This window comes from Pseudonaja textilis, chromosome 2 (genome assembly GCF_049901715.1).
Source record: "Pseudonaja textilis isolate UNSWEBS1 chromosome 2, rPseTex1.2, whole genome shotgun sequence".
NCBI classification, from domain to species: Eukaryota; Metazoa; Chordata; class Lepidosauria; order Squamata; family Elapidae; genus Pseudonaja; species Pseudonaja textilis.
The window spans coordinates 36,388,063-36,532,241 of record NC_141991.1 but is presented as its reverse complement, the minus strand read 5'-3'; positions in this window follow the sequence as shown (position 1 = coordinate 36,532,241).

Sequence of the window (144,179 nt, the reverse complement as noted above, 5' to 3'; positions counted from 1 at the left end):
GACACTTCCCGCCTTCCAGCCATTTGGAAACCCGCCCTCATGAACAGACGAGTACCTAACATGAAGAAGGACACCAGACCCACACCCATGAGAGCCACACAAGATGCCACCACCACACTTCCATGTAGAAAACAGACTCTCACCCACTCAGAAGATGAGACACGACCATGGACCAGAAGCTGCACTACAGCTGCATCACTACCCACTTCAAACCCCTCCGAGCCATACATGAAGCAAACCGACACCCACTATGAAGATGCAACAGGACCACGAACTAGAAGCCAAACAGCAAGATCACAACTCACCAGCTCAAATCCCCAGCAACTAAGACTAACCGGAGCACAGCCAAGCCCCCACCTGAACAGAACACGCCTCCAACCAATCAGAACACGGCTAACCCCCAACCAATCAGAACACAACCAAACCCCCTACCAATGAGAACACACCCCCACCCAATCAGAACACAGCCAAGCCCCCACCCAATCAAGTCCCACCCCACTGGCAGTTAAAAGGAGGAAGCAGCTGCAATCTCACATTACTCTGAAAAGCACAGAGCCGGAGACAGAAGCCTGAAGATGATGAATGAGACTTCATCGAAACGTTGCCTAGATACTTGAATCTTACGCGGGAGAAAACCCGAACAACCAAAGATCCACATATAAATACCCATGAGAACCTCAGAAAACATATATATATATATATATATATATATGTATATGTATATGCATGTGTGTGTGTGTGTGTATATATATATATATATATATATATATATATATATATATATATATACACACACACACACACACACACACACACACACACACACACACACATATATATACGTATATATATGCATATATGCATATATGTATATGTATATGCATATGCATATGCATATGTATGTATGTATTTTAATGCTATAGTAGTAAAAAGGAAAACTTGCAAGCACGCCCATCAAAAAATAAATTGAATTAAATTAAATTTATTAAATTGGATTAAAATTAAGGGCCAAATAGACTTTTGAGCAAAAAACAGTTCAGTTGTTACTCATCTTTTTTGAGTAAGAAGAAGTAACAAGGTTAAGTTATGGACATTGAGCATTTCTTTAGTAGCCTATATTTTCAGTAGATTCTCATTAATTATGTTAGCTAATAATATGTTCATTACTCTAATTCTGCAAGACCCTATATATTTGAGACACTGACTTGGAAAATAAAATATGCAATCTATTCATAATTTAGTGCAAATTACATTGTTGATGATGATGTTATCAATTTAGTCATTCCCAATGCTTGGTGATTCTATGGAACATCTTCTGATCTTGTACTATATCTGAGTATTTCCTGGCATCCAGTCCTTATATTCTTTGACATTAACTCTACTCAACACAATTGCTTTCTTCAATGATTTCCCCACAATATGGTCAAAACAAGTGAAATGTGGTTTTGTGACTTTTCCTTCCAGTGCTATGTCTAGTGTGGTGTGCTCCAGTAGTTGTTGTTGGTCACCTTTGTTGTCCAAAGAATACACAAAAGTGTTCTCCAGCTTCACAGCTCAAATGAGTCAATTTTCTTTCTGTCTTCCTGTTTTAAGATCCAACTTTCACAACCATAAGTAAATATGGGGAACACAATAGAGTAGGCTAACTTACAGTGGGCTGCCATGCTTTTTCATATCAGCTTATGTTATTATGTGCAAAATGTCAGTGCAATCTGACATTTTATTTCTGGGCTGCATTCACCATTTTGAGTGAACTGCGACCCTAGGAAAGTGAATTCCATGTATTCTATCTCCTCACCATCAATTTCTATTTTGATGTTTCCATTTCTTAGAGTGGTCATGAGCTTGGTCTTTTTGATGTTCAGTAAGAGATCAAAATTCTCACTTTCTTCTTTAATTTTCTTGATCAGATGTTCCAGGCCTGCTTTGGTTTCTGAAATGAGAGTTGTATTGTCATCATATCAAAGATTGTCGATGTTTCTTCCTCCTATCTTGACCCCAAGTTTTCATTCTTCAAGATCTAGCTTCCTCATGACCATTTTGGAATACAGGTTGAATTACATACAGGTTGAATATAGTTGAATAGGTCTCTATTGTATTTTTTAAAAAAATTGTGTATAGTTCATTGAACTCCATTGGTCACCATGGTTTCCATTTCAAAACACATATCAAAACACACCATGCAGCATGAAGTAATTTAAATATGTTTGCCTACCACATGCCCAGGTACTCCTTTGCTTATATATCAGCTGTATCTATATGCACATTACTTAGGATATGCTCAAATTCCTAGCATATATTCATAGAAATAAATATTCAGTACGTATGATAATTCTTTTTTGTGGAATAATGTTTCTATGTCAAATGAATAGAGAAGGCCAACTGATAAGAGAAAAAAATAAATATTCAGCAGCAATTGTTGGATCTGTCTGGAAAGAATGGCTACTGCATCAGATGGTTCCAACACTTATAAATATGCATTGGACAGTGTTCATTTCTTCTTGATTTAATGTATGCTTTTGCCTTATATGGTTAACCTTTATATAAGTTTTTGCACATGTCCAGGCACTTTATGTCTTTTGAAACACTTTAAGTGTTTCAAAATGCTGACTGGTCACTTCTCCATTCTAGAATGTCCTGACAGGCATACTGATTTATTAGCTTAGTCTCCTTGTACATGACCTGACCATTTTCAGATAACTGAGAAGAGCTTTTTATTTGTCCCTACTCTTTGAATCGTTCTTACTGCCTTATTGGAAGGAGATTTTAAATGTTACCTTTGCCTCTTGGAGTGGTTCCAGAAATAATCCTTCACATTGGGGTCATAACATTCGAATCAGCTATAGGGTATTCCAACTTGAATGGACATTTGTGATATAAAGTCATCATATGAAAAGCATCCCTGAGTGCTTTTTTTACAACAAGGAATGCTCATGTTGTCTTTTATAGGCAATAACAAAAGGAGATTTGTATTTAGCTGAGCAAAGGACATGCCACTCCTATCTCAAAAATTGTTGAACACGGTGAGATTACTCTGATTGATATTTGACATGATTTACCGTCATCCAGATTATCTCATTTTGTCTTGCCAACTGTCAGATTCTTCTGCGCAGAACAATATAGCCCCAGGAGATTGAATGCTCATCTTTGGGAGTTATGCTTTCCATATTCTTTAACCCGGCTGTAGGAAAAACTGTAAATATGCATATATTTCTCCTGGTACTAATTATTATGTAATTTTAGTGTTGATTTTCTTCCTTTCTTCCTCCCCGCTCTTTCTTTCTTTCTTTCAAACTTACAAATGAAAACAAAAGGCAACATTCTTATAGATAAAATTTAAAAACATGAATAAGTGATTATAATTGATTAACCCAAAACACAATTACAGGAGAGCGCCAATTGACAACTCACAACCCATATTTTAATGTAACTTTTAAGTGCTGGCTTTTAAAAAAAATTATATTCTTTTTTCTTGTGTTCTCTGCCTTGTGGGGACAAAATATACCATCTATATCAAATAAAAAAGTTGCTTTCCAAATATTAAAAACATGCAGAATGATGCAAAAAGTTAAATCATATATGTGTGTGACTTCATGAGAGGGGTTATGGAGGTAGTTTCACCTTCCACAAGACATTATTTTAACATATGTGTACATATAAAATGTATTTTCCCTAAATTATGGTTTGGGGAAGAATCTCTGGTTCTAATAGTAATGAAGTTCTATTACTGTGATCACCACTAACCACGTACAGTATAATTTAAAGGTTGTTGTAGCAGATGGTGGAAGATTATTTATTTAATTAATTAATTTGTCAAAAAAATTGGTGAAAACTTATTTTTCAGCCTGAAATATCAAATTTCTCCCTGAATTGTATTACCAGAAGACCCACAATCCAAATGTAGAAGTAGAAGTAGAAGGTTTTCTATCCTAGCCCTTAGGCATTAATGCTTCAACTTTCAGAAGAAAGCAACTGAGAAACAACTGCTTTCCTGTTAATGTGGTATAACAGTGAATTAAGTTTTTCATGCTTCTGGTGGCCTCCAATTCCAGTACCTCCTGAGGAAACCTTGGTTGGAGATCTATCTGGCAGACCATGATTGTGCTCCTTGCTCTTTCATGGAAGTAACTCATTTCAAAGCCGGAGCTTGAAGAAAATCCAAGGAACTGCTACAATCACTCTTTTTCTTCCTTATTTTTCCTGGCAGTGATTGCTTTCCCTACCCTGTTACAAGAATAGCCATCAGTAGAAAATTTAACTTTGCTCAACAGCATTAAGACAGCATCAGGGGAGAGAGAGAAAGGATGTCAATAAGACACAAGATGACAAATTTTGACTAAAGTGGAAATATATTGCCCACAATTTTATTATTTCACCTCATGCAGCTTCAGACCAAAATCCAAATTCTGTGCATTGCCAGCCACTCTGCTAGATACAAAATCCAATTCCACCCAGTCAGTTAGGAACACAAGGGATGACAAATCGTAAGACATTTTCACCCCAATAAAAAATATACTTTACTGCTAGTATCAAGTTGAGAAAAAAAGTAAATATTAATCCAAACTGGCTGAGGCCAAAGACTACCTTAGAGCTTGGCCCATTTCCAGGGACTGTATTGCAAGTCAATTCCATCTACCCTCAGCATGGGTCTGACTCACTGCCCCAAACACAACTTGATCACAATATAGTGACACTGGTGTTTTACAAAAAATGCACAAGTATTGATACAAAACTTCAAAGTATGAGTAGGCAGATACGTCTGAGTCAGAGAAGTAGTCAAATTCATCTGTCCATTAAATTGGTTTTGCATTACCAAATTCCTAGCCATCATCTTCCTGCATTTAAAGAGATATGGTAGCTATACTTTTTACCTCATTAGCTCATTAGCCTACCCTGGCTCCGCAAAGGCAAAAAAACATACTAATACATCATGATATGTCACGTGACATGATCGAATTTGACACTCTTGTACTACTGAGTAGTTATTGCAATTAGATTTTTCTTATTTATGAAAAAAATTCATAACAAAAATTTCTGACCAAAATTTCTGACATTCACCTGTTTTTGAACACATACATATTCAAACCAAGTGAGTGACTCAGATATGTGGCAGAGTGATCAATCTGTCTGACAAACATGCAAAGCTATAATTCTTGCAAAAATCCAATACCACATGCAAAGACTTAACATGAAGAGAAAAGTTGCTTTATTATCGAGATAGTCCCTTCTGTATCACGAAATGAGTTGAGGATCAGTTCCTAAGGTAATCTCCCAAACAGGATCTGTTTTAACTCCAATAGCATTTACGTTAAGCAATCTTGCTTGGAAACCTCCTACCATCAGGGAGTAGTAAGGACTATTTCCTTATTTACCTCGAGTTGTAGATTATTTATAGCTTTATTCATTTCAGTAGATAACTGCATGGCATGTTTTACACACATAAAATGGAAATGTCAAACATCTCTTAGCTATTGAATGAAATGGAATCCTCCTGCCTTTTTCTTTCCCCCTACATATGTACTTAAATGATCCAACCTCCCACTCTCCTCTTGGCAAATGTGCTTTCTCTAACAGTCTTCTTGCATAAGTTCTCATTTAGCCATTCCTTTTCCACTACCTGCTCCTTTCATTTAGGGTAGAGCTGCAATCCACTTCTCTCATCTTCTTCAAACCTTCAATTCAACTGGGCTATTTCATCACAAGTGGAATATCTAGCTTCTCTCTAGCTGCATTGGTGCAACTGCCAATCAATGCTCCTGAACTCTGAAAGCCAGCCATTGGGAGAACAGCCCTATGCTTTCTATCCTTGTAGATCGTAATTCTCAATAGCCTTTCTGTTTATCAGAGGAGGAGGGGGATCTTCATTAATTCTGTGCTGTCTACCAAGTCTTTCTTGTTCACTTCCCCCACCCTTCCTCTACCTTGGCAGAACCCAAAGTAGGGATTTTTGTATACCTTTAAGCTACTCCTTTTCCTAGAGTCCCCTCCTCTACTCACCCCCCATCTACTTTATCATCCATGCTGTTCCTATTTGAGTTACTTGGGGTCCACTTAGATTATAACTCCAGAGCAAGGATGTCTAGTCAGGTAGTCCACTTCTAGTAGCATTTATTCCTCCAATTTAACTTGTCCTGGCCTCAGACAATTTTAATGTAACTAGCTTGGTTGCATGGGCAAGAAAAAAGATCTCTCTTCTGCAGAATACAGAAATCAAGTTATCTCTTGCTCTCTAGGTTGTATCAGCCCTGGATTTAAGTCCTAAGTTTCTTTTCCTTGTGCCTTTTAAATTAGTGGACTGTTGTTGTCTTTTCCATCCTTGGGAGTTACTCAATGATTACAAAAAAATTGGTCTCATTTGTGCAATACTATTGCTATCTTTTCTACTGCTTCTCTTCTCACTATGGTGTTGCAGCATATATTACACCAGAGAGTCAAACGGGTAACAGCCGTTTGATTGATGGTCTGGTGGTGGTTGGGGCCCTTGCCTAGGGTTATTTGCTGCACAAGTTTCACACCTGGCACAGACGTTTGATGCAATGCTGTGTATTTTGTTAATATAAACTTCCCTTTGCAAAGCCTTTGCTAAAGCAGTTCTCCCTAGGTGCAGCTACTTGTGTACTCGCTGTACTATGTCCCAAGCCATATGCCCCGGCACGAAAACCCGGTTGTCTGGTAGGATCCACCAGCCTCCTTACAGTTGAGCCTCAAGTGCTTCAATTTGGTTCATGTCTTCCTGGGAGTAATGTGGTCGGTGGTGTTTGTGTGGCTTCCATACAGTAAGGCATTGTGCTTGTATTGTTGGAACCCTTTGAGCCGCCTCTCGTGCCAATCTATCTGCTTTATTGTTGCCTTTTCTGTATATCGGAGGCCACTTTTTGATGTCCTCGGCAGTGTATGACTGCAACCTTCTGTGGGGCCCATACATTTTCTAGGAGGCGTAGTATTTGGGGGCCATACTTGATATCCTCGCCTCCTGCAGTGATAAGTCCTCTTTCCTTATATAAGGCACCATGGACTTGAACCGTGAGGAAAGCATATTTAGAGTCTGTATATATGTTGACACATTTGCCTTTTGCCAGCTCTAAAGCTCTAATTAATGCATGCAATTCAGCTAATTGCACACTCGTGCCTGATGGGAGGGGTTCTGCTTCCCAAACATCATTCAAAGTAACTACTGCATACCCTGCCTGTCTAATTACTTCCTGTATGAAGCTGGTACTGTCCGTATATAGGGTGTAATTTGGAGAAGGAAGGGGTACATCAGTCATGTCAGGGCAGCTGGCATATGTTTGGCATATGCGACTGGCATATGAGTGATTACGCCTTGATATTTTGGCATTTGAGGGTTGGTTAGCCATAGATGGCCCTTCATTTCCAGAACTGCTTTAAGGGCATGGGGATTATAAAGTTCAAGCTTTCATCCAAAAGCCAGTTTACTTGCTTCCTGAGTTAAGATAGCAGTCCCAGCCACAGCCTTAAGGCATGCAGGCCATCCTTTTGCAACATTATCCAGCTGTTTAGAGAGATAAGCTACAGGGCAATGACATGTTCCTATTTTCTGGGTGAGGACACCCACTGCTACATTCTGTTCAGTATCTACAAATAATTTAAACGGTTTATCCAAATCCGGGAGGCCTAAACTGGGGGCTTGCAACAGTGACTGCTTGAGCAATCGGAAACTAGTTGCTTCCTGTGTTCCCCACTGTGGCGGCTCCTTATCCTGTCCTTTGGTAGCTTCATAGAGGGGCTTGGCTGAAATCAGGCTGAAATTGGGGATCCAGATAGGACAAAAGCCAGCAGCTCCTAAAAACCCTCTCAAGTCTTTCCTGTTAGGTGTTGGGAGCTGACATATAGCCTCTTTGCGCTCATGACCTAAGATACGTTTCCCCTGCTCTGTGTCATAGCCCAAATATCAGACCTTTTCTAAAACCAACTGTGCTTTTTTCTTAGAGGCTTTATATCCCAGGTCTGCAATAGGAGAAACAACGCATGTGAGTTTTTCCAGCAATCATCTTTTGTGTGACCAGTGGATCCCCAGGGCTTCTCATGTGGGGGGGATATCCAGTCTAGTCAGGCTATTAATCCTGATGCCCGGAGGATTCTCCCTCATCTGACATCCTTCTTAAGCCAAGAGAGGGTACATATGGGGGTGGGTGCGGTAATTCTTCTGGGCAGCTAGGCATGACTGGAGTGTACTTCTTTAATTTGGTCAGTGGTAAAGTTCATGACACTAGGAGCCTGCACCGTTGTATTTTGAATTTTCTAAGCCATGGTGGAGGGTGGTTTAATAGGTCAAGCCAAACATCTATGTAAGGAGCTTGGTCTGGGTGTCCTAATGTAGGATGGAATATTAACTGATGAACCTATACTGCTATAGAGGTGTCTAAAGTACCTATGGCTGGCCACCCTACTCCAAATGTTGGCCATTTTCCCTCACAAAACACCTGCAGTTTATGTCTACTCCATTTAAGACCATAGTCCTGAGATTCATATGCTTCCTTAAAGTGTTTTAGCTTACACCCCAATGGGGTTAGGGGCACACTTTCTCCACCTCCCATGAGCCACCCAGGTCACCAGACAAGACAATTGGGAAGAGGGGTTAGAAGAAGGTATGGGGTCCTTCCTCTCTTGGTAACACCAGGGATTTCCACACACTCACATCCGACCCAGGGAGCCGGGTGCACACGGTCTCAGATGGGAACTGCGGACGTCACTCACTTTCTACTGGCCCATGGTGCTGGACAATCACAGTCACCAATGGGAACCACAGTAGCCACTCACCTCAACCATTCCTGACAGTTCCGCCCTCTTTTGCTTAAGAGAGGGTGATCAGTCCTCTCCTCCGTCCCTGTTTATAGGGAGGGATTGCTTCCCAATACTTGCCTGCAGGCATGTTCCTTCTCCACTGGCCAGCTGGAAAATGTCCTGGTCTCCTTACCCTTCACCAGTGGTTCTTGAAGGTGTCAACTGCCATTGCCGGAACCCCGCAGTATCGGGAAGTCCCTCGGATTCAAAGGACCGATGGCACCTGGGATGTTCCCTTCAACTCACTGAAGCACCGGCACCCGGGGTAGACCCCCCAGCGGGCCTCAGGGCCCCTTGTGTCCCGGCAGAGTCACCATAAATGTTGCAGCAGATCCTGTTTCCAAATCAGGACACAAGACCACGAAGGGTAGGAGAATACAGGTTTATTTGTGCAAAAGGTTCAGAGCATTAGCATGGCAAATTCTGAACCCCCCGCTATCCCTGAGGGGGTTACTTTTATATAGCTCCCAGTCTCAGCGTACTACAAAAGGGGAAGTAAGTCTACTTAGTCATTCGTTCTTATTCTTCTGTTTCTTCTGTTATTTTCCATACCCACCCTTGTTTACAGGAACATATCTAGTTCTTAGGTTCAGCAATTTTGTGGTTTTCACAATATCGTATTAAGCAACTTCTATAATATTTGCGATATAAGCTAAGAAACTTCTGCTAATTATAAGAATACTTTTCTGGTAACTTTCCATTCTGCTTCAATGGGACTCTTCTTTCATTACTCTTTCTGATCAACTGTGTACAATCTCAGATTTTCCACTGATGCTGCCACAAGTCTGGTTCTCTGCTGACAGTCACACTTGGAAGGGATACTGTTCTGTCTTAGACAATGTTTCTTGAAATTGATTTGTTGCTAACAGCTCATAAAAGTAAGTGTTAAAGTATTGATTTAATAGCTGTCCAGATGCTGTAAATAGTGATGCAATGAGAATGAGTCAGCAATGTTATTGCCACTTTAAGAATCTGTGGCCATAAAGGTGGCCATGAAAGGGTGTCTCTCTCCTCATGTTCTATCTCCATTGTAGTTCTCCATGCAGAGTAATGAAGATTGATTTCTGGCCTGGTATGTGCCTACCACGTATATATATATCTAGCTTCTCTCTAGCAGTATAAAGTATAAAGTATACAGTATACAGTATAAAGTATAAAGCATAAAGCATAAAGTATAAAGCTGTCTTGTATCCGCATTACATAACAGCTATTAATACAGTCGAGAAAGTCCAGAAATATTTCACGAGAAGAGTTCTCTACTCCTTTACTCGTAACAAAATACCTTTTGCCACCAGACTTGAAATTTTAGACCTAGACAACCTAGAACTACATCTCCTTCAGTCCGATCTAAGTATAGTACATAAAATTATTTTATTGATCATGCTACAAACACTCTGACAGTAAGGATCATTAGATAACATCTTTCAGAATGACAACATCTTTATGTTGTATTATTATTAAGCTCTTAACATTATTTTCATTAACTCAGAACCAAACTGGACACACTATTAAAGTTGTCCACTTTCAATCTGCAGGCATTTTAATGCACATAGCATCAGCATGTTAGCATATAAGTTGAACATGATTAGGTTCAGTTAAGTATAACATAGAAAGTTAACTTTTTCCTACATGGGTCTTAAACAGAAACTTTCCTCTGAAGCTGAGATTAGTATTAAGCAGGAGGTTCCCATTGGCATCAAAGCATATTAGAGAAAGACAACATATTTTACTTCTCTAAGGTTTGCAGAAATAACTGTAAAGCCTGCTTTCCATTTGAAAATGAAATTAAAGATGGTTTCTAGACAAAAAAAGTACATACAGATAAACATGCCCTTACTTATTTTGCTTAATTTGATTTTATCACATTGAGTGGATCCTTAATCCTACAGCTAAGATCATATTATTTCTATAGTGCTAATATCTTCATAAAAAATGTTTGCAGTAAAAAAGATTTGATGCAAATAACTCACTTTTCCCTTTTTAATTTTTTTAAAATTATTAAACACATTTCCAGCCCATCTCAGGGAAAATGATGCTTCAGGGCTTATAGAGGATATAAATAGAAAATTTAAAATATCCAGAGTTTTGAATAAACAGAAAATATCAAACAAAAATGGTAGAAACAATAATCTTTCCACACCCACTAAACATAACAAAAGTAAACTATATAAAGGACAAAGGAAAGAAAAAGTGATTTTTTTAATATAGTGTCAGGGAAAATCCTTTGAAACAATTCAGCAAGAAGTGGCATAGCTAGACAGAGACTCTTCCATGGTTTTGGTATTGCCAACGAAGAAGCAGCACATACATGCTTCAGCCCACAAACTACATAAAATGTGAAGTTTTCCAGCAGTTTCTTTCCTAGTTCAAACAGGATCAGCTGGTATTGATTAGTGTACCTGGTCCTGCAGGTATCTAGGTGCTAAACCAGGAATGCTTTAATGGGGCTAAACCAGTACCTAGACACTGACTGACAATCCATTCAAGACAGTGGTAGGATTAAAAAAAAATTACTACCAGTTTTGTGGGCGTGGCTTGGTGGGTATGGCATGTCTTGGTGGGTGGGGCTTGCCACTTTAAGAAGCTTGGTGTGGGTTGGTGGGCATAGCAGGGGAAAGATACTGCAAAATCTCCATTCCCACCCCACTTCAGGGGAAGGATACAATAAAATCTGTCTTCCCTCCCCACTCCTGAGGGAAGGTTACCACCAATTCTCCAAAGCAGTGGTCACCAACCAGTGGGCTGTGGCCCACTGGTGGTCTGTGAGAAAATTTTGGTAGACCAAAGAGAAATGTCACCCCCAAAGCACCCCCCCCCAAAGTAATTAATCCAGGCGGCACGGGAACACAAGGCCCCACATGGCCTGCCCCCTCTGGCCCCCACCTTTTGGCCAAGCACAAACCTTACCTTCAGTAAAGCCACACAAGCTGAAGGTAAGACCAACGGTGGAGGAGGGAAATCCACCCCAGGGTGGCTTGTTAACATTAGTGGGAAAGTCGGTCCCATATTCTAGAGCTGCAGTAGTCACAGGACTGGCCCTTTGGTTATCCTGGAGCAGCTCCACCACCTGGGTGCACTGGCTTGCCATGGAGAAGCTCCTTCAGGATCACCAAAGAGCCAGTCTTGTGACTATTGCAGCTCTGGAATATGAGACTGGCCCATGGTAGGGCTGGAAATCTCTGCCATAGGGGATGGCATGTACGCAGCTCTCACCAGCCAGAATGAGATAATGGTGCTGTTGCAACAGGGGACGCATGGCACAAGTGGGCTGAAGCAGTGGGGGTTGGAAGGTGCAAGCTGCTGCAAGTATGCTGCGGCGAAGGCAGAATGCTGATGCCACACAAATGCGAGTAGCATTTGTTCTCCAAGTTAGAGGAGGAACATTCCTTGGCTTTCAAACACTGGGAGAGGACTAGATGGGGGCGGGGCTCACTGGACTCCAAATTGATTCCCAGCCAGCCTGAGGCAGCATTCAAATGAGGGGAGGGGAGGAGGGGGAGGCTTATAATGAAAACCATAGCACTTCATTCCAAAGCTTCTCCCTCAAACTTAGCCCACTGTCTCTCCGTCAGGAGTTCAGAGCTAAAACCCCACCTCTAAAGGTAAAGGAGACTCTCCCTTGCCTCCCTCCCACTTCTGTTATTTCAAACGCGGCTGGGGAATCCAGGTGTCCTCAGGAGTGGGACCGTAATCTTTTGAATTCAGTTCTCAGGCTGTGCATCAATGTGGCTGGAAATTGGAGGCATTCAAATATTGCAGTCAGAGAGGCTTAATGAAGACCGGGCTGATACCTTGTACTAGCAACACCATTCTGACATAGTCCATTTGATACCTTGTAAAACAATATTACAAAACTGAGTTACTTTGCAATGTGTTTAGCTTAGATCTTGCCATCAATTTCTTTTCATGGTTTTCTTCAAATAGCTTTTATATATTGCTTTGTTTTAGTTTTTAATTTGTACCTTGGATACTTTAAGACTTAAAATATATTTATATACTGTATGTATTTATATAAAAATATTTTAATATTAAATTTATATGTAATATAAAAAATTAAACAAATATATTGAATATAATTAAAGCATTTTGTTATATTAAATAGGTGCATTTCATATTAATAAAATGGAAGTTCTCTGATCATTGTTACAAATGTATTATCTTTTTTAAAAAAAATCATATTAGTGATCCTCTGGATTTAAAATTATGAGTTTGGTGGTCCCTGAAGTCCAAAAGGTTGGCAACCCTGCTCCAAACTACTCAAAATGTCCATTACCAGTTCTCCAGAACTGGTCAGAACCTGCTGAATACCACCTTTGATTCAAGATCTACAGAACCAGTGGTATATGCTTCCAAAGACAGTAACCAGAAAATATGGAGGATTCTATATATTGGGGCATTTGAAGATTCTGAGTACTCTTTAAGAGCAGCCCCAAGTAGACCCTGTTATAGAAGTCCAGTTAGATGATAATGAAGGAATGAGTCATTATAGATAGGTCCTTCTATCGCAGGTAAGCTAACATCCTGGCTTAAAGGCATTCTCACCATAATTTCCATCTGTTGTCCCAGTAGGAGAAATGAGTCCATAGACTGATGTCTCTATTTTATAACAAACTAATGTATCAGTCTTCCCATTTTAATGTTGAGAATAATGTACATAACAAAGCAAATTGCTTCTTCAGTGCAGTAAGTTTAAGACTCATCAAGCTGAGACAGCCTGATGATTAATTTATTCAAGCAAGCATGCTTGAAAGAGAAGGTCTAAAGGTCATTGGTTTCCTGAATGTTTGCAAATACTGCCATTTAGAAAGCTGATTTTGTATTGAAAATTGATTTTTCAGGAAGTCGTTGTTGTGGCCATAAAAATTGCCAATTCTTGTGGAACATGTTTCCTCTTGATGTACCTTATTGGTCAATTTTTCAATGAGCAGAAAGAGAACCGAGTATGAAAGGAAGCCACCACAAGACATCAGTTTATTTATGGCAGTTCTATTATTCTGTTTCAGTTGTTGATGACACATATGATGACCAGTGGCCTGGACATCTCTTGGAAAATTTGAGCAATATTTTTGGAAATGAAATAAAGAATGTCAAGATTTCTTTTTTAAAAAAATAATTAATTACTAGACTATAAGAAAGGAAAATAAAATGTTTAGTTTCAGAAGGTACAATATTTAATAACTATTCCTAGAAATGCTTTAAAATAACCTGATTTTAAAAAAGATATCAAACTTACCAGCGAGAAACCTGTGATCCTTCAGTTACTGTTGAACTACAAACTCTATTATCCTTCATCATGTTCATGAGAACTGGATCTTATGGAAGCTGAAATTCAGAATCCTTTCTGTAAATTTATTTAAGCTGTTGATTCCTACTACCAATGCAAATAGTTCAGGATAGGATTTAATGAAGCCCTTTCTATCTTTCTATTGACTGTTGCACATTTCTCTATATACAAGTCCTTCCTTAGAGTAATACAAGCAACACTTTTCTCTTGAGAGTGTAACTTGTTTCTGCTATGAACAGCTGGAATGGGGATGAAAGAGTTGTCAGTTCTTCACATATGGGGATAGATCAGAAATCCTTGAAGATTTAAGGTAAATAAATTCATGACAGCCTAACTGTGATATGGGAAAGCTATAAACACCAGTGATGGCAGGTGAGCAAATTTAATAAAGGTACCGGTGAGCTGTGTATTGTAATATAATGATGAGGGAAAATTCTGTCCCAACTTTTAGGCAAGAATATCTGGTAGCAGAAGAGAGGGAAAGAGAGAGGGACAGAACAAGGCATAATCAACACATACAAATAGGTGAGTGTAGAAGGAATACTTATGTAAACTGACAATATCATGCATTTTAAGGGTATATCAGTTCAGTAACTGCATTTTACCCCATTGCACAATGTGTATTTCATACAACTATTTACTTTTACAATGTATTCTAAATGTAAAGAATACAATGTATTCTAAATGTAAAGGTGATAATTCCTCTCTGGAACCATGAAACAACAAATGACCTCAGGCTAGATCACTAGTAATATGACCTTGACATCTTCTGACTTACACTAAGAGTAACTATGCTTCTGGCAGTAGGTGGAATCATTTGTTTCTTTTGCACTGTTGCTTCAGGGTGGGGAAAATTTTTAAAGTCAGAGAAACAGCAATGCATTAAATAGGTCCCATACCTATCTACATTTATAGACTCAATGTAAATCTGATCTCCCCACCAGTTCATAGAAGTATTCTAAGTAAAATTATACTACAGCACTTTATGTCATGTACAGTTTAATGTTCAGCATCTATTCATAAATTTCCTTTTTACCTAAATTGACTCCTTCCTTGGAGCAAATTGATTTTTGTTTACCTCTACATAGACCCAATCTAACAGGTGAGTAGCAGTAAATTGCTGCAGTTGGAAAAAATAATTAGAGTCCTCCAGCAAAATATTTGCTTGGTTCTTTCAAATCAATATGTGATTTCTCACCTTGGCAGCTCTTGACTAAGTACAGCTCTATTTTGTAAGGATGGGCATATTGGTCAATTTCAAATCCTTCCAGCTTTCACCCCAATTGGCATTTTTTAAAAAGAGTTATCATGAAATTCCAGGTAAATAATTACTTTTTTTCTTGTGCAATTCCCATTTGTTCATTTTCTCAAATTAATACATTTTTGTAAGTGTTTTCCCTAATAGGATGTATGATTTGTGTTGCTGCTCAACAAAATATGTTTTTCTATTTAGGAATGTAGAAAATTCTTGCTATCATTTCCATAATTCTAGTTTCATATTAAGATACCAGGACTAGGATTCTTAATCTATAGTTAAAATATAATGTCTTGCTTTTTCACACACTGAATTTTGTTCCTTTTCATGAACTTAAATGAAGTCTATTTTATTACATAATTTAAACTATTTGTAGTAGAAATTCTTATCTATTATCTCAATACAGCTATTTGATGTAAAAGCTCAGAGACTAAAGTTTCCCCTCTTATCCCTTGTTACTGTTCAGATGTGCTGCTCTTGCATTTGATACAGACATTTCACAAAAAGGTGGTTTATAATTTCCATTGTGTGGTGAGAATCCCAGCAAAACTTCTAGAATAGTCATGAACACAAGATTTTAACTCTTGTCTGTATTACTTACTGCATTTCAAGGTACATTCTTTTGTTAATTCTCAAAGGAATTTTCCAAGTTGATATCAATCCTTATAATTGTCTGTAACTCTTTGTAAAATTTGTTTTATATAACACTGTAGCATGTCTGAATACAAGGCAAATTTACTCTTTCTGTTTTGCCCTACAGCCTACTTGACACAGGTTATACCCAGAATCTCTAATTTGGCACAAAAATGTGATACAGAATTAATTTGGTCTCTTGGATAATTTATTATAACTCTTATTTAGAACTACCATACTCTACTTTAATAGTAACTATTATCAAAACCATTAGCTTTCCTCCTTACCCTGCTTGTCTCTTTGTTCACCCTCTGAATCTTCTTTACATCTAATCTTTGAGAAGCAGCTTTTTATGTATCATCTTAAAAAAAAGGTTTAATCACATCTGTGATTTGAATAATAGAATAACAGTTGGAAGGTATCTTGGAGTCCAACCCAGGGGTGGGATTCAATTTTTTTAACAACTGGTTCTGTGGGCATGGCTTAGTTGGTGGGGCTTGGTGGTCATGTGACTGCCTGGGCGTGGCCAACTCAACATCACCCACATCGAGGCATGCATCTCCTCACCTGGCTTTTCATGACTGTGAGGATGCTGCAATAGTCGTAAGTGTGAAAAATGGTCATAAGTCACTTTTTTCAGTGCCATTGTAACTTTGAATGGTCACTCCACACAAGCAAAGTACCAGCAAAGGAGGGGAAAAAACTCCAGAGAATTTCCTGATAAAGGGAGTCTAGTCCTGCCAAGAAAGTAATAAGGGTTAACAGAGAGGCAGTTTCTGTAAGCAACACCAGAATGTTTCCTTCCTGCCTTCCTTACAGGATTAGGTCAGTAATTTCTTCTAATAACCGGTTCTCTGAACTGCTTAGAATGTTAACAACTGGTTCTAGCAAATATGTGTGAACCGGTAGAATCCCACCCATGGTCCAACCCCCTGCTCAAGTAGAAAACTTTATACCATTTCAGACAAATGGTTGTCCAATCTCTTCTTAAAACTTTCAGTGTTGGACCATCCATAACTTCTGGAGGTAAGTTGTTCTATGATGCGTTGCGGGTCCCAGTGCCGGGATGAATCAGCTGATGACCTGCACCCAGGCAGACTGTCTGGGCGGGCTCCTCTTGATGGCAAAGATGACAGTGACACAAAGGTTTCTTTTGGTGAGAGGAAGCCCAGATAGTACTACGCACCTCTCTTTTATTGTGCAGCAAGCGGGGGGTTAGGTTACACATGAGGTTAGACAGGAATAGGAAATATTGCCATATATGGCTAATCCTTATGCTATAGCTGACTCAGGTTTTACACGTTGCTGTTCCTATAGTGTCGCCCTATATGTGTATTGTATGTGTATTGGGTTTTCTGTGTACGTGACTTCCTACTGATGTGTCATGATATCGCAACAGTTCTACTGGTTAATTGTTCTGTCTGGAAATTTCTCTTTAGTTCTACATTGCTTCTCTCCTTGATTAGTTTCTATCTGTTGCTTCTTCTCCTGCCTTCAGGTGCTTTGGAGAATAGGTTGGCTCACTCTTCTTTGTGGCAATCCCCTAGACCACAGGTATCAAACTCAATTGTGTCACGAAATGTATCATGACGTATCACAACATTTTTGCCTTTGTGGAGCCAGGATGGGCATGACCTGAGCATTACACATCTGGCCTATGGGCTGCCAGTTTGAAAACCTGCCCTAGATATTGGAGGAGTGCTATCATGTCATCTCTAGTTCTTCTTTTCATTAAACTAGACATACCCAATTCCAACATCCGGTCTTTATGTTTTAGCCTCCAGTCCCCTAATCATCTTTGTTGCTCTGCTCTGTACTCATATGATTTTGACTTCCCAGTTTTAACATCAACCATGTGAATGTCTATTTCTGATATCTGTCATCCTCAAGAAAGGAGCCCAAAGATATTAAGGCTTATATCTGGCTAACATCTGAGAAATTAGAAGGGATCTCCATTCAAATTGCTGAGCTACAAGGATGCTGAACAATGTTCTAGTCCATTTTAGACTTTCCATTAACATAGCTTGTTGAAAAATCTATTACTATTTTTTTCAGATATTCTTGTATAGACACTAATGGAGTCTTAGGAATGTTGACTTCCTTTACTGCATTCAGCTCTGCTTCAGATCTTTGTAAACAGAGTCTTTTCTCTTAGTCTGTTTATTGAAGGCACCACAGATTTATGATGAAAGTTTCTAAAAGCTTCTGTGTTGTTTCTTGGAATGGCAAAAGAGTAGCAGCTGTTATTTGAGGAAGTCATTATCTTTTGGCTCATTTTTTCACTTTCTCATACTCACTCACACATATCTTTTTTATCCTTTATATTTCTTGGTGGCAATTCAAGACAAATTCACAATTATCACAGGGAATGAATATCACCCACAGCAGTTACTTTTGCCTCTGCTCTTCAAAACATTCTTATATAAGTCCCATTTTTTTTTGCTTCAAAATATTGAAATATTTAAAATGTATAATGATGACATGATCTATTTATTACTGATCCTGAAAATATGCTGTACATAAAAAAAATCTCTTGAATAATTGTGATTTATTGAGTAAGAACATTGGGATCCAAGAATACTTCATTTCACATGAATATACTGAAACAAAAATAATGTACAAACTAGCACAAAACTGATAATATTGTTTGAAATGTTGTTTTATGATTTCCCAGAGTTTTTGCTGCCTTCTCCTACTCCTTAATTTTTGTAATTTTGAATTTTCCTTTCATTCACTTTGGTACTGTTTTTAAGTGTTCTTAATCAATCCAGAGTTCTAAAAAGGTACAAATACCCAGACTTAGATTATTCTATTTTGAATACATTAATTGAAGACCCTGCTTTCTTGAGAATGTTCAAATGTTGGGGAAAACAGAGGGAGAGAAGAACAGAAGGCAATCAGACTTACAGATATTCAGAGTTGGAAGGGACCTTGTAGGTCATCTAGTCCAACCCCCTGCAGGAGACCCTACACCATTTATGACAAACTGCAGTCCAATCTCTTCTTGAAAGTCTCAAGTGACTCAAATCAGAATCAAGGTAGATATGCTCAATTAGAAAGGTGACCTATGATCTATTGAACTTGAACAGCCAGGTTGAGGATACCACAACTTGGCGAAGGTCTATTTGTCATTTAGGTTGGATTCTGAATTGATGACACATAATCAAATTGTTGTTAGATGTTAAAGATTCCTGTTGTTGCTGACACCGCCCCCTTCCCATCCTCATATCACATATTTCTTCATTGTTTACAGTTTGGTGGTATACTTTATAGGATATTGCATATCAAAAACAACTGATTGTATATTGAGAGACAAAACAGTTTCCAGTTACCTTGTAATTGAAATATTACTGATTTCTCACCTCACTTTAAAGAAAACTTGGAAGTAATGTCTTTTCCAGGTTGAATGCTTGAAGAAATGTAAAATAATTTAGTACCACCAACCCTAATAGTTTTGAATATATAAATATGTATGAAGTTCCCCTTTTATCTATATCTACCAATGTACCAATGCCCCATAATATAGTGCCTTTGGAAGTATAAAAGGGAAACAAATAGATATCACTTGTACTAACAAGTGTTATAAAACATCTACATTGGGTAGCCAATGAAGTCAAACAACTCCAACCTTTCACTACCATTCTTACCTGGAGCAGAAACTAAGAATTGTCTAAGTCAAGCAGCTGGATGTAGTTCCTCCTCCCATTTAAAATTAGTCCATCAGAATCAGATATTCTGAAGATAAACATGCATGCAGACATGCTCAGCATGTGTATCTAAGATCACAATGAAGTGACCTTAGATACACATTGCTCATGTGCATTTCTCATATTTCTTGATGAGAAGAAGACTTCTGAAGACTTCACTATGATCTTTATTGTTTTTCCAGTGGTGAAAATTATTTAGGGTGTTTAGATGATGAGATGGAAACACTTGTCTTCCAGATGATGCATAAAAAAAATTAAAGATCACACTGAGTTAGAATGCATTGCCAAAGGAAAATGTATTTCTTTACCGCATCATATTTTAGCTGTGTTCAGGAAGCCCAAAAGTAAAGAGATTTACACTCATTTTATCTCTCCAACAACAATTCTGTTGGGTGATAGGAGGTGCTCTGTTCACTTCCAAGTGCTCAAGTGAGTTCCCAAATATTCTTTAAATTTTAAGATACATGTGGAAGTTTACAAAATTTAATGGACCAAAATGTTGCCAATGCACCCTACTGATTAACTGTGCACCATTTCCTTCTATTGGGTCCCTGTTTTCATTGCAGATTACAGATAAACAAACATTGATTTATAGACCTAGCTAATTCCTGATAATGTATATCTTCTAAATGGAAATCATTACAGACTTAAAGAATGGGTAACTTTTGAGGCCTATTATAATTTCAATAATTTGCTGTAAAAATCTGTAACAGATCTTTTTTAAACACTGTAAAGAGAGAATCAAAGGAGAACTCAGAGGGATACAATTAAGATCAAGTGAGATACTAATACCACTCTATAAAGCCTTAGTAAGACCACACCTAGAGTACTGCATCCAATTTTGGTCATCACACTATAAAAAAGATGTTGAGACTCTAGAAAAAGTACAGAGAAGAGCAACCAGGATGATTAGGGGACTGGAGACTAAAACATACGAAGAATAGTTATAGGAACTGGGCTTGCCTTGTCTAATGAAGAGAAGGACCAGGGGAGACAAGATAGCAGTGTTCCAATATTTGAGGGGCTGCCACGGAGAGGAAGGGGTCAAGCTATTTTCTAAAGTACCTGAAGGCCAGACAAAGAATAATGGATGGAAACTGAACAAGGAGAGATTTAACCTGGAAATAAGGAGAAACTTTCTGACAGTAAGATCAATCAACCCATGGAACAGCTTGCCCTCAGAAGTTGTGGAAGCACCACCACTTGAGACTTTCAAGAAGAGATTGTACTGTCATCAGTCAGAAATGGTGTAGGGTCTCCCGCTTGGGCAGGGAGTTGGACTAGATGACCTACAAGATCCCTTCCAACTCTGATTACCTGTTATATCTGTTATATCTGTCTGCTCTGGTCTGAAGTTACACATGTTTGACTTTCAAATGTTTAAAAGGAGAAGGTTCTTAGAATTTCTAGTTTCTAAGGAAACAGATTGCTTGGTATTTACCTTGCAAGTCCATCTGTCTCTGCTTGTATTTGAGCAATATAGGTTGTAGTTCAGGCCTTTTTGATGGAAAGGTTTTATTTATCATAAGAATTACTTGGATTTGTGGGATTAAAACTCTCCACTTTAAGGAAGCCTTGTGGTAAAGATGTTGGCTTTTGTTGATGTCTCCGTCTTTATCCGATTGATTAAATCATTTAATTATAATTATTCTTTTAAAATTCTCAGATATTTTAACAGCTTCTCCATAACAGCAATGATGCCATACATTGAGACATTACATTTGATATGCCCAGGGGTGGGATCCGACCAGTATAACTACCGGTTCTGTCGCTCTGCGTCACACGCGCATGTGAGAGTCACGCAAGTGCAATTTACAACCTGCTGAGTTGCCCGGACAGCTGAGCAGTGCTGCATGCAAGTATGCAGCAGTTGGAAAAGCACTTGTTTCCTGCTTTTTTAATCGCAACTGTGTTGCACAAAGCAGCTGCGGTTGAAAAAGCAGGATAAAGATCAGGGTGGCTGGGCCAAAACAGCAGCAGACATAGAACCGGTTCTATGTATGCTCTCTGTTTGCTGCTTTTCAGAGCAACCAGTTCTACAGAAGTGGACAGAACTGGTAGAATCCCACCCCAGATATGCCCGGAAAGAAATAATAACACTTTTATGGATACTTTATCACGCTTGTCAAGTTGCTTTGGAAATACATTTGGATTTCAGTTCTTGGTAACCCATAGAGTCCACCTTGAAATCACCTCTGATTTCCTTCACCTGAAAGCCTAGTGTTTATTTTTCATCCAGCACATCAGCCATCATAGTCATGGTAAGTATACATTTGATATAGTGATTTATACTGGAGCAAATTTAATATGTCTATCTGGCATAACATTAATTAAACTTATTTAATCTTTGGAGTCCTGTCTGCTGTTGTTGTATTCTTCCAATCTCATTCAAAAGGTTACTGTGTAGAAGGTGTCATTTTCCAACACACAGTTTTTCCATAGCATATAGCTAAACTCCATAGCCATTATGCAATAGGCTTCCTACTTTCATCTGAAAAAGCTTGGTTGCTTTGCTCTGTTGACAGCTCTGCATAGCCAAAATTTGAATCAAATTGATAGACTAATTTGAATGCTTTTTCACTGCAAATCATTAGGAGAATTATGCATAATGACCCTTCTGGATTTTGTATTTGTTTTGCAGAACCCCCCAAAAACATCAAGCTGTTGATGAAAGTTCAAACATCTGTTGAGCTATATTTAGTTAGAAGTGCTATAACTTATGTCTTATAGATATACTGTATTTCCCCAAGAATAAGAAACATTTGCTTTTCCTGCCATGAGAAGGAAAGTAATTGTAAATAATTGGGAAAAAATCTGATCTACCAGAAGCAAAGTGTATATGGATAAGTCCTTGTTATATTCATCACGTACAAACCAGCCCTAGCATAGCTATAAAATTAAAATAGTTTTTAATTTTTTGCAATTTTTTTTGAAACTTAACTAATATAAATCTCCAGACCAGTATAATACAACTAATGTGCTATGATACAACTATAAAAAAACTTATCACTTAGGGCAATGTAATATTCTTGTGTATATGTCTTAATTCCCTCCCCCAGCCTATTTCCCATCTTTTGCAAAGATACAAAAAGCCTGTTCAGCTGCTTACAATTTTTCACCATTCGTGGAGAATGTGTAATTATTCATTCCATTTTTCTTATCAAACAGAAGTTATTTGGTAATTAATAATTTTCAGAGTCTTATTGTTCGTTGCATCATGTAATCTATCTAACATTTGCTGCAAATAGTTTCAGTCTACAGGGATCAAAATGGCAGAAGTTTCATACAAAAGTATGCACGCACATATATCCATAGTCAACATACTTTGAATGTATCCACATATATTTGTTATATATTTATCCATGAATATGGTAAACCTGGAAGGAAATGTCACACATCTTTATTTGCTAAGACTTCCATTAGTTCTTATACACAATTTATTTCCATCTCCACTCATTGCATTCCCCAACCAACCTTCAATTACTTGTTGCCAACATTGTATAACTAAAGCCTATTTACTTTGCCACATAGTTTATTTCAATTGGTAAATGTGCAATAAACCCTTTAGCATTCACACAATTTGTTCATTACCTGCTGAAGATCCAAAATCTGGATTGTATACCCTCTCTTGGAATTGGATTGTATACCCTCTCTTGGAATTGGATGGAGCAAGAGTGGGATCATCTGAAGGCCTTAATGGTATTGTCAGGCAAAAGAGGAAGTCTGTATGATGCGTTCACCTAATTCTTTTCAAACAAGGCTCCATATGTGTCCATGTATAGTAATGTACTTATTAGGGTAGGTCATAAAGATGAAAACCACTTTTTTCAGTTTGTAAGTTTCAAATGCTAATTTTATGAAAAGGTTGGGGTAAGGATAGTTGCTTACTTATTTAACAGAAAGGACATGTAGTTAAGGAAGGTGATTGATGAAGACTGGTGGATAAGAACATGGTCATCCAGAGTTGAGTAATGTCAGAGGTGGTATTCAGCAGGTTCTGACCAGTTCTGGAGAACCGGTAGTGTAAATTTTGAGTAGTTCAGAGAACCGGCAAATACCACCTCTGACTGGCTATTTTACAGTATCTTTCCCCGGCCACGCCCACCAAGCCATGCTCACAGAACCAGTAGTAAAAAAAAATTAAATCCCACCACTGGGTAATGTGTGTCAAAATCCAGACAAAAATATATCAGATGCCTTCCAGATGATCTTGCAAAATTGTTACAAATTAATCCTGAGGAACTCTGTTATTTAGATACTGAAATCAGAGGGAAAGTCTATCCCAAAAGATTTTTTTTTAATGTTAAATAAGAGAGACGATATAGACAGAATGTGGGAGGACAGCCCTGCTTGTATCCTGAAAAGGTCATTGGCCTCCAGTAACCATCTCTCACCAGCAGATAAAAATGTTAATGATAATATAAGAAGAATTGAAAAGTTCAAAGTTCAAAGTTCAAAACTTGAAGTCAATTGGGAAATAAAGTTATCATAATGGACAAAGAAAAGAAAGACAAAAGAATAGAAATAAAGAAATAGCTTGTGGCCTTAAGATAAAGATAGGAATAGAGGAAACACAATAGAAGTCAGGATATAGAAATACTTTGAAATTCAAGAGGTGCTAAATTGCTACATTTTTGTGCATGTCCACGCAGGGGAATAAAACAATAAAGTTAGCTAAATTGAGAAAAACAAGTGCCTAGAAGATGTAACAAATAAGAAAGCACATTCCTGTTTATGTAAGTATTAAATTTATTTTGCGTGTGTGTGTATTACAATATTTATTTTTATTACAATATATATATATATATATATATATATATATATATATATATATATATATATATATATATATATATACACACACACACACACACACACACACACACACACTCAAGTTTTCGCGGGTACTTACATGTATGGCATTCAGCTTTGTTCGGGTATTTTCCCACGTCACTGTAGTTGTGCTTTTAAAGTTGTAGCAACGTTTCGGCAGAATCTCATATATATATGGATCTTTGGTTATTCGGGTTTTCTCCCGTGTAAAATTGGAAGTATCTAGGTGATGTAGGTACTACGTTGTATCTACATATCTACTATGTCATATACTATGTATCTACTACCTCATAGTAGATACTACTTTTACGTGGGAGAAAACCCGAATAACCAAAGATCCACGATCCACATACAAATACCTGCGAAAACCTCAGGAAATATATATATATATATATATATATATATATATATATATATATATATATATATGTATGTATGTGTGTGTGTGTGTGTGTTTGTGTGTTTGTGTGTGTGTGTGTGTGTGTGCAGGTCTTGGCATGTTCAGGTCTTTTCCCATGTAAGATTGAGAGCATCTTGGCAATGTTTCAATGAGGTCAGGCTGGTGCTTTCAGCTTCATGCTTGTGCGAGCAAAACATGATGGGAGCTGCCGTCTCCCTATATATACTGGCGGGTAGGTTGGCTGTGTTGTCATTTCTTGATTGGTTGATGGAGTTGATGTTTGCAGATTGGCTGTTTTTTTCATAAGAACATGTGTGGCTGAGGTACTGGCTGTGTGTCTATCAGCCTCCTGTGTTGTAATGACCTGGGTAATGGGCTCTGTGATGACCTTCTGAGTTCTATTGTTGTGACATCCTGGGTCTTGTGTTGTAATCTCCTGGGCTGTTGGCTGTGTTGCAACATCCTGAGGTTTTGTGGTGTAACCTCCTGAGTTCTGTGATGTGATATCCTGAGCAGGTGGCTGTGATGTGATGTTCCGGATTTTGGTTTGGCCGTGAGTTTGAAGCCTGGATATGTGTTCATGGCATGTGTCTGTTTGCTTGGTTTGGGTGTCAGGATGTGTGACAGCTGGTGATGCAGCCATGGTCTGGTTTCTGGAAGGTGGTTGCAACCAACACCTCAGCCACACATGTTCTTATGAAAAAGCCAGCCAATCTGCAAACATCAACTCCATCAACCAATCAAGAAATGACAACACAGCCAGCCTCCCCACCAGTATATATAGGGAGACGGCAGCTCCCATCATGTTTTGCTTGCACAAGCACGAAGCTGAAAGCACCAGCCTGAAGATAGCGAGTGGGATATCATCGAAATGTTGCCAAGATGCTCTCAATCTTACATTGGAAAAGACCCGAACATGCCAAGACCTGCATACCTGTACCTGTGAAAATCTACAAAAACATATATATGTATAGGTATAGGTATACATGATATAGATACAGATATACATATCGATATACATATACATATAGATACATGATAGATAGATATGATATAATATAATATTATATATATATATATATATATATATATATATATATATATATATATATATATATATATATTTGTTTTCTGAGGTTCTCGGGTATTTATATGTAGATCTTTGGTTGTTCGGGTTTTCTCCCGCGTAAGATTTGAAGTATCTAGGCAACGTTTCAATGAAGTCTCATTCATCATCTTCAGGCTTCTGTCTCCAGCTCTGTGCTTCTCAGAGTAATGGAGATTGCAGCTGCTTCCTCCTTTTAACTGCCAGTGGGGGTGGAACTTGATTGGGTGGGGGCTTGGCTGTGTTCTGATTGGGTGGGGGTGTGTTCTCATTGGTAGGGGGTTTGGCTGTGTTCTGATTGGTTGGGGGGTTAGCCGTGTTCTGATTGGTTGGAGGCGTGTTCTGTTCAGGAGGGGGCTTGGTTGTGCTCAGGTTAGTTTTAGTTGCTGGGGGATTTGAGCTGGAGAGTTGTGATCTTGCTGTTTGGCTTCTAGTTCGTGGTCCTGCTGCATCTTCATAGTGGGTGTTGGTTTGCTTCATGTATGACTCAGAGGGGTTTGAAGTGGGTAGTGAATAATCAGCAGAATAATCAGAGAAGCCATAGAGATAGAAAAACGCCCACACAGCATGAACAAACGAGATGACACCTCCCGCCTTCCAGCCATTTGGAAACCCGCCCTCATGAACAGACGAGTACCTAACATGAAGAAGGACACTGGACCCACACCCATGAGAGCCACACAAGATGCCACCACCACACTTCCATGTAGAAAACAGACTCCCACCCATTCAGAAAATGAGAAACGACCATGGACCAGAAGCTGCACTGCAGCTGCATCACTACCCACTTCAAACCCCTCTGAGCCATACATGAAGCAAACCAACACCCACTATGAAGATGCAGCAGGACCACGAACTAGAAGCCAAACAGCAAGATCACAACTCTCCAGCTCAAATCCCCCAGCAACTAAAACTAACCTGAGCACAACCAAGCCCCTCCTGAACAGAACACGCCTCCAACCAATCAGAACACGGCTAACCCCCAACCAATCAGAACACAGCCAAACCCCCTACCAATGAGAACACCCCCACCCAATCAGAACACAGCCAAGCCCCCACCCAATCAAGTTCCACCCCACTGGCAGTTAAAAGGAGGAAGCAGCTGCAATCTCCATTACTCTGAGAAGCACAGAGCTGGAGACAGAAGCCTGAAGATGATGAATGAGACTTCATCGAAACGTTGCCTAGATACTTCAAATCTTACGCGGGAGAAAACCCGAACAACCAAAGATCTACATATATATATATATACATATACACACACACACACACACACACACACATACAGAGAGAGAAAGAGAGAGCGTCCTTTCCTAAAAATTGCAATTCAGCTGGCAGCTAAAATAGAAACTACCACTTGTTCTTCTTTTTGAAGGTCTCAAGTGATAACAGTTAATCAGAGTTGGAAGGGACCTTATAGGTCATCTAGCCCACCCACCACACAAGCGGGAGACTCTACATGATTTCTGACAAATAGCAGTCCAATCTCTTCTTGAAGGTCTCAAATGATGGCGCTCCCACAACTTCTGAGGGCAAGCTGTTCCATTGGTTGATTGTTCTCACTGTCAGAAAGTTTCTCCTTATTTCCAGGTTAAATCTCTCCTTATCCAGTTTACATCCATTATTCTTTGTCTGGCCTACAGGCGCTTTAGAAAATAGCTTGATCCCTTCCTGTGGCAGCCCCTCAAATATTGGAAGACTGCTATCATGTCTCCCCTGGTCCTTCTCTTCACCAGACTAGCCAAGCCCAGTTCCTGCAATTGTTCATTGTATGTTTTAGCCTCCAGTCCCCTAATCATCCTGGTTGCTCTTCTCTGCACTTTTTCTAGAGTCTCAACATCTTTTTTATAATGTGGTGACCAAAACTGGATGCAATACTCTAGATGTGGACTTGCTAAGGCTTTATAGTGTGGTATTAGTACCTCACTTAATTGTATCCCTCTGTTAATGCAATTTAGGATTGCATTAGCTTTTTTGGCTGCTACTGCACGCTTCTTAACTATTTTTTTGAAACATGTAATCTGATCTGAACAAATTATCTAACTTTCTAAAGGAATAAAAGTTTTCTGAATTGTCAAGAATTCCTGGATAATTTCCTTTCTGCTTTAGGACGGAGGAAGGAGCATATTGTCCTGGGCAGAATCACTTTATTTTTGTTGTGTACTGTAAGTGTTCTATTGTTCTTTTTCCTGGCAAGGCATTTGTCAAAAAAGCTATGAGTTCTGACTTATCCATTCTTCATAAAGAACTTACAGCAGAAACTTGTACCTGTCTATGCAGACATAAGCCCGATGGACATCAGCAAGATTTACTCCCAGGTAAGTATATCTATAAAATTGAAGACTTAGGCACTTGTGGTTTTCTTTAAAAGACATTGCTGTGACTGCCACCAAAAGAAGCCTGAGTTAAGAGCAAGCTGAAAATCAATACCGCTTTCCTCTTCTGGGATGACATTTCTCTGTCTTAAATCTTTAAATTGCTCAGGTTGAAGGTTACCAAAGTCTAATCATTTATGAAGTGTAAAATTCACAAACTTTAAACTTTCTTTCCCCTATTGTCTTTTTTTGTCCAGATATATTTCTTTATGTGCCTAACTTATATCTGATATTGTAATGTCTGTGGGTTTTTTTCCTCAACAAAAGCCCTGCATAAAAATGCATTAGGTTGCAATTTATAGTTTCATAATTTTCCTTATTGCAATAAAGCTGGAAGACATCAAGTCTCTGTGCCCAAAACACTGGCATCTGATACTGACTTTTGCTGATATTACTAAGGTGTCATTGCAGGGCTATCCATATAGTTTTTCTGTTTGGAATGGCTTCACCTACTTTTGCATCATACTTTTCGACAAGATGTTCAGTTGACTTGTTTGAATATCATCAGAAATCTTCTATTACCTTTGAAGGACAGGATGTAAGTTGTACTGAGACTCAGGGAATATTGAAAGGTGAATAAACACAAGATGTTCTATTTCATGCATTAAAGACAATGCCAAGTTTTCCATCCTGCTGATCCATCTCCTCTTCTTATATGGGATGATGGATCAAAAGTTTCAAAGTGTATTTATTATTTATACCCTGTAATCGCTGCACACTCTCTGAAGCAATGGAAAAGACGGTTACTATATCCCAGAGCTTACATCGTAAAGTTAGACAAGGAGTTAAGAGAAATGAGACCAAAAAAAAAAAAAGATTTTTTTTGAAAGATGGTCTTGTGTCATCTTAATAGCTTCTGCTTTGTAATACATAATAGTTCAATTATTTTTTCACCCATTGACTGCAAACAAGGGGATTAAAGTTTGCACATCAGTAGCATATCTGCCTAAACTTTGGTTCCTTTCCTCTTCCAGTCATAATTAGACAGGAATTACAAATTATTACATTACTTTAATTACTTAATTATTACTTCCTGTTTGAACCAGGAAACTATGGTTATCAAAATTTGGAGCAAGCCAACATATTCAACCAGAGTTACACCATAACCTCCAGACATTGTAACTAGGTAGCATTTCCAATCCATCCTGGGATCACAATAAACAGTAGAGTATGATCTTCTGGAGTCCATACTGCTGAATGATCTTTAATGCTTAATGTAAATGTTAAATAATCAGGAGAGAGATTCAGTCCCTATGGTATTCCACAAGTCATCTGCTCATTGGTTGTATCATGTGTACTAGAATGATTTTCTTCCACAATCTTATTTTATTTATTTCCAAAGTGTTTTTATGTTGTGACAGTATTAGCTATCACCTAGAATCATATTTAGTGAGCTGGATAGCTATATAAATTTTGTTAAATAAATACATAAATAAAGTTGACAGTGAGGAAATGGTCCTAATTAGATTCCATGAGGTAAAGAAACAGAAGCTTAACAAAGAATGTTATTCTAATATAAATATCTGTTAATTCACATTTTTAAAGAAAAATAACATCAATGTGAAGATGAGTTTTTTTTACTAAATAAATTGCAAAGAAAACAGAATGATTCATTCAGGGCTACTTCAGGCATGATTTCAGCTCTACACTGAATGCCATCAATTTTGGTCATAAAGGCTTGTAAAAATCTGTGGTTTTCCAGTGGAAAGTAATCTAAAAGAGAAGGGGAAGAACTTGTGGTTAAGATTTTGCTACTAAACTCTCCCAGGGGGATATTACACCTCCTCCATGTAGAAATATTTTTTCTTTATTTCTCCTGATAATGGCATCAATGAGAGAAACAAAGTAGATGGATAAGAAAAAAATAACTAGTCTATTCCACAAACCATTCTAAAATAATTGAATTTTTAGGAGAGACCTAAAAAAACCTTTGGATACGTTTCCTTCCCAGGTCTCCCTTTTTTGCTTCCATCACCATAAAAAATAACTTCTATCTATGAAATTATCTTGTTATCCACAAAATATCATGTAAGTCCTATAATCTCTCAACCACCCTGATAGAAAAGATAAGAAAACATAGAAAACATTTTTCTTTGAAAATACATATACATAAAAATGACTTCAATTCATATTTAACAATAATTATTATATTATATTTCCTTCAAGTACAAACAATATTATCAATCTGACTACAGAACTTTCTATAAATATATACAGTTCATTTTTTTGTCTACTTAGATGTATACACCCTGCTATTTTTATTTAAATATGATGATGAGGCCTGCCAAGTAAATGCAGACAAATGAGCTGTCCGAGTGTTTAACATTGAAAGAAACATACTTTCTTGTAAAATAATGAATCTATGTGTTCCTGTTGCCATTTTAACAGATCCATTTGTGCCCACTTTCTTTTTATCTTTTTATCCTCCTTTTACTATTCATTCATTTTGTTGCTGAAAAAAAGAAAAATCTAGATGCATACATAATGTATACATTCAATTTTGTACTGTTAACATAATATTTGAAGATTGCATGTCTCTCTACATGTGGACTTTATACATCAAATTTTTAACCTAATTGTACTTGGCACATTTTTTTAATTCTTAAGAAGGAACTATGAAAGCATAATTATGCCAATTAATATAATTTAGAAACTAAATTGGAAAAGATTATATAAATTATTCTTATCTACAATTCACTAAATTTAGTTTTAATTGCAATTGTTTATTGCCAGGAGAGGGAGAGAGAAAGAGATATTAAAAGAAAATGAAACCCAAATCTAAAAATTTTTCAACATTTCATTGTGAAGGGTTTTTTTTTTTTTTTTGCTGAATGTTCATTAGAGTCACTGATAGCTTCTGCAGCTACATTTCCCAAGTACTCTGTTCTTTCTATATAAAGTTTGTTCTATTAAAACAAAATCGAAGATCTTCTTCCACTTCACGTGTATCAACACATAAGATTTTGTTTATGTCATCATGAACATGGACTATTCTTCTGAAAGAAGACTAGATATAAACTACCAATGCATGGTAATTTGAAGGAATTGAGATGAGGGTGAGAAACATTTCTCCCTTTCACCATGTAAGTTTTGTGCAGCTGCAATTGGAACTTTTAGCATACAGGTAGTCTTTGAATTGTGACCCATCACATGGCCACACTTTGGCTACTCAGCAACATGGCTGATTCATAGCTGTTTGCAACATCCCACAATATATGACTTTGTTTTACAATGGTTTTGCCCAATACAGTTTTCAGCAAAACCATGTCATAGCAAATAATGGGTTTGTTTAACGCCCACACCATTCTTTATTGGTTGCTGCATTCATTTTACAACTGCCCTGTTTATTAATGGCTGCTGTAAAATGGGTCATAAAATCAGCTTGGTCATGTGACCAACCCAATGTACAATTGTCGCAGCATATGAACTTAATGGATAGGCTCCATTACAGTTATATGTTGAGTGCCATCTTTATACTGAGACACCATCAATGGAGGCAAGACAGCCATGGAAAAAGATTGGTTCTGCCTCACTGCTTTGGATAGCTGGTGTATCTTCATGTCCTGAAACAAAGTCACTTATGAATGTGATGCTTGTGACAAAATGCTGCTAAAGTACTTTGTCAAAGAAAAGTCCTTCAAATGCCTCTGATGAACACCCGGAAGTGAAAACAGAGAGAATTAATTTAAGAAAATAAGACTAGGAAAAGAATTCTGTCAGCAAGAGGTGTAGCACTTCAGAAGGACTTTCCTGGCAACTGAACTGATCATCCTCAGGAGATGTAAGCAAAAAATTAAAAAATAAACCCATATCAAAGCAAATATTGCACAGCCAGTTTTTCTGCAGGGTACTCTGGAGCAGAGTCAGAAAGGAATTCAATTGTCCAAAGCAGATAGCATTATACAAACAGTCAGGTCTTGATTAAATCCTGAAGTGACTTAAAACATATGTCTGGAAGTTACCCAAGTGACTAGCAGTAGTTCATTATTCGGTCTGATTCTTTTGGAAGTACTATATTAAGAACTGAATAGCACATCCTTTGTATTATTGAGCTACCGTTCCTGTTCATTACTGATGCCAGTTCAGGTCCAGGTAGGATTTAGATGAGAAATTATCTCACAGTTCTTATGTGTTGGTAGAGTAAAGGTAGAGTCTCAGTTTAGCACAATGATAAATTAATTTCCTTTGTGATTCATTGCAGCATCTCATTCTTGCTTCCACTTGATTGCTCTGTAAACAGCCCCCTTTGATAGCTGTTATGGTATCTCAAGTGTTGAAAGGAAATGCTGTTCAGTAAGAATATAATTGTTTGTGATCCAGTGGTAAATGCCTGGCTTATCCCAATCATTAAGTATTGACTCTGGTATCCTGCTGAAGAGCCTTGAATGCTGCACCTTGTGGCTTCTGATTAAGAATATATCAGCCAAATTGGAGCATGGACCAGCTTTCCTGTGGACTTAGGAGTCCTGTTTTGGTAGACCAAGGACAATCTTTCAGGAATATTCAGCTTATTTAGCAGCACTATATTTGCTTTTTGAGAATTTCAGAGAGAGAAAGAGAAAAGACAAACAGAGAGACAGAGAATCACATTTCACAGAATGATCTCTACATTATTTTATTCTAATGTGATCTATCATGAATTAATTTGGCAAGACTGATTTGCTTGGGTGACATTTAGTCCTTACAGATAACATTTTGAAGATTTGTTTTTTGAGAGTTAATGTGAATTTGCTAACTTATACAGATAAAGTACAACATATTAGTTGACATTACTGAATATAAGCTAATATAATTTCACTGTATGGAGTTTTAAATATATTTAGGCTGTCTTGATTATATCTGTTTTGTTATATTTTATTTTCTTCACAGTTCAGACTGATGAAGTATAATATTTTGAGAGACAGCAATAGTTATTTTACACTATTGCTGTGAAACAGCAAACAATTCAAAACATCACAAAGGAAATAGAATGCGATCTGTATTATTTCTGATGTTGCTGATAACTGAGAATGATGTGGTAAGCATGTAATTAGATGTAATTTGCTTATGTAGTTGAGCAGAATTAAAGAAAGATCAATATCCAATCTACACCTAGTATGAAAAGCAATTAGTTTAATAGATGGGGAAAAAGCTCTTTTACATCAGTTAATTACAATGAAATGGCCTCATACTCAGACCAGGATTATTAATAGTACATGAATAGTTTAATTCTATAAATTAACTTTAGTTGGAAGCTAGTCATTTTTTATGCTTGCTTTTGATAATTCCCATCTAGGAAAAGATAACATCATTTAGGCAACCATTTTTCCCTCATAAATTAATTGAAATTAGTGTTGAAAGTCAATGGGCTTATGTTTAAAATTACTTTTTGTAAAAAAAAAAAAAAGGTATTGCTTTAACATAAATAGAATGAAAAACTAAGTACTAAAGAAATATAAAATGGAAATAGCACAGAATATTATAACAGACATGTAAATGTTATTTGTCCTATTTATGTAAATATATGATTAAAACAACCATATGAATATCGATTCATTTTTCCATTAAATTGATATAAAAGCTATTCAGAAACTGAAAGCAAACCTATTTCGGTAACCCAAGGCTGTACCTTCCCATTATTCCAACACCTTTTTTAATTGCTCACCTCCCCACACATTGTAATTCTTCAATGTGGTGAAAAGTTAGCACTGTCTGTGTGTACTTCAGAAGAGCATTCACACATAGTATACTGTAGTTTTACTACAGTATACTGATTTTTATAAGACCATATTAACAAACTTACATCATATTAAAACAAAGTGGAACAATCATAGGAAAAGAGATACAATTGCTGTCTGTTATTAGTGTGTTATTTTTATTGCTTGAATGGTTTAATGGCAAACTTTGCATATATAAACCGCCCAGGTCTAACTATTAAAGTGAACTAAAAACATGTGCAAAATACATAAATTTTGTGTGTATGTGTGTAAAACAGGCCCAAATTTAGGAACTGTTGTGTTTGAGTGTCAACCAAATGTTATAAGCAAACATCACGGTCATTAAGGAATCCATTTTATCCAATGGACTTTTTTTTGCTGGAAAATTGAAAAACACATCCCAAATCATGTGATTGATAAGTAATGTCACATGCAAAATAAATTTGTGGTTACATGACTAAAGGATGCCACAAATGGACAGGTGAATTGGTTGCCAAGAGGCCAAAATGCAATTGCTGTAGGATGAGGCAGCCATAACTTCAAAAACAAGTCATCACTTTTGGGGGATTACTTTGAACAATCACACTTTGAGGATTTTGTGTGTGTGTGTGTGTGTGTGTGTGTGTGTGTGTGTGTGTGTGTGTGCACATTCCCCTAGCTGCTCTTTTGGGTACCATAAAGATGTGCCTATTTTGCATAATAGTGAATCTATGGCAGCATTTTCCCAATATCATACATTTTCAGAAGAGATAGATCATCATACAATGTATCCACAATATAATAATTTGACTCTGTTCTTTTGTGCCATGATAATTGCCCTGGATGTCAGACCTACCACAACTTAAACCTTTAAATAAAAATGATCCTTGGCTCCATTTGTTGAGAAAGTTTTATTAGAGGTCAAGGGTACTGCGGTAATGCATAGATAAAACTGAGAATTGCATGCCAAAATCACTAAGTTCTACTCCCCCCACCAACTGTCCCTCCCTGACTACCCTACTGTAACCAATCAAGTCCATGCAAGATGTTTTCATAATGGTCAGTCTGAGCACAGCTTGGTATGAAGCTTCCTTTTTCTTCCAGCTGGAGGACCTTGGAGCAGCATCTTGAGGTGGCACACTTTCTACTTTCATTTCCCCAACATCCCCCATCCATTCCTCCTCCTTACAGTTCATGACACTTTTTCACCACAGGGAAACACAGCAAACATAAGATGGCAGCCCACACTGGAATTATTTATCATATCATCTTTTTGATTTTTTTTTTTTTTACTATCAGTGGGATTTCACATTTTTCCAAAATTTGTGAATGGCACGTACTTAAAGACTAGACTAGGGCTATACCCTCGATCCAAATAAACCAATTCTCCCAGTACAAAGTACAAAAAATAAAACATACTTTAAAAGTCTCATATGCTTTTTTGGATATATCATACTTCTTTTTTGCATTTGAAAAGTAGATTTACAGATGGTTGATACATATAAGCTGGGTTGACAAAATCAGAAATGAGGAGGTGATAAGCCATCTGGGAAAGTCAAGGGAAATCATCAAAACCATTAAAAAACAAACATTAGAATATTTCGGACATTTGATGCATCACCCAGAAAAATATAGCATACTTTACTTAATCATCCAGGGAAAGATGAAAATGAGATGCAGGCAGAAGATGATGATGATGGATATGGCACAACAAGAAGGTCTTCTGGTTTCCCGCATACATTTGAAAAACACCAGTTTGCATACAGAAAAAATAGATCTACAGAGGATGCTATAGCCATCACTCTTCATACTGCTCTGACTCATCTAGAACAGTGGGGATGTGAGAATGCTTTTTGTGGATTTTAGTTCTGCGTTTAACACATTTCTTCCACATAGACTAGTGTCTAAACCTCTGGACCTTGGGCTTTCTAATTCAATCTGCCTTTGGATTATAGATTTCCTGTCTGGTCGCTCACATAGGGTCAGATTAGGTAATCATACCTCTTCAGCCCTTATTCTTAACACTGGTACACCACAGGGTTGTGTGTTGAGTCCCTTACTCTATACTCTTTATGTGCATGACTGCATTCCCACTCATGCTAGTAATACTATTGCTAAATTTGCAGATGATACAACAGTGGTGGGGCTTATCTCCCAGGGGGAATGAGTCTGCCTTCCGAGATGAGATAGATCAGTTGCTTTCGTGGTGTGGAGACAATAACTTGCTCCTCAACACCAATAAGACCAAAGAGCTTATAGTGGATTATAGAAGGAACAGATCAGACATCCAGCCTTTGCTTATCAATGGAGACCAAGTGGACCAAGTGGCCACTTTTAAGTTATTGGGTGATACCCTAAAAGAGGACCTGACCTGGGGTGCCCACATTGCAGCCCTGGTCAAAAGGGCCCAGCAGAGATTATACCACCTGAGACTTCTCAGAAAACAACAACTGAATGAAAAACTGCTGGTGACCTTCTACTGCTGCACCATAGAGGGCATTTTAACATACTGCACCACCTCAAAACATTCTCAAAGATCCATCTCATCCTGGGAACCCTTTTTTTGAACTATTACCATCTGGCAGACGGTACAGAATAATAAAAAACAAGGGCAAATAGGCTGAAAAACAGTTTCTATCACAGGGCAGTAGCTCTTTTGAATTCTGCCGTATAGTGCAGTGTTGGTGTGGTGTCGGGGGGGTCCAGTTCAATGTGTAAAAGGGTGAAGGATGTGTGTTTGTGTTTATTTTCATGGTCATGATATGCACTGAAGATGGTGTTTGATTTCATTGTATGAGATGCAGTGACAATAAAGTAAACTAAACTAAACTAAACTAAAGAAGAAGATATGCTTTTATTTCAGAGAAATCCATGACAATAAACTTCTAAGCAGTGGCTGGATCATAAAACTTTACATACTTGTATATGTATGAACTGAAAAGCTCTAGAAAATGGGGGAATTCTCTAAGCCCTAAAATGGTTGCTTAATTTTGTCTTCACATATGAAGTAAAACCCCAGTTATAGTTAGCAAATCCTAGAGTAGGCTCAATGAATGAGCACAACAACAAATTGTTTAAATAAATAATGGTTAACACAATATATAAGTCAAGTAACAGTGGAGGTTTTTTAATGGCCATGTTAATCACTTCTTCTAGCCCTTGAGAGAGCAACAAAAATAAAAGTGGTTCTTTTAGGGTTGACTCACATGAAATCCAGATGTTAATTTCTGAAATAAATATTATGGTTTACCACAAGGGGAAAAACATGCATGAATTCATTATTGATGTTCAATAGGAGAGACAATGCTTCTCCACAGAGACTCAGGGTAACAGTATGTGTGCAATTCTAATATCTTGCTTCAAGCCAAAATAAAAAAAAATCTAACACTCACATATACTGTAAATTAAGCCAAAATTATGTTAAATATATTGCACTTGTTGGCCAGCTGTGTCTTGAGTTGACTCCCAGTGTTATCATTCAGAGTCTCATTGAGTTTGTGAGGAAGATCATTATTGTCCTGTTGACAGGCATTCACAGTTCCAAATGGGAGGGGCATTGAGTTTTAGCTTTTTTGTAGTGAATCCAGGTTGTATTTAGATGGTCTGTCTAGAACTTGACTCTAGGGTGATTGCCCTATCTATGAGCAATTGGTGTACTGAGCTCTGGTGTCATTCCAAATGCCCTTCTGTCCTCTTGTACTATCCCATATGGTCCTGTAGTTGGCCAGGTATTCTTTGGGGTTTTCTTGAATCCGGGATTAATGTGTAGTTGTCTATTTCAATATCATCTTCAGTATGTTGAAGCATTGGATAACTATCTGTTTCTCACTTAGCATGAATGCAAGCATTATGTTCATTCATAGTTCCCTTATATGCTTCATATATCCCATTTTATTAAGTCTACTGTTATAGTAGCATTCCATCAGTTCCAGGTACTCTGGTCTCATTGCATGGTTTGTTCCAGTAAACCACTTATCTTGTTTCCTCAACATCTGACATGAAGCTTGTTAATCCAGGCAACATTCAAGACAGCATGATACTCCCAGTTTGTGTCAACTACAAGTTAAATGTCACACAGGAAAGGATAATGATTGAAAAAGATTGGATAAACAAATCAAATAGCTTTTTTAGTCAAATAAATACAATCTATTGATGTGCTCCCCTTTGAGAGCCTTTGCTTTGTGACTTTGGACATCAACAGCTCCCTGGCAATGCTAAATAGCAATGAAAACAATCGGTAACAGCTATGAAAGAACAATACATTGTTTCTGTACTGCCAACACAATCCAACAAACATTAATGCACTATCTGGCTCTTATTCATGTCTAAATGTCTACCAGTCAATTTGCTTTTGACTACACTGGAGGTTTGAATCAAAGGGTGGTGTTAAAAACCAGTATGTTTGTTCAGATGGGCAAAGAAAGCTAAGTCAAGCAGATTCTTGACTGTGCTACCCAGTAATTATGTCCATCAACTTCAGTGGATGGCATACATTTGGAGAGAAAGACATGCAAAAGATGTACAACAGCACCAAATTCAAAGTAAAATTTTCATCTGGAAATGAGCTAAATATCAAATTATAAAGAGGGCTGAGGAATTCTATTGAAATCAGTTGGGTAGAGAGGCTATGTGTGAATTTTAACTAATATTTTGATTATGCCCAATATTATAACTATGCCAAAACTTTAAAAAAAACTTATATAAAACACATTGGGTAAAACTATCATCTTTGTGCATCATAACATATAGTGCAGTTGTCCAAATGTGCAGTTGATACAGATTATGTCTTGTATATTATTTTGTGTCATAATATGAATAACATATACTATTTGATTCACATAATTGTGTCAATGACATCCTTGACATTATTGTGACTTCTAATATCTAGAACTTCTAACAACACTGATGTAGCTTTATAGGGGGTTGACAGACCGTAGCATTGATTTTCCTGTTAATGTGTTATTTTAAAAGATTAATGAGCACTGAATAATATGCATTTTACAGGGAATATATAAAACTATATTTATGGTATGTTTCATGGGATCAGTTGAAAGAGGGCACTACAGTATTTTACTACAGAATTCAAACAACTAAGTATGTATTCTTTTTCAGCTATAAACTATACTTTGATATTTGACATATAAAGCACTAGTATTAGATGGAAGTAAAAGTGACCAATGATTCAAATGTACTTTTGAAGAGATGCCACAGGATAGTAAATCTAGCTCATTAAAGCAACTGTCTATTTAAGGCTTGCACAGAAGTCTGAGGGAAGATACAGCAATGTAAGGAGGTAGTATAGGAAAAAAGTATTCTTATTATAACACTATCCTCTATTCTTGCCCTGACTTATTACTTGCTAAATTTTAGTATTCCAGGTGATAGTGGATTGCACTGCACACCAATTCCAGTTGCCTATAACAAAAGTCCATGATGTACATGAGACTAACCAAGGCCAGCATTCTCACAGTAGCCTAAAAGAAAAGACAAAAGCCAAACCCTTTCTCCCATGCTTTTCCCTTTAAATTTGCATTTAGAGACAGGTTGCCTTTACCTAGAAACAATGCTAAGTTTTGCAAAATCAATAGTACCTGATAGGCTGTCTTTATGAACTTATAAATCCATCCTCTTTTTATCTGCAAATTTTGATCTACAAAGTTCTTTATGATTTGTCTCTAAAGCAACTTGGAATCATTCATTCCTAACAAAATTTCCATGCCTGTTTATGCTTCCAAGGAGGGGTTGTGTATACCCTATTGCCAAGAGAGAACAAGACAATGTAGATCCATCAGCAATTCTGCTTTGTGATATTCCCAGTGCAATTAATGTGTTCTTTCTGAAGGTTTGCCTGACATACAATACTATCTGCACAGCTGTCAGGGTGATTTTATTCAAGCCGGCTTTGGGAAATGATTGCATGCACTGGGATCAGTGAGTTTTTTTTGTCCCCTACCCCCTTTATGGTAAAACTAGGCTGCCACGTTTGTTTCTTGTATTTTCATATAGTCATTATTGTAGTGGGATAATTTCTTGATTGGTAGCTTGATTTCTATTGTGATTCTCTTTTACAGAATTTGTTACTAACCCTTCTGGTAATCTCTTAAAACTTTTTTTAAAAAAATCAGCCTAAGGATCTCCTCATAACATGACCTACATGCTGGTTGCATCTTGATGTATTGTCCTTTCATGATCTTCTCATGTATGTTTTATTTTTTAAATCAAGTTTTCTAAAATCTTTTAATTGTTGGTTTTATTGCAAACTGCCCAGAGTTGCTTTGTGCAAGATGAACAGACATATCAAACTTGATAAAATAACAAAGCATCTTGAATCTGGGGAACTGAGCAGTGTAAAGATATATATGTGATAGAAACCCTTGTGCACTAGAGAGGTGGAGAACTCTCTAGTGCAGGGCTGTTTAACCTTGAAAACTTTAAGATTAGTAGATTTCAATTCCCAGAATTCCCCAGAATGGCTGGCTAGTGAATTCTGGGAATTGAAGTCCACACATCTTAAAGATGCCAAGGTTGGACATGCATGCTCTAGTGACTAATCAAAAGCAAAGATACAGGAAACCTGCTGAAATTTATTATTTTCAGAAGTTCAGATATTCAGGGTCAAGGTACTCATAAAAAACAGACACTTTGGAGGATCAGGCATCTAAACCAAGAGGTCAAAGTAATTCTCAAAATAAAATATCAAACCAAGAAAATAGTTGAGCCTTGTTTATAATCTTTTGCACCAAAGATCTCAATGTGCCTTCCAGCCACATGTAAGCACATATGCAATTCCTTACTCAGGAAACTCTCTCACCTCTTCCTTCCCTTTAAGATTTTTCAATATAAAGAATGAACAATAATCTCAGACTTGGCAATAAATTAAGTCCTCCTCAGGCAGCATAGAAGGGCAGGCAATGTTTCTATATTTGATAAGGGTAATTCCAGCAGATACTTCCTCCACAGATTTCTCTTTGCTCTTTGGTGCCATGTCCCTCAATGTCCATCTCTCATACCTTCTTAGGTGCAGCCTTTATGCTTAGCAAGAACTGAGTCTGTAGGTGCTTAAGCTGAGGCTTACTCACAAGGAGGCTACTATTTTCCCTTCAGCACATTCTGGCTGTAAGCATATACAAATAAATATATACCTTGCAAATGTTACTCTGAAAATGGAATTAAAGATTACAGATTTCTGGACTGTCTTCAGTCTTCATTTTTAACTCTCGTGGTATTGCTCTAGTAATCTATTTTACTGAAACAACAGTTTAATTTGCTGCCTATTGGGGCTGATCAGACTGACTGAAACAGACAGGGCTGGTACATAGCAACAATCAGACAATTTAGAAGTGACATAAAGAGTACCAATAATTACCAATTTGATTCACTTCTTGCATCTAATTATAACAGGGTATACTTGCATCATCCCCTCCCAGACCTGTTTTTCCACATCTTGGAAAGTTCAAGTATGTTTTTACACATTAGTTAATGGGTAACTACAATCCCCAGGTAGACAGATACTACCTTTTGCTTGATGTTTATTAATATTCATCTTGACTTTACCCATTTTACCAGTGTTCTACCGAAATAGGCTTATAATTAATAAGGGATTTATATTCCACAATGAAAGTCTTTGCATAATGCATTTTCTCATAATGATATGAATAAATGAACATCAATCTATTTTCTCTCATGGCAATTTGCAGATCTTTCACATTATGTTACCTCCTCACACACAATAAACTGACATTGTCCTAACCCCTTTGGATTGTAATTAATTAGAGTCATACAAGCAAAATCAAGTCAAAGCTCGATCATTGGATCAACAGGAATGGAGTTTTGCTTTTCCTTTTTAAAATGATGGTCCGAACTCAGACCCTTTATAAAAAAAAAATGTTCCAATCTGGTTCATTCCTTCCCAATAATTTGATATTTTGAGTTCTAAGTGTTCTCAGTTGCTAAAATTACCATATCATTACTGTTATCGTACTGGCTAAATTCTAACAGAAGTATTTAAATCATTCAATGAATTTTCAGCAGGATAAAATATTCCCATTTGGCCCCGTACTCTAAAATGAATGTCATGTCACATGCTAAATAATGAAAAATGTGTAGTAGAACTAGATATAAATCTCCTCCAGCAAGCTCTGTGGGGCTCCAATAATTCATAGGACTCTGTAGGCTGAATTCACACATAAATTAAGAAATGTTTGAACAGGGCACTGGAGACAGGGCCAGATTAAGAATCTGGATGGTTATGCTTCCAAGTTTGCATCCATTTAGACAGAGGTCTGCCACATATGGAGAACAAAACTGCATTTGAATCTGGAATTTACTTAGTGCTATCATGTCAGGAGAATCCAGCTGACTAGAGAAAAATGTAGAAAAATGTAGTTGCTACTCTGCAAAATAAGATTTAATATTGCATAATTTGATTTATCACCCATGTTTATCTGAAGTACCCATCTTCTCAAGACATATGACACCTTAGGTTCGATGGAAAATTAGCTAACTTGATGGACAATGTAATCATTCCATTTTGCATTGTTTTCTAGTCCTTCACAATATCCTTTTGAAAATCAAAATCGTTCAACATCCTTTTAATAAAACTTGCGTTGTTACCTTTATGGCATTTGGAAATTGGAATGAATAAGGACAAAGTAGACACAAGCCATGGTGTCATAAAGATAGATTTAGGAACATTTGGGCATGCAAAAAAATAAATAGATATTAGATGGCAAGACATCACCTCCTGAATTGTCATGCAAAACTTTCTTTGCTTTTGATATGCAATTATAAACTACTTTTTAGAGTAATTCTACACATATCTACTTATAATCAATTTCGGCTAATTTTGGTGGTACTTATTCACAGATTAAATTAAAAGAGGCTAAAAACAATATTATATTCTATTAAGAAATACTTCATTGTAGATATGTTGCGCTTCAATAATATAGGATTCCCATTGATGCCTCATTCCATAATTTCATATTTTTCTTTGTTACATAATAATCATCAGCTGCTTTAGTTAGAAGAATTGAAAAACACATGTGTCATTCATTTGCAAATATGATGAAGTGAAATAGCAGACAAGGACATTATAAATACCTTGAGAAATATAATTAAAGTATGTGTGACAGGATACTTTATTATACGAAAGAACTCATTGTCCTAGTTAAAATGCAAAGGCATGCCCTGGCAAATATAATGCTGCCACAGATTGATATGGAATGAATATCTGTAAATAAAACAGATGGAAAATTATTGTTATTATTCTTACTCTACAGCAGGGGTGTCCAACCTTGGCAACTTTAAGACTTGTGGACTTCAACTCCCAGAATTCCTCAGCCAGCTTTGCTGGGAGTTGAAGTCCACAAGTCTTAAAGTTGCCAAGGTTGGACACCCCTGCTCTATAGTCTTTTAGAAATTATTATTTTTGTACAATAATCCATTCAAAGATAGACATGGTGGGGCACAGAAGAAGAAATGATGTCACACATATGTCATTGGACAAATTATACATTCAATGTGATCTGCTGTCAATTCTATCAGGGTCTCAACTGATGAATTCAGGAGTACATCAAGGTTGCAGCTTTGTTGCTCATTTCCTGTCCAGTTCATAGATCTATGAATTGGTAATCTACTTCTACCTCCATTTTGTCAAAATTTAGCTCAGTCTGTTGATTCTCATTTAGTCAATTATGACATTCAGCATTAATTGAATAACTTCATTGTCTCTTTTGACTCCTCTTTTATACCAACATGCAACAATTTCAAAGCCAGAATACCTTCAGTGCCTACATATGCACAATTTCATCTTTATATTGGCATATATATTATTAGCATGAAAGATATTTTCCTGAGACATGGAAATATTATCATTTTACTGTAAGAGTAAAAAAGCAAGTACGATATGAAAGTGAGAAATTGAAAGTGGTAAGATGCTAGAAAATAATTGGGAACTAAAATCACTGAAGCAATAACAAAATATGACTTGGGTAAAGGAAAAAAGAGAATGTGTGTTAAAAGAATGTGAGGCATATACTGCGAAAATATTACAGGAAAAAAAAAGTATACCCGGACTATGATATATGCAAAGAAGCTTATTAAATCTTGGAGAAGTGTTGCTGAGAGAAAAAAAAATTGCAGCAGTGGCTGAATTAAATTTTTGTAGACTTCTGTCCAACCATGAAGTCCTCTAGAAATGGCACATTGAATAGTGGTGTATTTTCTCCCTCCATGCTGAGAAATAGTTGTCTTTGCTGCCAAAGCTGATTCTTTGATAGCATACACTCTAGATTTTGCATGGGAGAAATTTATGCAAACTCCATGATGAATTCAGACAGTTGTGTACTTACCTAGGAAGAGAATTCAAAGAATTGTGATTCTTGATGAGAGCAGCTGGAGTGATCAGGTCTCCATAATTTCCTGTCACTGTTTGTATTCTTAGAGGCACCTCTGTTTTAAAGTTGTTCTTGGTTTTGGCAAACATTTTTAAAGGTTAAAATCTGCCTGCTTTACATTTCTTTCTTGATTACAAATCTGAACTTTGATTGTTTTACTTTGTAGTTATAAAATACTTTCAATTTCCCCATAAGAAAGTCAATGTCTTGAAAGTTCTCCTTTTTGCAGTGAAAGTAGTTTGATCTGACATACTGGATTCTTATTGTAAGGACTTTATATTTTACTACTTTCCATTGTTTTCCATTGTTCCATTTTATTCTGGTACATCTGTCTCCTTTTTTATTTCAAAAGATGGGAACTTTCCTTTTGTTTTCCATTTGCTTTCTACTGTGGGAACTATTATCTCAGTACCTTTTGTGGTTACTTTGTTATGGAACACTTAAACTCTCTTTGCCCTTGAGAAGGACCCTGCTTTACTGTTAAAGCACGGCTATAAGAGAAATTTGGATTGTAGTAAAATCAAAGCGATCATAAATTAATGACTCCAAATACTACATATTATATACTCTCTACAATGCCCACAAAAAGAGTTATAAGAGACTGCAGACACAGACTTCAGAGGATAATTAGGCCTGCAGAATAAAACAATTACTACCAACCTGCCTTCAACTGAGGACCTGTTTGCTGCACGAGACACAAAGAGGGCTATGAAAATATTTACAAACCCATCATATCCTGAACATAAACTGTTTCAATTCCTACCCTCAAAACGACGCTATAGAGCACCACACACCAGAACAACTAGACACAAAGACAGTGTTTTTTTTAATGCCATCACTCTGCTAAACAAGTAATTCCCTCAACACTGTTCAACTATTTACAAAGTCTGCACTACTATTACTACTAATCTTCTCATCACTCCTTATCATCCATCCCCTCCCACTTGTGACTGCATGACTGTAACTTTCGCTTGAATCCTTATGATTTATATTGACTGTTTCCTAGTATGATTTGATTGCTTATTGTATCCTATGCAGTGGTGGGATTCAAATATTTTTACTACTGGTTCTGTGAGCATGGCTTGGTGGGCATGGCAGGGGAAGGATACTGTAAAATATCCAGTCAGAGGTGGTACTTGCTGGTTCTCCGAACTACTCAAAATTTCCGCTACCAGTTCTCCAGAACTGGTCAGAACCTGCTGAATAACACCTCTGACCCTATGACTATTATTAAGTGTCATACCTTATGATTCTTGACTCTTGATGAAGGTGCACCGAGACAAATTCCTTGTGTGTCCAATCACACTTGGCCAATAAAGAATTCTATTCTATTCTATTCTATTCTATTCTATTCTATTCTATTCTATTCTATTCTATTCTATTCTATTCTATTTTAAAAGAAAGACAGGAGTCAGATGGTTTTAATGGTGGAGACTTTTTGGAAATTTTTGGAACAATGTTTTTTAATGAAAAATTAAATAAAATATTTGATGAATTAGCAACTATTTTAAATCAATCTAAATAATGTATCCAGATACATGCAACAGCAGAGGCTGAAGAGGGCATTAACTTAAACGATTCAATGACAACAGAGCCTGTAGAATGGATAAGTGACAAACTGGATCGACTTAAGAAAGCTTATAGTTTGTGGATTAGACTTACTATATGTAACCAAAAGATGAGTGTTAAGTGTTAAATTGTGTTAAATTGACTTCCAATTTGCAAGAAGATCTACTGAACAAAAAGTGCTGTGGAGACATTATCATTGGAGATCTATGGTTTTTAGATGATGAGGTTCAGTTGTTTGAAAGGATCCCTATTTTAAGGAAAAGTAAAGACAATAAACTGGAAGGAGTTATTTTTACTATTAAGAATCAATTGATGGTATTCAATTCTGTACAAAGACAATGGTTGTAGTAGGTTCATAGGAAATTAGAAGCCATTAATGGACTTTCTGCAAGTTAAATGCAATAAAAGATTGTTTAACAGAGAGTTTTGAAACTTAACTTCATTATTGGGATTATCTGTTAACTTGTTTTTTTACAGTAAATAGATGGTAGGTCAAATTGGTTGATTGTTAATAGATTTAATATCTGTGATATTTTAATGTTATATATTAGTAAATATAAATGTAGATGTTCACAAATTGTAGAGATGTTTTGCAAGGTTGGGAAACTATTATTGTTGAAATACATTTAACAGATAACAGATAATCAGAGTTGGAAGGGACCTTGTAGGTCATCTAGTCCAACCCCCCACCCCACCCAAGCGGGAGACCCTACACCATTTCTGACAAACGGCAGTCCAAACTCTTCTTGAAAGTCTCAAGTGATGATGCTCCCACAACTTCCAAGGACAAGCTGTTCAGTATCAACTAAAATGGACATTTTATGTATAAATTTAATATTGTATTTTACACACTTTTTTTCTTCTTTAATCTTTGTTTTCTCTTTCCTTTGTTCTTTTATGGTATTTTATCTTCAAAAATCAATAAATAAATATAAAGAAAATCTTTATAAAATGTTTTATATATGGCATTTTTCGCCCACAAGGTTGGCAAAGATGTTTAAAGACATGTCCGCTAAATGTTGGAAATGTCATCAGATACCTGATTTGTATTTCCATATGTGGTGGACATGCCCAAAAGAAAAATAATATTAGACAAAAATACATGCATGTTTTTTCTCTTTTCTTTGATAATCTATGTGTTTTATCTCTGTTATATATCCTTTCATTTATATCACTATTTTAAAGGCAATAAAAGAATATCTTTTAAGAAATAACATGGCTAGCCAGATGTTATCCTATGAGATTCAAACCCCCTACTGAGAACTGATGTGCACAGTAATGTCATCACATAAATTATATATTTATATATTTGAGTCTAACCTCTCATGTAAGCTTATATAGCTGCATTATGACATCATCACTCACGTTTCAACATTTCCCAAGGTCTCCAAGCCCCATAGATATCGCTTGGAGCAGAATTCCTTAGGTTCTAAAAGTAGAAATCTGATCTGGATATCCCAAATCCTGGCAAGGTTCAGAAAAAAAAATCACAATTTTTTATCTGCCCTTGGAGCCAAATATTTCTCTCCTGCATAATTTTATTACAGGTGGATACTCTGGAGGAAAAGTGCTAAATTAATGTAGCAAAAAAAAAAAAAAATACGGGATAATACTATCTTATATTCAGGAATAAAGGAGAGTTAAGACAAATTCCTCAATACTTATTGTCATTAGGCCATATAAAAATGCTGAATGTGCAGACTTCAGGACTTTTTTTCCCCTTGTCTGATCATCAGAAGTGTCCTTCAAAACCTTTACTCTGATGAGATTGTGGTCCTGAATAATCATGGGCTGAGCACACAATATAGCATGCCCTGCCACTTGGTATTTAATTATTTGCAGTTGCATATCACAATTTACATCACATTCATAATCTACTTCTATCTGGAACAGACACCCTCTGTGCCCATTGCCGATTCATTTTCCAAATTATTTTTTCCCTTGGCTTTAATAGCATTTGATTCAAATTCCGCAGAATAAAATGAACACATTTTCATTCATGAGAATCAGTTGATGATGCTAAAAAAAAAAACCCACCTCAAACCCTATAAATATTTTATATGTGGAAAGAGGGGCAGAGGGGGGCACTTAATGAGCAAGTGACAGTGTGACAAAAAAGACTGATGTCACAAACAAATATTGTGATTACAAAGGAAAATAACACGTATTTGCAAGCTGGTAAACAGAGAATACAAGCTTGTAAAACTGCTTACACAGATTGTTCTTCACTGAGTCCTTTCAAGGGGGATAAATTGATAATTCTTATTATTGAAGAGTAGGTTCAACTTCCTGAAAGGACACAGTGTCAGAAGAGTGTTATCCCAACAATACTTTAGCAAAAGAATTAAAAGAAAATTCAAAAAGAGACTGGTAGGAATTGTAGGGCAGAGGATAGCAATAGCATTTAGACTTATATATCATTTCACAGTGATTTTCAGCATTCTTTGGGCAATTTAGAATGTCAGAATATTGCCCCGAACAATCTGGGTCCTCATTTTATCCACCTGGAAAGGATGGAAGGCTCAAATTGCAGGCTGGAAAGGATGGAAGGCTCAAATTGCAGGCTGTGGGCAGAGTTTGCCTGAAATAGAGAAGAAGAAGAAGAAGAAGAAGAAGAAGAAGAAGAAGAAGAAGAAGAAGAAGAAGAAGAAGAAGAAGAAGAAGAAGAAGAAGAAGAAGAAGAAGAAGAAGAAGAAGAAGAAGAAGAAGAAGAAGAAGAAGAAGAAGAAGAAGAAGAGATCTATATAAAAACATTAAGTGAGGGGCACATATGTTTTCTCACTTAAATAACAGAACTCATTATCTTATTTAAACAAATGATCTGTCACTAGTGTAGCTAGTTATGTGGTGTGCACTGGTTTTGTTAGGAATTCAATGTGTGTGGTTGTTGCCTTTTTTCTGTTGGAGTTTTTCATTTTTTCCCCAGTGAAGCTTATTTTTATATCTAGTCTTTCAGTTATATTTTATATTTATTTAATGTCATTAAAGTCTCCCTCAAATAGAAGACAGCACAGACCTGAAGATTTATAGAAAGAAAATGCAAAATGTTGTTTATTTTCCTAAAACCTAGAGATAGCAGCAAAATGACATAGTATTATACTGCTGGGAATAATTGATTTTGCTACTCTGCTATCATTTTATTTTAACCTAAGATGAAATGATAACAAGTGAACCAGGACCCAGGATTCTGACTTATGTGAATACATAAGTATTCACATACATTTACTTTCTGCTTTGTAAATGAAGTTTGGGATTTTTTGAGACCATTTTGGGAATGAGGTATAGATGGTTTGTAAAAAGAAGGCAATCTAATATCTGTCAATGGGAAACAAACTTTTTAGACCATAATGTGAACCAATTAAATATATTAATATTATTATATAAAAAGAAATAATTAATACCTAAATATTAACAGTTTGGGGTAGTGGTAAAATGCAATAGCAATAGCACTTAGACTTATATATTGCTTCACAGTGCTTTACAGCTCTCTCTAAATGGTTTACAGAGTGGTTTACAGAGTGGTTAACAGAGTGGTTTACAGAGTCAGTGTATAACAACCTCAGTCCTTGTTTTGCCGACCTCGGAAGGATGGAAGGTTGAATCAATCTTCAATAAAGTCCACAAACCATAAATAAACTCAATGGGAAAAAATCAGAGGTCCTCACTTAATGAATGACTTCTGTAGTTTTCACTTAATGTCAGCAGCCAGAACTGCCATTGCTAAGTAATATAAACACATGATGTTATGCTTTATGCCTGTGTCACCTAGCAACAACAATTCTAGTCTAATTATCATTGTTAGCCAAGGATTAACTGTAAAATGTTTTGTAGATGGCATTCTTTGCATGAAAACAAGGACTTGATTCTTTCCAGATTCATCCAATTCCAGATGCTTATCCCCAAACCAAACTGCAATCTTTTCCCAGCAGCTAGATACAATTAAGCAATGATGATCATGGTGATGACAAACAGGGTATCAGCTCCTAAAATTCCCCCGGAAGTAGGACCTGGTTTGCATGCAAATTGTCCCCACAACGAGATAGAAAGAAAACAGAAGATAATACAAATTTTGCATATGCAAATGAATATACCTATCTATCTACCTAGCCACTTTTTTGCCTTTATTGATACAGTCCTGCCTTCCCTACAGTCATTCATTCTGTGTGATGTACAGATTAGTGGGAAGTACACAGCCAGATAATTATCTAGCAGAAGCATTCATATTTGTGATATGTGAGCTTTAACAGTTTTATTAAAATGAAATGCATAGGAAATTCCCTGCTGTTTCTTTCTTTCTTTAATATCTTGTCAGAGCTTTGTTAATAGCTCCTTGAAAATTTCTCTTCAGCCTACACAATGGCCTTCCCTTTGGTTTGTTTCCTTTATTGTGAAGACTGTATTCATCCTTGGACTTTGTGATGTCAATGTGCAAACAAAGAACTTGATGCTGAGTCTAAAATTCAACAGGCTAGGAGCTTACCCTTTATTTTTTTTCCCTCTCTTCCTTTTGTTTCTTCTCTTTTTCTTGCTTTCCTTTTTTCTTTGCTGAACAATAAAAACTAGGATATGTTTCTGTCAACTTTTTGATGTTAAATTCATTTCAGCCTCAACTTGCATCTGTGAATTTTGAAAAAAAAGCATGAAAATATATCTATGCTAGGTTATGAATATTGTTAATGTGCTGTGTGCGCACTTTGTGCAATCAGTGTCTAATATAAAATTCATATTTTCCCCTAATATATACAATTGTGTGCACATTTTTCATTGAATGAAGTTTACTTTCAAAACACCTGGACAGACTCAGCAATAATTTCATCTGGAAAACTGAGCATCCTAGACTAAATTAAATCCCAAATCACTAGGGAATTACTGGAAACTTGCCATTGAGACCAATCAGCCATCAAAAGACACATAGAGATAAATCACATATACATACCATTTCAATGAGACAATGAAAAAGCTAAGAAGGAAACAAAAAGAACAGTATACATCCTCTCCATTAACCAACACCCAGAAAGCAATAGCAATAGCACTTAGATTTATATGCTGCTTTACAGTGCTTTACAGCCCTCACTAAGCAGTTTACAGAGCATATTGCCCCCAATAATCTGGATCCTCATTTAGGAAGGATGGAAGGCTGAGTTATCCTTGAGTCTGGTGAGATCTGAACTGCCAAATTGCAGGCAGCCAGCAGGCATCAGAAGTAGCCTGCAGAAGTAGCCTGCAGTACTGCATTCTAACCACTGTGCCACCATGGCTCATAAGCAGAGAAACAATGCCATAATCAAGGAACTAGTCTAGTGAAGGCTAATCTAGTGAAGAGAAGGACCAGGAAGACATGATAGCAGTGTCCCAATATTTGAAAGGATATCACAGAAAGAAGGGGGTCAGCTTATTTTCTAAAGCACCTGAAGGCCAGAGAAGGAATAATGAATGGAAGCTGATCAAGGAGAGATTCAGTCTAAAGATAAAGAGAAATGTTCTGACAGTGAGAGCAATCAATCAATGGAACAGCTTGCCTTCAGAAGTTGTGGGAGCTTCACCATTGGAAGCTTTAAAAAGAGATTGGACTGCCATTTGTCAGAAATGGTTAGGGTCTCCTGCTTGGGTGGGTGGGAATTGGACTATATGACCTACAAAGTCTCTTTCAACTCTGTTATTCTGTTAACTACCAAGGAGAAAACCAGATTTTACAAATAGTGAGGAAACCTAAACTCACTATTACTAAGTTGGATAATGAAACATCTGCAAGCAAACTATCACCCTTAGAGACAGTCCAACTCTGATCTCCATATATCCTCTTTTATTGGAAACATATGACAGCCCCAATGAATATGTGCCCAAATCAACAATGTAAAATCTGCTTGAGATTTTAATTAGTGTTTGAATTTCAGATCCAATTCAGAGTCATTGCTCAATGTCTGAGGACTAGGGAATGATTTGGCTTCATTTAAATCATTCCCATATACATTTGGGGGGACTCATCCATGACAAATGTTAAATGGATTTGTCTGCAAATTAATTGAAACCAATTAATTAAAGTAACTAAATTAATTGTGCAGACTAGGCAAAAAATCCTAACATGAACCATTGATGCTTCTACATTTGGCTACCTATGAAAATACTGAAAATTATAGTGTGAAGGGATGCATTATTATTGGGATGTGTCTTCACATTTTACATGTGAATTGTTTACTGAGGGATATCCATTTCCCTCCTTTCTTGGAGCTACCTTCGCTCTCAGTTTCTTCTAACAGGGAAGTCAGCCTAATTTCTTTTCCTGAATTAGGTCCAAAAGCAATTTGCATTTGTTATGTCATTACTTAAAGGCAGTGAGAAGTGCCTATCCAATCAAAGGAGATTTATGGATTATTGCAACTGCTTAATGTACAGCAGTATTTTCCCCTAGGGTGCATTGTCAAAATGAATAGTAAAAATGAGAGAACATCATGGTATTTCTAACACTCAACAATCTTTGAATCTTAAGGCACAGGATTAATACTCATAACAATATAGTAAGCTTTTAGGACAAATGAATAATCTAGAGCTATGGATTTTTATGACTCAATGCACTCTCCCACCATTTGTTTATTTAACTAGATGGGAAACTTACATAGATATATGACAAAGATTATTATTTACAAAATGATGGTTTGTGGCTTGCACAAAAAAGCAAACAATCTAAAAAGTGCTCTATTTTTAAAAATCAATTTTATGCAGCAGCCAAGAAAATGATAAATTGAAAAAAAATCTATCAGGAGGGAGTCCAAGTTTCCTGTTGCCTCAGAAGAAAATAAGTGCCCCACATCTTGCTTCTTCATTTCTGATAAATCAGGTCAGACACTTAACAAAATAACACTTGCATGTGCCTGTTTAAATATGCAGAAGTGATCCATAATCTCAGTCACAAAGAACTTTTCTGTATATTCAATTGAAAGCAAGTAATCTTTCTTGTATAACTTTTTACACTATGGAGATTGATCAGTAGAATCAGTAAAAAAAACAGGGTGTTAAGGACTAGATTAATGATTAGAATAGGTGTATCCCAGTAGCCATAGCTTCTGGCATGCAATGTATACTAGGAATTGCTAAAATTATTTTTAATAGTAGCTTATTTCTAAGGGTTAGAAATGCTTAGAAGAACTATCCTCAGGAAGGCTCTGTAAACAAAGATTTGAATTAACTATGTAATAGGAAAGAGAGGATAAAGAGTAATCCAGTTAGCTGAGATACTGCAGTGTGCAGCTTGTACAACTGTCCGTGAAGTTGTAGGAAGCCAACCTCCCCCTTCTGGAAGAATGAAATATTATGAGGAATATTTTTTTTAAAAAAAGGTAGGCTAAAATATTTTCCCTAAAAGAGAAATAAAAAAATCTTAAGGAAGACAGAAACTTCCCCCAATCAGATACTGAGCTGGGGCAGCTTTTAGAAATGAAGATTTGGAAATCCATTATTCACTTCAGCAAAGTCTGAACAAAGGCAGAGTGGTAGGATTAGCCCTTGCTGAAGATCCAAACCAGGACAAAGCCATTAAACCATAATAGGAATTGCCCAATACCCTTTCACAACACAAACCTCTTCACTGCATCATCTCAGTAGCCCAAACTTCAACCAAACCTGGGAGCTCAGACAACCTATAGAGCCATCTATGACCCCTACATAACACCTACATGGCCCATGGAAATCTGACAACAACCAATAGAATACATGTTCTTGCACAGAAACAGGAAGCTCAAGTGCAAAGTCCAAGAGATGGTATAAATCCCCCACTCTCAACTCCATGTGGTCAGCTGCCCAGAACCACCCATGTGGTTCTGCTCCATCTTTAAACCATCTTTCCAATCCATTTTGTCTCCAGTGCCTTTCTTCTGGCTTGGAACTGAACCAGATGGATATTACTTCCAACAAAGTACTGGGCATTATTCTATATACAGAATAAAAACAATATCAGGGAAAAGTTAAGATAACCGTTACACTGCTTTAAACACATCTTCTGGTCCACAGACCTGTTTATTCTATCAGTGTTTTTAAGGACTTGCAAAGGACCAGCAAGGTTGGGAACAATCTAACCTCTTAGGGAAGAATGTTCCAAAGGGAGACTACCATGACTGAAAAGTCTCTTTTACTGGACTCTATGGATAGAACTACCTAACAGATGAGACTAGGAATATGTCTCTTCTGCTGGAATGCAATGGGAGAGGCAGTCTCTCAACCAACTTGGCTAAAGTTTGGATATTAAAAAAAAAAAAAGGTTTACTATAAGTTGTGGCCTGGAGATCAAAAAATATTTTTAATGGTTTCTTTAGCTTATTTTCAACAATGTCTAGGATTTCTTGACATTTATTTTTTATAAATTCATGGCAAAATGCTAGGCTTGTTGTAGTTAGCCCTATAAGCTTGCTGGGAAAAATGTGCAATGTCTCCCCTTTAGGTTTAACCAAAATGTGAATGGGTAGGGAAGCTGCAATGTGCTGAAGAGAAATTAATTAGTGAAATTTATTCACACATGCAGACCTGGGGTACTGAAAAATTAAAATCTATGCAAGAAACCTGAACCTACTCATGAAAGTCTCTAGGATTTTTTTCTCTTTCAAAATAAAATTATTAAATCAAAGTCCGAAGATTTAAAAACAAACAAACATGCAGTGATATTGAGCCCAGTAATATTTAAGTTAGGGTTTAAAAACACTGGTTTTACTTTTTCTTCTGTAGAGAAAAACAATTTTAGGAATAAGTAATATAGTCAATACATTTTGGCAATGTTCCATTACTTCAGGTGTCTTTTTGCCTTTTAAACACAAGTATGCAAATTATTTTAAAGGATATAGTTATTACATTCATTCATTCTCGTTACCTTGGGAAGCACAATTGCAAATTTCCATTTGCTTGGATGCTGTTAGCATTTTGTGAAAGCTTTTTAATCTAGTTAAGGCTGATATGAAACAATTCTTCAACCATTATTGCTTCCATTCTCATTTGAACTCAGAAATAGTCTATAAAGCCACTTTTACCCCTTCTTTAAAAACATAGAAAACAAAATAAAGAATGGTTTTATAATGCTTCCATGGTAGATTTATGCTTTAAGCAAATGTGCTCAACTGATTCAGGTGCTCGGCTCAAATAAATAAAATGTTAAAAACATCCTCAGCTTTTTAAATTCAATTTACCTCATTCTTAACTGCTTTCAACTTTCCCCCCAAAGTGCACAACCCATCTATCCTAGCCAGCCAGATCAGCCGAATAAACCCTGATGATCAATGGAGTGACAGATGTCACAGCCAGATCACCATCACATATTTTTTTAGACCGGTGGAGGGCAATTATTTATTTTTTATTTTATTTTATTTATTTATTTTTATTTTTTATTTTATTTTATTTGTCAATTGTTTACAAGATAATAAGTATAAGTGTATACATAGTTATGAATACATGAAATGGGTACATATAAGAAAAATAAAATAAAAATAAAAGAAACAATAGGACAGGGACGGTAGGCACGTTGGTGCGCTTATGCACGCCCCCTACAGACCTCTTAGGAAAGGGGTGAGGTCAATAGTAGACAGTCTAAGGTTAAAGTTTTTGGGATTTGGGGAAGAAACTACAGAGTCAGGTAGAGTATTCCAGACATTGATCACTCTGTTGCTGAAGTCGTATTTCCTGCAATCAAGCTTGGTGCGGTTAACCTTGAGTTTGTATCTGTTGTGTGCTCTTGTGTTGTTAGGGTTGAAGCTGAAGTATTCATTGACAGGTAGGACATTGCAATGTATGATTTTATATACCATGCTTAAGTCAGACCGAAGACGGCGTAATTCAAGGTTTTCTAGTTCTAGAATTTCAAGTCTGGTGGCATAAGGTATTCTACAACGAGTAGAGGAGTGGAGAACTCTTCTTGTGAAATATTTCTGGACTTTCTCAATTGTGCTAATATCAGATACGTAATGTGGGTTCCAGACTGATGAGCTGTATTCGAATATTGGTCTAGCAAATTTTTGTATGCTCTAGTTAGTAGTGTGATATTACCAGAGAAAAAGCTACGTAAGATTAGGTTAACAACTCTTAATGCCTTTTTGGCTATGTAGTTGCAGTGGGCTCTAGCACTTAGATCATTAGAGGTGAGTATTCCAAGGTCCTTTACAGAGCTTGGATCATCAACAAGATCTTGACTATTCAGCTTGTATTTTATTTTCGGATTTTTTTTGCCAATATGTAGCACAGAGCATTTATTTGTTGAGATTTGAAGTTGCCATTTGTTTGACCATTCTGATACACAGTCAAGATCTTTTTGAAGGGTAGCAGTATTGTCTGTGGTATTGAACAGCTTTACATCATCAGCGAAAAGAACGCAGTTGCTCTTAATATGATCACAGAGGTCATTTATGTAGAGTATGAAGAGAGTTGGTCCTAGAACACTGCCTTGGGGGACACCACTATTGACAGGTACAGAATTTGATAGGACGCTCCCAATTTTGACCATTTGTTGTCTGTTTGACAGGAATGCTTCTATCCAGTTATGCAGTTGTCCAGAGATACCATAGGATTTTATTTTTAGTAGTAGTTTGTCATGTACCACTGAATCAAAGGCTTTACAGAAGTCTATGTAGATTGCATCTATTGTTTTGCCCTGATCAAGTTGTGTAGTCCATATGTTTTTGCAGTGTAAGAGTTGTAGATTACAGGATAGTTTTTTTCTGAAACCAAATTGTTTATTGGAGAGTAGGTTGTTTGTCTCTAAGTGGAGGATGATGGATTGGTTAATAATTGATTCCATGACTTTACAGGAGACGCAGCATAAGAAGATTGGTCTCTAATTTTCAACTAGGCTGGGGTCTCCCTTTTTGAAGATGGGGGTGACTGTGGCTTGTGACCATAGGTTAGGCAAGGAGCTGGTCCTGAAAGATTTTTCAAAGATTATGCTTAGAGGTTCTGCTATGGCAGTGGATAGCTTTTTTAAGAAATAGGCACATATTCCATCCGGTCCAATAGATAGAGATGGTTTTAGATTGCGTAGTGCTTTTTCAACATTGTCTTCTGTAAAATCGATATGTATTAGATCATTGTAGTTATCTGTGGTTCGGCTAGTATTATATAATTATATTATATTATAATTAGTACCTGTGGTCTTAAAACTTTTTGAGGCCAAAACATTGGCACAAATTCTATATGGGGCTCTCACCAGTATTCTTAATGTCCTTAGGCTTTGACCAGCAAAGCAAGTAGTAATCAATAGAATGAAGGACATGGAGTTCCAAGAAGAACTAAATAGGTTGGCTCGCTACAGCAGGGACAGAATCAAACAGGGAGTGTGGGAATCAGCAAGATATCTAAATGATCTGATCTTCCCAAAACAAAGAATAGCATTCTTCAGAGCCAGATTTAATATTCTCTCATCAGCACTCCTTCAGGGCAGTTATAAGAAAACACCAATAGCAGAACGGGTATGTATATGTGGTAAAGGAGAAGTTGAAGATATCTCACATGTTTTATTGTACTGTAGTTATACAAAGTTTATAGACCATTGTATATTCTCCCCTTATAGAGAGATTGTCAGGGAGGGCAGACATTTTTTATGTAGACTTTCTCCTGCAAGATTCAAAGCCAGCTAGTATGCATGCAGTGGAAAAATTCTGTATTGCTTCAATGTCTACTAGAAAAAAAAATGGCTACAGAATTATAGCTGTCAATTTGTGACAATTTTTGGAGATAGAACAAACTTTGGAAAATTATATTTACACACATACTTATTGGCCCTCCACTCATATAAACCAGGAAATGCCCCTAACTGTTTGAGAACATGTATTTTCTTAACAGATGTTTTTATCCACTATTAATGTATTATAATGTGTCAGTATTTTTTTATATATTGTAAATAGTGATGTCTACTGCTGGTCTAAGACTGTAATAAAGTTATATTCTCTTCTATTCTTCTTCTAAACCAGTTATTTAGATTTTAAATTTCTCTTTAATTCTAGCCCAATCCCACAGATGTATACTAGGAAATAACTTCATTCAATCTTACATAGTTATTTTGGAATAAGTGCAGACAGTGAGATGTGCAAGTAAGCATAGATTGATATGATTTGGCTGGGTACTCTGTTAAAGTACTTTTGTTAGGAATGTAAGTCACCTAACAGTTGGGTTGGAAATATATAAACCAGGATAGACATTTTAATACTGTCTCTTTAAGGGAATGCTAAAATTGTAATTGGGTGTGGTTCCTCAAATGGGCATAAGATGGAGCCAGAAACCTAGTTTCCCAGAGTGTTGCTAGTTGCTAGTTGGTCAATGTTCTGATGTTCGCTGTTTTTGGTTTCTGCATTTTCCCTATTGACTGTTGCTGATCGTTGTTATTCTTGGATTGATGTGAGTCTGTTACTGAACTGTTTTTGATACTGAACTTTGTTATTTGGATTATCCCTGGACTGAAAACTGATTGCTTTAACCATGTATGACTTGGACAGTTTGTTGGACTTTGCTTAACCATTTACTGGAAGTAAAACCTACATTTTACTGTTCAGTGTATCTGTGAGCTGGTCATGTGTTATTCAACATCACTCTCACCACGTTTCCTTGTGTGCACTCATTCTCCTAATGGGGAATTACCTCATCAACTTTCACCCATCTTTCTGGATTAAAGCATGCATCCTTTTTCAAAAAACAATCTGTGCAAATTGACTGTTAATAACAAAAGTTTCAAACAATAGTTTGTTAATAACAATAGTTACTTTCATAGACTGTTCTTCATGAACCAAATCTACTAGTCTAACCAAAACCTAATCATTGATTCTTTTTTTTTCTTTTAAAGGTAGGACATAGAACTGGACAAAGACTGTAAGTGGGTTTGGAATAATGCAGAACAAAGTGGACCTTTTACAGGTAATCTTTAACTTGAAATCCTTAATAGTTCATTTAATGACCATTCAAAGTTACAACACCACTGAAAAAAGTGATTTATGACCACTTTTCATACTTATGACTGTTGCAGCATCCCCATGATTACATTATTTACATTTGAATGATTGACAACTGGTTCATATTTATGACAGTTGCATTGTCCCAGGGTCATGTGATCATCTTTTACAATGTTCTAACAAGCAAAGTCAATGGGGAAACCAGATTCACTTAACAACCATGTTACTAATTTAACAACTGCAATGATTCACTTAACAAATGTGGCAAGAAAAGTCATAAAATGGGGCAAAACTCTCTTAAAAATTGTTTCACTTAGCAACATAGATTTTGGGCTCAGTTGTGGTCACAAGTCAAAGACTACCTATACTTCCAATAATTTGGATTTTGAAGACATATCTATTATAAGGCACCCATGATCACTTTGAATGGTGAGATGGGCAGCATATAAATCTAATAAATACACAAATTTCAAAATTTAGTGTTGGAAAAGACATATGCGAATACTGTGAACAGCCAAGAAAACAAACAAATGCCTCCTCAAGAGTTATTACTTGAGGGGGTGTCCTGGCAGTTTGATGGGAGATCTTGATTCTCCAAGATCTCCATCGATATCTCAGCTGCTGGTCGGTCCCCATGAACCTAAACTGTCCCGTAGAGACAGTGATTGACAAGGGCATGTCCTGTTGATTCCAGGGACATCACAAAGTCCCTGGTTGATCCAGGGAAAGCCCTTTTTGCTGGTGGTGGAGAGGCAGCCTCCCAAGCTGCTGAAGCTGGGACAGCTCCAGAATGGAAGAGACTGGAAGAAAGTGTGTCAGTTTGGTGAGATGAACTTTTACTTATTATTTCTTGGAGAGAACACCCTGAAAAAATAAAAGTGGACTAAAAGTGAAGAGGAAAGAGTTTAAGCGGCAGTATTAATAATCAAGGTGAAAGTTTTGTCCTTTTCCCCCCCCTTTAATTTTGAACTTGGCAAACCTGTTTTACTTTTTAAGATGGACTGGTACTTTTGAATCTTTTTATTTCTGTTTGTATTTCCTTCTCCTTTTTGAACAATCCTTTTGAAAATTCTTTTTTGATTAAGACTCTTCTGCTTGATTTAAGACTTATTTCTTTCCCTTTAAAAAAAAAATGGTGTGTGGGGGAGGAGATTCTACTTTTTTCTTTCTTTCTTTCTTTAGTTCCTGGTTGTAGATTGAGGAGGAGGAAGTGAAAGTGAAGGAAAGTAAGTAGCACTGCTGCCCAGAGGCTTGGATACATTGTTTCTTTTTTCCTTTCACTAGTTTGTGTTATGATAAAGGACTCTGAGCTGTGTATTGGAAAAGACAGAGATGAGCATGGCAGTTTGTTTATTCAGGTGCTCATTTCTGAACAGATAGTTGGAGTCTGGAGTTGAAGTTGAAAGAAAGAAGATTGAAGTGACCTTGAAAAACTCTGAGCTGATTTATCAAAGAGCCTTGGATATAAGGAGGCAGAGGCTTGTTTTATATTAGAATTGCTTTTTACCTTTTGCTTCCCTTTCTATCCCCCCCCCCACCCAGTGGGGCTCTTTCTCTCTCTCTCTAATTGGATTTTAACTTTTTAAACCAGGAACTAAAATGTAAACCTTTTATTTTGGGTTTGATTTTTTTTATTATTATCTAAGGGAACATATAGAATATTTTTCTTTTTTCCCTTTTTATTTTTTACACCTACCATTGCAAATAATTGGATTAAGGGATACAAGTGCCTGAAGAGTATCTTTTTCCTTTTTTCCTTTGGAGTGGCAACTGTTTGCCTTCGTTCTTTTTTTCTTTTTCCTTTTCCCTCTTTTTTTCCCTTTTTTTTTCTTTTTTCTCTCTCTTTCTTTACAGATAAGCATTACAAGATGAGTAGAAAGACAACAGCCCCAGCTTCTTCGATACCAACCCCCTCATCATCTGGAGGACAACAATCTATACAGACAATATTACAACAGAGAAAGAAAAAGAGAAGGAAGTGACATTACAGATGATCATGCAAGGAATTCAGAAAATTGACCAAATAATTGAAAAGACAGATGAAAAAGTGGAAAATATTCAACAGATGATGATGAAATATGAAGACAGATTCAAAAAAAAAATGAAGAAGATGTACAAAAAGATAAGAAAATTTGAGATATTGATATTCGTTTGAGCAATATCGAGAAGGGCGGGGGTGACTCATTAGGATGGAAAATGGACAAATCAGAATTTTACTTAAAGATTTCAAAATATAGAAGAAGGTATGGTGAATGGAGAATTAACAGAATCCATAAATATAAGAAAAGGGACAAGGCAAGGCTGTCCATTGTCACCTCTGCTGTTTGCGTTAACACTGGAAGTGTTGAACAGGAATATCAGAGAAGAAAAAGAAATAAAAGGAATGAAAATTAAAAAGGAGGAGTATAAATTGCAAGCTTTTGCAGATGACCTGGTATTTATATTAGAAGATTCAATGGAAACAACACCCAAATTAATAGAAAAAATAGAAGAATATGGAAAAGTAGCAGGTCTGAGAATAGATAACGACAAAACAAAGATATTAACAAAGAATATGTTAACAAGACAAAAGAAAGAGTTGGAAGAAACATTAAAAATACAGGTCACGAACAAGGTTAAATTTATATTACACCAAGATGCAGCACCCTAAAGGAAGATAACTATGTTAAACTCAAACAGCAGATTGCAACAGACTTGATGAAATGGGAAAAATTGCAACTGTCATTGATTGGGAGAATATCTACAATTAAGATGAATATACTGCCTAGAGTTTTATATTTATTCCGGACAAATCCTATTCGATTAGGGAAAGAGTTTTTTTAAGTTTTAAACAGAATTGTGTTGAAATATATTTGGCAGGGCAAAAAAGCAAGAATAAAATTAAAGCTGTTACAAGATGCAAGAATAAGAGGTGGTTTGACTTGCCCAATTGGGGGCTATATTACCAGGCGACAAGTTTGATGTGGGTAAAGGAATGGATAACACTAAGGAACAGTAGATTATTGACTTTAGAAGGCCACGACTTGCTGCTGGGATGGCATGCCTTTCTCTGGTATAAGGGAACTAAAACACAGGGGTATTTTAGAAGGCATTATATTTGTGAGGCATTGTTTTTGACCTGGGAGAAGATTAAAAGACAATATTACTTAAAAATTCCAACATGGATATCAACTATTGAAGCTTTTTCTTATCCAGTAATATATAAATAGGAACAAACAGTTAGATATGGGGAGTTATTGAATGAAAAGGGTGAACTCAAATCTATTCAAACGTTGCAAGAACAAGGTAAAAATGAATTGGTTTTCTTATTTGCAAAGACAATCTAGGTTTGATAAAGACTTCAAGGAAGAAGGTATTTAGATAAAGTAGATAAAATTTTGATGGGTACTGATGAAAAGGTAATTAAAAAACTTTATGGATATCTATTAGAATTTAAATTGGAGGAGGAGCAAGTTAAAGAAACAATGATTGCTTGGGGGGAAAATTGGATATGGGATTGATTTGGAAAAATGGCAAAAATTGTGGTCTCAAAATTACAAAATGACAATGTCAACTGCATATAAAGAAAATTTGTATAAGATGTTTTACAGGTGGCACCTACCCCAGTGAGACTTGCGAGAATGTTTAAGAATAAATCAGATAAATGCTGGAAATGTCATCAGATACCTGGTTTATATTGCCATATATGGTGGACATGTTCAGATGCAAAGAAATATTGGACTAAAATCCATACATGGTTGGAAAAAATGATAAAACAGCATATAGACTTTAAACCAGAGATCTTTTTTATTGGGAGTCATACCAGACGTATATAATAAAGAACTGAAATATTTGATTGTAAATTTCTTAACAGCAGCTAGAATTATATTTGCAAAGAACTGGAAAAATGACAAAATACCTATACAGGAGGAAGTTATCAAAAAAATTATGGACTGTGCTGAAATGCGTAAACTGACACTTGAAATTAGAGAACAAGAATATAAGCAAGTTTATATGATATGGGATTTGTTTCATCAATGGTTGGATAAAAAGGCATGGTAATATAATAGACTAGATAATTTTGTGATAGAAATCTAATAGATTGATATAAAACATAATACAGATATATATAACCACTGGTTGAAAGTATAACATAAATTTTCAGATAAAATGTGGAACTTCTCGTATAAAATGATAGAATAAATAGTTTAGTCATGGATGATTAATAACTGATAAAAATATAAACATATGTTAGTTTGACAATGTGAAGATTGATATAAATTGTGACTAAATGACTACAAAAGTATAGCACAAAAGATACGTAACCAACTGACACACAGTATGTATATAAAACGGAAGAGGATTTTATGTTTTTATGTTTTTGTATGTGTATGTTTGTATTTAAAAATAAAAAAAAAAACTTTATCTAAAAAAAGAGTTATTACTTGAGGTACAGATGACCAGGCTCAAATTATCTTATTTCGGATACATTATGCAAAGAATTAAATTTTTGAGAAAGGTGGAAGAAAAGAAGGAGAAAAGGTGGCAACCAGAAATGAGGTGGATAGATCATTTGCAGATGCAATGGGTGCACTCTTTAGAAGATCTGAAGGACCAGATTAGTGAGAGGTCAACATGGAGAAAATCTAGGTGGTTGGTTTAAGAATCAACCCTTGATTCTTGATGGCAGATAATCAACTTCAAATTGCTATATATCTGTTTGGATCAGGTCAGTATATACATATTAGCAAATATAAACACTGATGCAAATAAAACCTTTCAACTTTATAATGATTCGTGAATAGAGATGGGACAGCCTGGGGAAAAAAATGATCCCCTCCCAGAAAAATACTGTTTCCTCCACAATTTTTCTGTTTCTTTTTTCCCCCAGGCCTTCCCATCTCTACTCATGAACCCTATGCATGCATTCCTTACACTTTCTCAATATATTTGATCTAGAAATGGAAACCCTGAAGAAGTGCTACATTTTACAATGTAGGCATTACTCATAACAATAAGGAAACTTCAATCCAAAAAGAGATCACTTTGGCGGAAAAACAAATCTGGTCATGTTGCCAATTTCAAAAGCCTATACAAAAATTTATGCCACCAGATAAAGACTGAATACACCAATTATCACATTAAACAAGAGGAAAACCTTCTATGCACCAATTCCACCCACACTTTCTACAGTTTTGTAAACAACAAACTAAAAGACTCAAGGTCCATCCCACCCCTGATAGGTCCTAATGTTAAATACTGCAATGACAACACCATTAAAGCCAACATCTTTAAGACATTCTTTGGCTCAGTATTTGTAAACAGCAATGGATCATTCCCAGTATTTCCTAGCCGAACCACAGCAAACTACAATGATCTAATACATATCGATTTTACAGAAGACAATGTTGAAAAAGCACTATGCAGTCTAAAACCATCTCTATCTATTGGACTGGACGGAATATGTGCCTACTTCTTAAAAAAGCTATCCACTGCCATAGCAGAACCTCTAAGCATAATCTTTGAAAAATCTTTCAGGACCAGCTCCTTGCCTAACCTATGGTCACAAGCCACAGTCATCCCCATCTTCAAAAAGGGAGACCCCAGCCTAGTTGAAAATTAGAGACCAATCTTCTTATGCTGCGTCTCCTGTAAAGTCATGGAATCAATTATTAAGCAATCCATCATCCTCCACTTAGAAACAAACAACCTACTCTCCAATAAACAATTTGGTTTCAGAAAAAAACTATCCTGTAATCTACAACTCTTACACTGCAAAAACATATGGACTACACAACTTGATCAGGGCAAAACAATAGATGCAATCTACATAGACTTCTGTAAAGCCTTTGATTCAGTGGTACATGACAAACTACTCCTAAAACTAAAATCTTATGGTATCTCTGGACAACTGCATAACTGAATAGAAGCATTCCTGTCAAACAGACAACAAATGGTCAAAATTGAGAGTGTCCTATCAAAAACTGTACCTGTCAATAGTGGTGTCCCCCAAGGCAGTGTTCTAGGACCAACTCTCTTCATACTCTACATAAATGATCTCTGTGATCATATTAAGAGCAACTGCATTCTTTTTGCTGATGATGTAAAGCTGTTCAATACCACAGACAATACTGTTACCCTTCAAAAAGACCTTGACTATGTATCAGAATGGTCAAACAAATGGCAACTTCAAATCTCAACAAATAAATGCTCTGTGCTACATATTGGCAAAAAAAAAAATCAGAAAATAAAAAGAAGCTGAATAGTTAAGACCTTGTTGATGATCCAAGCTCTGTAAAGGACCTTGGAATACTCATCTCTAATGATCTAAGTGCTAGAGCCCACTGTAACTACATAGCCAAAAAGGCATTAAGAGTTGTTAACCTAATCCTACGTAGCTTTTTCTCTGGTAATATTACACTACTAACTAGAGCATACAAAACATTTGCTAGACCAATACTCAAATACAGCTCATCAGTCTGGAACCCACATTACATATCTGATATTAGCACAGTTGAGAAAGTCCAGAAATATTTTACAAAAAGAGTTTTCCACTCCTCTACTAATTATAGAATACCTTATGCCACCAGACTTGAAATTCTTGACCTAGAAAACCTAGAACTACACCATCTTCGGTCTGATCTAAGTATGGTATATAAAATCATACATTGCAATGACTTACCTGTCAATGAATACTTCAGCTTCAACCATAACAACACAAGAGGAAACAATAGATACAAACTCAAGGTTAACCGCATCAAACTTGATTGCAGGAAATACGACTTCAGCAACAGAATGGTCAATGTCTGGAATACTCTACCTGACTCTGTGGTTTCTTCCCCCAACCCCCAAAACTTTAATCTTAGACTGTCTACTATTGACCTCACTCCTTTCCTAAGAGGTCTGTAGGGGGTGTGCATAAGCGCACCAACGTGCCTACTGTCCCTGTCCTATTGTTTCTTTTATTTTTTTTTCTTATATGTACCCATTTCATGTATTCATAACTATGTAACTACTTATGCCTATTATCTTGTAAGCGATTGACAAATCAAATAAATAAATAAAATAAATAAATAAATAAACAATTGCAGAAGACTTCTTCTTTGGGGAAGAGAGCTGGAAGAAATTAGGGATGGTACAAAAAGATATTGATTCATTGCCAGGAAAGAAGCAAGTTCTTACAGCAAGTTCCATTTCATTTGGGAAGTTCTAGACTAGCCATTATCAATCACATCAGCTGCAATAGTTACAAAATGTTGCTTCATCAGACAACCTAGTTTTAATACAACTTATAGTCTAAAAATATTGATTTTCAGATATTTTGAATTAGTAAATAAAATACTGTAACTAGTTCAGAGGTAAGTAGGTAAAATACTTACCTAGTTCAGAGGTAGTAGAAACAAACAAACAAACAACAAACAATCAAACACAAAGTTTGATTGGAGTGATATTTTCAGTCTGTCCTATTTCTAAGATTCTTCCTCCCACCCCCTAGAAAATATATACCTTTCAAGTAAGATGTTGCACAGCACTTTTCTACACATTTATTTCTATGTAAGTCCCTAGGTATTTCATGGGATATTCAAATAATTATGGTTAGGAATAATATGCTTTACTGAGAGACTGGAAAATATCCACTTCAGTAAAAAGACTATTCTACAATAAAATTCTCTACATGACCCCCATTATCCCAAAGAAGGATAAGAATAAATCTTCACCATTTTTTTCTTATGATATGTTGCATAATGAAAGAATCAGAAATGATATTTTTATCATGAGTCACTTGCAACACACACACCAGTATGCTTAAAGACATGTGATTTATTGTGATCTGCAATCTCCCATTTAACAGATTTAGCACTTACATATCAATTGTTTTTTGTTTAGATTTTAGCTTTTCACACAGATAACAACCGAGAAATGACTGAAGTTGAGAATAGAATCTGATTACTAAACATGAATTACAACACTCCCAAATAGCAGAGTGATCCTGGAAGCAAGCATGAAAAAGAGGCACTATTTTCTTGAGAAGCTGAGGCAGATTTAAAGAATGTCTAGGTGGACTGTTCCTTGTTGTACTGACAGGTGACAGAAAACTAATAAGGCTGCTTGGCTTTCATCCATGATCATCTAGTGTCAAACTTTGGTATATTGGTAAAAAAAAAAACTTTTCCAATGTTCAGACCTTAGTTTAGATCTTCTTGGATGTATTTGCATTGGATAGAGAACCATGATGTATTACAAATTAAGTTCAAAAATGATTTGAGATTGGTATGCAATTATACCTGTTTGTATCATTCTGGTAGCTCTTTGATTCCCAAAGAGGATTCTAATCCTCTTCTTTAGCAATTTGGTCTTCAATTACGAAATACCAAGATAGATTAATTTTATATAGCTTGGGCATATTTTTGTTTCAGTCTAATGGCATCCAGGACAGTTGGGTTTATTCAGTGATAACTACCTGAAACTACCTTGTAGCTAGCATCTCATTCTTATGAATTATATGCCAATGCAGGCCAAAATCAAAGAAATAATTAAAAAAATAGCACACCAAAGCTGAATCTTTAAAAACTATAAACCAATTGAATCATACATGTCACACTCTACTAACAGCTGGTCCCAATGCTGAAGGAAAAGATTAAATTTCAAGGTTTTCCAAATGCCTTGAAGAATTGAGGCCATCCAAATCTCAGGGCAACTCTGTTCAATAGGACAAGCAATGCAACTAAGAAGACAAATTTCCTAGGTCCCATTAGATGGCATTGTTTCAGAAAAGGGGTCCAGAGCATGAACACTATGTCAAAACTTCTGAGATAGGATAATTGGGGATATGCAGGCACAGAAATAATCTGTTTTACCTTGTAGCATTTGATGGTGTTTGACCTTTTAAGGACACATCCAGTAAATGAACTCCAGGGATAAATAGTCTAGCAAAGCACTTCATTAAATGCAAGGTCAGATAGAGTAAGCTATTGACCTCATGTGCATACTTTCAGAACTAATGTTTTTCAAGTCAAGATTATCCTAGCTAACCAAATACTATTGCTTCGTACATGAAAAATCTCAGTCTTGTCTCAAAGTTTCAACCAGATACTTTAAATAAAGTTTACACCCTTCCAGAAAAAGCTTCCATAAATTTTGGAGATTTTTGAACAATCTCAGCTTGCTCTGTGGGATCATGAATAGATGGTTTATATTCACTTGCAACCAGTCTTATAATGCTCAAATATACATTTTTGTAGAATACTGGAGATCAACAAAAAAAGATCTGTGAAATTTTATACACAACATTATTTTCTTTAATTTAAAAAAAGGAAAAAGGAAAGAAATTATGCATGAAGAGTTTCATATCAACACAACAAAGTGATTCTTAGCTGTGTATATTCAAAAGAAATTTCCTATCCTTTAGGGGTAGAGTGAAAAAAATAGAAAGAAATCAATGCCAAATAACGTATTATACTTTTGCTTCAACAATTCTTCCAGCTCCATTTGTCTTCTTTTATGTTGCCACATGTTCTTTTCTTTTAAGTCTAAGAGTTATAGTTGCTACCATCATACCATGCATGAAGCAACCCCAAATACAGAGAAGCAGAGATTTCTTTATTTTGCCAAAGAGTCTTCTAACAAAAAATAAAAAATAAACAAAAGAGTTCTATTTTATCAGAGATAGCTGTCTTTCTTTTTTCTTGTCAACAATGTCAGAAAAAATATGTAAATAATCACATATATGTGACTGCTCACAATGATGGCAATCGGAACCATGAATAAAAGTTTAGGCAATACTTTTGGATCTGAATAAGTTCAAAACATTTCCAATTTTGGTGTTCACATTTCCAGTATAGAATAGCAAGAAAATCATCGGCAAACAGAAATGTACAACTGGTACTGGAAGTGTCAAAAAGTGAGTGAAGTAGTACCGCTCTAGGCAAGATTTTTCTTTTTGTGTTCAAATGTCTGAATACATAAGCCTAACCAAATTAGATGATGCAATTTTATTTTAGTTTTCAGCAGGGGTAAATTTAATTAATTAATGTATTAAATTTATATTTGCCCACCTCGCAGTTTCAGGCAGCTATGGAGGCTTAATGACACAATGTTTTGGATGTTATCTCTAAAAGGTCTTCAGAGACTTTCAGTATATTTGAAACAGCAGTGTCTTGTCTTAGGATGATACACGTTAGTGAAAAGTTGTCAGATGAAAGCTTTGCAGTACAGACATGCAACACAGACAGATTATTTACCTGTTAGATTTGTTTCTGGGGATGGAGCCTATAGAGGGAGAAAAAATATTTGTTATTCACAGACATATGTTTAATGACTTTTGACTTTTGGCTCCCAAGTCATCATGCATATAACTCATATGTATCAATGGAGATTCTCAATCATCCACATCATGGTTGTCCCAAAGATGCTTTTTCAAGAGGCAACTGGACTTTATTGTTTCTCTTTGAAGACATTTCACTACTCATCCAAGAAGCTTCTTCAGCTCTGACTGAATGGAAGAATTTATAACTCTTTCAGACAGCTGGTCAACTGCATTCTTTTAGAGAGCCCTTGAGACCACTTGGAGGTTTGTATGTGTCCTCAGGGTCATCTGAGTGATGCAATTGGATGTGATGTCTTCTTGGAACTCCTGAAAGGACTGTGTTGTGCAGCTGTGCTTTCTGCAGGATGTTTTCTCCCCTTCACAGATAACAGATAATCAGAGTTGGAAGGGACCGTGTAGGTGATCTGGTCCAACCCCCTGTCCAAGCGGGAGACCCTACACCATTTCTGACAAATGGCAGTCCAATTTCTTCTTGAAAGTCTCAAGTGATGGCGCTCCCACAACTTCCGAGGGCAAGATGTTCCATTGGTTGATTGTTCTCACTGTCAGAAAGTTTCTCCTTATTTCCAGGTTAAATCTCCTTGTTCAGTTTCCATCCATTATTCCTTGTCTGGCCTACAAGAGCTTTAGAAAATAGCTTGATCCCTTCCTCCCCGTGGCAGCCCCTCAAATATTGGAAGATTGCAATCATGTCTCTCCTGGTCCTCCTCTTCACCAGACTAGCCAAGCCCAGTTCCTGCAATCGTTCATTGTATGTTTTAGCCTCCAGCCCCCTAATCATCCTGGTTGCTCTTCTCTATACTTTTTCTAGAGTCTCAACATCTTTTTATAATGTGGTGAACAAAACTGGATGCAGTACTCTAGATGTGGTCTTACTAAGGCTTTATAGAGTGGTATTAGTACTTCCCTTCATCTTGATTGTATCCCTCTGTTAATACAACTTAGGATTGCATTAGCTTTTTTGGCTGCTGCTGCACACTGCTGGCTCATATTTAGCTGGTTGTTCACTAAGACTCCAAGATCCCTCTCCCAATTACTGCTATTGAGCCTGGTTTCACCCAGTCTATATGTGTACTTTTGGTTTTTCTTGCCTAAGTGTAGGACTTTACTTTTCTCTACATTGAATTTAATTTTGTTAGATATGGCCCAGTGTTCTAGTCTGTCAATATTTATCTGGATCTTGAGCCTATCTCCTTGGGGTGTTAGCTATTCCTGCCAGCTTAGTATCATCTGCAAATTTGTTAAGTTTTCCTTCTATTCCCTCATTTAAGTCGTTAATGAAGATATTGAAGAGTACTGGGTCTAAGATGGAACCTTGTGGCACCCATTGCTTACTTCCCTCCATGTAGACTTAGACCCATTAAGGACTACTCGTTGAGTACGGTTTGCCAGCCAGTTGCAAGTCCATCTAGTGCTATCTATTCCACTTTTTTCTAGGTTACTAAGAAGTAGGTTGTGGTCTACTTTGTCAAATGCCTTGCTGAAATCTAAATATATTATGTCCACAGTATTTTGCTGGTCTACTAATTTAGTCACTGTGTTGAAGTATGAAATAAGATTGGTTTAGCATGATCTGTTTTTAACAAACCCGTGCTGACTGCTAGTTATTACTTTACTTGTTTCTAGATGTTGGAAGATCTGTTTTTTAATTATCTTTTCCAGTATCTTCCCCGGGTATTGATGTTAGGCTGATTGATCTATAGTTTCCTGGGTCAGTTTTTTTTTTCTTTTTTGAAGATGGGAACCACATCAGCTCTTTTCCAGTCCTCTGGTAGTTCCCTGGTGCTCCAGGATTTTTGAAAGATATGGTGCAGTGGTTCTGAGATGACTTCTGCCAGCTCCTTTAAAACTCTGGGATGTAATCCATCAGGCCCCAGTGATTTGTTTTCATCGAGATAGGTGGATCTTCTCTTACTATTTTTTGCTTATTTTAACTTCACTGTTGAATATAGGCAAAGGCTGTAGGGGATAAGTCTGAAACGTCTTCAAAAAAAACCCAAGAAAGTCCAGTTGCCTCTTGAAAAAAGCATATTTGAGACAACCATGACCTGGATGACTGAGAATCTCCATTGACAGTTAGCTATAGACTTTGGGATGAATGCCCTTCAAATAATATGGGACCATGGATGGATTTCCAGAAAAAAAATTGCAGACTACAGGAACCATTTGCACTTCAGTTTGAAATGCAGACAACACAGACTCATCTCTAACAGCCTGTGCCTGTGTTCAACAGTGAAGGGACACAGGGCAGAAAATATCATTCAGAAAGCACAGTTCCACAACACAGTCCTTGCAGCAATTCTAAGGGTCCACACCTATTTGAAGTACTCTGACCCTGAGGACACAGACAAAGCTCAAAGTGGCCCCAATTACTGTCTAAAAGAATGCAAATGACCAGCCTTCTGCAAGGAATATAAATCTTTCTATTGCCCACCATTCAGATGGAGCTGAAACAGCTTCTTGGATGAGAAGTGAAACATCTTCAAGTCCAGTTGCCTCTTCAAAAAGCATATTTGGGATATAACTCGTAAGTTATTTAGAAAAAGATACAATAATTTATTTCTAATGACTTTATATATTAAGGGAAAACATCCTATTATTACTATATTTTATACATCTCAGCTGTTGTTGTTTTAAATATACTTTATTTCCACATTAAATAATAAGGCACACTCTAAAATTTGGATCTACAGACTTTTGCAAGGGATAAAGTTTTACCATGTCATACTCTGACTTCACTGATGGTGTGGTTTTGCATATGGGCAGGAAGGGGGAGGTTGGGACATAACAAATGAATAAACATAAAAAGAAGTGCCTTCTTGGTTTTGTAACCCATGGTCTACATTGCTTTTTTGTTGTGTGTCTCATTTGGTTCTCAATTTGCCAGCCACCATTCCGAACATCCAGGAGGATTTTTCCAAATACTTGGGCAATGAATTGGAACTGCATACTTTCTGTTTTTATTTATTTTGCCTGAAAATAGTTTGTCTTCTATCGACATCAGAACAATGCCATAAGCTATGATTATATTTCAATTTTACAATCACAGCATTTATTTGCAGACACTTTGGCTCATAAGTGGAAACTACAACACTTCATGTATTTTTGATGTATACAATTTTATTGACATTTGTTGAGTTAAAAAATCTTGCAAATGCCCTGTTTTAATATGCAGCAGCAGACATGCACTTTAATAGCAAGCTATCTCTCAACATTGACTACTAAACATTGTTTTCCCTTTCTTACTAAATATAGAAGGAGATGAGAATCAAAAATAAAATTGTTTCAGAATAAATTAGCTATTCAATACAGAGAGACAAGTAGCTTGAGACATTTTGAAAACAAGATTACATCTCATCCAAAGATTAGACAGATAAGACCAGGGCTCAAAAGTATTTTGCACTATAATAAAGAAGCCCTGACTTATATGAGCCATTGACTTTGTTGAAAAGAAATGAGAGTTTTTCCTATGAAAAATTCAGACCTTCATTGCCCAAAATACAAATAGATGTTTTGATCGATTTATTGATTTACTTATTTATTTAAGTGTTATTTAATATAGGAAATGAGAACTATATATCATTGAGTTCTTATCTTTTGGCTTTAGACATTTTCAGGAGGAAGATGAGGGATAAATGTTATTGTGACATTGCAACACAAACTCTATCCCTTGTTTGTGATGTTTTGATGCAAATATGAAAGAGGATGGAGCTTGCATTTCATGTCACAGCTAATGTTTTAACATTATTATGGCTAGGACTGAATGCTTATTTTCAGTTTTTCCAAGAATGGCCAAAGGAATTTAAATATTTATCAAAGGATCCAATCAAGATCAATCATCGGGACCAGTCTTCTGAGCTTTAGTCTTCTGAGCTATCAGACTTAATCTGTCAGCCATCCTCAGGGAAGAGGCTTTGCTCAGAAGACTAAATCTGTGGACCTGGTGACCAATGCAGATTGGATCCTGAAACATTATCCTAGGACACATATATTTGCTTTCATTTGTGAGTGTTTATTGATAGAATAGAATATAATTCTTTATTGACCAAGTGTGATTGGATACATAGGGAATTTGTCTTGGTGCAAATGCTCTCAGTGTACATAAAAAAAAGATACATTCATCAGAGTCGAGAATCATAAGGTACAACACTTAATAATAGTCATAGGGTACAATAAGTAATCAAATTATACTAGGAAACAGTCAAAATCATTAGGATACAAGCAACAAGGTTACAGTCATACAGTCATCAATGGGAGGAAATGGGTGAAATGAAGGATGGGAGGATTAATAGTAATAGTAACACAGACCAAGGTCATATTGTAATTTGTACTGACATCATTTTTGCTCTGGGCCTAACCCTTTGGGGGGGTACAGTCAAGAGGATGATCCCAAAGTGGAAAGTATAATTTGCTTCAGAAGCTAATTCCATCTTGAGAATCTTCTCTACAACAAAGCTAGTATACCATACTCAAAAAGGAATAATTACAATATATAAAATATGTATGCAAATAGATAAGGGGACTAGCCAAAGATTTTTTTTTTAAAAAAGGTAAAAATAAAAACATCCAATAAACTTGTAATATGATAATTACATTTTATATGAGTTACAAATTCAAGTGTTGATAATTCAAGCTGAAACTCCAGGGATAACTTTCAAAAGATATAATAATACTTTGAAGACTAGCATTCATTGTATGTTCTTTATCATTCTGAGCAATATTGCAATATTTTATTGCTACATTCCTTCAGAAAATAATAATATTGACTAGCACCCATGATAGGAATATTAAAATCAGAAAACAATGCAGTATATAAACCATTTATGATGGTTCTGTCACAAAGGCTTTCTTCTGGACTTGGGAAAAATATATACACCACAAAAAAAATCAAGAGCTTTAACATTTATTATGTTTCAATAATTTCATTCCAGATGACTATTTCTTTCTACTCTTAATATTTTCCAAAATAGCATAAATTAAGAAAAGAAGTTCCGCATTATTATAACAAAATCTCAGTGGCACTAAATATATATCTAATGAAACAAAAATCTTCTGCACAACCATTGAGTATATAAAACATATTGGTGCAAATTTAATGGCAGTTAATTCTTTCTTCTCTTTCCTATTGGATAGCAATTAAAAATGAAATTCTCAAAGGCTTTTCTAAGAAACTCCAGTAAAGCCTTAATTGTCCATTGAATAATCATAGAAATTGCTTTGCTCAGCACAAAGAAAGTCTGACCTTTAAGTTATAGCTATTCTCCAAGGGCATATATTTCCCAATTGCTTATTATTGTGATAAACAGGTATTTACATGTAATTTATGGCACATTGCTTGTTGAAATGTTCACACCAGGTGCTTTTAAATTCATTGTGAAAGCAGCAAGGTATTAGATATTACCAATAAGCAGCTTGTATGTCTAAAATGACATGACTTAAGCTTCTTTTGTTTTATCCCCATGATCTTTTTTACCCAATAGTGGTATAGAGTAATTATCATACAGCTTCTGGAAATGGGATATAAATTATGATGAATCAGACAGCAACAGAGTTTTAATTGTGCATGAAATTCATTTCATGTTTCATACATCATGAAGAGAACTAAACTCTTCCAATAGTTTGATTTGACATCTAAAGCTTGAATGTCATGCAATAATAACATTTCTTAATAGGAAATGCATTTCAAGGAAAGCATCATTCAAATGATCAGCTGGACCTGAAAACTCTATCTACAATACGATGGCAATGAAATCAAAATATTGCAGTGTTGATTTAACATTAGGAACCAGCTAACTAAGCTCTATTGACATTACCTACAGTATTACTTTTTCTGGGCAGTTAAGAATTATAATTGCAAAAGGATGAAGAAAAGATGATAGGGAACTAATGGAACAACATGCATATAGGAATTACAAAGCCAAATTGATCTATAAAACTCACAGGAAAAGAAAGTTTGACAAAAGAGTGATGGTTGAAGAAAAAGAGAGAGATAAAATGTACATAGGCTGCTTTCAGCTCAAATCCTTTAAAGATGATTCCTAAAATCTATAAAAGTTATCAGCAGCTTTAAGTTTTAAAATTATATAATTATATAAGAAAAGAAGTTTTTAAGTGGATTCAGCAATCCTGAAAGGCTGTTGGTCTTTCAACATCAGACAGAAGCAGAAGCAGAAACAGAAGCAGGAGAAGGAGAAGGAGAAGGAGAAGGAAAAGGAGAAGGAGAAGGAGAAGGAGAAGGAGAAGATTTTTAAGGTAATAATCAGCACATTGAATTAAACTTGGAAAGTAACTGGCAGGCAATGCAATTATTTTATTATAAATGAATTCTAGGCTGGTGAAATTATCCTACCAATAATCTTACATTTTTTTCTGGGTCATCTCCAAAGGCAGTCACAGGGATACTAATTGTAGAGTAAGCAGGTCACAAGTTTCTGAAATAAGAACATTCTGTTCCAGGAAGAATCAAAATAAAGAGTAAAGCCAAAATTGGACAAAAGGCCAACATCTACAACTTCCACATGCTATTTAATAAGAATTATTAAAGCAAAAGTGTCTCCAAGTCACAAATTTCTCCCTTTGGAAAGAGCCCAATCCCGCTCAGAATTGCTATTGATGTACTTTTATTCAAGTGCCTAGATGTTTACCAATCATCCTCAATTCTGTATTGAAATGATTTCACTGAAGCTTGTTTCACCCCATCCAGCTCTTCATAGCCTCCAGAGTATAGTTTGAGATTTTGGGATAATTAGCTCAGGGTGGTGATGTGTATTTGACTGTCATTATCATATTGGTGACACATAATTACAAAATTATTCATCGTTTCTTGCAGGATTTTCATGTAGGTATTAAACAACATGAAGGAGGGGACCCTCCTGTGAAATCATACAAAGTCCTGTGAAATCATACAAAGAGCATTCTACACATTCAACTACATCATCCCACAACCATTGATTGGAATTGGTCACTCATGTATCAAAACTACCATGAACTGGTGCCCCAATTCTCAGCTCTTCCAGATAGCTTTGAAGGATGCCAAAATGAAGGGTAGTGAATGCTGCCAAAGCATTAATAATACCAAATAATACCAAAAGATTCCCACATCTAGACCTTAACAAAGGTCATCTACCAGGGTTGTCTCTCAATGAAAAAGAATCCAGATACTTTCATTCCTCTAGGATCTTATATAGAAGATTCTTCAGAGAGCAGATGGTGAATAGTTTCAGTATGATTGCCAATATGTTATAGGTTTAAAACTCTGAAATATGTTTGAAGACATAACTTGAAAGCCTCCATCAGCTATGGAACCCCATGGCATCTCTGGGTCAGATGTCTCACCCTAATCTAATTTACAGGTTACATTTCATGAGGATACATTTATAAATACTACCTTGATCTCATGAATACATTCTCAAATGAAATCTATCTTCTAAAGCATGGGTGTCAAACTTTATTTCAAACTTTATTTCATTGAGGGCCACATCAGAGTTGTGTTTGATTTCAGGGAGGAAGGGGGCATGGCGAGGGGTTGTGGGTAGTTTGACATCATTTGTGTCAGGCACCTCAAAAGAGAAAACATTTCTCCTTTTGTTCTCTTTTGCTTTCAGTTTTGCTAGCCTTCTGCCAGCAAAAATGGAGCTCGAGAAACCTCCCCCCCGCAAGCTCTGTTTTTGCTGGCAGAGGGCTGCAGAAGGCTATTGTGGCCCAAAACGGACTCTGGGAGGGCCATGCATGTCCTTCCTGAGCTTTGTTTTCTCCAGCAGACCACTGCAGGTTGGTCCTTCACTATTTCCAGGGCAGTCCCCTGGGGCAGATCTAAGGACCCCATGGGCCATATCTGGTCCGTGGGCCTTGAGTTTGACACCCTTGTTCTAAAGCCTCTGTAAGGAAACAGATTTCCAAATGTTGCTGTGCCAAATGGGCAACTTGATTTCCTATAGCTTTTCATCTTCTTCCTTGGATTAAAGCAAAAATAATGAGCAAAAATTCAATATGTTAAGCTTCTATCATCCAATTTATAACAGAAATATAACCTTTACTTACCTTTCTGATTGGCAAGATTCTTTCCAGCAGATGTTTTCATTTGACAATGTGAATTCAATTAGCAGAAAGCCAACAATAAAAACTGGTTCTGAATATGAAAAAAATGGCCTTTATTAAATTTTACCTTTGATTTTGTCATATGTCCTGCAAAGCACATTTACATTTTAATTTTTTGCCTTGATAATAAGCATAGATAGTGAAATATATTTTGTGAGATAACAGTTATTTGAATTTTGTTGCCACCTAAAGAGGTACATGCTCCTCACAGTCTTTGCATACGCTTTAAGCAAATTTGTATTGAAAAATATATTTGCAAAGCAGGGAGATGTCTTACAAGCCTTATTAATCGATGTCACTACTTTTCAAGAAGAAATCAAATTATGTTGAATCAATAGTGGTGGAATAGAAATTTAAAGGGGAAGATCCTTAGGCAGAGCTGAAATACAGTAAGTGGTTATTTTCAACATCACACCATGAGTGCCTCCCTCTTTCTTAACTAATCAATAATTTCTCCTCCCAATGAATAAATTGAGAACCAATAATTTGCTATTTGGTTACCATTAACATTTGATGGTACCCAATGATTCTCTCTCTCTCTCTTCCTCCCTCCTCCTCCCTCTCCATTTCCTGCTCCCTCCCTCCCCCGAACAAAGCTGAATACCATGTATGTATGTATGTATGTATGTATGTATGTTTTCGCAGGTACTTACATGTATGGTATTCAGCTTTATTCAGGTATTTTCCCACGTTATTATAGTTGTGCTTTTAAAGTTGTAGCAACGTTTCAGCAGAATCTCATCTGCCATCATTAGGCTTCTGTATTGTATTCGTCTGTGAGTCAGACTTTTACAGTTGTTTCAGTTTTAAATTTGGGGCTAGCCTACTGCTGTGCTAGAATGCACATCTATTAATTAGAAGATTAATTTTAAAATGACAAGGAAGGAGCAGCTAGCACTTGTATAAGGAAAATAACTATTTGAACTTTTCATATGCAGATGCTTGAGCATATTGTTGTAAATCCCAATAAGAATTTAACTGGTTTGAATTCCTTGGCTAATGTGCCTACCAAAACCTCCCCAGTCATCAGTTTTTCCACATCTCTGAATATCATAATGGCACCTTACACCCATCAAAATCTGTCCCAAATGCATATCCTTAAATAGTACATTTAATCATGCAGGGTCCAAGGTAAAAATAAAAACCTAAAATATGGCCTATGAAATATTAAAGGATATTTCTTATTTTTTTTTAAAAAAAAGAGTTACATATTAATATGGAAATAAACATAAGAATCAATTCAGATGAACAGTACATGGATGAAAAAATAGATGTATTTTCTAATCCTCTATGTAGGCCTCAAGTCCTTTCATGATTGTGAAGAACCACCCTGAGTACCTTTCTGGTAAAGACATTAGTGGCTGATGTATAGTTTTGGAATGTTCCTTCAGATGTCTATCATCTCTTAAATATGAATGCTTACTCATCCTATCATTTTAAAACAGTGAGAGAAATGTTTGAGTGGAACAATACTTTTTGAACTTGTAGGGAATAACATGGCCGCTAGGAATTGCAATTCAGTAACATATAAAAATGCTATAAATTCTCTATCTGTTTATAACTTCTTGTCTTAATAGCCTAATATCAGGGATGGGATTCTACTGGTTGGGACCAGTTCTATAGAACTGGTTGTTATGAGTCTGTGCAGTTTGGAGAACTGGTAAAATGCACCGCTGGCTGGCCCCACCCCTTCCTGGCCCACCCACTTGCCCCGCCCAGTCATTCCTCATCTCACCCTCCATTGCTAACCTGTCTTCACCCACTATTGCTGCCTGCCTTCCACCGCAGACCTGATTTCCCTGCATGAATGAGCCTACAAACAAGCCCCGGTTGAGTCGATTCCCAGGCCGGCCTAGTCTCCACCCCCCCTCCCCTGCGCTGTCTCTCCACGCCCCCTCCCCAGGCTTACCTGGCTTGCTCAACCTAGCTCAACCTGGCTCAACCTAGCTAGCTAGCTACCCCCCCTCCCACCGCATGGCCATGTCTGGGCTGGCTGGGGAGGAGGGAACAGTCTCCTCTTTCTCCTGGCCAGGAAGAAGCCATGGGGCTGTGTGTGGGCTGGGTGGGGAGGAGGAAATGGTCTCCTTGGGAAGAGGGAATAGTCTCCTCTTTCCCCCGGTGAGGAAGAAGCCATGGGATTCTGTGAGGGCTGGCTGGGGAGGAGGGAGAAGTTCTTTAACTTTATCTGTCTCTCTTTCTATATGAAAGACAGAGACAGTTTGCTTTTGAAAAAAGTCAGTCCCGGCTCTTTGCAATGAGCTTTGGAAATTAAGATGAAGGGCATATGAAATGAGGTGGTTGACTCAATGGCCCCTTAAGATCACAGGTCTTCACTTCTGGTTTAGAGTAAAGGAATGGTCTGGCTTTTCAACACAATGATTGTTCTCAAGTATACTTATTTAAATCATAAATGTAGTTTGACTCCTTGCTGTTCTGAGAAGGTTCAGTATTTGCTGAAGGTTGTGAAAAGATTGGATAGATGACTGCAGTACAAGTGGTAGGATCTTTGCTGGGAATGCAATTGTGCATAATTACTGGCCATAAAGATAGTAGTAAAAGCCCATTACTGGCCTTATTTTCCTACAGTAATGATTAAATTCCCTCTTGAAAGAGATACATCTGGATTTTTCTGTGATTCTTTTTAAAGGGGCCTGTTTGACATCCCTGTTTTAGATATTTAAAACATTTTTTTTATTTAACCGGTTTACCCCCCTCCTGGTCTATACACTATTTCAGGTTTCTTTTCTTTTATAAAGAGATTGGGGATATTTGTGACAACTTTTGATTTTTTAAAAAATAGCCAGAAACCATTTGAAATGTACACTAAGACAATGACAATGAACAGATACCAACTGATTCAAACAAGATGAAACCTGAAATATACCAAAATGTGATAGAGATTTCAAAATCTCTATCTTCAACATTGGAAAGATAAATTCATGACCAAATTATTCAGTGGATTGAAAAACATACAATAAAATTGCAACAAAATGTGCTTATCTTTTATTGAGCTTGTTATGTAATGTTTTGTAGATATAATTTATCTTGTATGTTCTCTGTTTTAATATTCTGAATCTGCCTGGTGTTATTTTGAAGTTCCACAGCTTAGACATTTGACAAACATATATGTAAATAAACAAGGAGTACAAGTTTGGTGCACTCATTTCATTATGTTCCAAAAGCAGCCACACTCATAAAATACTACATAGATTCTTGGAAATAAAATGGTTTATAAATCTGAAGTATTTTGTCCTCAAAATTTATTAGAAACAATTTAAAGTAACTGCTAATGATCACACAATTACCAACTTCATACTGCCATCTGACAGAACAATAACAGAACAGCAACAAAAAAAAAAACATTCCAACCAATGCACTTCTTCCAATCCTCAGAGAAGTATTTTTTAGTGTTTTTAATTAATCTCAGTCCTTGCAACAAGGAAGGAATGATAAGATGCAATCATGATTATCTCTGATATGTTACAATTGGCCAAAACATGCTAATTAAAGCATTTACTTACATACGATGTGATTGGATGTGGAAGATTCAAGAAGAATGGAAGTAAAATAAAATGGAGGCCTCAGTGTGATGGATAAAGAAATGGTAGACAAGATGAACTGAATGTTCAAATGGAAAAATCTCACTCTATGTTCTAGTACCTCAAAAAGTAAAACAAGTCAAGGTCGGAACATAAGTAGCTATGATGATTAGAATAATTAGTAAACAATGTATCAAACAAGAAGATTGTGAATGGTGAAGTAACATTTATATATGTCTAACAATTGTAATGTCAGAACGGCTACACCATGTTGTATTCTTATAATTAAAAAAAAAGTAAAACAAAAAAAAATCTTTCTCTCTGCATTAAAGGAACTTTACAGGAAGCAACTTGGCTCATGTGTCCAGTGAAAGTCAGATTCCCCCCTGCCCCCTTGCCACCTCTTATATTAATTATCTTGGCATTAATTGTTTGCTCAAGATGACTGAAAGTTGATTCATTTCACCATTCAGCAGGGATTAATAAATCATATCATAACTGTTCTCAGATGTTCCTTCTCAGCATTATGTGCTATTAAACACTAAGACTTGTCCTGTAAGATTATTTACTTTGTACATCATAGTGGGTACTAATGATCTTTTTACTTTGGATTCTTCCAGCTGACAAATTTCCCATGGTTCCACTAAAGCAGATTACCTTCCATACATTTCTTTCTAAAATTAAAGTAAATTCTTATTGACATTTCTTTAGATATTTCTCAAATTTCCCATCATGTACAACACCCACTAAGCTTAGCAAGAGGGATATTGACTACTGCAGCCATTACCTAAAATCCATATACCTGTAAATAGTTTAGCTTTACTATGGTCAACTGAAGAGTTGATGTTGATTTTCCCCATGAGTATAAGCTGTAAACAATTTTCCATCTATTCAGCTGTACTTTAGAGAATTTATTGAAGATTTTATATTCACTGCTATCAATGTACATTGGATGAAATAATGTTATTTCTGAAATCTTCAGGGAAAGGATTTACATTTTCTGGAGAAATTCAAGACAGAAAGATATACTAGGTTGAGTCCAAATGGGCCACTTTCTTGACATCTCCAATCTATTGTGACATCTCAATTTAATGAATTTTCATTAAATGCTGGATAATGGCAAACAAAAATATTTCTCACACCTGCATTTCATCTTTATGAGCTCTTTAAAACAAAAAGAAGTGGTATACTTTTTGTGAACTATTTGTGAAGATATGACTCTTACTAAAAGGAAACAATTTGGCTTTTATCTCTGATTTTATAGCATGACAAATGGGACCAACAATTATTGACTTGCTTTTTTTTCCAAGCAATGTTTGGGAGACAATGTTGGTGTTATCTAATATTGCTTCTGCCTCAGTAAGCATCTGACTTTTTATTATGTATCCCGGTGAATATATATTGTAGATTATTCTTCACTCTTTTTCCTGTAGTTTTTTAACCCCTAACCTAACTCTAACCCTTAATGTTTGCATATAATTTGGTAAATTTACTATTGCCCTAATCAAATCATTACTTTATGATAACATTACATGGTAGAGAGAGTTAAGGATAAAATATATTGACATTTTCATTCAGCATGTAGTAACAGCATATGTTGCCATTATCAATTTATTCTCTATTATTTTCCTCTCTGTTTCTCAGCTATCACATCCTAATTTAGCTAATTACCTACCTTTAATCTCCAGTGAGCCATTCTGAACATAGTTCTTAAACATTTGAATCTCATTTTTTTCATGACACCCCCATCCCCAAATTACTAGAATAAATCATAATCTAATTTCTATCTTAGTAATGAGATTGACTTAGCCACTATAATAGATAGATGGAGCTTATGGTAATTCTAACCCATGTTGAAGAGATAAGTCGAAGAAGTATTGGGGATATCACTGTTTCCTTTTGCTAAACATCTAAATGCAGCTGTATGAAACTTATAGGATATAGTCCAAACCAAATTACAATAACTGTTTTTACTGTATTAATTAAGCATATTATACTAAGGTAATGATGGATAATTGTTAAACTCCAGGTCTGACGTTGATTCTACTTCAACCAGCATCTCTGTATATCATTAAAATCTATAATATCACGTTAAGCAAGAGTATGAAACCCATATATGATTTAAGTTCAAATTCCTATTGCATAAATGGCCTATCATTATTTATCACCCAGTGCTATAACTTCTACTTCCATTTCTGGATTTAGCCCAAGAGAAAATAGTATGAAAATAAATCTGTGAAACTCACCATCAATTTTCTAATATTAACAGAGACAGAAGGGAGAAATTGTTACATATTTCAGAAATATTAATTTAAATGAACATTTGATTAAATCAAATTAGTTTCTGTTCTGAGCATGCTTCATTCTTTGTTCTTATACTCAGACCCCTAAGATGCTCCTGAATGGCCAAATATGTTAAGATCTCTTAATTACTAAATGTCATAAATCCCTGATTTATAACTTTCAGCATGCTCATAACTGAATATATATATATATAGAAAGGTACTAAAAATATAAAGGCCTGTAGATCTAATATTTTCTATATACTATGGTTTCATCAGAAACAAAATAACAAAATTCTGACAAGAGCAACATAATATGATAATATTCATTCATTAATTTAACATTAGGGCTGTACAAGGTAACAGAACTTCATCACAATGATTTTGTTCACTGAAGTGCATGTTATATATATGAGCAAGGATTGACTAAACTTTGAAATGTCTAGGAGAAATTGGGTGGAAACTAAAATATATAAAGAATGTTTGCTGGAATTGGGTATGTCTAGTTTAATAAAAAGAAGGGCTAGGGGTGACATGATAGCACTCTTCCAAAATCTAAGGGGTTGCCACAAAGAAGAGGGAGTCAAGCTATTCTCCAAAGCATCTGAAGGCAGGATAAGAAACAATGGATGGAAACTAATCAAGGAGAGAAGCAACCTAGAACTGAGAAGAAATTTCCTGACAATTAGAACAATTAATCAGTGGAACAACTTGCCTCCAGAAGTTGTGAATGCTCCAACACTGGAAGTTTTTAAGAAGATATTGGATTTAACTGAAATAGTATAAGGTTTCCTGCCTAAGCAGGGGCTTGGACTTGAAGACCTCCAAGCTCTCTTCCAACTCTGTTATTCTGAGACAAAAATAGGATTATCTAATTGGGGTCAGAACAGGAAGCAAGAAAGGGATTAGCTTAATTAAGCAAGTTTACTTTGCCAGTTAAGGATATAGTTCATTCACAGCATTCATGCTTTAAATCAGGCTATGCTTCAATAGTGCTGACAAACTTTAACAAACGCACAAGGCATATTAAGGGAGCTCTTTCACATTTCTGTTTCTCTTCTTTATTTCAGAGTATGGATGATGGCTAATAACTTATCTCTAGAATTGGGCTAAAACTTTCAACTGTTCTTGATAGAAAACAAATAATATACTTCACCCCAGCTTCAATACATATAGTATTTAAGGTCAGACATGCTATTTTGACATCAGAGCCAAAGGGACACCATTTTCTTTGTATTTCAAGCAGTTATTAAACACTCATTTACAAATTGCACTTGTGCCTTAGAATGAATTTCTTATAGTAAGTAGAGATAAGCATAAGCTAGACTTTACGATAGAATTAATCTTTTTTTCATGGATATAAACCTAATTTGACTGGTGTACAATTTGTAAAACAGGATGTGTTAATACACTGTACCATAAATTAGTCAATCACATTTTAGCATAGCCTGTATGATTCAATTTACTGTTTAGCCAAATAAATAAATGTGGTCCCAATATATGCCATGGTTAAAATAGGGATAAGCAGGTTATGGAAACAAAAACAGATTACAAATGTATAAAACTTTCTAGGATAATATGATTAATCAATGATAATCCTAAAGGGTATATAAAAAGTCATGTATATTGGACTAGAAAATTATCAGTTCACAATGTGTGATAAATAATATATACAGAGGAGATAAAAAAAGCATAATTATTTCTTCTCCATATATTCAAAATTATCCCAGCTTATAAAACTCAGTAACAAAAACCCAAGGGCAGGGCAGGGAAGTGTGCAAAGAAAAGTTTGACTCTTGAGCTTGACTAGAATTTATAAAAATCTTCTTCTGAAGGTTTCGATGCAGTACCAAACATGAAACTAGCCATAAGGGAAGTAGGATCTTTGTGCAAACCTAGCCTTCTGTAAGAATACTAATAACAGTACATCTGCTAACCTATAGGGAATACCTCTAGTTGTCTCGGATGGCAATAGCTGCAGGGGTTGACATATAATACTATTAGAGATTGTAAGGTATGGTTCCTGTTTGCATGAGTGCATTGCTGGAAAGAGATTTCACAGCAGGTATGGAAAAGCTGGGCGTCCAACTGAAACCATTCTTAAAAAGTTAAATAAATTTTTTTGCTTTCAGATGAGCCTGTTGATTTTTTTTAAGAAAATGCCCTCAGTGCATTTTCTTTATGTGAGTTGAAACATAGGTATATTATTATAACTTCTATAGCATTAGGAAGATTGCACGTTTTCTCTCACACATGTATTTCATTTATAATATTGACATGGTGCCACAAAGCAAGGTACTTCTCTGTGAGACAGAACCCATTCCAAACAGCACACAAACCACATACAAAGCTGGATCTTATAAATAACAGAGTGGAATGTCTATAGGAGTGATGAGGTAGATGTCAAGAAAGTGAAGATGGTAACCATGACTGTGTGACCAAAGCCACTTCTTTTTTACATGTATCACACAGCTTGAGGTTTTTGCCCAGCTCCTTCTATTACAAATGCTCTTGATTCAGACTGCCGGGTTTAACACATAACCACAGACCTGTAGTCATCGTGATTGCAACAGTTTTCCAAAATGTTCGTAACAACCCTATTTTTAGAAACGGAACCTTCCAGCTGCGAATAGTTTTTGTTTTCCTGCCAATAAGAGTGTATGCAGCATCACACTTGTGTGAGTTATTTGGTGTTTTCTGTAGTGGCATTTGAATATGAGTTGAGGTCATTTTGACCACAGATCTTTGTTAACGTCTATATATTTTCTATAATATCAGGGCCATGTTTTCCACCAAAAAGAGTGTGATTTCGTGATCCAAACTTTGAAGAATCTGTTCTAACATGGTATGAAGAAGCAGAGAGTGATCTGAGTGAAGTGGAATCAGATTGCAATGAACATTTTTTTTTAGTGGATGATGAGAAGCTCATTGCTGCTGCCAATTCCAACATCAGTGATGATGAAGCTCCTGATGAAATTGATGACTAGGTACAATCTACATCATGCAATGATTTATATGGCAAGAACAAATTCAAATGGTCTTCTGCACCTTTTGGAAGCAATAGATCCAGAACCACTAGTCACAATATTGTAGTGCAATTACCTGGACTAAGGCCAGCAGCTAGACTGGTCATTATGACCTCATGTTGGTAATACCATAGCTGAAATAGTACATCTGTGTTTAAGGGTTAATATTTAACAATTTAATAAAGGTCCTTCTCAGCACTTCAAGTTAGCCAGCTCAGGAAGAAGATGATACAAGTCTGACTAGAACCACATTTTAGTGACAGATTATTTTTCAACCATCATTTCTATCCAGATGACTCCAAGGTCATCTTAACTGAGATCATTCCAATTTTTTTCAGGGAGTGTTTATACCTTGTTAAAAAGCCAGGTTTTCAAGACTGTGAGAGTGGAATTTTGTAAACTTGGAGTGGAGAAACAACTTATGGCATAATCATCAACATTCCAAACATTGATTGAACTTGCTCTTACAAATAGTTTCTCTGTTTCCCATTCCTGCTGAACTATCAATAGCTATTCAGAATTCAGAGACATTTGTTAAGTCAATTTTGTCCCATTTTATGACCTTTCTTGCCTCAGTTATTAAGGGAATCACTGCAGTCATTAAGTTAGTAATACAGTTTTCAAGTGGTTTCCTCATTGACTTTGCTTGTCGAAGGTTGTAAAAGGTGATCAAATGATCCCAGGGCATTGCAACTGTCACAGACATGAATCAGTTGGCAACTGTCTGAATTTTGAACACATAGGGATGCTGCAATAGTCATAAGCGTGAAAAATGGTCATAAGTGATAAAACTTTGAACAGTCATTAAATCAATTGGTGCAAGTCAAGGATTACCTGTATCAGACCAGTCTTCTTGAATATTTTGATTGATTGGGGGATGCACACTATGCCTGTGCATGTGTGTATTTGCTAATTGTTTCTACCAATATTTAATATTGACAAATTTTATAGAATTTGAACTGGAATGTTTTCCCTATTATCAAATGATGAACAAGCATAGCTCTGATTCCCTAACTTTTTGAATATTGTATGTAGTGAGATGCATTCTATATTTTAGCTACACTAATTAGGGGTTGATTTTGAAGGGACAAAAATTATATTTCCATAAAAATTAAGGAAATGTTCACAGAAGTCATGTCATCACTTTAATATGCTATCTGTACATCTACACTACCTGTAGCTAGTACATTGCAATAGGCAGTTTGTAAGAAAGGAAGATATGAGACAGATAAGAAGGCTCCATACCGTTTCCCCCTATTTATGTAATTATTTATTTTTTTAAAAAATGACTTGATTATTATGTGATAAGCATTGCAAATCTAAAAGAATGTAAGTTGAGTTTCAACACAATGTTCTAGAACAGGGGTGTCAAACTCACGTCATCACGGCAGCATCATGTGAGATATCAGGACATTTCCCTCCTTTGTTAAACTGGGCATGGGTGTGACCAGCACGTGATATCTATATGGCCTATGGGCCAGGAGTTTGACAGCCCTATTCTAGAATAATCATTTGTTCTTTTCAAGAGAAATGTAAAAGAAAGTAAAGCAGCAAATTCTCATCTTAATAAAATGTTCAGTTAGAAAAAAAAATTGGTACACTTTAATCAGTACTTTAACTCATAGTTCTCAAGAGGTACTTGACTCCTTGAGGTTCTAAAGAATCTGTCACTTTTTATTATATAACAGATAAGGGAAGCATCCATATGTGACATAAAATATGCTACATCAACCCGTACACTTTTATTTTAATGAGCACAAAGAGTAAAAAGAGATTCTTTATATTTCTTCTTTTAAAAAAGTAAAAAAGACATGAATTCAAGGGAACTTTTTAAATAGAAAAGGCATCTTTGATTATTGTCTTATGGTATGTGGCATACAGTATGTGTGCGATGTAGACATATACAGTATCTAATTGGCTGATTGTAGCATGTTTCAGAAGACATGAAATATCTGGAGGATTTAATTGTCTATATTCCTAATTTACTTCCAATGCTAACAAGTATCAGTGACACAGTTAATATATTCCGAACATAATGATATCAAAAATCACTCCACATTTAAGAAACTGATTCATTACTGAACTCAAAATATGGCAAGTCATTCTTCCTCTGTTGCAGTGGTGGGATTCATTTTTTTTTACTACCAGTTCTGTGGGTGTGGCTTGGTGGGTGTGGAAAGGGAAGGATACTGTAAAATCTCCAGCCAGAGGTGATATTTGCCAGTTCTCCAAACTACTCAAAATTTCTGCTACTGGTTCTCCAGAACTGGTCAGAACCTGCTAAATATCACCTCTGCTCTGTTGGGATACTCTAGTGGATTCTGCTGTCCCTGACTCCTAGTCCTTTAAAGCAGCAGTCGCCAACCAATGGGCCGCAGCCCACTGGTGGGCTGTGGAAAATTTTTGGTGGGCCGCAGAAGAAATGGCCCCCCAAAGCAATTAATCTGGGCTGTGCAGTTCTTGCACCTCCTGGCTCTCCGAGGGACCCTGGAGTCAGGCCCCTGAGATGCACGCGCCAACCAGCTCCTATACCTGGCAGCGGTGGCAACAGCAATCCCCCTGCTCCAGTACGCACTGTCAGCTCGTCCCCATTAGTTCTCTAGCTTTGAATTACTCCTGGCTCTCTCTCTTTCCTCACCCCCCCTCCACGTGCAGGCAGGAAAGGAAAGGGAGATGGAGCCATGCACAGCTCTCCCCTTTTCCAGCCTTGCTGCCTCTCCCAACATTGAAGCCTCGGAAATGCAGGCAAAGCCGCCGCCGCGGTAGCATCCTGAGTTGCCTTAGCATGCTTGGTTAATTAAGAATCACCCTACCCAGAGAAGGAAGTGGTGCTGGAGGAGGAGGAGGAGGAGGCAGTAGTGGAGAAGCAAGCAACTCAGGTGCTACCGCTGTGGTGACATTGCTTGCGTTTCCAAGGTTTCGATGTTGGGAGAGGCAGCAAGGGCTGGAAAAGGGGAGAGCTGTGCATGGCTCCATCTCCTTTTCCTTTCCTGCCTGCACGTGGAGGGGGGAGAGGAAAGAGAGAGATCTGGGAGCAATTCAAAGCTACAAAACTAATAGGGAGAGCTGACAGCAGGCGCTGGGAGAGGGGACTGTTGTTGCCACTGCTGCCATGTGTGGGAGCAAGCATCTCAGGGACCTGAGCCGGGAGGCATGTAAACTGCTAGTGGAAGTGTTTGATGATTTCGAAGAACTCCTAGAACATGGTAGATTGGTGTTTTGTACATCTCAGTGAAAGAGTAAGCTTTGTTTCATCTCCTTTCCTCCTCTGGTAATGCGAGAGATGCTTTCTCTCTCCCCTCACCCCCACATAATCACTGGCTGTGGCTGGATTTGGCAGCAAAGTGCTAAAGCGAGCAAAGTGCCCCCAGGGACACCTTTCCTTGCCTGACTGGAAAGAGCCCCCCCCACCAGCTGTTCCTCGGCTGCAGATCTGAGTCTCTCAATCCTCCACCCAGGATCTGAAAGGAGCTCCCACTTTCTCCCTCTCCCCTCCCCCAATTAATCACCAAGAGCGGCAGTCTTTTTGCAGGCAGATGCCTGCTGAGAAGCCCCTGGAGTGGCAGCCAAGGGGTGCTGCCCCCCAAGGAGAGCAAAGCCCCTTTTCTGCCTCTGCTTCTCCCAGCGGCATTTGCCACGAGGCCCCTCAGCTCAGACAGACAGACAGACACACACACCGCCCACTCTTCTGTCTCTTTGGAAGGTGCCAGGTGGGGGGAGGCTTCCAGCCCGGAACGTTTTATTTTGTTATTATTAAGCATTTACATTTTTGTTATAATTAAATAAGTAAGAGTGAGTGAGTGAGTGAGTGAGTGTGTGTGTGTGTGTGTGTGTGTGTAATATATATATATATATATATATATATATATATATATATATATATATATATATATATATATATATATGGCATTCAGCTTTGTTTGGGTATTTTCCACGTCATTGTAGTTGTGCTTTTAAAGTTGTAGCAACATTTGGCAGAATCTCATCTGCCATCATCAGGCTTCTGGTGGCAGATGAGATTCTGCCGAAATGTTGCTACAACTTTAAAAGCACAACTACAATGACGTGGGAAAATACCCAAACAAAGCTGAATGCCATACATGTAAGTACCCGCGAAAACTTAAGATAACCTGAGCACAACCAAGCCCCCACCTGAACAGAACACGCCTCCAGCCAATCAGAACACGACCAACCCCCAACCAATCAGAACACAGCCAAACCCCTACCAATGAGAACACACCCCCACCCAATCAGAACATAGCCAAGCCCCCACCCAATCAAGTCACACCCCCACTAGCAGTTAAAAGGAAGAAGCAGCTGCAATCTGACATCACTCAGAGAAGCACAGAGCCGAAGACAGAAGCCTGAAGATGATGAATGAGACTTCATTGAAATGTTGCCTAGATACTTGAATCTTACGCGGAGAAAACCCGAACAATCAAAGATCCATATATATATATATATATATATATATATATATATATATATATATATATATATATATATATATATCTATCTATCTTAAGTTTTCGCGGGTACTTACATGTATGGTATTTATATTTATATTTAACATAAAATTTATATTTAACATTAAAAATATATTAAATATATTAGCTTTTTTTAAAAAAAATCGTACTAGTGGTCCTCAGGATTTAAAAGTATGAGTTTGGTGGTCCCTGAGATCCAAAAGGTTGGCGACCCCTGCTTTAAATAATCAAGAGAAGACCTTGCCACTGACACTGTGACTTCAATTCAGCACAATGATTTCATCATCTGAAAAGGAATTGATCTACTGCTATGCTTGAAACCTGCCTTATAATTTCTTAGAAGTTTTCTTCTACAAATGAGTTTTCTTCTGCTACTTTTCTAATTCTTCCATAGGGTCCTTTTCCCCCATTATAATAAGCAGAATATGCTAGTAAATCAGGCATCTACATCTATAATGACTTCAGAGTCCCGTCTTCAGTATAAAGTGGCGGGGGCGGAGAAGGCGAAGGAGGTCATAGTATATTTTATTTTACCTTTGTATTATCTGAGTTGTTTGCTTCCTTTGTGTTAGAATAGTTCCATTTTTATTTTAATGTCCATGCTGCATGTGACTAAGATGCAGAACAATGAATGCACCTGAGCCAATTGGCATTCCGGAGACAGAAGAAAAAGGTTTCAGAAGAATGGATTTTGAATCCATGTGGCTCCCTTCATGTTTCAAGGATGTAATGACATTTCCTATCTTAAACTTCCACTTGGGTATCAATTCTTTTGACCCACTTTATGAAATGAGTATTGTTACAATTGTTACATGAATTGTGCTATTGATAAAAAAACTCATGGTAATGCTAGGCCATTATAATGCAAGGTCAGAGCATTAAGAAAATCATATTGTGCAATTTCAAGCAGAGTGGCATAGAGGATCTTTCTTACATTTAAATAGTCAAAAGGCTTAGAAATAAATATAAAGCATCATCTCCAGCTGTAGAATAATACCATTGTATTTCATGAATTAAAGAAAGAGAGGTAAATTAGCATCCCTGGTAATATTTTATTTATGCTTTCCTTCACTTAGAATCTTGTAAACAATGAAAAACAATCCTGAAGAAACACTTAAAGCTCCTGTCAACAGGGCTGCCATTTACATCCATTTTATAGTACATTAATTCTTTAATTTTTAAAAAACAAAACAAAAACTACCCTTCCTCCTTCTGAGAGTGGTTTTAGAATTATATCCTCTCTGTTCCCAATTATGTGTGGTTTGTTTTTGACTATTTTTCAAAAAAGCATCAAATCGTTGCACAATGCTAGACTGAAAGTAGAAAAATATGTTTACATAATGGGAATTTTGTTCATATTAAGCCATAGCAAAAAAACTACTGCAGCAAGTCCACAGTCTTAAAAATATGCTTGTGATATTTGGGGCATTCTTCAAAACAGATTTGGAATATACACAAATACTGACAAAGAAGATTAATCACAATTCTCACTGCACAAGTTGTTCTCTTCCATGGCATTTGCTTTCATCCCATGAAGCTAAAACAATCAAATCTACAAGCACCCCAAATCCTAGATGGTTGGATGACAGTCTATAAAACTATTTATCATTACTGCATACTTTGATCAACTATGAAAAGTACAGCCCTATGTGTGTGAATTGAGTTCTCTTGGGTTCAACTGAGCTTACTTGCAGTAAAAACTTTTCTTTTTAATTGAAGGGCAGTCAATCAATCAATCAATCAGTGAATAATTTTCTACCAAAATAACTTTGTGTTGGAGAAGAGGTAAAATCATGAAGAGTGAACAATTAAGGAAGTTCTTAACATGTGCTTTAAATAACTTCTTCACTCAACCACAGAATACTAAATATTCTCAGTGTACTAGCAAGAAGGACTACTGTAATTACTAAAATCAATTTTACTAAGTGTGCATTATATATATATATATATATATATATATATATATATATATATATATATATATATATATATATATATAATCAAAATTTATTTATCTAAAACATTTATATAGCTGCCCATCTTATATCACTCAAGAATTAAAACATAAAAACTACATAAAAAAATCTTAAACTCATAAGCATTAATCGCTTCATTCTGCTCCAGAACTTGGGAGCAAAGCTATGTCATCAGTGCTTTTTAGAATGATACAAGAATAGAAGCTTGTCAAAATTCAAGGAAAAGAGTGGGGAATTCAAGGAAAAGGGCAGGGACTGCTACAGAAAAGGCATACTTCCTAATTCCCATAAGGTGACAATGTTTAAAGGAAGGTCCTAGGAACATATCGATCCTATCTGACCTGGTAGAATAGGTAGATATCCTTAGGGAAAGGCAGTTCTATGGATAAACGAGGCCTATGCTATTTAGGATTAAAAGTGATAACCAACTACTTGAACTGAAGCTGGAAGGAAGACAGTGCACCACACCCTAAGGGTATTCATCAATGCATGTGCCGTGACATTCTGGACCAGTTGAACTGCCAGGTGATCTTTAAGAGCAGCCCCGTGAAGAGCACATTGCAGTAATCCATTGGGAGGTTAGTAAAGCATGAGTGACCATAAGCAAAGTCTCTTGGTACAAGAAAGGGTGCAATTGACACACCTGATGATAATGATGTTATCCATTCAGTCAAGTCTGACTCTTGGTGATTTTGGATCATACCTCTCCACATCTTCCAATCTTGTACTATTTCTTTGAGTTGGCACACCAGATGAATCTTTGCAAAGGTGGGAAGTGCCACTCCTTCCAAAGTCAAAGATGGGATTTAATTTGTACTTGGGCAGGCCAAAAACCCAGAGCCACTTCATCTTTCCAGGATTGAGTCCTCCCCATCCAGTGTGATGATTCCTACAGATGCTTCCTGGAAGCAATGCTCCATATGTCTCCATATGTCAGTTCAGAGAAGGATGAACCAGTCTTGGGCAGGTCAGGAGGGGAGTTGCACAGCCTCAGGGCTGTGCTGCTGCAGCTGTGCCTCAACGAAATCCTTATCAGATGACTGCTGATTCTGATAAGGATTTGGTTGAGGCACAGCTGCAGCAGCACAGCCCTGAGGCTTCAGGTGGGGAAAGCACACAGCTGCAGCCAGTCAGTGATGAGGAAGTGAAATTGTTTTCTGCACCTGATCTGAGAATATATCGGGCAGAAAAAAAGCAGGAGCAGCTAAGGTCAATCCAATTACTTGTGAGGAGGCAGCCTCTCTCCTCTTGATGGGCTGCACCACTATTTAGCACAGCAGGCAGATGAAGGTGATGCTGGGAACAATGTGTTCATTTCCTAGCTGTGTGTTTCCTGGTTGTTGTGATCCCTTACAGGGATTGACACCATGCCTTGGCAAACTGTGCCTTATGAACTCTGGACTTTTCTTGCCTCATGAACCCACTTGTATTGTGGATTAAGTTTTCCTGGTGGGTTTATCTTGTTTGGGAAACTTTCAAGTGCCCTTGTGATGTCATTGGTCATTGCTCTGTGGACTAGTATTGGTCTGCTTTTGGCTGGACTTAATTGTGACAGTTCTGAATTTTTAATGAAGGGAATTGCTGGGGAATATTAATAAACCTACTAAACCACCATTATGTGTGTTCGTGTGAGCGAGCAGGACAGCACATCCAGTCCCTCCACACTCAACTAGTACCACTAGAGTAAAATTTAATTAATAAAGCAAAAGAAAAAATAGACAAATTAAAATATCAAAAACTTACAGGAATTCTACTTTACTGTTGTAGAATACAGCCCAAGACAGCAAACAGAATCAAAGCAGGATTGTTCCGAACATCTTTACTGCAACTCTTCCTTTCTCAGCATTGAGTTGTATTTTACTTTGTCTTAACCTTGATGAAATAATACAAAATCAGTTATCCCTGGATTCCTGTACAAGACCAAGGTAATTGTGATTAGCAGGGAAATGGAACTGCAAGTTATTTTCAACCATTCAAGGTGAACTAGAGAAGGAAACCAAAGTCATGCAAGTCAATATTACTTTTGTTATAAAAGTATAGTAGCAGAAGCTTACAAATCTGAACATGCATCCCCTTCCCTTTGTCTTCCTGAGAAATGGGAAGGTCTTGCCTGCAGTGTTTTCTCAGGCTACAATGCTAGGTTTCTTTTACCCGACTAGTCTTGGTAGCAACTCTTCCTTCTGTTTTTCAAGTCTATCCCCTCATTCCACTACAGTTATTTATAAACAGATCAAGCAGATGTGTACATTGTAAAAGTGCTACTAAATATGGCAAAAAATGGAACATTTTAAAGTCATGCAAATGCTGATAGAGACCTAGTGAGTTATCAGTAGTCCAGTGTGAGGAATGAATCCTGAGACATGAAAAACAATGTAAAACCGTGACAACAGTATATGTGAAAAATGCCATCTATAAATCCTAGAATTTGCTGGGTTTCCAAGCCTAGAGATCATCAGATCAGGAGAATTCTCCCATCTATAAATTAAGGCTAGAGAGAGCTACTAAAATAGAATCATCCTGCAATTTTCATAAACTAAACTATTTAGTAATAGCTAAATAGCTTACCAAATCAAAAACTGATTTGAGGGATGTTTTAATGAGTTACCATGGTAACTCTTGTTTGCATAGAACCCCCTCAGACAATCCAAGGAGTCCTGATTTAAATACACTTGGAAAGTAGAGTGCACAGCAAATTATATTGTCTCCATTTAGTGATATATGCATTCAACTGAGGATTAAAACATGTTTCTTCAGGATTCAGCTAAGGAGATTACTGCAGGCACATGATTGATTCACTACAGGCACAAGAGTTAGTTATTAATGGGTTTTAAATGACAATGACATTGGATTAAGAGAAGCATCATTAGTTCAGAGGATTTAATTTTTTTCCAACTAGATTTAAGGTCTCAAATATGGCAAGGTTATACAGCCTTTTGAAGAAGAGTGGTACAGTGGCCTAGAGGTGGAGCTCTCACTTCACAATTAGGTTTGAGTTCAAACCTAGGTAGAGACAGATATTTCTCTCTCTGGGCACACTGAGAATATATCTGCTGAATAAAACTCCACATTGGCAACAGGAAGGGCATATGGTCAGTAAACACTCAGCTCCATTCAGTTGCCAAGACTCCACCCCACAAGGAATTATGGATCATTTAAAGAAGATGATGATGATGACTTATGAAAAAGTTAAGATGTGCAAATTCACCAAGATTGACCTGTTACATTAACTTAACAAACAAAAGGTGCAGTATACCCCTTATTTGAGATAAGGAATTTCAAATTCTGTATTAATTCTTTCAATTTCCTAGAGAAGCAGTCACTAACCTTTCTAGCTCCATAGATCAGCAGTGGGGGTATGGTTTTGTGCAGGGGTTGGATTCAAATGTTTTAACAACTGGTTCTGTGGGCATGGCTTAGTTGGTGGGTGTGGCTTGGTGGTCATGTGACTGGATGGACATGGCCAACTCGATGTCACTCACATCAAAGGGCTCTTTTCCTCGCCTGGCCTCTCATTACTGTGGGGATGCTGCAACGGTCGTAAGTGTGAAAAACAGCCATAAGTCACTTTTTTCAGTGCCATTATAACTTTGAATGGTCACTAAATGAACTGTTGTAAGTTAAGGATTACCTGTACAAAAATACAAAAAACTTCTTTGCTTGCAAAAAGCTGCCCTAAATAATAATCATTAGATTAAAAATACCTACAAGCCAGAGTTACAAATCAGGAAGGGTGCCTTGAGGAATTAAAATAGTTAAAATGCAATGATAACTATCAGTAGCCAACTCTTGCTCATAAAGTCAAACCCTTTAGCAGAGAGGTCATTTAAGCTCTCCAGAAAGAGCACACCCAGGAAAAGCAATCCTTATATCCATTTGCACCACTTAAAGATACCAACTGGTCTCACTCACCTCATAAGATATCCTAAGGAAATCATCCAGATTTAAAGAAAGGTCACACAGAAAGGCAGTAAAAAAATAAGTGCCAAACTTGCATCCTGCCTCTTGGAAGTACACCCCAAAAAGACAGTGCCAGTTGCCACTAAAGCAGTGAAGGAACACCCCCTCCCCAGATAGAAAAAAGAAACCATGAGGCAAGAAAAAAATTCAAACACAATACAAATAATTAAATCACAACAGTAGTTGTTGCTTGTTAAATCAGTTACTAGAACAAATAGACCCAGGAACTAGCCAGATTTCTCAAACCAGTTTCTTTTCAGGAACAGAGCTTGATCTTTTTCCTTCCAAACAAAGCTGAATAGGAAAAAATTATCACATCAACAAATACAGCAATATAGCAATAAATACATCACCAAGCACAGAATTAAACTTCACCAAAAACCAGTTTTAAACCAAAACCAGAAAGGGTATGTAAACTCATGTTTGAACGTCAATCTTTCTAGTTAGCCAAGAAGAAGTATTTCCAGGGGAGTATTTCCTCCCAACAACAGTGTAAAAAGCTTAAAACAACCCTTCCCCTTCAAGAAAGTATCAAGAAAGAAAAAAACCTCCTTCGGAACAGTAAGTCTAGGCATACTGCCAAGAATGTGATAAGGGTGGGAAAAAAAACAAAAGGAGATTTCTTCTAACTACTGGTTCTCTGAACTGCTTAGAACAGAGGTTGCCAACCAGTGGGCCACTGGTGGGCCATGAGAAAATTCTGGTGGACCACAGAGAAATCTCAGCCCCAGAGCACCCCCACAAAGCAATTAATCCAGGCTGCACAGAAACACAAGCTCAGCCCACATGGCCCGTGGGAACTCTCCCTGCTCACTCTTTACCTGGCAAACATGTCTGCTAAGTTGCTATTTTTCCTTTTTCTGACCATCATCTGTTCTGCTGTGCCAGGAGATTTAGATTAGCTAGGAAGCAGGAAATGGTTGGATTTCTTGCTTTCTAGCTAAGCTCAGCCGAACCTCCCTTAGGACTGAAGGTTTGCTTGTGAGCAAATTCAGTGCAGACTCATGGCAAGCAAATTTGAGAGACTGAGCTAGCTGATGGCAGATAGATAGATCACTGAATGATTCTGTGAGCAACTCAATCTACCTGCTTTGCCTGATTTTGGATAAAAGTTGCTTTTTTTAAATAAAAAATTCAATATTTACATACACGGTGTGTTGTGAGTTAATTTTGTGAATTTGCTTGCAAGCAAATTTTATGTGACAGACTGAGCTAGTCAATGGCAGATAGATAGATTTCTGAATGAATCTGTGATTCTGTGAGCAACTCAATCTGCCTGCCTGCTTTGCCTGATTTTGGGTAAAAGTTGCTCTTTTTTTTACAAAAAATTCAAAATTTATATAAATATTTATAATATTTACATACAAGCCATGCCCAACCAGTCATATGACCACCAAGCCACACTCACAAATTAGGCCATGCCCACAGAACCAGTTAGTGGTCTCTGGGATCTAAAATTATGAGTTTGGTGGTCCCTGAGGTCCAAAAGGTTGGCGACCCCTGGCTTAGAAAGTTGACAAAGGGTTCTATAGAACTGGTCAGAACCGGCAGAATCCCACCCCTGGTTTTGTGTGCATCATGCACTCACATGCTTACCTGCCATTTGTATGGTCCAGTTCTCAACTGGTACCAGGTCATGGACTGGGGATTGGGGACCCCTGTCCTAGAGCTCCCCTATCTCAGACCTCTGAAAATTATAAATAATTTAATCTTTTAAGGTTCAAGATTGGCCAATTACATGTAATGTATATTTATATATACATGAAGATGAACATGTGGATGTACATACTGAAGATTCCAATTCATGTGAAATTGATAAAGTATGTGTTGTTTCCAATAGAAACGGTAGTATTCAGCAGATTCTGACCAGTTCTGGAGAACCGGTAGTAGAAATTCTGTGTAGTTCAGAGAACCAGGAGTTCTCAACCAGGAGTGGGGAGGGAATAGAGATTTTACAGTATCCTTCCCCACCACACCCACCAAGCCAGGCTATACCCACCAAGCCATGCCCACAGAACCAGTAGTAAAAAAAATTGAAGCTCACCTTTGCTATAGCTCATGGTTGAACTGAGGATTTTTTGGAATCCTCTTCCTTGCAGACATTTCATTATCCAAGTAGATAATGTCTTCTCGCACAGATTATGTTATCTGTTATCAGATGAAGCCACAAAGAAAAAAGACCCAAGTTATTCTCCAAAGCACCTGAGGGCAGGACAAGAAGTAATGGATGGAAACCAGTCAAAGAGAGAAGCAATCTAGAACTAAGGAGAAAATTCCTGTTAGAACAATTATTCAATGGAACAACTTGCATCCCGGAGTCATCTGCAAGCTAGCAATCAAACTAATAGAAGACCAAGAACTGCACAATATGTCATTTTCCTACAGATTTTTTATGTCCTTTTTTGTCTTTGGATGTAGATCACTGAATTCAAATTGGTTAACATATCTATGGAATATTATTAAAACAATGCAAAAATGTGATGCTTCGCTGTTTAGCCCATCACTCGGTCAGAAAGAAAAAAACTGCAGCAGAAATGCAATGTTCCTTTGGTCAGATTTTTTTCCAATTATTATTATAAATTATTGCTTTAAATGTTGATTTCCACCACAAAAAACTAAAGCACACTATGGATCACAGAAATTCTAATGCAGATGTGTCCTTGTAACCGCAAATATGCGCTCCGTACAAGAGAAGGTTTATTACTTTGGCTTTGATTACAATGCAATACATTTATTACCTTTACAGCTGGCAAATTTGATTATAACATTAGTGGATTTGTGCTCCTACTAAGAGGTCATATGTTTGATGCTTCAGGCAGTAGAACATTGAAAGTTAATTCTTGAATATATAACATTATTTGAAGGACTTGACCTGCTCAATCTGGATATAGTTGATTTTTCTGGTTATGCAAAATGTTACTTTGGCACTTCATGAATACATTCACTATGGTTTTGGATTAATTAATTTCCAGCTTTTCACTTTGAAAATATGACCCCGTTGCATGCAGCTTCACTGCAGGCCTGTCTGGGACAGTATGTCCTCAGAGATAAAAACATGAAGATGATTTTTTGAGAGGCATTTCATGGGGCATACAGAATAATCTATGACTCAACATGGTAATAAAATAATTCAGCTTTATATATTAAATGCAAGTAAAATTAATATAAAAAAGAATAAAGTGATATGCCTCTAGCTGTTAATAGAAACACGGAGTCCTGGTAACCTTAGGAAGATCAATATAATTTTGATCTTTAGCATGAATTTCTGAAATGGAAGGTTCACTTCACTATAAACTAAACATCAATATTTTGTTAACACAGGCTTTCAATGGTTTATTCCTTCTCATTTATTTTTTTATTGGCAACTCCTCCATCTCAGATGGAAGGAAGCAGTCTAATTCACTCATCCTCCTACATTTATCCCCCAAGCTACATATAGTGCATATGAGGAAGAGTCTTGTACCAAATAAAGTTATTGTAAATCTAAGTTCTTTGAATTCCCCCCAATTCTTCTGCTGGCACATGCCTGATTTTATCTTCTTGCCAACTTAGACCATGTGGGATGAGTAAGAAGTTACTTATGATTATTAGAATGTCAGTCATGTACAGCCATTTTTTTCCCTAACACTGACCTACTGCTATATATACTCACAGATGAACACAATACAGAAGCCTGCTAATGGCAGATGAGATTCTGCCGAAACGTTGCTACAACTTTAAAAGCACAGCTATAATGACGTGGGAAAAAACCCGAACAAAGCTGAATACCATACATGTAAGTACCCACGAAAACTTAAGAAAACATATACATACACATAAATACATACATGCATAGGAAGCTATATTCTGAAAAAGCTACTAATTGTATCTGTTTCAATGCAGCAACTAGAATACTGCTCTTGGAGTTAAGAACATGTTTTGGGAAGTCTACCACACAGCATGAGAATTATATGTTCCTGTTTTAAATATTTCTCTCATTCTACAATACAAATGCAAAATGATCTTTTTCTCATTTTTTAGGCATTCTTGATTGGATGGATAAAAAAAAGAATCTCCTGTATACGCTTCATAGTTTAGCTGTATCAATTAATGCATCCAGCCACATATAGTCATTTCTCTGGGTTTTTTTCCCATTTACTAACTTAATGAGGTGGGAAATCATTCTCATTTTCTCCATCCAAGTGAAAATGGATATGCTTCCTTAATGAACTAATGTATCTATCTGTGTATTTCTTAACACATTAAGAGTAATCTGTAATCCTGATTGCTGAATGGATACCAACAATTTAGCTGTTCTGAGCATTAAATAATGGAGTAAAGGGGATTTCCTCCTCTGCTTTTCCCACATTAATGAGCTATATTTGAAGACACTTAACAAACCTGATTCCTGTAGAAGTGTTCTACCAATATTTCCAATCAAGGCAGAGCAATGTACTGTTGTGATAAACATCTTGTTTACATCTAATGAGATCAGGCTCTGGCAATAAGATCTAAAAAAATGAAGTCATTCCACATGGAAGTCATTTCTTTCCAGTGCCATAATTATTTCTGGTTTATTAGTTTTCGCCATAACTGTCTCAGAAGGCCCTCAAACTTGGTTTATAGTAACCAGAAATCTTATCATGCAGAAAAAATGTTCCAAACTGTGGTTCTAAGCACTTCTTCAACCTAACTCAAACAAACATTATTAGTAAAATAGCACAAACAATAATGATACTTACTCATTGTGAGACAACAAAAGATAATTCCATAATATCACCACAGGTCTCTGGGGGATTATGCATACTTACCAAGTCAGCACTGGGCTGGCAAAGATAGGAACTGGCCTTCAGAGAAGATGGCTTCTATCGACTATTTATTTAATTTAAACATAAATAGTCTGAAGTTGTGCTGCTAAGTGTATACATATCCCTATATCATTCTCACTGTTTCTTCCCTGACATCTGGTGCAATAAGAAAAGACAATCTTGGAGATAAATATGAAACATCCTAAAGCTGGTGTGATCCTAATGGAAGACTTTAAGCTAGGTTTCCTTGCTTGATTATGCCCTCTTTAGCATCATAAACTGAAAACTGTTTATCAAATGGTCTACCCAGTACTTCAAAGATGCTAACAGGGGTATGGCAAACTCTATACCAGGGCTGGATGTGTTGCACACTGGCTGGTTTAGTGAAGGGGGAAAAAGTCCTGATGCATCACACGACACCACTGTGACAATGTGAGTTTGACACCTCTGCTCTCAACTGATATCCCGGAGGGTGGGCAGAAATTAGCAATTGTCTGCAGTTAATTTTTATGGTAGTTCTGATTTAAGACTATCCATAACACGTAATAAGATGCTACTTGCTAATGTTGAAATGAGGCAAGCTAGCAGGCTTAAATAGCCTAAGACGGACACCAAGTCAATTGCCAGTTTTATTAACTCTGAGAGGGCCCCCTGGGCAAAAATAGTTGTTTCTACAAATGCAAGGCCCAAACACATCAGACAAAAGTATATAAAGAAAACAACAGGCTCTAAAATGTTAATAACTACCCAAGCACTTTGCTCCTCACTTTAAAGGTCTACAAAGCAAAAAATTGCACCAATGCTTACATAAGGTAAAGATCTGTGGGACCTATCAAAGACCTCCTTAATTAAACAAAACTAAATGAATCTTTGAAGAACTATTTTAGGTACTGCCAGAAATAAATTTGCAACTGTAACCAAAGTATTTAATTACTAGCAGGAAATCATCTGAATGGAACAAACAGTCAAGATTCAACCTACCACATGGTTCAATCAACTTCTGCAAATTGTCTCAGATCATGACCTCTCAACACAATATCTATCAGTAGGACATCAAGCTAAGGCAATACTCAAACAAAGAGTTTTGGATGTTAAAACCCAAACTGATTTGGAATACCTTGAAAACAACTCTGTTTGTTGAAATGGCTGGACAATAATTTCAAACAGAAAAATACTTGATGATGGATTTGACACATGTCATAGGTTAGCCCTTACTAGAGCAGGAGTCTTGGGTCAAATATGGACGATTCCATCAAGTGCTATGTTTTGAGAAAATATATGTTTGTGGAGAATCAGAAATAGAAAACATTGTACATGTCCGATTCAATTATCAATTATATGCCATGGGAAGGGCTCAATGCAGAGGCTACTTGAGAGAACCATGTATTGGAATTCTTAGAAAAGATTAATTCCTTCAGGCACAAGCGTGTGGTTGTGTGTGGTTATGGTGAAATACAGAACACATTGAGTTGCATGTAGAGATGATGAATTCACTCGAACACATACTGACACTTATATTTTGAACTATAATATTCATTCTACCATACATTTTTGCATTCCATTATACCTTATGCTCTTTTATCTTTATTTTATCTTACCTACTATATTTTATTCTATTTTATCTCACAGTAGTATTTTATATAATTTTACTACATCTTACCCTTGTCTGTTTTATTGTACCTTACTGTAGCTGATACTCATGTTTTGATGTGGTCAATTGACTAATCAATAAAACACACTGTATCTTACCATCATCACTTTTATCCCCTCTCTCCAAAATTGTTTAAAATCAGCTTTTAATTGCTTTCATTTATTCTGACTTCAGAGAGTCAGCAAAAGATACTCCGGGACACAGCTAAGTCATGCCTTCCTCTCAAACCACTGCTAGTCCTCATTATAAATAAGTTAATATCCAGACTTCCTTGCCACAATGTCTTTTTGTGTTTAAAATCCTCCTTTCTGCTGTGGATGGCAAAAATCAAAGACAGCATCGGGGGATGGGAGAAAGATGGGAGACAGCCAAGGTGAGCATGACTGTGTTGTGAAAGGGGAGGGGACAGGAAAAAAGTTCTGAGCCATAGGTTCAAAGGTACCTTAAGTAGTAGTGGGATTCAAATAATTTAACAACCAGTTCACCCAGGGTCAGGTTGGCTGTTGTGGGAGGTAAGGTCCCATCCCTATCTTCCAGCTCTGCTGCACATGCAGGATGAGCCTCCTGGGTTAACTTGACCCTGGGCAAACTGGTTTTAAATTAGACCCCCCTCCCACTACCAAAGTGGATCCTGGGCACTGAGCTGCAATGGAGAAATGGGAAATGGAGCAGCTGGGGGAAGGAGGGAAGGAGGAGGAGCAGGGAAAAGAAAGAGGGAAAGCAGCCTTTTCCTTCTCAAGCACCAGTCGCGCCATTCCCTATTTCTCCATTGCAGCGCATCGATCCATTTTGATGGGGGGGGGGGTAATTTAACAACCAGTTCAAACCAGCTAAATCCCACTACTGACCTTAAGTGGAAAAACAGACCATCTACAATCTCTGCAAAACCATAATGTAGCAAGAAAACATTAGCTAAGTTTTGCTTTGTTTTTACATACATCACAGCTGGAAAAAAAAAATCTGGACTCCAGAACCATTTGCAGAGAATATTAGAGGGCAAATGTCAAAAGTATCACTAGATTGTCATGATCTGAGCTTTACCATTTTTGTACATACATCATGCAAGAGCAAAGCTTGTATCATAATAGCCCGGTGTTATTTTTATCAGAAGAATGAAAATGCTAAATCTTATAGATACTTCTGCATCATTTAGCTCTCAAAACCTGCCAATATGCAACTGAACAAATTCCGAGCTATTTGAAATTGGCATGATGCACTCATATGGAGGTGACATGCTGAATTTAAATGAATACAGTAAGTGCTTTTATTTGTTTCCCCACTTTTGTTAAGCTGTCCTTCAGGTTATTTTAACTCAAGTATCCTTTTGAAACATGGCAAATCTCAATTATAAACTAATAATTGTAAAGAAGAGTGGGATTTCTTTATTTTTCTGAATACACGTATAATATTTATATGAGCACCTCTCTTATATGCAATAATACATTGTGGTCATAGAAACAATTTTCTATCAAGGAACCATAACATCCATCAATATACACGGACTCACCCCATCCTAGTTCAATGCCAGTCTTAATGGCCTTCCCGAAGGCTAAGAGGATAGTGGGCCTACAGAAGGCTGTTCCAAAGGCATACTTCAAAGTCCCACCAAACAGGAACAATTCAGAGAAAGAACTTGGAGCATGCTCACTCTATCTGACTTAGTGGGATTGGGCAGATACCCTCAGGGAAAAGTTGTCATGCAAATAATCTGGCCCATATGATTGCTTTAAAATTGAATTGCACCCAGAAATATACTGGAAGTCAATGCAGTGGTATGGCACAAGCAAACTGCAGGGTTCAAAGAAAATAGTACACTGCCACATTCTAGACCCAAATGTAGCTTCTGGATGGTCTTCAAGGCCAACCGTGTGTAGAATGCATTGTAATAATTCAGTTGGGAAGTGTTTTAAGGGTGAATGGCCATAAACAAGGCCTTCCAGTCCATGAATGAACATGATTCATGTATGCAAAGAGCTACAATTCCAAGAAAGCACCCAAGTTGTGAACCAACATTGTCCAGTGGAGTGCTACCACATCCAGAGTCAAAAGGGACAACTCATTAAACCCTGGAGCCCAACTTAAACTCCAAAGCAGTCTTGTTAAGTTTATGTGTCAATCAGTTCACCCTATCCAGATCCTCACAGACTTCAGGTACTTGGCAAGAACTTAAATGGCATTGCCTACCCAGCATTGAGTGAATATATATAGCTGCATATCATTGGCATGCTGATAATACCACACCCTATGCCACTAAATCACTAAATCATCCCAGCAGCTTCATGTGGATGTTAAATAGGAGATCCAGAACCTGAGATACATCAGAAGAGAAGCTTGGCTGGACTTCTCCCAACATCAACTGGAATCAGTCATAGAGGATACTATGGTACTGAAATCTGCCAAAAAGCCCAGGAAGACTAGTATGGAGCACAAAGATGACTTGTCTTGGTATTTGATATCTGAAGCTTAATTGAAAAAAATAGTCTAGATAAAATACTTCATCTAAAAGTTGTAACCTGGCATTCTTTCAACAACTTTCCTCACAAAGGTAAGTTTGGAAATTGGTTGAAAGTTATCCAATGCTATAACAGTGGGTTGACCTCTTGAGAATGGAACATACAACCTCCTCCTTCAAGTTAGATAAGACCTCCTCCTTCTGCAAAGACTTGGACCCAATGGGGGGAACATGGACAATCTTAAAGGAAGTCTTAATGAGTAGGTGTATTCCATGGAGCTATTTCCCTTCAGGATATTCTGGCTGGTCTACAAGTGAAAATATGACCCAATAATAGTGGGGTGATACTGAAAAATTTTCAACTAGGGAATAACATTTAAGTAAAGAAGGGAGGTAGCTAGGTATAATGATAGATTCAGAAATTCCCATTTGGGACATCTAGGCATTCCTTTCCAATCAAAAAATGTTCTCTATTTGTATGTGCATGTTTTGTGAAAACTTAAATAAAACTTTTATTTTTTAAAAAATGTTCTCTTCATCATTTCAAACAGAAATCATGTCTGTTTGACAAAGTTCCCATTTTAGCAGGCTCAAAAATAAAATAGCTTCTTCTTGAAGCGAAATTTTTTTACAATAAATCAATAAAACTGGATAAAGAAACTTTTGTGAGAACTGCCAATTGCTTGAATCCTGAAGAGACCAGGAGGCTGGATGGATGCAGCCCTCTCTGCAGCTCTGCATAACATGCTTTGAAAATGAATGAACCCAGGAGATAAAGATGGATGTATACATAAGAAGATGCTTTTGAGGGTTGGGAATGTGAGACATAATCTTGGAAATTGCCAGTTGCACTACATATGACTGACAAAAATGTAGGGGTAGTCTCCTTGTTTCCCAGTGACTTGCTTTCATGACAACAGTTCAGTCACATACCACTTCTAAATTCAACTCTTTGTAAGTTTTCTGTCTGTTGTGCTGATGAGCCAAGCAGTTCCTTATCAAGGAGAATGACAGGACTAAGATGAAACATTTGATTGAAAGCTTGGCTTTGCTCTTTGGTAAAAATTAACCCATGTTTCTTCAAGGTAAACATACACAAGCATATGCGCACAAACACATACATGCAATCTACAGTATTTTAGGTTATTTTATTCTTCTTACCAAAGGCCTCTTTCATTTTTTTGTATTCATATTCGTAGGAACTATTCAGTAAGCTATATCTATTAATAATATTTTGCAATATATGGCCAAAGATGCAGGACCATTGCCTGGTTTGAACCATCTGAAATTGATAAATGTTTGTCATTTATTCCTAATCGGCACGTGTAGGTTAAAAATGAATGTTCTTTAATGGATGTAAAGTAAAAGCCTAAAACAAGATAAGGAAAAAAAATTTTATTTCATTGATTTTATTTTCTTTCATTGGAATGAATGATGACTTAAGTTTTGAGACAGTAATACAATTTTGGTTTATTTTAGCTTTTACTTCAATTTCTTTTTTGCCATTTCTGGCTGATCTAGCAAGCATTTCTATATTCCCCTGTTGTTTCTAGAAGTGGGTACAAATGGAAATGCTGTCATAATTTTTCACTCATTCACCTTTGCTTCTCTGAAGTCCCATCCATCATTCTAATTATTATTCATTTTAGACTGGAGAATAAAACGGCCCAAACAAAAAAGAAAAAAAAGTCAAATATATAAATAAACAACGCCTAAGCTTTTTTGAAGCCAAATAAATCAAGCTGAAATGAACTTGATGGTTCTTCTGGGATGATGCACATACCAGTAGAACAATCCAAGATAGATTAGCTTGGACCTCACAGTCTCCTGTTCTCCTCTAGCTGACCAGGAACAGCTTAGCAAGGGCAGAAGAATGCTGATAGAAGAGAAAGTTTGTGGCTCAAACTCTGTAAATTGAACTCTGTGAGCTCAGTTGTTTGCTAGCACTGATAATGTTACCTAGTTTGGTAATGAAGCATCTGCCAGAAAATGATCAAAGGTCAGAAAGCACCAAGGACTCTGCAGAGGAATGCTTCAAACTTCCCAATACTAGTCACTGCTCATTGTTCATCTAGGTTTTTCTTGGCCGCAATAGACAGCTGAAAGGATTTGAGTTCCTACTTGAGATTCTAAACACCAGCTGGGTCTGCGTCTATGCAAGTTTGAGTGTGCAGAGTTGACAAGATGGCAGATGGAGTGTTGTTGTGCAAAGTCATTCCTTTCTGTGTACATGTATGGATAAACTCCCCTCCCCCCCCCCGTTTTTTTAAAGGCACAATTTGCAATAGTGCGCTCTGTCCACTATCATGGATTTTGAACACAAATGCATGTAAGTGCACGCACATGCACATACACACACACACACAAACACACTCCACAGAAAAAGAGATAGAGACAGGGCGGAAGGAAGGAAGGAGTACTGTTTCCCAGTCTTCCAGTGAGATACTGACACTGCAAATGACTTGGGAATTCATTGGAGTAGCATCAGGGAGAGGAGCCTAGAATGGGAACTCTGTTTTTCTGAATCATAGAAGGTGGAATATGATATATCCCTAGGATGCAATCTCTGCTGAAAGTTTGTGAATAAACAAACACAGGATTGAACTGCTGAAAGGCTGTTGACTTAACTGACTAGGATGATAACATTCCTTTTCAAATTTCCCTTTTGTACCCATCATTGTAAGCCAACAGTGTGATAGCCACAACCCGTCTAGTAAATTAAAAATTACAACATGGGACAAGATACAAGAATGCAGCAGAAATTCTAAAGATAAATGAGAAGATACAATAGTACATAGTACAACAGAAGATATGCCCCGAAACTAACCCACACTTCTTTTTCAGATATTCTTATTTACTTCTTTCTGCAAACAAGGCTTCGAGTCTCAGTGTGCTTTCCCCAGCGCTAGTAGAAGACAAGTGAGATTTAACTTGTCAATCTTTCACTGAGATTTCTAATTTCCCCCATCTCTGTTTGTTCTTTTATTGCTGCCATCTTTTCTAGAACCCTTAAGTCCCCTAGATATAACCAGTCTTCCTCAGATGAAGGCTTTCACGCCCTGGAGGGCTGTAAGAGCATCAGTTAGGCTATGATAACAGATCTGTCCCATGATGCTTTGCTCTGAGGATGACCTCTTAGGAGTTTTCACTGTGATAAAACAAATAGAACATGTACAAAAATCAAAAGCTCAGCATATTCTGCTGCTTGAGCCTGCATTAACATATCCAAACATGAATTGTGCTTACATTTACTGTATGTACTATGACTTGTAGATGAAGTCACTGCATGAGTTGAGCAACATGGAATCTGACTTTACTTCAAAAGAATATAAGAGCATAAATGCATGAATCTTTATAATTAAAACTGGTAGCATTTTTTTCTCATAAATCACAAAGGAGATATTATATGCTTTTTCAGTGAACTGTATACAACCATGTGGTCTTCTTCTGCCATTTTATCAATTTATTCTCTGTTTCTCATCTTTTTTCCTTATTATGGAAATAATGCTAAAATTTAATATGGATTAATTCTCTGACTTCCTTACAGTTTTTTGAAAGATGAAATAGACTTGTTGAAGAAGGGAAGGAAGAAGCGATGTCTTTAATCATTGCACAATTTTAAAGGGGATTATTAGTAGACCTTTCTGTGGTGACCAAGAAAAATAGAAGTGAAATTATAATTACAGGTGGTTCTTGAATTACAATGAAAAGTGGGACTGGAATGCCCATGGCTAAATAATGCAGTCATAGAATGCAATGTAACATGACCATATTATTTAACAAGGGCAATTCTGGTAGTCCCACTTATCATCATAAATTAAGGATTACTCCAGTAATTAAGCAAGGATCCCACATGATTGCAATGTCTGACTTCCTGATGGCTTCCCCATTGACTTTGCTTGTCAAGCTGGAAATTGCAAACACCAAGTGCCAGGCTAGCAATCATGTGACTGCAGGGAAATTGCAAAGGCCAGAACTCCGAGAATCAATCAAAAGTACCATACATTTTGCACTGCCCTACCTTTGAGCTGAATGAATGGTTGTAACTCAACGACTATCCATCATTTTGCTGTCAATGTGAAGAGTATGAAGTGGAAAATGGTAAGGAGGTGATGTGCCACCATTTATGCTCTAATTTCTAACATGAAGAGGAGTAAAATAACTATGGTTTTTATTCTGTTTATGGTAGTTTGGTCACCTGGCTTTTCTAAGAATGAATATATATATCATATATAGACTATATATTGGGGTTAACTTGATCAGACTTCTTTGATTTTCCCATTCTTACTCCTCAACATGCTCCTCAACATGCAGAACACTGCATCACATAGAATATAATGACTTGCAACCCACACACTTGTTCATGTTGAAAGGTGTCCAAAATATTCTGTTAGGCAAATTTCAGCAGTTTTAATTAGAAATGTTTTAAGAAGTGCAAAGTAATCCCTTGCCTTTAAAAACCATACCTAGGAAAGATCCATCTCAGGCAATAAAACATGACATTTAATTGTTCCCTTGATGTGTATCAGTTCATCTTTAACTGCAGCATGACACCAGCTCTTTTTAAAAAAATCCAGACAATTAAACACCAATTTGCAGGGACAAAATTAGAGACAGGAATTAATTCATGCACTAGTAGTTCTCCATTAATACATGATGCCTGAACTGGTGTTTGCAAAGGAATATGAAAGATAGAGAAATAACAGATATTCTTGTCCCATCCCTATGGCTTTTTGGTGTAATGTCAAAGAGCTCTCACCTGTGGGCATGTTTCATCAAAAAGCTAACCTGAAAATGTTACTGGGCTTGAGATGAAACTAATTTAGGTAAATAAATATAGATATTTAATTTTTTGTAAAATATTAGGATGGGAAATACTACAATAATAACAATAGCAATGTGCAGCAACATTCGTAGTGTGCAGTGAAAATTCTAGAAAGGATTTCACCACAGGAGTATTGCATTTTTCAATCACATAGTTATTTTATCAGACAGACAGACATTCTGGTCTAAGAAGGAGACTATACAATTTCTTGCTTGAACTCAATGTACAATAAAGAGGTGATAACTTTTGAGTGTTGCATTGTCACATATTATCTCCTTTCTAAAAAAAAATGTGAAAGATCGTAAGTGAATTGAAATGTGAATTATTTATCATTTTCAACCCTTGAGTTATGTTCAGTGGCCATACTGCATCAGAGTTACCTTCAATGGATATCCATATTTTACTACCTCTTAAATTGTCTCCCTGTTGGCCAGTGATAGACACTTCATTTAAAAGCATTCTTTAGTTCAATTGAATTTCTGTGAATGTAGTAAAATTGATTTTCTTCAGGTAAAGTCACACTGAGGAGTTGAAAAAGCTTTCCAAACTTGGTTCAAAGATGAATTCAAATTATAAACATACGATATATGATGGGGTGTTTTTGTTTTTGTTTTGGTTATTAGGAATGTATATTTTCTTGCTATAGTTTCTTTCACTTGCTGAGTTTTTACCAGTCCAGGAATTAAATCACCTTAAGAACAATATGTTGGTAACTACAGCTTTGTGTTTCTTTGATCATACACAGAAATAATAGGGCAAAAATATCCTACATTAGCTTGCATACATGTATAACATAATAGAAAGAAAATGGTGTGGGTTTTACAACCCAGAAATAAGGGAGAGTTAATTTTTACTTCTGTAGTAATGCTCCCACAAGTGCTTCATGAGCTGCCATGAGAATTTCAAATGCTGCCTTTATGCATGTTCATAGCAAGGTGAACAATTTCAGATCACTTCTTAATAGGCTACATTTTTAAAAGTTTCAACCTTCTGCTTTCTAATTTAATTTTGTTTTCATCTTTATGCTTGTTTTTCTGGGGATACTAGAAATAAAGAGAGTGACTGCTGGAGCGTTTGACTGCAACTGAATCCCATTGTGATTTTTTCACCAAAGAGATTGCAAGTAAGTCAAAGGAGGTTTGCTAAGGACAAGCCATTTTTAATGGCTTTGCCACTTGCAGGAGCTAGAATGAGACAAATATGCTACAACTGTTGAACAGGAGATAGCAACCAGGAATAACTAGTGACTTCTACAACCTAAACGGACCCTCCAAGCTCCATAAACTTTCAAAATGTTATTTCCTGTTTCATTGCCTCAAACTAGTGGTGGAGTTGTTGTTTGGTGCTTAAATCTTGTAATCTATGATTATGGTAGAAGGCAGGGTCATAAAAGGCAAAGCAAAGAGATTTGCACTGAATATTATTTTAATTAAAATTTTATTTATGACTGTAGACTATATATGCAATAGTAAAAAAATGTATCTAGCAGGGAAGACTTAGTGTACTTTTCATTAAATATGCATGGGAAGTACATTTGCTGAAAAACTTAAAAACTGGAATCAGGATATTTTGTAGCTTAACTGTTCATATCATATATAGAATGCATGCCGTATTTTGTAATTTTAACCTAGGTTGATATATAGCACAGTTAGAAATTTCTCCGTTTCTCTTACAACACAGCATGGAGTTGGGAAGGAGGTTTAAAAAAATAAAGGGCATATCCTTTTATGAACTGTAAGAATATTATGTTTCATAAACTTTAAACCAATTCCAACAAATAGTAGAAAGCTAGAGCAAAATTGTGGCACAGCCCCAAGAAGGTATGTATTAGATGTGCATCATTGTATACTCACTCTTGGTTCTTGAAACAGGTGGGAAGCAACCTATCCTTTATATGCTTTTTCCCTTAGCATAAGCAGAAGGAATGCCTATTATTTGTAAACTGAATTTGGTCTACTATATAATGCAAATAATAATAAGAAAGATTATATTTTTGTTGACAAAAAACAATAACTAACATTAGGATACATGCATAAAAAACATTCTGTTTCTGTAATCATTTGCTATTAAATTTTCATGACAAATGATAAGACGGCCATTTTGTGTCATACATCTATGTACACTGTATACAAATGTGAACATTTCACAGTGAAAACTTAACAAAGTTTGGATATTTCAGTGCTTTATTTCTTGTAACTTTTTTGGAGGGAAAAAATGATGATGAATTTTAATACAATAATTTTCTTGAATCTAATCAATACTGTGTTTAATTTCCTGTAAAATTGTCATGCTGCTGTTGAATTAGCAAAGTTTGGTCCAATGCAGCAAATCTTTATATTTGCAAATGCCCTAGCATGCCTCAATTGTTAATTATTATTTATCAGTTATCTTTCAGCATCGCTTAATATAATTAGAAATCAGAATGCTGATCACCAATTTGGAAACCTCAAGGTTTTTTCACCTAGTTATTTATTTCATCATTTATTAATTATCTTGTATAAGTATGCATTGATGGTATGTAAAACATTAAAAATCCAATTCAAATCATCAGTTCACTTTTGTCACTTGAATTGCTTTGAAGCATTGATTAAAAAAATCAAATCAAACCAATTAGATATGAATAATCAAGTCTATAAAGTCTACAAAGATCCACTGAATCAATCTGATGGCCCCAAGTTCAATGAGATGCATCAAATCAATTTACCACTTCAGTGATCAAAGGAATGATTTGGTCAAATTACTTTAAGATAGAATTTTCTCATCAAAGGTTCACACAGCACACATGTAGATACTTATATGCAGAAATACAAAACTGGAATTTGTATAGTACTGTTATAATCATAATGTTTAACTAAATATTATTTCTAATTGCTACATATCAGCTGTGGATTTATTCCCAGATTTTGTATAACTTTTTTGGCCACTCCTGCATATAACATATCTGTATAGATTCAAATACAGAAGTAAGGCTAAGAAAAATGTACACATTAGAAGCAGGCATTGTTTGAAATTTATTTGGAAAAACTCAATCTACTAGCCAAATTCATCCTTTTCTGAATATTAATATAATTTAAATATTGTAAAATATTTGAAATTACTATACATGCCCCTTATCCATACTTTTAAAATCTATGTGGAACACAGAGACATTCCAGTAAGTCAATATATTACTAGAGGTTGTCAATTTATTTTGCAGGTTGCAAAGTAAGTTCTTGACAATAAAGAAATAATTGCAAGAGAAGGACTGACAGAGACAGAAGGAGGAGTGAAAAGAGGGATCAGCCTACAATCACTACATAGCCACAAATGAACTAAGTCCAACTTCCCTTGACTGCCATTGCCCCATATCTAAGTATTGAGCATTAATTAAGAAGATTCCTGTGACATTTTAGCAATAAATCAGTTAAATTGAACCTTCCCATGTGGACCTGGTCTTTTGCAATTGATTTTTATTTTTATTTTATTTTAAAAAACATTATCCCTATTGGGCATTAGATTAAAAAAACATGTTTCTCTTGGTGCCTGGTTGCATAATTTTGCTTTTGGTTCTTAGATCTCTCTGTGTCTCTGTGTCTCTGTGCCTCTCTCTCTCTCTCTCTCTCTCTCTCTCTCTCTCTCTCCTATCTATCTATCATCTATCTATCATCTATCTCTGTCTATCATCCATCCGTCTAGGAATCATGATTAACAAAACAAAGTCTTGTTATTATGAATGGATAAGATATCTAATTAAAGAAACTTTAATTTTTTTCTGTAGTTAGAGATACTTTGGGGTTAAAAAAAAGCTTTCAATATTTGCTGTGTATGAGAAGTATAGGATTATAATCACCACTAATCTATTAGTGGAACTCAGTATTTGGAGAACTCAAGCTGAGAAAAATGTCTTAAAAATATAAATCCCATTAGTGCAGAGGTGGTATTCAGTAGGCTCTGACCAGTTCTGGAGAACCGGTAGCAGAAATTTTGAGTAATTCAGAGAACCGGCAAATACTGCCTCTGACTGGCCCTGCCCCCATCTATTCTCTGCCTCCCATCAAGTCCCAGCTGATCGGCTGGGTCTTTTTTGGTTGCCCTGCATAGGAGAATGGAGCTGGAAAGCAGGTTAGTGGGATGGGGAGGGAATGGGGATTTTGTAGTAACCTGTCCTCTGGAGTGAGGAGGGAATGGGGATTTGGCATTATCCTTCCTTCCCCTGCCATGCCCATCAAGCCATGCCCACAGAACCAGTAGTAAAAACATTTGAATCCCACCCTGCATCAGTGTCAAAATGGTTGTTGTTGTTGTTAGTTGTGAAGTTGTGTCCGACTCATGACCCCATGGACAACATTCCTCCAGTCCTTCTTGTCCTCTGCCATCCTGCCAAGTCCACATCTCTGGAAAATAAGTAATCTGATCAGATAATTAGAACAATGAAACAACTGGTAAAATACTAAATTTTAAAAGTGCATTAATTTATTTTCAAGAGTGAGAATCCAATTAATTTCTTTTGAGATGTATTTTTTTCTACTTCTATCTTTTAATTATTCAGATGCAGTTATGTTGTCATTCATTACTGTTAATGGTCTAATAGTGCCATTACAGATGACTCTTAATTTTTCAAAATGTATAACAATGATACAGGACTGTAGAAAGATTTAGTATTTATTGCAGATAATGGTCATATAATTAGTAAATTTGATATAAACAATAGGAAGATTTATTTTATATTATTTAGGATTTGCTTTTAAACAATATTCCTAGAAATGGACATTATACCACTTACCTGGACATTTTTTTTTCAGTTAAAATGTAGGCGGAGTGTTTGTCCTACTGTACACCTTATCATGTTATTTAAATGTATATGTTCCACACCAAAATTGGATTGGTTGTTTTGATTTCTTTGAGTGCTGTGGGGAATTTCCCAGTAGATTTAAAAAGATGTTTGATACTCAAGGGACTGTAAGCACTGAATAGCTGCATGATAGGTATTTTCCATCATTGTAATTGTTTGACATTGCGATTTAAAGAAAACTACCTTATACTAAGCCAGACTAATAATATGCCTTGATTGGAAACACAGCCACTTCTCTGAAATCTCAGAAATATGTATTTTAAAAAAAATATCATTCAATGCCTGATGGAGATACCAAATAGTAAAAATATTAATTAAAATAGGAGATATCAAAGGTTAAACCTTTCCAAAGACTAAATTATTTTAATTAGCTGTCTTTCTCCAAGCTGATTTACCCATTGGTTTTATCCATGCTCTTGCTATAATGAGATAGATGCCATGCCACCAGCAGCAGCGGGCCTCTGGATTCTATGTAGGAAGAACAAGCAAACTTTGGATAAAACAATTAATGAATGCACGTTTGACACCAGCACTCAAAGCAAGGACAATGGAGAACAAATATCAGACTATTTTAAATTTCTAATATACCGTATTACAAATCTCTGCTATTTTGGAAAAAATAAACTTTAGCAGCACAATTGTGGAAGAAAGTTTGAACTCACATTCAACAAAAATTTCAGGCTCTGTGTGAAGTTTCAACAAACCCAAAAATTTTTTAACACATTACATTGACAATTGATAAAATACTCTTAATCTGTCTCCTATCTATTTTTCATTATCACTCTGCCTTCTTCTTCCTACCCCTTCTTACCTCATGCTAATTTAAGATCTATTTAGCCCCTCTGTAAATCTGATGAATTGAATTATATGGTAGTTCACAAAAATGTATATTTTTTAATAAAATGTTTTTCTAACAAGTGTTACCAGACTCCTTCTGATTTATGTATGTTGCACATGTGTGTATTTGTGGCTAGATAGATAGATGGATAGATAGATAGATAGATTTATTTTTATTTTATTTGGTTTGTCAATTGCTTACAAGATAATAGGTATAAGTAAAACCATAGTTATGAATACATGGATACATATAAGAAAAATAAAAGAAACAATACTACAGGGACGGTAGGCACGTTGGTGCGCTTATGCACGCCCCCTACAGACCTCTTAGGAAAGGGGTGAGGTCAATAGTAGAAAGTCTAAGGTTAAAGTTTTTGGGGTTTGGGGAAGAAACCACAGGCAGAGTATTCCAGACATTGACCACACTGTTGCTGTAGTCGTATTACCTGCAATCAAATCAACCTCTTAGGAAAGGTAGATAGATAGATAGATAGATAGATAGATAGATAGATAGATAGATAGATAGAATTCATTTGAGAATCTGCATATCATTAAGCATTTAAAACTTTGGATATGTTGGTTTTTAGGCTACGTTAGGTTGAATTCCTTCAGGTGGCAATAAAAATCTACCGCATGCTACAAGTAGTGTTCGGAATTTTGCATCAGTAGTAGAAGCTAATGAAAGTTAACTAACCTATATCCTGTAAAACAAATTCAATAACTGAAGTCACAAGCAAAGCCCTGTTTTAAATATTCAGAGAAAAATCTAATGGATTCCAATACTTCTAAGTCTTCTGATTAATTGTTCCACATATGACCAATTTGTCATCAATTCTGAATTTTTATCAAACCAATTATAGCCTCTGGAATATCCATATTTTTGTAATCCCTTTGGACTTTTTCACGGTGAGAAGCAATTAGATAATCCTGTTTAATAAATGAGTACATTTGATCCTAGCCCAAAGTCTGAGAAATCTGAAATATGTTCCATTGTTTCTCTTTTTCAGGTGAAGTAATATCTCTCCTTTTCTCTTTTCCTCCATTGCTTGGGCTACATTCTGGCAAACTATCTGCACGCCCTGAGGTTTGCTTGCAAAGATAGTTCATATTAGATAATCTTTGGCATCTTCTCGGCTTTGAAAAGCAAACATAATTCCATTGTCCTCATTTTTGTTACTTGTAGTTCCCAAGATCTTCAGCAGATAGTATATGTATAAACTTTTCAGATATATGTAGTTTTGGCTTCTTCAAAAAAATAGTTATACATGAGCAAAATGGTGACAGACATCTGCTCATGCATAAAATGTATGTGTGTATGACAGAGGTGGTATTCAGCAGGTTCTAACCAGTTCTGGAGAACCGATAGTGGAAATTTTGAGTAGTTTGGACAACCAGCAAATACCCCCTCTGACTGGAGATTTTACAGTGTCCTTCCCCTGCCATGCCCCCCAAGCCCCACCCATAGAACCGGTAGTAAAAAAAAAATGTATCCCACCACTGGTGTATGAGAGAGAAAGAGATTCCAAGATTAAGATTAGTTTATCTATGTCATACATTTGTTTCTCCTTCTCACCTGATTATGATAAATCTTGTGAAATCATGAAAAATCCATGTATCCATATGTGGCACAGAGCCTTGAGTGGGCAGTGGGCAGCACAACTAAGAGTTGCATGATGAAGGCAATGAGCTGATTGGCTAAGGAGTAAGACATTGAATCAACATTAACTTCTTTGAGCTCTCACTTTCCTTCTCTATTTGTTGATTGCCCAACATATGCCAGATCAAGAAAATAAATGGAGCAGGGATTTTAGGGATTCTTTTTTATTGTTGTAGAGTATGATAACAGAAACTTGAATTTCTCTCTGCTTCCTCTTATACCAAAGAGAATCAGTTTCTTTTGTTCTGACCCAGCCTTTGCAGAAGCAAGAAACAGACTCTGCAAAAAACAAAAACAAAAAACACACCACCACACCTCTTTATTTTATTCTTTATGAGAATTAACTGCATTCACCAACAGAAATTGCCAGAAGGGAGGCTCAGCCAATCTAATTGTACACGTTATAATCTGACAATAAAGATAACCACTCCCCTTTCCTCCTATTTATTCCCCAGCCAGGGAGGGGCCATTCAGTGTCCACATTTGTTTTCTTCCCGAGCTGGCTCATTGTCCTCTGTTGTTCACCTCTCCTATCTGCTTTGTACATACATGCATCTGGAACAGGCCCCAGCTGTTCCTCCTCATCTCTGATTCCAAAGGTAGCTGCCTCTCTGGCTGGGAAATGCCTCACGGTCCTGGCTTTATTTTTGTGTCCAACACTGAGCATCCATCAGAGCCTTCCCCAGGCTCCCAGAACTGGCCCAAGTTCTTGCCCAACCTCCTCATTGTCCGAGTCTGCCACCAGCTCCACTGGCAGCTGGCAGGCCACAACACTTTCTCACACTTTGTCCTTTCCCAGGGCTGTTCTTGCATTCCTTCCTCAAGGTTATTTCTCTACTATAGTGTTGTTTAAGATACATTTTAGTATCATAGAAAGTAGAACAGAACAAAAATTAAACTATTGAGTTACAAGCTCCCAGGAGAGAAAAAAGAAGGAAGAGGGGGAGAAAAAAGATAGAGCTTGTGAGAAGAAATTTGCTTGGAAAAAGGAACAGGAAGAAAAGTCATAGAGATATTCCAGGATAAGAACTTCCATCTAGGTCATCTAAACAATTTAAGATCCAGAAACTTTTATTACCTAAAGAATGTGTAAATGGATTTAGTGTCCATCTCTACTTCTAATACATTAGAGACACTTGAAGAGAAACTTCAGTTGGAATTAGGGAAACAACAGTTGCTGCAATGCTTGGGCTTTGAGTGATCTATTTGCCCAAGCCTGCCTTTGTACTCTTCATTTCTCCCTCGCCCGCAAGAAAAAAAGAACTTATACATTTGTTTTGTTGAATGATCAATCCTAGAGAAAATAAGAATATGCAGAGTTAGGTCTGAAAGGTTGCTTCCTCTGGAGGACTCAAATGAATTTATGGCTAAACAGTGTCTTCTTACAATGCAAACTCTCATCCTAGTGTTTGAGCAATTGGTGTCTATAAATAAGAACTTGGATTCATTTAAAAAAATGACTTTGAGGCTTTTATGTGAAAGTATACAGAAAAACTCTCTGCTGTTATTGAAGCCCGTGTGAGAGACCCAGCTAAGCAATATCCCTTGAGAATGATTGCTCAGCAATTTCAGGCTAATAAAACTGTAAAAGTCAACAATGCTACCCAATTGAAACATTCTCTCTTCTTCAGTTTCCCACTCCTAAGACAAATAGCTATATTTCTGCTTGTTACAAAGCCTCTCCTATTGGAAAAGACATGGCTTCATCAAAGTTCACTCACACTCAGTAAAGAAATCAGGTTGTGCTTCATACGTCATTTTTAAAACTCCCTTTCAATAACCCTATAATCTCTTAATTCGAGGTAGAGTTGAGGTGATTAGATGAACCTAAGCACTTACTGGCTGAATACTCTTCCTGACACGATGTGGAGTTCACAGCAGATATTTTTGTCTTTGTTTCCTAGGAGAGAGAAATAACTGCCATTGCTTAGGATTGAACTCTCAACCTTCTGAGTGGAAAATGAGCATGTTCACCACTAGGCCACCACACCACTCATTGTTTTTATACATCATTAAACATATTTAATGTTAGTTGTTGAGTTTGATAGAATTGATAGAAAAGTTCCCAAATTTTATAAAATTGTTTATCATATTGTTCTCTAATTTCAAATGTCAATCTACTCATTTCAGCACATTCCAATATTTTCTTAATCATTTCCTTCCATGATGGTATTTTCTCATTTTTCCAGTTTTTAGCAAATACAATCCTAGCCGCTGTTAATACATTTACAGTCAGGTATTTCAAGTCTTTACTGTATATTGTTCCAACAGTAATAACATGAATTGCCAATTCACATTATCAAATGCCTTCTGTCAGAGCCATTTGTTTTTCAGGATGTGCCTCATAGTATTCCAGGGTGTCCAAGATTACTCTCATATTGTCTTTAATTTGTCTCTTTGGCAGAAATCCATTTTGATCAGGATGAATCAAATTATTTAAATATTTTTTAAGTCTTTCTGCCAATATTGAAGCAAAAATTTTATAATCTGCATTTAGTAGAGAAATGGGTCTATAGTTCTTAATTTGTAATGGATCGGCCTCCTCTTTTGGAATAAGTGTAATATAGGCTTCTGACCATGATTTAGGTATCTTCTTCTTTAACATAACTTCATTCATAACTTCTAACAATGGAAGATTCAATTATTCTTGTAATATTTTGTCAAATTCTGCCAGAAGTCCATCTGGGCCTGGTGCCTTTCCATTATTTTGCTTCTTGCGTGCTTCAGTTAACTCCATCATCGTTATATTGCTTTCTAACATTGTTTCAGTCTCTTTACGTATCTGAGGTAAATTAGCAATCTATAAGTACTGTTTAACTCTTTCCTCATCAATATTCTCTTGCATATATAATTTCCCATAGAAGTCTCGAATCATTTCCTTCTTCTCTTTACTACCATAGCAAACTTGGCCTTGGTTATCTATTTGCAATATTTTCCTTGATTCTTTTTCCTTTCTCAGTTTGTATGCTAACCATCTACCTGGTTTGTTTGCATCTTCAAAGTAGTTCTGTTTAGCACCTCTAATTTTCTGTGCTAATTCTTCTTTTTCTATTCGACCCATTTTATGTTTAATTATATCCAGTTTTAGCTTTATGTCCTTTTTCTGTGGCATTTTCTGTAGCTCTTTTTCAAGTCTTTTATGCTCATCCTCTAAGGCCTTAGAGGCTAGTCTTTTCATAGTATTCCTTTTCCTTGTATAGTCTATTATCAAGCCTCTAACATATGCCTTCATTATATCCCATACGTTCTGGATTGATGTATCTTCTTTTTTGTTTTCTCTAAAGAAAAAAGCAAATTCTTTCTCCATCCACTGTGTGAAGTCTTTTTCCTTTAAAATAGTATTATTTAACGTCCATCTAGATCTTCTTTTTTGTCCTTTCCATTTAATTGTCATTGGATTGTGATCTGCCCAAGTACTTGTTTCAATATTTATTTCTTGAATATTAGCTAACAATTCTGTTGACATCCATATCATATCTATTCTGGACCATGATAAGTGTCTATTTGAATAGAAGGTATATTGTTTAGTTTTAGCATTTCTTTCTCTCCATGTATCTTTTAAGTTTATTTCATCTACCATTTTAAAAAAAGATTTAGGGAGAGTCTTTCTGTTTTGCTTTGTTGTTTTCTGTGCTGTATAGTCCAGTTTACTGTCTACAATTTCATTAAAATCTCCCATCATAACTATATTAGCATAGTCCAGTTCAATTATTTTCATATGTAATTTTTTGTAGAATTCTTCTTGTTTGTCATTCGGAGCATAGATTGCAATCAGGAGTGTTTTTATATTATTGTCCATTATTTCCACCATTAGTATTCTTCCATCATCATCGGTATAAATCAATTTTGCTGGGGTGGTCTCTTTAATATATAAAACCACTCCTCTTTTCTTACATTGTGTCAAGGAAGTAAGTATTTTCCCTAATTTTGGCTGTATCAACAATTGTTGATATTGTTTTTAATATGTACTTCTTGTAGACAAATTATATCAAATTTTAATTTCTCTAATTTATGAAAAGTTTTCCTTCTTTTAACGGCTGAGTTAAGTCCATTTATATTGATTGTAATCAATTTTTTCTCTTCCATGGTTATATTTTGTAGTTAAGTTTAGCAGCTCTCATAGATCTTCGTTCACGTTCTTTGGCTTCCACCTTTCCACCTACTGTGCCTTCTTCTTTTTCAGTCGCCATTTGGCAGTCCTCTTGGAATTAAGTTAATGAGATCTCTTTTTCTGTCTCTTCCTCTTTCCCTCCAAAAAAATTCTGTATAAAATAATTCTGCTTTCTCAACTGAGTCAATTCTATGTCTCTGTTCTTGCCATGTGAACATTAAACCTTCTGGAATCAGCCATCTATATTTCACCTCTTTTTTAAGTAGCATTTTAGTCAGGAATCGGTATTCTCTTCTCATCTCTCTCACTCTTCTGGGTATTTGTTTCAAGACCACAATCTCTTTGTCTTTATATTTCAATGTTTTCTCTTTTGCCACTTGCAATATTACCATTTTAATGGCTTTCTTTGTAAATCTAATGTGAACTTCTCTTGGTAAGCTATTTCTCATTGCATATCTTGTGAAAACTTGATAAACCTCATCTATTCCATCCATCATCTTCTCTTGAGTTATTTCCAAAGCTTCAGCCAGTATTTCTATCATTTTTCTTCCTCTATGTTTTGGAATCTAAGATAGAATTCTGATCTATCCATCTCCCATCTCAACATATCACTTTTATCTTGTTCAACCACCATTAATCTATTATCAATATCTCCAATCTTCTTGTCTCTTTGTTTATCTTCTTCTTCAATTTTTTTGGAATCTCTCATCATACTTCAACATCATTTATTGGATGTTCTCCACTTTTTCATCGGTTTTTCCTGTTCTTTGTTCAATGTTCTCTGTTCTTTGTTCAATGTTCTCTATTCTCTTTTCAATATTCTCTGATCTTGCTTGAATATTTTGAATTCCTTGCATAATCATCTGCAGAGTCACTTTTTCTTGTTCTTTTTCTTGCTTTAACATTGTCTGTATTGAACATTGTCCTCCAGATGGTGGATGATGGTGGAGAGGAAGAAGTAGAAGTTGAAGAACCAGGAGCTGTAAATTTCCTACTCATTTTAAGCAATTCAAAATCTTCAGGTTCTTCTAAACTTTAATCCAATTGCGAAGTAACCAATTATAGTTCAAAATAAAAATAGTAGAAAAAAGAAGTCCAATAATAATGATAAAAAGAAAAAGAAAAAGAAAGGGAGGACAAAATTTCTTCAGGTTCTTGTATACCTTAATCCAATCAATAGTTAGATGAAGAAAAAGGCTTGGGGAAAAAAAGAAAAAAGGAAAAGGAAAAAGAAAAACTCTTCAGGTTCTTCAACACCTTAATCCAATTGAAAGGTCTCAAATAGAAAAGAGTGCATAAGAATAAACCAGAAAGGTAGATGAAAAAACAAAAATACCAGGAAAGGGTTAAAAAAGGCCATTCCCTTAAAAAAAAAAAGACATTAATAGTGAAAGGTTTTCCCTTTAAAATAAAAAGCAAATGTAGAGATTGGACTTCCAAAGAAAAAGAGAAAAACAAAGACAAGCTCCAACAAAGCCAGAAACCCAGATAGTTATTACAAGGAAAAAAAAGATAAAATGGAATACAATAAAGCTGGTGAGGAGGGATAGCACAACTTAGAAAAAGTAAAAAGAGCACACCGCACTTTGTTTAATTATCCAAGGCTCTTATTATAGCTCTCTTCTCCAAAAACTGATCACCTTTTTTTCCCCTAGCTTTCAACACCAGACTCCAGCTGTTGATAGAAACCCAGAAAAGCACCTGCAATAATACTCTCCCATGCTCTTCCCTCTATCTAATCAAATAGCATTGTCTTTGAAAAAGAGTCTCAGTTCTTTCTTTCTTAGCTTTGTCTGGTCACAGGGAAATAGAATATTTTTAAGCCTCTAGTTGGCAGTGTTACATTACTTTGACATTACTTTGACATTCCTGTTTAAAATTGCCACTTAATCACTTCTGTCAAAACTTTTACAGATTCTTTCTTTTCCTTAGGGTGTCCTTTCAGACCTTAGAATAAAGAAAAAGTTCTCATCAAACTGGCACACTCTCTCTTTGTGTTCTCTTCCGTTTCGGAGCTGTCCCAACTTCAGCAGCTTTAATGGCTGCCTCTTTGCCACTGGCAAGAAGAGCTTCTCCTGGATCTACCAGGGACTTTGCAATATCCCTGGGATCGACAGGATGTGCTCTTCACTTTCACCATCTCTTCGGGATGGTTTAGATCCAATAGGACTGTCCAGGAGCAAAGATATTGGCAGCGATCTCAGACCTCCAAGATTGCATGCCATATCATCATGATGCCAGCTCCGCCCTCCCCAAAGGCGGTGTAGTTCAAGGTTTTCTAGGTCTAGAATTTCAAGTCTGTTGGCATAAGGTATTCTGCAACGAATAAAGGAGTGGAGAACTCTTCTTGTGAAATATTTCTGGACTTTCTCAACTGTTCCAGACTGATGAGCTGTATTCAAGTATTGGTCTAGCAAATATTTTGTATGCTCTAGTTAGTAGTGTGATATTACCAGGGAAAAGCTACACAGAATTAGGTTAACAATTCTTAATGCCTTTTTGGCTATGTAGTTACAGTGGGCTCTAGCACTTAGATCATTAGAGATTAGTACTCCAAGGTCCTTGACAGAGTTTGGATCATCAACAAGGTCTTGACTATTCAGCTTGTATTTTATTTTCTGATTTTTTTTGCCAATATGTAAGACAGAACATTTATTTGTTGGGATTTGAAGTTGAGATTTGAAGTTTGACCATTCTGATACATAGTTGAGGTCTTTTTGAAGGGTAGCAGTATTGTTGGTGGTGTTGAATAGCTTTATATCACCATTGAAGAGAACGCAGTTGCTCTTAATATGACCACAGAGGTCATTTATGTAGAGTATGAAAAGATTTGGTCATAGAACACTGCCTTGGGGGACACCACTGTTGACAGCTACAGAATTTGATAGGACACTCCCATTTTTGACCATTTGTTGTCTGTTTGACAGGAATGCTTCTATCCAGTTATGCAGGTGTCCAGATATATCATAAGATTTTAATTTTAGGAGTAGTTTGTCATGTACCACTGAATCGAAGGCTTTACAGAAGTCTATGTAGATTGCATCTATTGTTTTGCCCTGATCAAGCTGTGTAGTCCACATATTCCGTCCAGTCCAATGGAAAGAGATGGTTTTAGATTGCGTAGTGCTTTTTCAACATTGTCTACTGAAAAATCTATATGTATTAGATCATTGTAGTTGTCTGTGGTTCGACTAGGAAATACTGGGCATGATCCATTGCTGTTTACAAATACTGAACCAAAGAATGTGTTAAACAGCTTGGCTTTAATGGTGTCATCTTTGCAGTCTTTTGCAGGGGTGAGATAGACCTTGAGTCTTTTAGTTTGTTGTTTACAAAATTGTAGAAAGCGCGGGTGGAATTGATGTATAGAAGATTTTCCTCTTGTTTAATGTGATAATTGGTGCATTCAGTCTTTATCTGGTGGCATAAATTTTTGTATAGGCTTTTGAAGTTGGCAACATGACCAGATTTGTTTTTCTGCAAAGTGATTTCTTTTTGGATTGAAGCTTCCTTATTGTTATGGGTAATTTGTTTTTTCTGGTTTTGGGAGTTGTTATTGGTACATATAGTTTGATGACTCTTTTGACTTCAAGTAAAAATATGTTGTAATGGTCATCAACAGTATTGCATCCAGTTAATAGAAATTGTCAATCAAGAGATGAGAGATCATTGTCTATAAGGTCATAGTTGCCTTTTTTGAAGTTATAATTGGGGAACTCATCGTTATGATGATTTTTGTGTGGATGTATGTTGAGACAAAAGTCAATCATGTTGTGGTAACTTTTGGAAAAGGGTTCTTTAATTTGTATTCCATAAATTGAATTCAAACTATTGCAGAAGATGAGATCGAGGCAGTTGTTAAGCCTAGTATTGTTGGATATTAGTTATTCTAGTCCTATATAGTTATGATGGGAGATTTCAATGGAATTGTAGATAATAAACTGGACTATACAGTGACAGCATCAAAACAAAATAGAAAGACTCTCCCTAAATCCTTTTTTAAAATGATAGATGCATTAAACTTAAAAGATATATGGAGAGAAAGAAATGGTAAAACCCAGCAATATACTTTTTATTCAAATAGACATTTATCATGGTCCAGAATAGATATGATTTGGACTTCATCAGAATTAATATCTAATATTCAAGAAATAAATATTGAAACGGGTATATGGGCAGACCATAACCCAATGACAATTAAATGGAAAGGACAAAGAAGAAGATCTAGATGGACATTAAATAATACTATTTTAAAGGAAAAGATTTTACACAATGGATGGGCAAAGAATTGGCTTTCTTCTTCAGTGAAAATAGAAAAGAAGATACTTCAATGCAGAATGTTTGGGATACAATGAAGGCATATGCGAGAGGATTAATAATGGACTATACAAAGAAAAAGAATATTAGGAAGAGGCAAACTATTAAAGCTTTAGAAGATAATTATAAAAAACTGGAAAAAGAATTGCAGAATATGCCACAGAAAAAAGATATTAAATTCAAAAGAAAAATGAGAGGATGTAGGCAGGAGGCAGCTGATGTCAGTATTGAAGTTAGCTTGGTTGCATGAATTATATCATAGTCAGGGGCTCGATAGCAAAGTAAGAAGCAGATTGAGGTGTTTAAGGATAGTTCACAGATGATGGTCTCAGGAAGCGCAAGCTCTTGTATAATCTGGATCTTTTTTAGATGTAGAGACTTTTTATAGAATATAGCAACTCCACCACCATTATGGATTTCATGATCTGACCGAAAAACTTGATATTCTCTTGTAGTGGTAATGGATTCTGGGAAAGATGTATTTAACCACATCTCACAGACAAATATAACGTCAAATGTGGCTGAGCTTAGAAGGATGAGGAATTCATGCATTTTATTTGCAAAGCTTCTTGCATTAAGTAGTTTGCATTTAAGATATGAAGTAGTGGGTCTGGAGCAAGTAAGGGGCGTGCATCCCTAACATTGGATGTTTGGGTGATGGATATTGTGATATGGGTTGTGGCTCTAGCTTTTGATACAGTCAACACGGTAATCAATGTATAGATTTATATTACCTAATTCATGTATTATTTTGAGCTCAGAACATAACTCCCAGGATTGTACATGTTGCTTTATGGTTAGATCAAGGCAAGAATGAAGGTTCTTATGGTTGTTGTTGCTCTTTGTGAGTTAATTTATTGAGAAAATGAATTTGCATTTGCTTGTTTCATTTTTGCAAACAACCCTGCAGAGCCGTGGGATCATCAAGCTATCTTTGTTTTTAAGCTCAGGACCAACATGGAAAATATGAAATATTTCTTCATCAAGGGAGATAGCTGATGCTTGATTTTCTCTGATGATGTTTTGAATGTTAGAGATGTCATCATTGTCATTGACCTCTAGACCAAATAAGTGGGCATTTGGTCACTTCCATTCATGCTCAATGGCTTCTTTGATGAGGATGGGGATATCAATATTTGTAGGATTTGTTGTTTTTTGTGGATTGTGTTTTGATTGTGTTTGTTGAGTAGAGATATATTTTGTAGATGTTTGATGTTCATTTTTTAGTGCTGTCTCTTTTTTTTCAAGGTTTGCCAATGTAGTTTGTATAGTGTTCAGGGATGCTACAATGGTGTCAAGGGATGTTGTACGTGTTTCAATGGTATCGACTCTTTCAAACAGGGTAATGTATTTTTCGAGTTTGGGTCTGCATGGTGGACAGAAATAGCATTGGTGGATGTTTTTAGGAATAGAGCCATTTGCTTTGGTAATCCTATGGTGAGCGTAGTTGTTACAAAGAGAACATTTGATGTAATCTTCATTCTCCTTTAAAGATTCCTTAAAAAGGCAAGAGCAAGAGTCTTGTAGTTCTTTAGTAGGGGTTTCTTTCTTTTTAGGTTGAGGTTTGACATTGGATTATTTTCCTGGCATGGTGGGTTTGTTGAGATGATTTGTTGATTAGGTTTTTCAATTAAACAAGGTATTATGGTAATCAATAAAGTAATATTGTGCCAAACAGTCTATTATACTAATCACACTAGTCAATTAATTTAACTAATCAGTAATCACCCTAATAATTAATTACACTAATCAATAAACACACTAGTCAATTAATTGTCCTAATCATTATTTTGCACTAAACATAGTAATCATACTAATATTCAAAATAGTTAACCAAACTAATCAATAATCACTAGTCTATGATAATCTATACTAATATATTACTCACTAATGATAAATAATTGTAAAAATTAATTAGTCATTGAGTAAGATCAGTTTATCAATTAAACAGAGTTATACTGGGAAAAATTAGGAGGAAGAGGAGAAAATTTGATTTGGATGGTCCTGAGGGATATAGGAAGAGGGCATATATTAGGTTGGAAGTATAGATGAAAGTCTTTTCGCAGAAGGTTACTCTTTACTCGTTTCTTCAGATCTTCAGTTAGTGATTTTTGGGAACCAGATCTGTCTTCACACAGATCTTCTTGTCTTTGGGCATATATTAGGCTGAAAGTAAATATGAAAGTCTTTTGACAGAAAGTTACCCTTCCATCCTTCCAAGGACTCAGATTGTTAGGGGCAATATGCTGACTTTATAAAACCACTTAGAGAGGGTTGTAAAGCACCATGAACCAATATATAAGTCTAAATGCTACTGCTGTTAATATTCTTTGCTATGAGGTGTATTAAGAATTGTTTTGATATACTGGGGATCCATATCTGTAGTGGGGAAGGTCAACAAGATGACAAAGATAGTCTTGACTACATGGTAGAAACCCCATATTTGTTTATGTGTCTGATCAGCACACATAAATTGAGCAAGGCTTCAATTATGCAGTCACAGCCACCATCTTCAGGTTTTTTTTGACACCCACTCCCCAGTAAATGGCCCTGGACATATACTTCTTTCTCAAGGTCTTTTGATTCAATTTCTGCATACCACATAGAACTGATATTGTGATGAATGTTTGTCATGTTTCTAGAGATCTGAGAATACCCATAGGGAGTAGATATCCATATCCGAATTCAACAGATCAAATTGGCATCCTTCGGTCTCAAGAGACTATGGTATCATGCTCTGAAAAGAGGTCCTAAAAGAGTATCTAGTGTGACTAAAAAGGCCAATTCGAGAGTGGCAATCCCTTCTGTACTGAGGACAGATACAGTCTGTCTCTGTCCAGCCATTGGATTTCACTGGTTCTGGGACTGCCTCTTTCCCTCAGCCTGACGAACAAGTGTCTCTTCAAATTGAAGAAGGCTATGCTGCATCTTTAGCCTCCAAGTTGAATGATCAGAGGTCAAGGTTTCCCAGCTGTTGATATCCATTCCCAAGGCCTTTAGATCCCTCTTACAAATATCCTTATATCGCAGCTGTGGTCTCTCTATAGGGTGCTTTCCCTGCACTAATTGTCCTTACAGGAGGTCTTTCAAAATCTGACCATCAACCATCCTCATGACATGCCCAAGCCGGCATAGCTGTTTCAATAGTATATACTTGCTAGAAATAAATTCTAAGACTGTGCTATTTGGAACTTTGTCATGCCAGGTGATGCCAATAATACATCAGACACAGTGCATTGGAAAGGTGTTCAACTTTCTCTCCATTCTGCCATGCATAAAGGGTCCAAGACTTGCTGCAGTATAAGAGTGTGCTCAAGACACAGGCTCTATAGACCAGAATTTTTGTATGTTCCGTCAGCTTCTTATTAAGCCATTAATACTTTCTTTGTAGGTCTGGAAAATGTAGTGGCCATTTTACTAATATGATTATTCAGCTCAGTATCTAAAGAGAGAGTGTTGGATATAGTTGAGCGAAGGTATACAAAGTCATGGATGACCTCCAGTTCTTGTGAAGAGATTGTAATACAGGGAGGTGAATCCATGTCCTGACCCATGACTTGTGTTTTTTTCAGCCTGATTGTTAGTCCAAAATCTTGGCAGGCCTTGCAAAAACAATCCATAAGTTGTTGAAGGTCTTCAGCAGAGTGAGCAGTAACTGCAGCATCATCAACGAAGAGAAAATCACACAAGCATGTCAATCTAGAGAGAGTAAAGAGTTTTCCCTCTGATCTGGTCCAGAGATAAATATCCTCTGCTGCAGTTCTGTCGCGTTGAGCGACCGGTCTGTTGTTTCGCCCTTCTGGTTGATTGCTGAATTCCTCTCAGAGAATAACCCTCGCAAGGGTGAGATTTAAAGTAGCCCTCGCAAGGGCGAGACAGTGGGACCCTCGCAAGGGTGAATTAGTCCTCGCAAGGATGAAGTTTAAAGTAACCCTCGCAAGGGTGAGAAAATAGCCCTCGCAAGGGCGAGATAGCACGGGACCCTCGCAAGGGTAAGGCTAGGCAAGACTCTCGCAAGAGTGATTGCCAAGCAAGCGCAAGAAATAAAACACACAAAACACAAGAAATCTTCAAAATGAGGCAACACTTTGAGCCTGGGGGAGATGGGATTCCCTGGCTGCCCTGGAACAGATGGAAAAATCCGGGCTTCTCTCCTTCTCCTGCTCCTTTCTTCTGCTTTTTCCAGGCTTTTTGCTGTCCTCTTTTATTGTGCTAATTCAAGGGAGGGGGTGAGAGAGGAAATTTACAGGAAGGCAAAGAGATACAATGTTAATCTTTTTTAGACCAGTCTACATGACATGAGCCACATACTTTGTAGGTGATACTTTGTAACAACTATAGATAAGCAAATCTTCTTTGAATTGTCTGAGGTTAATCTTTTATTAACTTCCTTCCTGTCAGTGTTTTTTCCTTCTATAATGTTCTGAACTGAATACGTGCCTTTTAGCAAGATTTCTTCCTGTGGAAAAATACAAGACAGAACCAAGATAAAATAGTCACACAGTTCCAAAAGCGTGTTTCAGCATGACAGCAAAAAAGATCCCAAATAGAGTTGGAATGAGGACACAGCCCTGCTTCACTCCACTTCAAATATCAAAGGAATCTGATGTTCAGCCATCAAAAATTACAGTGCCCTTCATTTCCTCATGAAAGGACCTGATGATGTTTTATTTATTGATTTGATTTGTCAATAGCTTACAAGATAATAGGTCTAAGTATAAACATGAGTAAGAATACAGGAAATAGGTACGAATAAATGGGGACAATAGGACAGGGATGGTAGGCACGATTGTGCATGCCCCCTACAGACCACTTAGGAATGGAGTGAGGTCAATAGCGGATAGTTTGAGGTTAAAGGAGTGGGGGTTTGAGGGTGTAACAACAGAGTGAAGTAGTGCATTCCAGGCATTGACCACTCTGTTGCTGAAATTGTACGTTCTGCAATCAAGTTTGGAGCAGTTAACATTGAGTTTGTATCTGTTGGGTGCTTTTGTAATCATTGAAGTAGTCATTGACTGGTAGGACATTGTAGCAGATAATTTAATGTACTACGCTTAAGTCCAACCATAGGTGGCATAGTTCAAGATTGTCCAAGCCCAAAATTTCAAGCCTGGTGATATCGGGTATTCTGTTGTGAGCAGAGGAGTGTAGTACTCTTCTCATGAAATACTTCTAGACTCGCTCAATTGTATTAATGTCTGATATACAGTGCGGATTCCAGACAGATGAGCTGTATTCGAGTATTGGTCTAGCAAATGTTTTGTATGCCCTAGTTAGCAATTCAATATTTCCAGAGGAGAAGCTTCGTAAGATTAGATTTACAACTCTTAACGCCTTTTTGGCAATGCTGTTACAGTGAGCTCTAGCACTTAGATCATTAGATATGAGGAGCTGAGGTGGACATCCAATCTTGGGGAGGATTTTATAAAGGCTATCCCTACTCTAACCAAGTCAAAAGCCTTTGTAAGATCTATGAAGGCTACAAAAAAAGTGGCTGTCTTTGTTCCCTGCACTTCTCCTGAAACTGTCTAAGGGAAAATACCATATCAGTAGTGGACCTGTTGGCTCAGAATCTGCGCTGTGATTCTGGATATACTCTCTGCAAGCACCTGGAGCCTCTTCAATACGACACAGGCAAGCAGCTTTCCTGCAACACTAAGAAAAGAGATGCTGCAGTAGTTGTTACAGTCACCCCTGTCACCTTTGTTCTTATACAGTGTGATGATATTTGCATCCTTTTTTAAAATTTATTTTTAATTTTAATTATGCAAATACATCTTCCCTCCAACAAAGACAGAAAATTTCATGCAGTTCAGTGGGGATGATCTCTTTGCAACACTTCAAAATTTCAGCAGGGATGTTATCTTTCCCGGGTGCCTTGCCAGGGGCAAGGGAATCCAGGACCTCATTGACCTTGTAAAGTTGGTTCACTGTCAAGCTCCTCCAAAACAGGCAGGCACTCAATGTTATTTAATGCTTCTCCGGTTACATTTCCTCCAGAATATAACTCAGAGTAGTGCTGCACCCACCATACTATCTGCTGTGCTCGGTCCTGGATGACCTTGCCTGTAGCTGACTTCAGGGGGGCAGATTTCTTCAGTATTGGACCTAAGGCCTGCTTGATGCCATCATACATCCCTTGATGTTGCCTGTGTCAGCTGCTATTTGGATTCGAGAGCAAAGCTGCAGCCAGTATTCATTAGCACATCTCCTGGCAGTCTGTTGGGTTTTACTATGAGCACTTCACAGAACTTGTAGGTTATGCTCACTGGAACAGGCTTTATATGCAATTAAAGCTCTCCTCTTTTCCTCAATGGCTGGCATCTAGGTGCCTGATCAGCACACATAAAATTGAGCGAGGCTTCAATTACACAGTCACAGCCACCATCTTCAGGGTTTTTTTGACACCCCCTCCCCAGTAAATGGTCCTGGATATATAATTCCTTCTCAAGACCTTTTAATTCAATTTCTGCATACCACATAAAACTGATATTATGAAGAATGTTTGTCATGTTTCTAGAGATCTGAGAATACCTATAGGGAGTAGATATCCATATCTGAATTCAACAGAGGGCAATTGTTATTTTCTTTTCATCTGTATACATGGTTTTTCTTCCACAATCTTTCTTCTAAGATTACTATTCTTAAATATAACCACCTGCTGATCTTTTTCCACATTTGTATCAGATGTGCAAAGTGTTCCCTTAAAAGCAATATAATGTCATATTGTGATGTGGCTAGGAGTTAATGGTGTTTTCTATGAAAATTTGTGCATTTACTGATATTTTTTGCTTACTTTTGAAAATATTTCATTTTAGGTACAGTATATTGCTGACATAATGTCAAAATGCTACAACTTTATATAATAAAAACACTTCACATATGCCCACACATGTTTATTACATATTTACATTGTTGTATATATAGCTATGCAAATGCTATAGATAATTTAGGAATAAGTGTTTTTCTTGTTTAGACTGCCAAAAGGAAAAAAAAATTCTTTGAGGGTATAAGATTTAAATGCAACAGCAGTTGGCTGAGTCAAATTTTCATATAAATTAATACCACTATAGTATTTTAATAAAGCCACAGTGCTTTTGAAATTATGGAAACATCAATCACTTAACACAATTATTGACTTCATGCATCATCTGGCTCATTTTTTGACAAAGTTGTTGGGAATTTCATAAACATCATACATCAAAGGGCTATAAAGTTCCCTGTTGAGCTAGTCCTAAACTTTCCCAGGGACCATTGTTCTAAGAACTACCCCCAAGTCAGTGGTTTTGTGATATGCCACAGTGTAATTAAAATGTTGATATATGCAAAGATTTGTAAAGTAGATAAAAATGGTGTGATGTGCATAGAAGTTTAAAGGAGAGGAGCAGATGGCTTTATATCCAAAGATGTATGAAAAGTGCCAATAAAAAGTAGACAGACAGCTTACATATGTAGGATAGACAGGAAGATATATTAATTGTCAAAAGAAAATGGACAAATTCTGGAAAACGTTCCCTCAGAATAGGGATGAGGAAGATATTGTATAAATATATATAAATACAGGTGCTCCTTGTCTTATCACTTTAATGGAGCCTGCTCATTATGGTTGCAAGTCATGACAGTCATCATGTGAGGCATGCTTAATGATCCCCAACCATGTTTATTAAGCAAACATGCAGGTGGAGCATGGAGTTTAATACTAATTCTAGTGCAGGCCGAGACCTGCCTGCCTCGGCCTCCCCAGGCTTCCCCAGCCCTCTCCCAGCCCCTAAGGCATTCATTATGCTGCTTTACCCCTCCCACACTGGATCCATTCAAAGGACCTTCCCAACTTTGTCATGTTCATGGTTCTTATACACCATGCTTTACTCCATGAATTATTGTGGTTTCATGAACACTGAATTTGACAATGCAAGAGATAACTTTAGTTCCTTATGTTGTTGTTGTTGCTGTTGATGATGATGATGATGTTGTTGTTGTTAGATCTCCTGGAGCACTACAGGCTTTGTTCTTGGTGCAATTTTGATTACTTCAGCACTCCAATTAAGTGATGTTAAGTTTCCTCCATTTCTAAATGATCTGCCAGGATTGGTGGATTGGTGGAGTCCAAACTCTTTAGAAATAGATTTGTATACTTTTTCAGACTGGTGAATATCAGCAACCGTTTTTTGGGAGGTCCTCAGAAATCTCCTTTGATCAAACCCTAACACACTTCCATATACCTATGTTGTAAAGATCAGACCTCAAACTGTACTACTTTTATTAAAAGTTACAATTGAAAGGTCATATTTAGACACAAGTATTGAAAATTCAAAAGGGTTCACAAGCATTTTAAGCACCACTATAGTTGTCCCAAATCTAGATATGCTATAAACACTGTCATCCAGCACTATATTGTCAATCACTTTATCATATTTATCCATGTGATTTTCTTGATAAATTACAGGAGTGGTTTTCTATTGTCTTCTCTCATGCAGTAGAAAACAATGTCTTTGATGTTATCACTAAAGTATTCATCTGCTTCTAGCATATTCATATATCACTATTGCCCAATATAAGTTGGTCATCTAGTAACTAGGATCAGCTTACCTTGGAGACCCTGCTGACAGCATAGGTTGTCATCAATTTATGACTACAATTGGGACCAGAATTTCTGCTACTAAGCAAGGTGGTTGTTAAGTGATTCTTGCCTGATTTTATAACCTTTCTTTAATCAGAGTTGTTAAGTAAATCATTTCTGTTGTTAACTGAATCCTGCAGTCATTAAGCAAATATGGCTTTCTTCATTGGCTTTGTTCATAGAAGGTTATCTGGTAGGTTGCTAATAGCTATGGCATGACCCCAGGCTGCCACAACTATCATGAATACAAACTGGTAAGTGCTCAAATTTTGATGACAGGACCCCGGGGATGTTGCACCTGTTATAAGAGTGAGGAACAGTTGCAAGTCATTTTTTTCAATGATGTTGTAACTTTGAATGGTTGCTAAACAAATAGCAATAGCACTTATATTTATATACCACTTCACAGTGCTTCACAGCCAGGGGTGGAATTCAAAAATTCCAGCAACCAGTTCACTCCCTGGTTGCTGGGTGGGTGTGGCCATGGTGGGTGTGACCTACCAGAACTTCCTGTTTCCGGCTTCTGGTGGCCTGGGGGAGACCATTTTTGCTCTCCCAAGGGTCCAGAGGCTTCCCCTGGGCCTTTGGGAGGGCAAAAATGGCCTCTCCTCGGCTCTGGAGGCCTACTGGAAGCCAGAAACAGGCCCATTTCATGACTTACAATACTTCTGGGAGGGCCATTTTTCACCCTCCCAAGGGTCTGGAGATCTCCCTCGGGCCTCTGGGAGGGTGAAAACAATCTCCCCCAGGCTCTAGAGGCCCCTCTGGAAACAGACACATTTCCAGATGTCGAGCTCCAGGCATCGTGTCAGCCATTCGGAGCCCTCTAGCTTCATAGGGGTTTGAAAGGGAGACTGATCTCAGCTTCCCAAACATTACGACAGAACTGGACAGATGGAATAATCCCAGAAATGTGATGTTTGGTCTGGGGTGCTACAAACTGGAGCTTTTGCACTTCTTAAAGCAGCACTAGCCTGGGATTGCAGTGTCTGCCATTCGGCGAGGGGAAATGAGGCTGTCAACATTGGATACGACCCTCTGAGGAGGGAGTAACTCTGACATGGGCACATGAGATGGTGGGTTTACAGGGATGGCACAGGGATGGCACAGAGGAGAGGAGAGGATTTGGATCAGAGGATCGAGGAATCGGGATGAGAGAGGGCATTTGTTAGGCATTTGCAGACCCAGGATGGATTAAGCTATAATCAATGTGAACTGGGGTAATTAGCTGGAGGCAGATGATAGGAGATAGTTGTGTGTAGGAGGGGGCATGGCCATGTCTATAAACAGCACTGTAGGCAGGACACTCCCAGCACTAACCTTGATTGGCTTCCATCCATTCCTGTCAGAGCAGGGAGACTGATGTTTGTGAATAAACCGAACTATTATCACATGAGTTGTAAGAGTTGGCGTGTTTATTGTTACAAATCTTCAAGTCCCTAGAAGACCGGCTGAGACCGGACTCCCAGAAGGCCTGTTTTTACCCCTCCCAGAGCCTTCATGTAGACCCTGCACTTACCTGCATTGCGTGGAGATTCCTGGGAAGGAGAGGCAGGGTGAGTGGGGCCAACCAGTTGGTTGAAATACTGGTTTGGCAAACCAGATGTAACTTTAACATCCAGTTCACCCGAACCAGTCCGAATCAGTAGAATCCCACCCCATTTACAGCCTTCTCTAAGCAGTTTACAGAGTCAACATAATTTCCCCCAATAATCTGGGTCCTCATTTAACCGACCTCAGAAGGATGGAAGGATGGATCAACCTTGAACCTGGTGAGATTTGAACTGCTAAATTGCAGACAGCTGGCAGGTAGCAGAAGTAGCTTGCAATACTGCATTCTAACCACTGTGCCACCACAGCTGTTTGTTTAAATGTTGAGAACCAGGTGTAGATACTTTAGGCCTACTGTCCCAAGGTTCATGGTTCATGCTTTCCAGGAACATTCCCTGCAACAAATTGCAACATTATGCTGGCTGAATGTTGTGTTCAATACATCAAGACAACACAAGCAAAGTAATTTTGAGTGAAATTATTGAAGGTAGCTTTTTCCAAGTTAAGAGGAAAAAACTGCCTTCAGTAATTTCACTCAAAATTACTTTGCTTTTATTCATACCTTAAATCATTTCTGTTTTCCTAGATGCCATATTTGTTTTAAACAATGCTCTAACCATCTGTGTGGCTTCTCCATGTTTGAATCTAAATGAGAGATTGAAATGCCACCCACCTCTCTCAAAGTTAGCATGTTATACAAATTCTCTGTGGATAATATGAGCCATTGTAGTCATTGTATTTCTTTGAAAAAGATAGTAAATCATGGTGCGACAAGGAATAAAAACCTAATGTACACAGAAACTGCTACATCATCAATGGGGGGCAGGGGGGAGGCTTATAAAGTGCCTGTGATTGCCTGACCTGAGGGATAACTCTGAGCTTAGAGATCTTCTGAAGAAATTGGCAGTTGAGAAGCAGCAATATATTCTTATGGCAAAGAAATTCAGATTAGAGTTCTTCTGACCTGGATTTAAGGTTTATAAAAATATAAATGAATGATTCGACATTGTTTCCTTGTTGGAGACAAGCTTCACTTTTGCTTCCCTCTATTTTGTGTGTGTGTGTGTGTGAGAGAGAGAGAGAGAGAGAGAGAGAGAGAGAAAGAGAGAGAGAGAGAGAGAGAGAGAGAGAGAGAGGGATATGAGAGGATATCTGATGGGGACATCAATTTCTTTAGTGGAAAAGAAATGCATCAGATTCTCAATAGTGTAATAATGTAAAGTTTCTTCATCCAGCCCTTCAAATATTCTTTTCATGGACCTCTTTCCTTCCACCCTCATAACAACAACAATATATTAATTGTTGCTCATGTACAACCTAAGTAGAAACTGAATTACCTGATTAACAAGGATTACCTGCACAGCATCATTAGAGTGATGGACCAATTTTGCTTGCTTAATTGACTTTTGCAGGTAATGTAAGCATTAAAGAGTGGGTCATTCTGCTGAAACCTGAATCCTGGATGCCCTTCAAATATTCTTCCCCATTCGGCATGGTCCTCTTTCCTTCTATGATCATAACAACAGTGAGATATTAATTGTTGCTCATATGGAATTGGCTTCTGCAGGTAGTGTAAACATTCAATAGTAGGACACGTTTTGTTGAATCCTGAAACCTGGATGGTGGCAGTTTGTTGTGCCATCATTCCTGGTTATTAGTACATTCTCACAACAGTTGCTATTTTCAATCCCACAAAGGCAATTTGAAAGCAACCCATAATTACTTTCAAAACTGCTAGTTAAAAGCACTGAGAAGAATCAAAATCCTTGCCTCATCCCAAGATGACACGGTCAAAAGTCTCTTCACAAATGCATGCTTGTATATATAAACACAAACACTGTATTAGAGTGTGAAGGACTTCAAAAATTCCTGTGTGGGAATTGAGCAAATATTAAGCCCATGATGGCGAACCTATGGTACATGTGCTGGAAGTGGCACACAGAGCCACTTCTGCTGGCATGAGAGAGGTTGCCCGGAAGATTCCCACTGCACATATGCATGTGCACACCGCTGCCTGAAAGCTGATTGTCAGGTATCTGGTGCACATACGCAGCAGGTGAGGGTACACAGGAGATGCACACACATGCTCAGAAATGTGAGGTGCACAGGGGATCTTGCACGCATATGCAGAGACGTGCAGCGAGCATGGGGGGATCATGCATGTATGTGCAGAGATGTATGGCATATGGGGGGATCGCACACATATGTGCACCCAAAATCTCCATAGAACTAGTTTTACAGATGCTTTTTAAATTGTGGTCACAAATACAAGGCAGGCAAATCAGAATAAATTGGCTCAGGTCTCAAATAGAATTAGCAGCATGGTGTGGAAGTCAGACATTGACTTTGAACTGATATAAGTCATTGTGTGGAAATACTATTACTGAGATGATACTATTACTATTGCTATTATCTGTGTGTACATGCATGTGCGTGCACGCGCGCACACTCACACCCACCCACCCCATATATTTGTTTTGTTAAGTTTTCACGGAAAATACCCGAACAAAGCTGAATAACATACACATATATACATATACATATACATATACGTATGTATGTATGTATGTATGTATGTATGTATGTATGTATGTATATATATATGTGTATATGTGTGTGTTGTGACTGGAAGGATTGACCCTGCTGGGAGTTTTGACTCTGATGCCTCTGAAGATGGAAGGTTTGAGCCTGCTGTGAATGTGGAGTCTGAATTATCAGAGGACACAGATGTGAGCCAGGAGGATGAGAGATTGTCGGAGAAACAGTCCTCTCCAGAACCTTCAACTTCGTTCATGTCAGCAGCTGATCCACAAAATGAGCCAGAGGTTTCTAGCAAGGAGGAAACTGACGGATGTTAGCTAGATGCTACAACAAGGAGAAGATTGAAACGTCAATCACAATCTGAAAGGAGGCGTCAAGCCAGACATTGATTAGAGAGACTGACACGCCCATCCAGGGAATTTAAGCAGGCGTGCTGACTCTCAATCTTTGCTTGGAGCAAAGTGTTTTGTGGATTCGAAAGGATACGTTTGAAGTGGCTGTTGTGATTTATGGACAATTCTAAATTGCCAGACAGATTCCGGGAAGACTGCCAAGGACTGGGTAAACAGTGTAGTTAGCTCTTTTGGGTCTGGTTTTGTTTTTGCTTGAATATTTGAACTCTGGAACTTTGTATTCTCACCTGTGGATACAGGTGAGACATAACATGTATATATATGTTTTCTGAGGTTCTCGCGGGTATTTGTATGTGGATCTTTGGTTATTTTGTTTTTCTCCCGCGTAAGATTGGAAGTATCTAGGCAACATTTTGATGAAGTCTTATTCATCCTCTCCAGGCTTGTGTCTTCTGCTCTGTGCTTCTCAGAGTAATGTGAGCTTGCAGCTGCTTCTTCCTTTTAACTGCTAGTGGGGGTGTGACCTGATTGGTTGGGGGTTTGGCTGTGTTCTGATTGGTTGGGGGTTTGGCTGTGTTCTGATTGGTTGGGGGGGTTGGCCGAGTATTGATTGGCTGGAGGTGTGTTCTGTTCAGGTGGGGGCTTGGTTGTGCTCAGGTTAGTCTTAGTTGCTGGGGGATTTGAGCTGGTGAGCTGTGATCCTGCTGTTTCGCTTTGGGTTCGTGGTTGTGCCGCATCTTCATGGTGGGTGTCAGTTTGCTTCATGCATGGCTCGGAGGGGCTTGAAGCGGGTAGTGATGCAGCTACCAACCAGCTAAACATCTCATGAAACTAGCAGAACACTGCTTAACCAATACATATTTCATATACAAAGGACAAAGATACAAGCAAATTGAAGGAGCCCCTATGGGATCCCCACTGTCACCCGTCATTGCAAACCTGGTCATGAAAGAATTCGAATCCAGAGCTCTAGCCAATGCCACCCACAAACCCAAACTATGCTTAAGATACATCAATGACACAATTGTTATTTGGCCCCATGGAAAAGAAAACCTAAACAATTTCCTAACACCCCTAAACAGCACACACCCAAAAATCAAATTCACCATGGAAACGGAAACAAACAACTAGCATTTCTAGATGTACTAATCTACAAAAAAAAAAAAAAAACAGATGGCACACTAGGACACACATTATACCAGAAGAAAACACACACCAACCACTACCTCAACGCCCAATCCCACCACCACCCAGCACAGATAAACTCCGTGGCCAAAAACACTAATTGCCAGAACCAAACACCTGGCAGACAAGACACACATAAAGACTGAACTATGCACCCTGACTAAAGTATGGACAGCCAATGGCTTCCACAAAAGCAAAATCACAGGCCTGATCCACAAAAACACACTGAGACATAATGGAGACCTAGAAGATGAACAGACTTATGGAACAGCTGTCCTGCCCTACATAAGAGGTACTACAGACAAAATCAGTAAGATACTACACAGGCATCACATCAAGACTGCCTTCAAAACAGACAGAAATATAGCAGCCATCCTAAGAAACGCCAAAGATAAAATTGACCTGGAAAACCAAGGCATATATGAAGTCCCCTGTGCATCATGCCCTGCCACATACATTGGACAGACCAATAGAAGAATAAGTACCCACCTGGATGAACACAAAAATGCAGTAAAAAAGCTGGAACACACTTCCTCACTAGTCCAACACATGAAAGCCACAGGTCATAGCATCAACTTCAATGGCACCCAAACCCTAGCCACTATAGAAAACCCCAGCTACAGAATTATCAGAGAAGCCATAGAGATTAAAAAAAGACCTGAAAGCATGAATAGAAGAGATGACTCCACCAGACTGTCAATTATCTGGAAACCTGCACTCACAAACAAAAAAATCTCCACACCACAAGCCAGGCAAACACCTGGGCACAAACAGACCCCCCCCCATACCTCCAGCTCAAACACACCCAACCAGGCACCCAGATGAAACCTAGTTTCCTAATAAATGATAGCTGTCCACTTGAAGCCAAGCTGCACTAAAAGCCTCCATTACAGGAAACACAATGTTGCCAGCCAATCAAGACAAAAAAGTGCTACAAAACTGACAGAAGATATTAGAAACACCAATCAAGCAGAACACAGCAAACTTCAAGACCAATAAACACAGACCAAGACTCCCAACCAATCAGGATGAAGAAAAAACCATTCTAACACAGCAGTAGGCTAGCCCCAAATTTAAAACAGAAACAGCTGTGAAAGCCTGACTCACAGATGAACACAATACACAAGCCTGATGATGGCAGATGAGATTCTGCCGAAACGTTGCTCCAACTTTAAAAGCACAACTATAATGATGTGGGGAAATACCCGAACAAAGCTGAATACCATACATGTAAGTACCCGCGAAAACTTAAAAAAACATATATATAAATATGTATATGTATGTATATATGCACACACCACACACACACACACACACACCCTGGATTTGAGACTCAAATGCCACACAACATAGTGAGCTCCCATGACTTCCCTAGCTCCTGGCCAACTAGTAGTTTGAAAGCATGCAAATGTGAGTAGATGAGTAGGTACCACTTCAGCAAGAAGGTAACAGCATTCCATGCATCCCAGCATATAGTCATGCTGGCCATATAACCATATAAGAGATGTTTGGAAAATGTTGACTCCTTTGACTTAGAAACAGAGATGAGCAGTGCCCCATACAGTTAGATACAACTGGACAGGAGAAACCTTTACATTTGTGCCACTGTACAATGCATTAATGAACTAAACAAATGCATGCTGCCCACTCTGCTTAGGCCAAACAACCATCTCAATTTGCTTAGTTCACATTCTTCAGTACTGAGCCTGGCACTAAAGGAATATTTTGTGGAAAAATATTTTTTATCCCTGGTGGGGGGTGGGGGGAATGTATCTATTGCCATACAGTGTCTAAGTAAATATTAGAAATATAAATCATGCTGTGTATTAATAAGCTATTATAAGCTAAACACTTTCAACCTTGCCTTCTTCCTGTAAAGAATAAACAAAGTAATTCCCTCTGCTGTTCCCTTAAAAGGACAGGTTAGTTTCTCCATCCTCCATTGCTTCCTCAGAGGATGCAACTTGCCGATAAAAGAATCAATGTTGACGTTTTGTTTTAAAGGACATTGCTTACAGAAACACTTTCTACCTAAGTCAGTTATAGTGGAATCAATATTTAGTGTGCAGCAAGCGGCACTTTTATGATAGTTTGAATGACACTTTTCCCAGATAAGTGAAAATGAACAGCACTTGCCACTGAGCATCCCTTTTGACAGATTCACTGAAGCATTCCCCATATGACCTCTTCCAACTTTGAAATGAAAATGAACACCTACTAGAGGCAATCAGACTCACAACTCCCTTTGAAATAGAAAACCCTCAAATTAACTGGCATTAGAAAGTCATCCTGAGTATGCTCACAATTTTCCAACAGTTGTTATTTCCACTATCTAAAGAAAAATAAAAAGATATGTTTTCTCAAGCACTCAATTGTTATTTTTAGGAACACACAAAATATTGAGTGCATGTGATTTCTTAAGGGTCCTTGTTTTCATGTCTAGGATTTTGTGAGGGATGATTTAAAAAATGAGACTCAGTTACTGCAATAAACTACTATGATCCTTCTTTGGACACCTTTTGAAAACAAGGTCACCATTTACCATCCTGTAATTGACATTTCATTGAGTTTCTAGGACTTCTCAAAGATTTATCAAAGAAACTCATGACAGTGCAATTCAAGATTACAGTTAATACATGAGCACAGTATCATTTGGTTCAAAAGTATGTGCCAACTCTCAAAGCATCCCTGAACTGCTCTCGAGTTGCCATGGGCAAAGGGAATGGGAGAGAGAACATTGCTGCTATCTCAAGGAGCTGGTATTTGAGTCAAAACAAGGCACATTCCACCCAAATCACCAAGACTGTCTCTATGGGAACCCACAGTGGCCGGAGGGAGGGACTTTTACAACCCATGAAATTGCTTCATTGGGAAATGTGACTAATGACACATATTGGGGGAAGGGAAAATAGGGTCAGAGACAAAGTGCAAATTAACTAAGGTCAGAGTTGGCTCCACCTGGTCCATGCCAGCATGAGGCTCCTAATAAATACGTGGATTTCTTTTGAAGCTTGGCTTCAGACTCATGATTTAATTAGGACATCTGTCAGAACCCTGAAAGTGAGCCAACCCTTACATCAGTTAATTTGTGCTTTGCCTCTGACCCTGTTCGCTCTCCCAATATGTGTCATCAGTCACATTCCCCAATTCAAAGTAATCTGTTCCATATTCTCTCACCCTCCCCTTTCATTTAAAAAAAACATCTTTCTGGGGCAGAACTAGCTTGCCCACTGTGACTTGAACCAAACAGAGCTAGTAGTTACTACTCTACACAGCATTGTAGTCTTCTGACTAATGTAACATTCCCATTTAAACAAAAACAAACAAATAATCATCAGGTGTAGTAGCCAATATGTGAAAAAACTGCCAAGGATTTGAGCCAGATTTATACACCCAATGCAGTGTATTATCAGTCTTCAAAATATTTCTAGTGTTGGTACATTTCCTAATGCACTTCCTCTGCCCCCAAAATTATTAAAATTCTAGACTTTAGAATAAGGTGCAGAAAAACGTCCATAGAAAAATCCTTGGAAGGCATTACAAAAAACTTTGATAGTGGTATAAAGAACTTTCCGAGTTAATTGTTTAAAGTCAATTTAAATTGGGCCATATGGTACATTAAGTAGAATGAGACTTTGGTGCATAAAAACATTTCTAAACCAGTAGTTGTCTGTCCACATTTGTCAAGAAAACAAATTTCAGGCAAAGGAGACCATTACTGGGCACAGGGTGAAAATTAAAAAAAAGAATAAGGCTATCTGGAGGCTATGAAAGATTTATATCTGTACTCTGACACTATAGAGAACTGGTTACCAAGATGAAAACAAAGTAATTGGGTCTCTGCAATG